This window comes from Ranitomeya variabilis, chromosome 2, assembly GCF_051348905.1.
Source record: "Ranitomeya variabilis isolate aRanVar5 chromosome 2, aRanVar5.hap1, whole genome shotgun sequence".
Classification (NCBI taxonomy): Eukaryota; Metazoa; Chordata; class Amphibia; order Anura; family Dendrobatidae; genus Ranitomeya; species Ranitomeya variabilis.
This window is the reverse complement of record NC_135233.1, coordinates 988,817,681-988,939,576: the sequence shown is the minus strand read 5'-3', so window position 1 is coordinate 988,939,576 and position 121,896 is coordinate 988,817,681. Positions and strand designations below refer to the sequence as shown.

Genomic DNA, 121,896 nt, shown 5'->3' with positions numbered 1-121,896 from the left:
CGCGGATACTGTAGACGCGGTGACGCCAGGCGGGGAGCGCTCACCTTGGCATCAAGCTCCGACCTCCGAATCACACTCACTACCCCATTTTTGGCGGCTTTTTGCGGTCCCGGTCTGCACTTTACCCAGGTCTGTCATAGGCTGAATGGCATATGAGAACAAAAAACAAAGTAGCAGAATTGGTGTTTTTTGGTCAATTTGCCTCCCAGAAACAGAATAACTAGAGAATAGAAAGTTGATGGATCCAAAAAGTAACCACAGCTCCTGGCGCAGAACACAGACCCTGAAACAACTCCATCACCCGAATAATAGAGCGGGCAGGAAGCCTTGCCAATACTTTTGTTTGCCATTGCCCTCAACAAGTATGGCCGCCAGTGCTCCCCTGCAGTTTACCGTCAAATCACTAGGCGACCTATTCCCCTAACCAATCATAACCCGGTGACGTCTCACTGCACAATATTCCACCAATAAGAAAAGTTCTGTAAAGTTACAGAGGTGACGTCAAGAAGCCTTCTGGCTCCGCCTCTCAGATGATAATTATGCTGTCAATCACGTTTTGTGACCCGCCTACTCCGGGGCCGACTATGCAGCTGGGAGGTGGACATAGTGTAGCTCCGCCCACTTGAAGTAATATGACACGCCCTTATGCCGGGCCCCGCCTCTTTCTGGTGAAGTGGCCAATCCGGAATGTAGCCGTTAGTGTCGGTTGGAGTGTCGGTGTGCAGAGCGAGGAGCGGCGGTGGTGTCCGGGAGCCCGGGTAGGTGGGGCTTAGGGGGATGTTGTTTTGGGGGAGTTCGGGGGATAGTTACAGTGATAATTGCCCCCGACAGTAAGTGTGCGCCGGACATGTGTGACTGCGACCAGTAACCCCAGTGCGGCACCAGTACTCACTGGGAAGGACCGGTGCACCGGAGTACATGGCGGTAATGTGCTGTGGGGAGACGTGTGTATTGTGTAATATATATATATATGTATATATATATATATATATATATATATATATATGTATGTGTGTGCTATGTAATGTGTATACAATATGTGTATTGTGTAATATATATATGTGTACGTGCTATGTAATGTGTATACAATGTGTGTAATGTATGTGTGTATATACTGTTATATGTGTATACTATGTAATGTATATACAATGAGTGTAATATATATGTGTGTAGGTGCTATGTAATGTGTATACAATGTGTGTATAGTATATTCTATAATATATGTGTATACTATGTAATGTATATACATGTGTGTATTGTGTAATATATGTGTAGGTGCTATGTAATGTATATAGAATGTGTGTAATGTGTATGCGTGTGTAATATATGTATGTATATGTGCGTGTGTATATTATATAATATATGTGTATACTATGTAATGTATATAAAATGTGTATGTGCATGTGTATTGTGTAAAATATATATATGTACGTGTATGCTATGTAATGTATATAAAATGTGTGTATTGTGTAATATATATGTGTTCGTGATTGTGTGCTATGTAATGTATATAACATATAACGTGTGTGTAATTTATATATGTGCGTGTGTGTATATATTACAGAAATGGCAATATGTGTGTATGTTATATAATATATACATATATATATGTATAAAGTGCTGCATGTGTATACTATATAATGTGTGTAATACTTGTGTGGCGATACACGCACGCACACACACAGTCCCGAGTTCAAAATTGGTCTTAATTCACTTCTCTTACTTTCTTGACTTTGTGTTTTTTCGCCAAGTTTTTCTTCCCAAATTCAAAACGACGCACACAATTCTTGAATTTTGGGCAAAGGACAAAATTGTTCTTTCAATTTTTTTTCCTACTAGTTTTGTGACTTTTTGTAAAGTGTCGCAAAAACCAAGGTAACTGAAATACGTAAAATTACTCCTGCGGGAAACTGGAGTAAAGTTGTGCCTAATTTTTTAACATTTATAAAAATACGCATTTCATGACTGTGTCCCAATCATCCATAAAAGCCACAGTGACGTAAAAATCAGAAACCTTTAAGTCACCAAGGACAAGTTTCAAACTGACGCAAATTGTTTGATGAATTAGTCACAAATCAAAAATTCACGAGTTTAGAGGTATTCACTCCAAAACCTGGCGGAAATGCAATGATGAATGGGGCCCAAAGTGTTCTCCGGTTTCCTCCCGCGCTCCAAAGACATGCTGATGGGGAATTTCCGTTGTGAGGCCCAATGGGGACAGTGATGATAATGTCTGTAATGGCGCTGTATTACCAGCATAATAAGTATTTGACCCGCACACCGGGGCTCTTTATTGCTCTGCAATATTTGTTCCTGTTCTATAGGATTTATAAAAATGTAGTCCCTTCTTTAGTTCCCCTCTGGTCTCGCCTTCCTGCGGCAATCGCTGGGTATGCATGTATGCCACGGACGGCGGAGACCGGTGAATAATGTAGCAGGATATAAGCAGGGACCACTTTAGTGGGGACGCTGCAGCAGTGAGGGATCGAAGACTTGGATATACGGTAGTTTTATTTACACATTCTGTAGCTTGGCAACATTTTAATCAATCTGTCACTGATCCATATATACTGGGAAAAGCTCCTAATATATACATTTAATGGAAGTAAATGTGACGGAGACATTGTGTGGCATGTCAGAATGATTTTCCATAGTAAATTGCTCCCATGTTTTCCAATGAATGTTCCCCTGCTAGAAAGCTATTGGAGCTCTGGTATCAGGGTGAATGACTGACTGTGTTTTTGTTTTATTTTTATTTTTTTATTTATAAAAAGTGGTATGGCTCAGAATTTGCCTTTTGGTACTTTTTTTTATTGTTGTTGATTTCAGGCAGTATTGTATGTTTTCTGCTCATCATCTTAGAAGAATGTAAGGACTTTTTTTCTATATGCAAGAAGTGGTGCTGGTCCTGGTGTCACTTCCAGACGTGTAGTGTTTATTAAATACTGTACCGCACATCATATCATTGATACGGCAGCATCCCTTTATACTGCTGTGTACATGGCATTCATCCGTGACCTGGGGGGATTGTTTTCTTCCTGGAATATCCCTCTTTATTTACTCTGGAAAACTCTCTCTGTATCTATTTATGCCAGGGGGGGTATTTTGAGGCTTGGGTTGTATACAGACAGATTGTAAATACCACTGGTCATGCCAAATAGCTTGGAGGATTATCTGAGGATAACGACTGTCTGCTCTCACTGCAGCATCTTGGTGATTGACTCCCTCCGGCACACTTGGGCATTGGCTCAGACTGAATTGTGCAACCTTTACTCCAAACACGTCCACTACACGTGAGTATGGCGGCACATGTTTACCTGTACTATAGCATCAGTGTTAGTCCTTATGCAATACAACTCGTAAGTAAGGCTATGTGCACACGTTGCAGATTTCCTACAGAACTGCACTGTTTTTTTTCCGCGCAGAAATGCTGCAAATCTGCAAGTGATTTACAGTACAATGTAAATCTATGGCAAAAAAAAATGCTGTGCTAATGGTGTGGAAAAATGTGCACGGAAAACGCAGCAGATTCAAAAAAGGACCATGTCACTTCTTTTGTGCAGATCTGCAGCGTTTCTGTACCCATTCCATTATAGAAAAACGCATCAAATCTGCACCTGCATTTTCTGCCAAGAGATGCAGAATCCGCACAGAAAATTCCAGAGGCAAATCTGCAACGTGTGCACATAGCCTTAGGGTATGTTCAGACGATCAGGCACTGGCAGCCCTTTGAGAACAGTGCATGTTCGCTGCGTCCAAAGTGCTTCCGTCTATTAAACACAGGTGAATCCACATGTGATCATTGAACCGTACGGAACACTGCATCCAATACATTCTATTGGTACAGCTTCTGTTGCGTAGACTAGCATCTCTACATGGGAAACTGACATGCTGCGGTCTGGAGAGACGCATCACACGTCTGTCTCCGCGGGTGAGCCGCATGCATCTCTGGACGCATAGTGGACAAGGGATTCCTTGAAACCCCATCCATTATGCGGTATCATCTGGCCGCTGCGGGTGGAATGCTGCACAGGTACGCAGCATCCAACATGCAGCGTTTACTGATTGCTGTCTGCACATACCCCAATATTGTCACAATTTATCACAATGATTGCCAGACACCCCCCCCCCCTCCCCCCCCCCCCTGGTTATAGAGCTGGCCTCTCTGATCTATGTACAGTTGTAAGGCATTATTCACATTGTTACTTACATTAAGGCCGGGTGTGCTGCTATAATCCGGGTGAAAGGGTGTATAGATTGGTCCTCTCTCTGTATGCCTGCAGTTTCTTACAGAAGGAAATAACCACGGCATGACAAGAGATGCAATCAGAAAATTAAGTTAAACATTACTGAATTGCAAGCATAAAGCTCCAATATGTATAACGGCCAATGGGCCTAAGCTTCCCGTACAGGCACTGCTGACGTTTCTGAGCATGCATGTGTGTGTCTTGAATAGGGAGAGGAGTATAAAACGCTGCCAGTCACATCTGACGATGGCTTATCTCTCCTGGAAAATAATGAATTGGACATGCTATTAACCAACAGCCCTATTCTTCCCCTTTATATCTGGCATCGGGGAAGAATTCACCCATACACATCAGATGGTCTGCCCCTTCCAATGAAATCATTTGATTGTACTGATGTTACTCCAATTTGTATGGCACCAAAAGTCTAATCTCCCCTCCTCATGTTACTTATCTGAGGCAGACCTGCTTAATGCAGTCGTTTTGACGTGCCTAACGAACGCAACATGTTGCATTTGGCGGGCACGTCACAACGATGCACGCATCCGCATACAACGCATGTCTCTGCGTACACAATGTTATATATAGGTACGCCAGACACATGCGGATCTTAAAGGAAAGAAGTACGCAGGCCTATGCTGCGCACAGAAACGCTAGTGTGAAACCGGTCTAAGTCAGGAATACCGCATTAAGCAGTTCTACCTCAGATAAGTAACTGCCCCTCGATATTTTATGCCCCCTTTCACAATCTGCCAATTGCCCCATAAAGTCCTTCATTGCCTCATGATGTCCCCCATAATGTCCATAATTTCCCCTTTATGTGCCTTTGTAGTAAACCCAACACTTCCCTCCCACTGATCCCCTCATCTAAAATGAAAGCTCATTACTTGAGCTCCTCGTGAGGCGCTGACCTGTGCCCGACGTCTCGTCTGTGCGGCGCAGGCAGCAGTTCGATGATGTCTGCAGGGTGCTGACCTCCTCACGCTGCTGCCCGTCAGGGCCGGGACTGATGAGCTCTTCTGCCTCAGTCTCGACACCTCATCGTTTAAACGTATTCACGTCTAAATGACTGTATGTTTAGATAGAGGGAAAAGGAGCCGTCACATCCCTGACTATGGGACCACTGGAACTAGCGGAGTGTTAGGGTATGTGCACACGTTGCGGAAAGGTGTGCGGATTTTTCCGCACTGATTTTGGTAAATCCGCACTGTGGATTTACTGCAGAATTACCGCGTTTTTTTCTGCAGTTTTTGTGCGGATTCCACCTGCCTTTTTACACCTGCAGATTCCTATTATGGAGCAGGTGTAAACCGCTGCGGAATCCACACAAAGAATTGACATGCTGCGGAATAAACAATGTAGCGTTTCCACGCAGCAAAATCCGCAACGTGTGCACATACCCTTATACTCTCCTTTCTCTTAACAGTCCCACAGATGATGCATGGAGCGGAGGCCGAACACGTGCACCTCTGTTTTTTGATTACTGGATTAGTCACAAATGAAATAAAAGGATGGATAATTAACGGATCCGGTTTCTATAAACTTCACTGTTTAAAAAAACAAAACGGATTCAGCAGAGATCAGTTTTTTAAAAGCGGATTATAAAGTTGTCTGCACAACTTTTTCCCCACAATGTATTATTGCTGCTGGCTCTGTTCTAACAGGCTATGCTCACATGTGCAGTAATGATCTAAGGCCGGCGTCACACTCAGCGTAAGACAATACGGTCCGTTTTTTACGGCCGTAATACGGAGAAATGTTCCCAAAATAGTGATCCGTATGTCCTCTGTAGGCAGGGTGTGTCAGCGTATTTTGCGCATGGCATCCTCCGTATGTAATCCGTATGGCATCCGTACGGCGATATTTTCTCGCAGGCTTGCAAAACCGACATCTAATGGATTTATGTGCTCAAATGTTCGGAAAAACATATATACAGTATATATATATATATATGTCATTGAGACACGTGTATATATATATATTCTGTATTTAGATTTAATTAAGCGCGTTATTTGTGACAAGCCGGTAATTCAATTGCCGGCTTTTCATTTCTCCTTCCCCAACCCGACAGGATATGAGACATGGTTTACATACAGTAAACCATCTCATATCCCCTTTTTTTTGCATATTCCACACTACTAATGTTAGTAGTGTGTATGTGCAAAATTTGGGCGTCATAATTGACGCCTCTCCATTATTAATCTGGCTTAATGTCACCTTACAATAGCAAGGTGGCATTAACCCTTCATTACCCCATATCCCACCGCTACACGGGAGTGGGAAGAGAGTGGCCAAGTGCCAGAATAGGCGCATCTTCCAGATGTGCCTTTTCTGGGGTGGCTGGGGGCAGATGTTTTTAGCCACGGGGGGGCCAATAACCATGGACCCTCTCTAGGCTATTAATATCTGCCCTCAGTCACTGGCTTTACCACTCTGGCGGAGAAAATTGCGCGGGAGCCCACGCTAATTTTTTCCGTGATTTAACCCTTTATTTTAGCAGCTATAGCGCCCAAATTTTGCACATACACACTACTAACATTAGTAGTGTGGAATATGCAAAAAAAATGGGTATATGAGATGGTTTACTGTATGTAAACCATGTCTCATATCATGTCGGGTTTAGGCAGGAGAAATGAAAAGCCGGCAATTGAATTACCGGCTTTTCACTAACACCGCTGCGTATTTCTCACAAGTCACACTGCTGGTCCGTGTGGAATCCGTATTTTTCTCGCCCCCATAGACTTTCATTGGCGTATTATTTGCGCAATACGCTGACAAACGCAGCATGCTGCGATTTTGTACGGCCGTAGAGTACCGTATAATACGCATCAGTAAAATACGGCTGATAGGAGCTGGGACATAGGGAATCATTGTGCCGTGTGTTATGCGTATTTTACGGATGTATTTTCTGCGCTCATACGTCCGTAAAACTCGCCAGTGTGACGCCGGCCTAACACTTATCGTGAGATGACGCTACCCAGACGATTAGTTATTGTCTTCTGGGGAAACGCTGAGTGACTGCTGTAAGTAAAATATAGCATTACATGACGTCTAATGAAACCTATGGGTGACTGTGTATTACTTGGATGTGTTCTGCCTCTTAGCCTCATAATTAAAGGGTCACAATTAGGTCACAGTCCCCTTCTTTGGTGACCAGGGAGGTAATGGGGTGTATGGGAATGTGTCGGTAAGGTAGGACTTCGTTTTCTGTATTGACATGTAGGGAGATGCAGATTTTATTGATGTTTTTGTCTGGTTCTGAATGATCAAACCGTCAAAATAGATTTCCTAGCACGAGATCAAGTGAATATAGTGTCTGTGTCCTTGGTATAAATACATTAGTGTCCCGTAGTTTGGACGTTTGCCCTTTGGAAAGAAGTAGAAATAATTATATCTCTAAAGGAATGTCTAGAAGTGCTGTCATAGGGTCTGAGGGCTAAAGTACGGTAAGTGGTCGGCCTTGGACTGCTAGGAAATGTAAACCTTTGTCCTTCTGTGAACTGGATTCCACATACCAGACTAGTAAGTTATTTTTTTAGGATACTCTATTGATGAGACTAGTTAAAAGGTGTTTTTGTCTTTTTTTAATCTTTTCCTTTATTTTCGCCTTTTTAGAGGAAAATGTTGCATTTTTAAATAGTCACAAATGATGAATTAGGCCACATGCCCACGATAAGTATTACTAGCGTTCTGGACGCAGCGTATTCTCGCTACGTCCACAATTCTGCGTTGTACAGTCCACGCACTGTGCATAGGTTTAATAGAATTCTCATGCCCATTGTGCTTCTTCTTTTTGACGCTGTGTAAACTCGCCTGCGGTGCGTGTTTCCAAGTCGCAGCATGTCAATTTCTTTTATGGAGACGCTCAGTCTTCTGTGCGGTATTCCCCATAGTCATACACTAAATGCGAAAAATCTGCAGTTAAAAAGCAAAAGTACATGCAGTGTAAACGCACCCAACAAACGCATCTAAACAAGCATATAGGTGCAGGCAGCAGAGCAAACAAGAAGTTGCCCAAAGCAATAATGTCCAACCCCTCCACATATGCACTTGCACCATTAAGTGCTTTTATGTGGAACTGAAGGGTGTTTTTAGACTTGTTTAACCTAATAAATAAATAAAATGATGTGGGGTTCCCCTATTTTTTGATAACCAGCCAAGGTAAAGCAGACACCTATTGGGCCCTTCCCAGCCTAAAAATATCAGCCCGCAGCCGCCCCAGAAGTAGTTAATTACATGAGATGCACCAATTCTGGTACTTTGCCTCCATCTTCCCCATTTTCTTTAATAAACTCTTTGCTTTGGGCAACTGCCTGTTTGCTCTGCTGCCTGTGTTTCAACCAACTTTATTAAGACAAAAACGCATGCTTCAAAAATACATACAAAAATGCAAGTGAGCTGATGTTCGGGAATCATGTGGAACTTCAGCTTTGTGACAATCTAAACAAACGCCGATCATGGGAACGTACCCTTATTAGAATACAATTAGAACCACTCACATATTTGAGAAAAAACCCTAAAATAAACTAGGACTGAAGAAACTAGTTTAAAAATGGCACAAAACCTTCATGAATTTGGAGCAAAAATAAAAATGTTGAAAATGAAAAGAGTTCAAAATACAAATGATGAATCGAGGCCTAAGTGGTGACCCCCAAGCCGTCAGAGCCTCTAAGCTTAGTTATTAGCTGCAACACTGTTGCCAATAACAGCTTCCAGGATGAGCCGGGTGTCCACGATCCGGAACTACCTGTTCGCTGCGTCCAAAGCACTGCTGTCTACTGAAAGCCAGTACATCCACATGTCCGTCTCCGTGGCTGATCCGGGGGCATCTGTAGATACATAGTGGACCATCCCATCCACTATGCTGTCACAGCTGGCCACTGCGGATTTGATGCTGCACAAGTACGCAACATCAAACCCGCAACAACTCCGGATCGCTGGCACATACTCTGACAGTTAAAATCTGTAATTTCTGAAAAAAGTGAAAATACATGGGATAAGGTCTTTTCTCCTTTTGCCTGTCTGTTTTTGTGGCTACTCTTGAATTCCCACAATAAGAGATAATAACCATAGTAGCCCTTGTATGATTTTACATTGCCATGTACCCTCAGCCTTTATGTTCCTATAAGCACAAGCTTGTCCCCTCTCATATGTGCATGTGCTGCAGAATGTTCTGCGGCATGGGGCCTCTACTGTACCTACATATGTCTGTAGTTTCATATGGAAGGTTACGGAGATATTTTCTGTTCAGATTCCATATGAACACCGCACTATGCCCCATTACGTGCCATATGTATGGTGATTCCTCCCCTCTGTACATATGGCACCCTGCTGTACCGTAGCACAGAGGCCATGCAGACTCATACTACAAAGCCTTTCTCCCAATCGGGCTCCACATTTTTTTTTTTTTTTCTTTTTTTGTTTGCACTTCAATATGGCACAAATCACCATCTTACAGAGACACACATTATATTCACAGGATTTTTTGATAGCTTTCGAGGAGCATGAAATGTTATAAAATGAACAATATTATTCTCATTTGTTAAATCCCCCACCATTCCAATGTGGTTGTATTGGTGGTCCCCAGCAGTCGTGCAGCAATGACTTGCATCCATCCTTGGTTGATGTGACTGCTATAGTTAGTCACTGGCTTCAGTGGTGATGTATGCATATTATGCATATATGGTTTATGACCACAGAAGCCAGCGATTAGCTGCAGCGGTGGCGTGATTGATGTATGGTACATTGTCAGTGCTGGACCAGCAGAGGTCATTATTGATAATTGTTTGTAATACGCCCCCTTTTACTCTTGGTTTCTCATAATGTCATCACTATTGTTGTTTCTTCCTATTACATGTATTAATGGCATCAGACACCGAAATATAAAGACTATTTATTAGTAATCCCTCCACTGCATCGGTGTAATCTGCTTGTACATTTTCCCTGGAGTGAACTATGGAATGAGTCACTGGGAAATGTGATCATTACCGTCAGTATTTATGTGCTGCCCTTACATGTTCTTTTGGTGTGTTGGAAAAGGTAAAACCCAACAGTATTGCCTGGAGACTGAGCAGCACTTTCCTCCTGCTTACATTCATGTCCTGGTTTGTTGGGTTCAGTCTTATGTGAGTAATACTTTCTCGTGGGAAACAAACCTGACAGATCTTCATTTAGAACTTTTTGATTACAGCTATGCTATACAAATGGCATGTATATATGCAAAAGCGCGTTATAGAAAGCTTTAAAATACTTAGTATTTATAAAGTGGTAAAATATGGATTGATAAAAAATAAGTGGAGGCAGACTCACTTTCCAGTGCTCCTGTGCATCCAGCGCGCCTGTGCATCCAGCGCATGCCAATACACATGTCTCCACCAGCTCTGGAAATGAGGTCCGCTCTGTTTGGATGTTACAACACCGCTGCAGTCTGTCATTGGCTGCAGTGGTCAGGTGATTAAAAGAGCGTGTCATAAGATAAATATCTGATGACACTCTTGTAGTCACCTGACCACCGCATCCAATCGGCTACAGCAGTGCTATGTAATCCAAATGGGACAGACACTTTTTCTGAATATTTTACTGGCGGACAGCCCCTTTAACTATTACGTTTCTTCCATATTTGTTGATTATGATCTTACCTTTTAGCCGAAGTCCCACGAGCAATGATCATCTCATGCGAGAGAATTTGATCGATTATGTTAACCCCTTGATTACATATGACGTATACATACATCATATGTCGTGTCTCCCCCTTAGATGCGGGTTCCGGCGCTCAGCCTGCATCTGTTCCGGCACGGCTTGATTTCCATGACTAATCCCCATACTTGTCATTGCCGATCTGCTATGAGCGTGGCCGGCGTCCATAGCAGATGAGCATTCCTGCTATACTAAACAGGACTGAAGCCTTGCTATGTGTAGCACAAGCGATCAGAATATTGCAGCTTCAAGTCTCCTAAGGAGACTATTGAAGCCAGTAAAAAAAAAAGAAAGTTCAAATCGCCCCCCTTTTTGCCCCATTCAAAATAAAACAATAAGAAAATTATTAAAAATACACGTTTGGTATCGCTCTGTTCAAAAACGCCAAAATCTAAAAAGAATTAATCCAGTCGGTAAACGGTGTAACGAGAAAAACAAAACTCCAGAATTAGGTTGTTTTTTTTCGGTCGCCGCAACATTGCTATAAAATGCAATAATGGGTGGTCAAAAGATCGTATCTACACCAAAATGGTATAGTTAAAAACGTCAACTTGGTGCGCAAAAAATAAACCCTCACCCAGCCCAAGATCTCAAAAAACGGAGACTCTACGGGTCTCAGAAAATGACGCCATTCTTTTTTTTATTTACCTTTTAAATAAAAAAAAACCTATACATGTTTTGCATCTGCAAGCTCGCAATGACCTGGAGCATCATCACGGCAGATCAAGTCTAACATTTTAGTGAGAGGTGAAAACCCGCAGAGGAAACCGCAATAAATCCGCAGTAAAAACCGCAGCGGTTTTGCACTGTGAATTTATCAAATCCGCTGCGGAAAATTCCGCAATGGAATCCGCAGCGTGTGCACAAGCCCTGAACCTCCTGCCATGTAGTAAAGCATATGCATGAGTTCTGTATAACCCAGATCCCACCAGTGAATGGCAGCTTTCTGTGTACACTGTACAAGGGCAGAAAGTGGCCAATCAGTGGTGTGGACAAGGCTATACAGAGCTCAGCATTCAGAGAACTGATAGATCTGCGGCAGAGAAAACACTGATTTTATCAAAATGACACCAGGCAGACAAGCAAGTGTTAGATTACTGGAGTCAGGGTCCCTGCCCCTACATTATGTTGCTTTCAGATGGGGTAACAAAAACCTGGTGACAGATTCCATTTACAGGGATTGTCCAGGACTTCGTTTTTAAGCCCATAGTGAAAAAAGAAGCGGGCAGAGTCAACTACCGGCCTGTTCTATCTGGGGCCGGCTCACAGCGGTCAGATACTGATCCTGCCAGCAATTCAGCTGCTCCACATCAACAGAGCAACTCTTCTGGGCTACTCTGTCAATGATGGGACCTGGCTGCTAGCGCCGTGCTGATTGACAGCGGCTTCCTGCAGTGAGGCAGCGATGAGCCGTCTCTCAATCAGCATGACGACAGCAGTCGCGCCATGTCACCAGAGCAGAAGAGAAGCCGCCGCTCTGTCCACTTGATGTCAGTGGAAGCAGCTGAATCGCCGGTAGCGGTCTGTGCCGGCAGAGATCGGTACCAAGCAACACAGGCAGGTAGTTTAGTAAAAACGAAAATTAAATAGTCCTGCATAACCCCTTTAAGGGTAAAATAAAAGTTGGAAAGCTCTCCTATGTGTAAATGTCTGCACCATTTCAAGTTCATGCACATACTGGAGCAGTGGAGAAATGGTGACTTCGTTCACATGCAGCCCACAAAAATAGCTTCAGGCCAATGCCCCAGACAATGACGAGTGCTTTCAGTCCTCTAGACTACATCAGCTCGTATCTCTGTGACAGATACTTTCGTTAGGCGGCGTTCTCATCTCTGCTTTTAATTGCTTTTTTTTCCTGTCCTCTCTTCATTATATTAGCCTAACCCCCACGCTTTCTTTGGCCACGTTTCGGTCCGTTACATGTTTACATCCTTCACTAGCGATGTCTCAGGCAGATCTATTCTAACACCATCATGTGTCTGCTGCACAAGACTGAAAAAATGTAATAATCAATTGCAGAGTTTTTATTTTTTTATCACAAACCATGTAAAAAGTGCTAGAAATATTGAATATGTGTTTATTGTATCTCTTGTCACAACACAAAAGCCGTAACGAGAATAATATTAGAGGAACATGATTGACACATTGCGGGCCTAATGTGTTAGAACTGACAGTGAATGTTGCCCATAGGCGGTCAGACACATACCCCCGCCATTAATTGGTATGCCAACTTTGTAATCCTTCTCTGCCTCATTGGCCGTCAGTCTGCGGGCCAGCCCAAAATTGCGAGTGTGGCAGACTTTCATCTAATAAGTATGGGGGCTTCAGGTAATTAATCCACATATCTAATAATAATAATAATAACCATTGAAAGCAATGCAGTTCCTTTGCCGGGTTCTGATCAACCTTCTTTGGTATTTGATGAAGTGTCTTTGGGCTTATCATGTGGCAGATCACCAGTCATGTTCCTGGGATTGCCCTGCTAATTAACCCTAATCACTACTGATGGTTAAGGAGCTGATAATCCTTCCTCATTACCACAATTGCTGAGATTTAGAAATCCCCATTCTGGAGTAATGTGAAATGGAGCCATTGTGTTAGGCTGACGGTAGGGCGTGTTTCCATGTCTAGGACTTTTTTTTTTTTTTTTTAATCCCCTCTCACATTGCTGAATCTTACCGCTGTGATGTGTTTAGAGAAAATTCCAAGATACACATCCGTTACTATATTATTATTTTTCTCTTACCCTCCCCCTTCCCAAATAATGCATTTGGTTTTCTTTTATCTGATGTTGCGGATCTAACCTGCCCATTCTAGTGAATGGGTCTGCAAAAAAAAAAAAAGCAAAAACAGTGCTCTGATGTCATCCGTCTCTTATACAAGTGCTGAAATTTAATAGAGCATTTGGTAAGAGAAGCTTTGAAAAATCTCTATATCATTTTTCTTTTTCCCACAAGAAACATCGACAATGTACACAGATTGTAAAGAAATGACACACGGACCAAAATAGATCTAGCACACTATATTAAAAAAGGTTTTTAACATATGAGAAAAAGGTGGATGTCTGACTGATGCCTGAATGGTTGTTACCGGTGCCCAGTATGAATGGTGTCGGTCTTGGGCCAACTTCACACGTCAAAGTTTCATGGTCCATCTACAAGGCCATGATTTCCAGACCAGCAGAAGGTCTCCAGACCTAAGATCAACAGGCAAATAAAAGGAAGATATGTTTGGTCAGGAGATCTGTGGTCAATCCAGAAATCGTGGTCCGAACACAGGTTGTGAAACTTGGACGTCTCAATCCAGCCTTAGAGACGGCTAGATCCGGTGAGGTGTAACCGGCCATTGCAGACTTTAGTAAGTACAGTACTGGATGGAGGTGAATGGATTATGGGGTACCGTGTCAGGGCGTATTCACATGTCAGTATATGGTCAGTATTTCTGCATCCGTGTTTATATGCCAAAAGCAGACTGTTATTGAAGGTCTGACACCGGTTCTGTGTTTTGGAGTCACTCCTGTTTTTGGCATGCAAATACTGCTGCCTGACGATAACTGACATTTCAGTTCATTTTCATTGCTTATTACATGAAATGTGATAATCTTACTCAATTTGCAGTTTAAGGACATGTCTGAACATGGCTGTTAGGGCACAACATGTGGCCCTCACCCTGCAAAGCAGCATTTGCTAGTTTGTGTATATATAGGTGTATTCATCAACCCATTAGTGCAGACTCCTGTAGATGTAGTAGTGATAGTATTCCTGAAGGGCCGGCGCTTCTAAAGGAAATATTCTATCATTCCTATAGTCCTCATACATTCCTGTGGTGATGTGTTTCTGAGGTATAAATGCCTAGACACAGTTCCTAGACATAGCTATGACCTAAAAATAGTGCATCAGTTTGAGACACGTGGAACATGTTTTAGTCGGTGTGTGTTTTGTTTTTTTTGTTTTTTTTTTTTTATGGAACTTGTCATTTTGAAAATGCCAGGCACCCTGCGGACACCATGTTGTAGAGCAGGGGAGCTGAGCGGATTGATATTTAGTTTTGGGAGAAAAGATTCAGTATAACTTGTGTTTTAATCACTTAAAGGTTTGTCCAGGACTATTTTATTTTTCTACTATGGGACGAAAAATTACCATACATTGCTAACTAACCTGCCTGTTCTATGCAGCACAGCTGTCACTGACTGCTCCTGCCAGCGATTCAGCTGCTCCACGTCAAAAAAGCAATTCTTCTTCCTGGCTGCAACATCGACAGGCTGTGACTGCTGACATCATGTTGATTGGCACCAGCTCCCCGCAGTTAGGCAGCAGGGAGTCGGCTGTTAGTCAGCAAGACGTCAGCAGTCATACCTTGTCAACAGAGAAGAACGGATGAGAAGCTGGTGAACTGTAAGGTGACATCAGCGGAAGCTGCTGAATCGCTGTCATGAGCGCTATGTGCCAGCAAAGATCCGTGTAGGGCAGAACAGGTAGTTAGCCATTATCTGCCTTTTAGTTCTTAGGCACATAGTAAATAAATTAAATACTCCTGGATAACTCTTTTACACTCCTGCTCTTCATGTGATATTTTTGATAAGTGAGTGATCCTATCAGTGGTTGACAGTCATCTGTATATGCCAGTCACTGCTAAGACCCCCCACTGGACTGGCGCTACCAAATATCCTTCTTTTTTTATTTATTTACTTTTAGGCTGTGTGCACACGTAGCAGATTTTTCGCTATGAAAACGCGAAAAAAACGCATACATTAAGCATCCCATCATTTAGAATGCATTCCGCAATTTTTGTGCACATGATGCGTTTTTTTCCGCGGAAAAAACGAATCGCGGTAAAAAATGCAGCATGTTCATTAATTTTGTGGATTTCCCACTTTATTATTGCATTGGGAACCTCCGGAAATATCTGCAAAAAAAAAAACGCAAAAAAAACGCATGCGGATTTCTTGCAGAAAATGTTCTGTTTTGCTCAGGAAATTTCTGCAAGAAATCCTGAACGTGTGCACATAGCCTTAAAGGAGAGAACATGACTTTTTTTTTCCAGATTTAATTTTATACTTTATTTTTTTTCTTTTTATAGTTCTCTTAAAGGACTTAAACCATCAATTGTTTGATCGCTTTTTCTATATACTTCAATCAACCAGTAATGCAGAATATCGATAACATGACGCGTTCTCCTATGAAGGCCTGCGATTGCGCTTTCTAAGTCGCGGTGTTAATCACTGGGTTAAACAGTAGTGACAAGCTCCAGCTTTTGATGTTGCAGGAATATCCCAGCCAGTATTTCCCTGGTATGGTGCGGGCTCAGCTCTTGTGCCCTCTATTCACACCAGCATTCGATATGTGACGTACTATGGCATTACATGTCGGTAAGGCTACTTTCACACTAGCGTTAACTGCATTACGTCGCAAATCCGTTTTTTTGCCGAAAAAACGGATGCGTCAAAAAAGTGAAAAACGTATGCAACGCATACAGCATTTCGACGGATCCGTCGCAAATCCGTTAAACGTTTCCGTCGAAAATACTGGATGCGTTGCATACGTTGCATCCGTTTTTACCATCCGTTGCATCCGTTTTTACGACTGATCCGTTTTTAAAAGGGAGGCTCCCAAATTTGATTGGCTACTGGAAAATATGGAAAACTATATAGTTACTGTTTTTACAGCCCATCTTTGAGGGTTTTAGTTTTGTGGCAGCGATGGAAGGTGTTCTTGTGAGCATTGCTAGTTTGGTTACCGACATTATCTTTGAGACGAATCGCCTGGATATCATAGTGCGGGAGAAGGAGGCGGCAGCGGAAAAACGGAGGATGTTTCTGCAGCAACGGAGACGGAGGCGACTCTGGATACATCCGATTAATGAACTACGGATGATGATAAAGGGATCCTAACCCTACCCCTAACCTCACCCCTAACCGTTTAATGAACATTTTCTGACAGTCATAGTGCCACGTATTTCAGTGCCACGTATTTCAGTGCCACGTATTTCAGTGCCACGTATTTCAGTGCCACGTATTTCAGTGCCACGTATTTCAGTGTCACGTATATAAGTGTCACGTATATAAGTGCCACGTATAACCACGTAGTTATAGTATTTATAGTACGTGGCACTGAAATACGTGGCACTTATATACGTGGCACTTATATACGTGGCACTTAAATACGTGGCACTTAAATACGTGGCTGGCTGGGGTCTTGTGGCTGGCAGTCTTCTCTCTGGGTCTTGCTGGCATATGTGGGGTTGAAGGCCCAGGCCAGGTTTATATAGATTTGGGGGTGTCTGGCCAATTGGCAACAAAATCCAGCTTCTGAGCATGCTCAGTGCAAAAAAACGTATTGCAGCGCTGCATTGCGTCGTACGACGTGTCCCGACGCATCCGTCGCTCATAGGCTTCCATTGTAGCCAACGACGTATGCCACAGGATGCGTTGCGACACGTTTTTTAGGCGGAGACAAAAAACGTTACAAGCAACGTTTTTTGCCGACGACGTGTGGCCAAATTTCGACGCATCCGTCGTAAAACGGACACGACGTATGCCAATCCGTCGCAATACGTCGCCAATACAAGTCTATGGGGAAAAAACGCATCCAGCAAAAACTTTTGCTGGATGCGTTTTTTCTGAAAAAAGACGTTTTGAGACGTAATGCAGTTAACGCTAGTGTGAAAGTAGCCTAAGTGGTTAATATGCTGCACATTGCAAGTATAGCAACTTCAGATGAAAGATTAGCTTTGGAAAGAAACAATAGGACGGAATCAAGACTGGTGTTGCAAACATGTCTAAAGTTGTTGGCCACATCCCTGCCTGGTATTCATTGCCCACTTTTTCAGATTGTGATGAGCATGTTGCAAACATGGAATACTTTTTTTTTCTTTACTCAGATTGTACCTTTTAAGGGGTTTAGTTTATCTAAAGGCTGGCTTATTCTTCTTAAATAAAAATTCTCAGGGAATCGGTCTGATAAAAAAGCTGCAATAGTGCTTCATACATGGACTAGCGAAAAAAATCACTTGCCCCTTGTGATCATACATATTTCACTTATTCTTTTTATAAGTGATAAGTGAGTTAACCCATTTGTGTATATTGACATAACTGTACATCCGGGCTGGCTTATAGAGGGGGATCAGGAGGTGAGTTCCCTTCCCACGTGGCTGATGCTGGTTATATTAAATAGCCTGTAACTGTCTAACAGCCATGGCTGGAGCTGTTAACCGTTAACTTGCCACTGTCTGCAATCACGTCCCATTTTGTGGGGTACCAAAGTTCAGCTTTCAAAAGAGGCAGATTTCTAGTCCTAAGGTGATTTAAAATCTAAAGTAAAAAAATATATATATGCAAAGTTTTAAATATGAAAAAAAATAATCTGACTTGGAATCATCCTCCTTTTGTCCCATTAAAAATAATGAGATAAAAAAGAAAAAATAAACATATTTGTCTGTTTCTGTAAAAGTCCTGTGTTACCAAATATAAAATTAATGAACCCGATGAGTAAACGACATAATGAGAAAAAAAATCAAGGCGTCACAATTATGGCTTTTCAATCACCAAACCTCCCTAAAAAAAATCAAATTGTCTTCTGGACCTCAAAATTGTATGATTAAATACATCAGCTCGAAATGGAAAAAACAAGCCCTCACACTGCTCCATTGGTGGAAAACTGAAAACCTTGCAAATTGGCAACCATAACCATGTCATGTTTTTTTTTTTTTTTAATGTCTGATTTTTTTTTGGAAAAATTTTAATGCAGTTTTCTGGGGGTCAAGCATTGATGTTTCATCCTGTACCTGATCAGGACATGGCAGTTTTGTCAGTAAATATAGTGTTGGGGCCTCATGCCAGATTTGATGACAACAATAACACTATTGGGATCCATCGTACAACGGATCTGACTCTGTTATGAACAGAAGCCATGACGCTGATGTGAACAGAGCCTTAGTGTAACATTAGCCACAGGTTTCTCTCCTTTTTGTCTTTCTTCTATTTTTCACTTGTTTTGTTTGGATAATAAGAGGATGTCTTGGTTGAACTGGTTTTGCAACTTGTAAGTCAGTAAGACTGGAGTTCTTGTTTCCAGACCATCAGTGATACAATAAGTTTATTGTGTTTGGATTGTATTCTTCATACATGGCAAACTGTTTCCTTTTCAGTATTTTTATCCAGGAATGTAACATAATGGTCTGCAAAAAATATTTTCCATTCATTTCTATTAAAGTGCTTGTCCACTATTCGTCAACACCTTTTCAATGTCTTCAATGTGCTGAATAAAGTAAGAAACGATACTTACCTCTCAGAATAGTGCTGCTCCTCCGCTGCGAGCGCTATGTTCCCCGGTGATCCTGTGACATTGGTTATGTCACATGAGCGCTGCAGCTTCATAAAGTCCTGTTACTTCACCAGCAGTGGAGTGGGGCCATTGGTATTCATACCTGTGGCTTTTCCACCTACAGTATGCTCCACTGATTGACACCTTTCTTCTTTTACTTTAATATGTCAATCAATCAATGACAGGGGAACTGCAGCTCCCGATGAAGAGATCTCTATCAGCACTCAATGCTGGTGTCAGACAGCATAAACTGTGGACAGATTCTCTAGTGATGAATAGACTGATATCATGAAGGCTAGCAGATTGCAGAAAACGATTTATTTTCCTTAAGTTTACCCTGTCACCTGATTGATGCTGCCCAAACCACGAGCAGAATGAATCAGAGCCCGGCTACATGATTGTTATATAGTCAGGTATATTTTTGAAATTACAAATATACTTCAGAGATCTGTCCGGAGAGCATAGCGAGAGACTTGTCAGTCACCTCTAGCAGTGCTGGGCGAAGTCATCCGTGGCCAGTGCTGGACTAGTCTGGTCTCTGGTCTAGAAGTAGTAAAGACCACAGATCAATGTGTCCTGCTATTATTGTATTTATGTCATTTGGTAACTGGATAAACAGGATAACTGCCTGGACTGTAAGGCTATGTTTCCACGGTCAGGAAACGCTGCGGATTGGACGCTGCATAGAGTCGCAGTGTCCAGATGTTACAGCATAGTGGAGGGGATTTAATGAAATCCCATCTCCACTATCGTACAAAGACGCAGGCGGCGGCCCTGCGTATACGGATATGCGGAGCGTCTTTATAGACCGCAGCATGTCTATTTATCTTGCGGAGACGCTCAGTCTCTGCAAGGTAAATTACACGGTCTATGTATAGGATGCGGTGATTCCGCATGGTTCAATGAACACAGGCGGAATCACCGTGTGTACAAAAGCCGGCAGCGCTTTGGGCGGAGCTGCGTACAATCGCTGCATATACTTAACGTGGAAGCATACCCTTAGGGTATGTGCACACATCGTCTTTTACATGTGGCCAACCTGCCAAGTTTTTACATGAGGAAGACCCTTAAGTGCAGTTGACGTATCCTGAGCTGTCTTTTTTTTTTTACATCTTTTTTAGTTTCCTGGTACCTTTTTGTGCGTTTTTGACATGTCGTATTTTTTTTAGGCTATATGCACACGTTGCGGATTAGACTGGAATTTTCTGTGCAGATTCTGCATTTCTTGGCAGAATTGGCAGAAAATGCCGGTCAAAATCCACTCTTTTTTTTTTTTTTGCGGATGGGTGCAGAAATGCTGCAAATCCGCATACAGATTGACATGGTCCTTTTTTTAATCTACTGCTTTTTCCGTGCCGATTTTTCCACACCATTAGCACAGCATTAGGCTACTTTCACACTAGTGTCGTACTTGGCCCGTCGCAGAGCGTCGGGCCGACGTACCGACGCTAGCTTTGTATACGCCGCACAACGGGGGCAGCGGATGCATTTTTCCAGCGCATCCGCCGCACCATTGTGAGGTGGGGGCAGAGTTCCGGCCGCGCATGCGCGGTCGGAAATGGCGGTCCATCGGGAGCAAAAAACGTTACATGTAACGTTTTTTGCATCCGACGGTCCGCCGCAACACGGCGCAACCGTCGCACGACGGTTGCAACGTGTGGCAATGCGTCGCAAATGCGTCACTAATGTTAGTCAATGGTGAAAAAAACGCATCCTGCAAGCACTTTTGCAGGATGCGTTTTTTCGCCAAAACGACGCATTGCGACGTATTGCAAAAACCGCTAGTGTGAAAGTAGCCTTAGCCCAGGCATTGTCCAGTTGTCTTTTGAGAGTTACCATTGACTTCTATTGAGCATCTTCAGAGTGGAAAATGCCTGATGATCAGCTCAATTATTTCACCCGCTTGGCATCTTTTGAACCCTAAATCAGTTAAAAGACTCTCCAAAACCGCAACATATGTACAGCCGGTCATTTTTACATGTCAATGCAAATGTTCATCCATTTCAGCATTATCTGAGTGTTTTTTCAGTTTGGTTTTGGAGTGCACCCACCTGAAAAAAATGTTATGTGCACATACCCGAATAGTCCTTCAAAAAGACGCTAACAGACTTTTATTGAATTAATTTTAATGTGAATATGATTAATAATGTTTTATTTTTTACTTGTTTCAGAAACTGACCACAATGGGAGAAATAGAAGGCACTTACCGTGTGCTGCAGACTCCAGGGGCCCGTCTAGGTACCCAAAGGACCACTGGAATTAGTACACTTGAGCCAGGACAGACCCTCAGCATGACCTTCTCTTCACCTGCCAAGGCCACAAACCAGGATTCATGCTCCTCCATTTTACTTCTGGATGGCACTGTTCTCTCTGTCGAAGTAGGGGTACGTTTTCTACTCTAAATACTTTATAAGTCACGTGTCATGCTCTTCGTTATTTTTTTTCTTTCGCAAAAAGATTAATTATACACTTTAGTATATTGCTGGTCCAAATGTCCTATTCTGCTAAATTCCAGAGATTGGACCTATTCATTCGTTTTCAGACCTACCATTATGTTGGCTTCTTTAGAAAATTATATTCATGAATTTACCAAGCATGTAATGTAGATTATTTCTAGATTCACCTCATTCCCTCAGATAAGACTGATAGTAAATGTTAGTTTCAGTGTTCAGCTGCCGTGTGAACCTCAGGGGTTATAGTTATGGAGTGTGTGATGTTGTTATTATTATTATTATTATTTATTTATATAGCACCATTGGTTCCATGGTGCTGTACATGATGTTACGCATCTAAACTGACTCTGCTCTTACCTGACAGAAGAAAGGAAGGTTCTTCAGAGCCAAGAAATCCGCACACGTGTTTGAGTATAGGCTGAGCATTCACTTGTGGCCTACAAGAAACACGCCCTGCTGGCTGCTATCTCTCGCCACACCCGTAGGAACCATTGCGGTGGTTAAACAATATTATCTTGGTGGTTAAACATTTAGGGTATGTGTACACAGAAGTTGTTTTTTACTTTTTGAGGTGGTAAACAACCCACACGTTTTCTAGTGAAAACTGCTTCAGGAAACTCTTATTTTGAGTGGAGTTCTTGGAGGAGTTCTTAATTTCCTGAAGCAATTTGGAAGAGTACTCAACTGTTTTTGGAGGTTGAACTGTGTCTAGTTCGCAGTTTTTTCCATCAGGGAGTGCTACAAAGAAGTGACATACATTTTCCTACCTCCCACCAGGTGGGTTTCAAAACCTAAGCTGGAAAAAAACCATACAAAAAAAAATAAACATGAACCTCAAAGTAGTTTTACAATAGAAATGAATAGGAAGAATCTTTCAAATGTTTTTTGAGCAAGCGACCCATAAAAGAACTGTGTGTATATTCTTTAGGGCAGGGCTCCCCAACCTGTAGCTCGGGAGCCACATGTGGCTCACGGCCCCATGAATTGTGGCTCGCGACTGTCTGCCAGCTTGATGCATTAGGTCCAGGTCTAGCAAACAGGTATGAAAAGCACATCTCAAAATGGTGAATTTTGTGAGTAGCCCTGCACAGAATTGCAGATCTGGATGCAGGCTTGGACTGGCCCACCGGGAAACCGGAGGATCCCCCGGTGGGCCCCTGACTCCGACAGTCTCTTTCTTCTCAGTATAGCCCTGCACTGCATGCATGATTTAAGCCCCGCCCCTCCCCGCTGAGCTTCTGGCAGGAGCCTCCTGCATTGCCTGCTATGACATAGGGTGGGGAGAACAGTGTGCGGGCAGGATCTCTGCCTTCTCTCTCTCCCTCCCCCGAGTCTCTGGCTAGGATGGGGGGAGAGAGGCTCAGCACAACCATTTCCCTGAGCTACACTAGATGCTGCTGGAGCCGCTCACAGCAGTAAGCCCTGCCCACCAGCACGGACCAGGTCAGGCGCTGCTGGAGCGCGGGGCCAGGAGAGCTGTGCAGCCACTGCTGAAGAAAGTGAAGTGAATAGAAGATGGCCTCTCTCTCATGCTGCTGTCAGACAAGCTCTAAGCTCTGCTGTCGGCACGGTCAGGAGGGGGAGGGGAGCTCCAGAGGAACACAGTGCTGACCTGAAGTGAGTACTGGAGCTTCCTGTTTATGTCTCTGTCCTGAGCTTGTTCTGTCCTCCACCCCAACAAAAGCTGTTTTTCCTGTTTGCCCCATACATCTGTGCTCTCCCTGCCCCCTCTACCCTTTCTGCTTTCTAGTTGCTGATATCACAATGTCTCCCCCACTGCTGTTCTGTGATGGTGACAGGAGATCCCCATCTTCTTCACAGCGCTTGCTGCCCGAGATCCATCTATCTTATTTCTGTGTGTGAATAAGGCTATGTGCACACATTGCTGATTTTGATGCGTTTCCGCAGCGCTTTTGGATGCGCGGCATTGCACTTCGGATTTGAGGCGTTATGTACACAATGTTAATGGGAAATACAAAAACGCTGTACGCATGCTGTGGAAAAAACGTGCGGAATCGCTGCAGGGTTTTTCCGCAGCATGTCAATTCTTTGTGCGGAAACGCAGCTTTTCTGCACCCATTGACTATACACTTACTTAAATCCGCACATCAAAAAACGCATGACAATCCGCAGCAAATCCGCATGAAATCCGCAAGCATTTTGGCCTGCATTTTCTGCAAGAGATGCAGATTCTGTGCGGAAAATTCCACACAGGCCAATCCGCAACGTGTGCACATGCCCTAAATGTATACACAAATGCACACCTATACACTATATAAATAAGTACAGTGTGCATGTCTGCAATGCATTTATGTAAGTGAATGGGTATACAATACATTTGCCATTTTTAGTGATGGATTCAGACATAAAAAAGCATATATGCTTTAGTTAAACGTGCCACAAAAAAATGCTCATGTACCTTTAAAAAAACCTTGCACTTTTAAATGCAGAATTAATAATATATCTATAATGTTATTTATAGCAAAAATATAATAGTAAAAAAAAATTACCAAGGGGATTGTCCCATTTTAAAAATTACTTCATAATCTTCGGGGTATAAAAAAAAAAAAAGGTCAAAAACAACTGAGTTTTAGGCTGTGTGCCCACGTTGCGTTCTTTATACATTTCTGCTGCGTTTTTGCTGCAGAGGAAACACTTAAAAAACGCATTCCCATGCAATCCTATGGGATTCCGCAGTTGCTGTGCCCATGCTGCGGATTTTCCCACTGCGGAATCACACAGCACTAAATTCCACAGCATGTTCATTATTTCTGCGGAATCGCGGTGATTCCGCCACCATAGGATTGCACTGAAACGCTCACTTTACGCATGTGGCTATGCCCACCATGCGTAAAGTGAGCGCTTCATGTGCAGATGGTACCCGGGTCTGGAGGAGAGGAGACTCTCCTCCAGGCCCTGGGTACCATATTCATGTAAAAAAAATAAATAATTAAAATAAAAAATAGGGATATGCTTATCTTCTGATGGCCCCCGGAGTCCTCCTGATTCACAGCGGTGCACACAGCGGCTTCCGTTCCCAGGGATGCTGTGTGCGAATCACCTGGGATGACGTTGTGGTCACGCGATCGTGACGTCACAAAGGTCCTTCGCACAAAGCATGCCTGGGAACAGAACGTACTGGGAGCGCCGCTGAGGAGATCGGGGGCCGTCAGAAGGTGAGGATAACCATATTTTTTTATTTTTTTAATTATTTTTAACATTCTATCTTTTACTATTGATGCTGCATAGGCAGCATCAATAATAAAAAGTTGGTCACACTTGTCAAGCACTATGCTTGACAAGTCTGACCAACCTGTTACGGTAATCACTTTTCCAAGCGATGCTTCAAATCGCTTGGAAAAGCGCAAGCATTCTGCAAGCTAGAAACGCTTGTAAAACGCTTGTGTTTTGTGGGAAAACAGCAGGGAGTTGCGGAAATGCTCTGGACATTTCCGCAGCATTTCTGCAACGTGGGCACATAGCCTAACTTTTTAGCTTTGTTGATTGGGTGCAGCTGTGAAGTTGTCTGCAGCGCTGAGATCAATCACTGAACTCAGTGTCTGATGAAGATGTCACAATCCACTGAGTTCGGTGATAGATTACAGCACAGTAGACAGAGGCGAGAACAGAGGAAAGAGGCCTCGCTGGACCCCGATAGTGACCTTATGTACACACGGTGTCTTTTTTAGGATTACCGATAGTTTGTTTGGAAAACACCTGAAAAAAATGATAAGAAATAAAATAAAATGATCCACAGTGTAAAAATGACTTGTACATAAATTCACTCTTTTTCAGCTTCTTCTAACAGCTTTAGGTTTTCAAAGATGAAAAATGGCTGAAAGAAGGCAGCAAGAAGCTCACTATTAACACTCATAATAATAATAAGAAGAAGAAGAATAATGCCTGTTAAAAAAAGAAAATCTTAAAGGGAACCTGTCACCCCAAAAATCGAAGGTGAGCTAAGCGCACCGGCATCAGGGGCTTATCTACAGCATTCTGGAATGCTGTAGATAAGCCCCCGATGTATCCTGAAAGTTGAGAAAAAGAGGTTAGATTATACTCACCCAGGGGCGGTCCCGGTCCGGTCCAGCACCTCCTATCTTCATCAGATGACGTCCTCTTCTTGTCTTCACACTGCGGCTCCGGCGCAGGTGTACTTTGTCTGTCCTGTTGAGGGCAGAGCAAAGTACTGCAGTGCGCAGGTGCCAGGCCTCTCTGACCTTTCCCGGCGCCTGCACACTGCAGTACTTTGCATTACAGAATGCTGTAGATAAGCCCCTGATGCTGGTGGGCTTAGCTCACCTTCGATTTTGGGGGTGAAAGGTTCCCCTTTAAGGCTGTGTGCACACGTTGCGGTTTTTTTGCGCTTTTTTGCTATAAGAATAAGATAACGCATAAAAAATGCATACATATGCATCCCATCAATTATAATGCATTCTGCAATTTTTCTGCACATGATGCTTTTTTTTCAGCGAAAAAAATGCATCGCGGTAAAAAACGCAGCATGTTCATTCATTTTGTGGATTTTTTGCGTTTTTCCCACTATTTAATGCATTGGGAAAAAAACGCGAAAAAAAAAAAAACGCATGCGGATTTCTTGCAGAAAATGTCCGGTTTTCTTCAGGAATGTTTTGCAAGAAATCCTGACATGTGCACATACCCTAAAAGATGCTTCAGGAAAAACAGCTATGTTGTGTTCCTGAAAACACTTCCTATAACAAAATCAATGTGTGCAGGCTGGCGTCTAAAAGACATGTGCACAACCTAGGAGCTCAATTTTTTTGTTTTATTTGTTTTTGTGTCCCTAAGCCTACAGAGTAATAATCTTTTATATGGGACCGCCAGTTTAAATGATATGCATCCTCTGTTGACAGCATTGTCAAAATCAAGCCCTTATACAAACTTAAAAATAAAAAAGATTGATCTCTGGGAAACTAAAAAAAAATACTAAATCTTGACAGCTTAAAAGTGAACAGGTGTAGCTAAGGATCACATTGGTATTCAGGTTTTTTTTTTTGTATTGTTATAGTAACAGAAAAATTAAACTAAGGCCATGATCACACGCTCAGTATTTGGTCAGTATTTTACCTCAGTAAAGGTCCTTGAGACCTCTATGGTTACCATTCTGATGCATCGCTGACCCCCGATCATGTGACGGGGTCGGCGATGCGCTCATTTTCGGCCGGATGGCCGGAAGCTCCAGTTAAATGCCGCTGTCAGCGTTTGACAGCGGTATTTAACTAGTTAATAGCGGCGGGTGAATCGCGATTTCACCCGCCGCTATTGCGGGCACATGTCAGCTGTTCAAAACAGCTGACATGTCCCGGCTTTGATGCGGGCTCAGCGCCGGAGCCCTGCATCAAAGCAGGGGAGCTGACCTCGGACGTACTATCCCGTCCGAGCTCCGAAAGGGGTTAAGTAAAAGAGCCACCTTTAGCAGCACCAAGGCTGCATTCTGTGAAGGTGGATCTTATGCTTAGTATCCCTAGGAATGCTGAAATAATCACTTTTATAAATTTTGCGCCATACTTGTATTGAGTCCCGGAGGTATGTCTTCTACCCCGGTGTCAACCGCCTCCGAGACGTCAATCATCTCCCTCTTGCGTCTGTGCGCCGCCTCCTGTGTTCAAAATACATGCCCAGCGCCTGCACTCTGCCAACGTTACTCGCCTGATGTAAGTTCACGAGGCAGTGCGCATGGTGCATGCCTGAAAAATGTTGGCAGAGTGCAGGCGCTGGGCATGTATTTTGAACACAGGAGGCGGTGCACAGACGCAAGAGGGAGATGATTGACGTCTCGGAGGCGGTTGACACCGGGGTAGAAGACATACCTCCGGGACTCAATACAGGTATGGCGCAAAATTTATAAAAGTGATTATTTCAGCATTCCTAGGGATACTAAGCATAAGAGCCACCTTCACAGAATGCAGCCTTAGTGCTGCTGAAGGTGGCTCTTTTACTTAAAAACGCCCTGGGGGGTGACAGGCTCCCTTTAAATACAGTGATCAGGTCTTTGTTGTTTCCGTTAGAGTGTCTATCTTTTTAGCGGAAAAAAAATGTGCAGCATGTTGTACCTATTCTTCTAATGAATATAATGAAGCTTACTACCGAGCCTCCTAACAAATACTACAAAACAAAGGTGTACCTAGCCTGAGCATTGAAATTTAGAGTGGGCCCCTGGAGTCAGTTCCATTGGTGGGCCCTAGACACTGGGGCTACCCCAACTGTTATGATCCTTAGTGGTTGAGGGCAAATTACTCCAGCTAAGTAACAAACATAGGACAAGCTCTAGGGAGGTGGCAAACTGGACTGACCGCAAATCTGAACCTATCCAAACACACTAGAAGTAGCCGGTGAACATGCCTAAAAATCCTAGACGTCTCGAGCCAGCCTGAGGAACTAACTACCCCTAGAGAGAAAGAAAGACCTCTCTTGCCTCCAGAGAAATAATCCCCAAAGATATAGAAGCCCCCAACAAATAATAACGGTGAGGTAAGAGGAAGGCACATACACAGGGGTGAAAGCAGATTCAGCAAATGAGGCCCACTAATACTAGATAGCAGAAAATAGAAAAGGGAATCTATGCGGTCAGTAAAAAACCCTTACAAAATATCCACTCTGAGATTTCAAGAACCCCCACACCAACTAACGGTGTGGGGGGAGAAACTCAGTCCCCTAGAGCAACCAGCAAGCGAGGAAATCACATTTTAGCGAGCTGGACTAAAAACATAATGAACGCTGATAATCAAAAAATGATCAAACAAAAACTTAGCTTGTCTTGGAGAGACTGGGAGCAAGGTAGACACAAGGAATCTGAAGAGCACTGAATACATTGATAGCAGGCAAGGAACTGAGTATCCAGGTGAGCTAAATAGGAAACCAACCAAGGATAACGAACCAGCTGATGCTGCCAACCTGCAGAAAGACAACACTACACAGTACCGCTTGTGACCACTAGAGGGAGCCCAAAAATAGAGTTCACAACACCCAACTCCCGCTACATAATTAAGACGTGTACTACCTTAGATTATACGCTGATATTAGTGTGTTTTACTGCACAATTGGTGGTCTTGTATTGATTGCTATGTAGCTACATAGTGGGCCCCAAGAATGATTTTCTCTGGTGGGCCCAAGGTGCTCCAGTCCGACGCTGTCTGGATGCACATTTACTTAGGGGTTTAGAGATGTTTTAGGTACACTGGAGGTTTGTACTGCCTGTTAGAGGAGGTGCTCAAAGCTGGATGTAACAGTGTGTTGGGAGAATACTGAATGGAGGTACTGTGGGAACCCCTGGATCTCAGTGTACTGCTCTGGAGTGATTTCTGTGGAAAAGCTTTGGATATCATTATATCTGTAATGGGGGCTTTGGTTGACACTACTTTGAAGGGGGTGGGAGCTGGAAGTGGCTCGCGACCCTCTCTCAGTGCTGAATGTGGCTCGTGACCCTCTCTCTAAGCTGAATGTGGCTCGCAAGGTCAGAAAGGTTGGGGACCACTGCTTTAGGGTATGTTCAGACATGGAGGGGTTTGTACTGTAAATCCCCAGTAAAGGTGCATTTCCACTCCATATTGTAAAAAATTGATCCTAGATACACTCGATTCACGATAATTATGCAGTTCCAACAGGCTGCCAAACCCCCAACGAGCAATGGAAACCGCTTGTTTGTAAGGTGAAATGATCATTTGGTTTACATAAAAGATCATCATTCTAGGCAGCGTATTCTGTGTAAACAGGACCTGTGCTGCTGAGAACAAAGGAAGCCTAAGTACACTAAGGCTATGTGCACACGTTGAGTTTTTGCCTCATTTTTAATGCATTTTTAATTGCAAATTTGTCACAAAACCTGAAGGATCCTGATGTCATCAAAGTCAATTACAGTTTACTGAAGTGTCATGCACATGTTGCTTATTTCTGACCGGCAGATTTGGTGCAGAAAAATATCTGTAGCATGTCAATTCTTAGATCATTTTTTCAGCATATTTTCGCCACAAAATGCAAGAAAAATGCATGCAAAAATGAGTCAAATGTGCGTTTCTGCCTCTGTGTTTTTGCCAAGAGATGCAAAAATGGTGCAGAAATTTCTGCAACCAATTACTGAACGCGTGCACATAGCACATAGCACGTATTACAGATTGCTGAGCGGACAGTCATCTGAAGCCTGGTCTGCCTGTGTGCACTAGTGTTAATCATTTACTGATCTATGTTAATTCTTCACTGCCATCTCCGATATATATATATATATATATATATATAATATACTAGATGGTAGCCCGATTCTAACGCTTCGGGTATTCTAGAATATGTATGTAGTTTATTTATGAAGATTTTAGAATAATACATTGCATACACAGGATTCGGCCGGCCGGGCGCGACCAATTAGCGAGGCGTGGTTCAAATCCCGCTCCAATTCGCGGCCGGACTGCGCCTGTCGCTGATTGTACGCAGCCGGCCACGTAGTATATAGCACAGCCGCATAGTATATAACAGTCCACTTTTTAAATAGCACAGCCACGTAGTATATAGCACAGCCCACGGAGTGTATAGCACAGCCCACGGAGTGTATAGCACAGCCCACGGAGTATATAGCACAGCCCACGGAGTATATAGCACAGCCCACGGAGTATATAGCACAGCCCACGGAGTATATAGCACAGCCCACGGAGTATATAGCACAGCCCACGGAGTATATAGCACAGCCCACGGAGTATATAGCACAGCCCACGGAGTATATAGCACAGCCCACGGAGTATATAGCACAGCCCACGGAGTATATAGCACAGCCCACGGAGTATATAGCACAGCCCACGGAGTATATAGCACAGCCCACATAGCGTATAACACAGCCACCTAGTTTATAACAGCCCACGTAGCATATAACACAGCTCACGTAGTATATAACAGCCCACGCACGCAGTATAACACAGCCCACTTAGTGTATAACACAGCCCACGTAGTGTATAGCACAGCCACGTAGTGTATTGCACAGCCACGTAGTATATTGCCAGCCCACGTAGTATATTGCACAGCCCACGAAATATATTGCACAGCCCACGTAGTATATTGCACAGCCCACGTAGTATATTGCACAGCCCACGTAGTTTGTTGCACAGCCCACGTAGTTTGTTGCACAGCCACGTAGTTTGTTGCACAGCCACGTAGTATATTGCACAGCCCACGTAGTATATTGCACAGCCCACACAGTATATAGCACAGCCACGTAGTATATAGCACCGCCACACAGTATATTGCACAGCCAACCTAGTGTACAGCAATGTGGGCATCATATCCCTGTTAAGAAAAAAAAAAAAATAGTTATATACTCGCCCTCCGTCGTCCCCCCGGATCCAGGCGAGGCGTTTATTGATGCTCCTCGCGACTCTCCGGTCCCAAGAGTGCATTGCGGTCTCGCGCGATGATGACGTAGCGGTCTCGAGAGACCGCTATGTCGTCGTCATCATCGCGCGAGATCGCAATGCATGGATCGGTCACCGGAGCGTCGCGAGGAGCGGGAAAGGCCTGGGTTGGATCCGGGGGGGGGGGGGGGGGGGGGGTTGGTTGGCGACGGAGGGTGAGTATATAACTATTTTTTTTTTATTATTATTTTTAACATTAGATCTTTTTACTATTGATGCTGCATAGGCAGCATCAATAGTAAAAAGTTGGTCGCACAGGGTTAATGGCAGCGTTAACGGAGTGCGTTACACCGCGGCATAACGCGGTCCGTTAACGCTGCCATTAACCCTGTGTGAGCGCTGACTGGAGGGGAGTATGGAGCAGGCACTGACGGCTGGGGAGTAGGGAGGGACTAATTCTCGGCCGGACTGTGCCCGTCGCTGATTGGTGGCGGCCGCAACCGGTCACCGACGCGGGATTTCCGGGACAGACAGAAAGACAGACGGAAGTGACCCTTACACGATTATATAGTAGATACATTTACAGTATGTGTGGATGGGGTTTTCCTTCAGTTGCTGTATAGAATCCTCACCAAACTGTGCAGCAAATATGCCACGTGTGTATTTAATAGTCTCATAAGGTGATTTTCTGTTTGCAGTATAGATATGACTGTATTTAGAAGGGTTGTTTTTAATTTCTCACATTTGGCACATTCTCTTTCTGTGACTGTTTGCCGTGTTAGGTGAATGGCAGTTGTTGGCATGTGTGGCTGGTAGGAAAGGCGCAGTCAGGGCTTCCCACGTAATCCTGGGCTGGACGGTGTGTAATTACGATGAGCATCTGGTATTCTCAGGCCAGCTTTGCCTTCAATGGGAAGCAGATGGACTCGGGATAAGCTCTGCTAACAAGCTTTGCTCTTTTTACCTCTGTATGTGTACAAATCCCCCTTCAGTGGTTGTACTCGGACATAATTTTTTTTTTAGACAGTATAAAATGGAAGGTCCTTTTAGGTTCAGATTATTATTATTATTATTTTTTACTGTATTTTATTTTTATTTTTGTCTATATATACACATGTATAGCACCTGTCTACCGGGTGGGAAGTAATTCTACAATGGGACACTACGGCCGAGAGGCCCCTGCCACAGTGGCACAGTTTGCAGATAGCTAGTACCATTATAACGGCAGCGCAGTTATGCAGTGACATGGCCTTCTACCTAATGGCCGTTGGCAGTAAAAGCTTTTCGCTGTCATTTGCAAACCTTCCTTCACATATTGTCGGTGTAGTTTTTGGCCATGACGTGTACCACGAAGGTAGCCTGATAGTATAACAGATCCATGATGTAAGGATATTACCTCTGTATAGTGATGACCGAATATACTCTTTAGATTTCCCGAGCACGCTCGGGTGACCTCCGAGTATTTTTTAGTGCTCGGAGATTCACTTTTCATCGCCGCAGCTGAATGATTTACATCTGTTACCCAGCATAAGTACATGTGGGGGTTGCCTGGTTCCTAGGGAATCCCCACATGTAATCAAGCTGGCTAAGGCTATGTCTCCACGTTCCGTACGGCCGACGGTATCGCCGCTCGGCGCTAAGCCCCGCCCCCTTAATGGGACGCGATCATGCCGGATGTGTTAACTCTTCACATCCGGGATGATCGCTCTCTCCCATAGGGCCCTGTGATATGCCTTGCGGGGACGCTGCGTCCCCGCAAGGTGTACGGGCATGCTGCGATCTGAAAAGACGCGCAGCATGTCCGGAGTCGCAGGGCCGCCGCGTGTGGGTTTCCACGCATAGTGGAGACAGGATTTCATAAAATCCCCTCCACTATGCAGGAACCATCTGGACGCTGCTTGTTTGACGCTGCAGCGCTGCGCAGCGTCAAACAAGCAGCGTTTCCTGAACGTGGAAACATACCCTAAGAGATGTAAATCATTCAGCTGAGGTGAGGAAAACTAATCTCTGAGCACTAAAAAATACTCGGAGGACACCTGGGCGTGCTCGGGAAATCTCGAGTAACGTGTATATTTGCTCATCACTACCTCTGTAGTATGGGTATCCGATGAATCGTAGCACATTGAAGTACAGTAAGGGCCCATTGATTTCTATGGCCGGTGTATTGGGTAGTGTTTAGCAGTGCTGCCACATGTTATGCCTTTAGATCTGCAGCACTGAAGTGTTTCATGTGCTTGGACTTTTCAGACACCTGTTGACTTGTACTGTACTGGATTTTCGGTCCTGTTTCTGAATTGAGAATCTGCGGCAATCAGCTGGAAAGTGGTACATAGCTGTAGTACAGTGGTGTGATAGGACCCTCGAGGTTGTAATATCATTGCACCTGACTGTGCAGGTTCCAGGAGCTCAGTAGAGGAAAGCTTTTTCTAACCGACCCTCCAAGAGGCTTTTATTATGTTTAATATGGTGATGCCCGCTTGTATTATAAACTATATGCTTAGATTTAGGTATAAAATGTAAATTCTTTATATAAGCAAATAGCCTCTTCACAGAGGCAAAGGACTTGAACTCTAGCAATCCGAAAAGTCAATATCGACCCTATAACGCGCCTTACCACATGACTTGGGATAATAAGCCAAATTAGAAACTCCATTTGCAGTCCCATGTTTCAGGGTGTTTGCCACTCCTCAGTGCAAAGCAGGAAATCTGATTGGCTGTATGAGAGGCCTCTGACTCATGAACGTCTTTATTGCCTGTACTTGATCATGACAGAAGCTTTATAAAACTGTACATGAAGTTGCCCATCCGCGAGGCACCTGTGAATAATCATGAAACACTTACTGACGGGCCGTAATTCTCAGAAGAGACTTTCCGGCATCAGCATGCTGACAAATGCTAGTAATATTACTCTTCATTCTCAGAGAAAAGTCTGCTCACATCAAAACCTAATGGCTAATGTGCATACAAAGAAGCACAGGTGGGATTCCCAAATCTGCTTTCTTACAAATAAACCGCAGGTATCGCTACTGGGCCGCTTGCTGCATTTTTGTAATAAAATCCCTGTTTTCACTTCTGCAGATCTCCCAGTTCTCTGAATGCTGAGCTGTGTATAACCCATCCGCACCACTGACTGGCAGCGTTCTGTGTACACTGTTCATAGGCAGAAAGCAGCCAATCAGTTGTGGGGGTGGGGTTTTATAGAGCACATGAATATGGAGGGCTACCTGCCAGCAGGTTTACTAGTGCTTTAGTGTTAATTTGCTGATAAAACCGATTTTTTTCAAAACTACAGTAAGTAGCCCAGTAAGTGACACATCGCTGGAATCAAGATCTGTGTCTTTACATTATGCTCCTCAAATTAGGTGGCAAAAACCTGGTGAAAGATTACCTTCAAGTGTAAATTCTTTTACATGGCCCACAATTGACATATATATCTCTGATATGATTGGACCTTCGTGACACTATTTGAGTTTCCCCACATCTGTGTGAATCGGGAGCATCACAGCCCTATGTGCAAAATTCTAGCGGTGTGAATGCCGCCTAATGTGACGGAGCGGACATTTCTGTAGGTGACTTGCTCTTTGCTGGCTATCTGCCCTTGCCATTTGTAATAAAATGACTCTACACCGACTGCTGTACCGGTGGGAATCGCCTGATGCTACCCTATAATCAGTACAGGGTCATGAGAGAGGCCAGACCGGCACCACTGACCCTCATCACTACTTCCCGTGTTTCCCTGTGTGTGATTTTCTGAGGAATGGTATATGGCTCTGTTAGTGAAGCCGCCTGATGTGTCCCTGCCTGTTGTGTGAGTCAGAAGGGAGGCAGCACACACCCACATAGGGTTAGGACAAGAATTCAGGCATCGTGTACTGATCAGACAGTTAGCAGCCTTGGATCGCTGCCCTGCCCACAATACGCCTGTGGCAGCATCACCGACGTTCTCCTCCTGTCAGGTTCACATCACATTTATGATGTACACTAAAATGTGTGCCAGGAAAACCCTTGGCGTCGCTCTAAGCATATCCAATGTAGGCCAAGACAATGATGTGCTGCAAACAAAAAAGGTCTGGAACAATGTCATAGGCCATGCGCTTCCATACTGCGGTGTACCATTACGAAACGGAAATCTCGTGGTAACAGGCCACTGTGATGTATCCCACTGAATTCTGTTGCGGTGGGATATGTCCCACACCCTATGTGTAAAACCGAAGATATTAATGTGACCTGATGAGGCCTCATGGGGGCTGATATACCGTACATATCAATATACATTTGTTGTTTAGTTTAATGTGATCAGTCATTTCAGGTTGTGGAGAGACTTTAGCATAAAGCAATGGAACTAGTGATCAGAAAGCAGATATCTTCATGATTACTGCATCAAATATGAGTTGAGCAGAAGATTTGAGGCTTAGATCCGGGTGATAAGTTACAAGTATGTAGTTGGGTCTGCTTAGTTGTTAACCATCCCTTCATATGGACACCTATGAAATAATGGCTTCAGGTGGCTTAGGGCGTGTGCACACGTTGCGGATTTGCCTGCAAATTTTTCCACACTGAATCCGCATCTCTTGGCAGAAAACGCAGGTGTGTTTTTGGTGCGTTTTTTGCAGATTTGATGCGTTTTTGAAAGCTAAATAAAGATCTATTATTGAACAAAAAAAAATAATTTGTGATGTCATTTCTTGTCCAACCTCCTCTTTTACATTTGTCCAACCCACACTCCATTACACACAGATGATAAATAGATGATAGATAGATAGATGATAGATAGATAGATAGAAGGAATGAGATAGATAGATGATTGATAGAAGGAATGAGAGATAGATGATAGATAGAAAGATCTATAGATAGAAGGAATGAGATAAATAGATTGAAGGAATGAGACAGATCTATAGATTGAAGGAATGAGATGGATAAATAGATCTATATATAGATAGATCTATAGATACATAGATATATCTATCTATGGATAGATATATCTATCTATCTATGGATAGATATATCTATCTGTAAATATATCTATAGATAGATATATCCATAGTTATAGCTATAGATAAAGTGCCTTGCGAAAGTATTCGGCCCCCTGGAACTTTTCAACCTTTTCCCACATAGCATGCTTCAAACATAAAGATACCAAATGTAAATTTTTGGTGAAGAATTCACAAGTGGAACACAATTGTGAAGTTGAACGAAATGTATTGGTTATTTTAAATTTTTGTGGAAATTCAAAAACTGAAAAGTGGGGGGTGCAATATTATTCGGCCCCTTTAATACTTCGTTGCACCACCTTTTGCTGCGATTACAGCTGCAAGTCACTTGGCGTATGTCTCTATCAGTTTTGTACATCGAGAGACTGAAATTCTTGCCTATTCTTCCTTGGCAAACAGCTCGAGCTCAGTGAGGTTTGATGGAGATCGTTTGTGAACAGCAGTTTTCAGCTCTTTCCACAGATTCTCAATTGAATTGAGGTCTGGACTTTGACTTGGCCATTCTAACACCTGGATACGTTTATTTGTGAACCATTCCATTGTAGATTTTGCTTTATCTTTGGGATCATTGTCTTGTTGAAGACAAATCTCTGTCCCAGTCTCAGGTCTTTTGCAGACTCCAACAGGTTTTCTTCAAGAATGGTCCTGTATTTGGCTCCATCCATCTTGCCATCAATTTTAACTATCTTCCCTGTCCCTGCTAGAGAAAAGCAGGCCCAAACCATGATGCTAACACCACCATGTTTGACAGTGGGGATGGTGTATTCCGGGTGATGAGCTGTGTTGCCTTTACGCCAAACATATCGTTTGGCATTGTTGCCAAAAAGTTCGATTTTGGTTTCATCTGACCAGAGCACCTTCTTCCACATGTTTGGTGTGTCTCCCAGGTGGCTTGTTGCAAACTTTAAACAACACTTTTTATGGATATCTTTGAGAAATGGCTTTCTTCTTGCCACTCTTCCATAAAGGCCAGATTTGTGCAGTGTACGACTGATTGTTGTCCTATGGACAGACTGTCCCACCTCAGCTGTAGATCTCTGCAGTTCACCCAGAGTGATCATGGGCCACTTGACTGTATCTCTGATCAGTCTTCTCCTTGTTTGAGATGAAAGTTTAGAGGGACGGTCGGGTCTTGGTAGATTTTCAGTGGTATGATACTCCTTCCATTTCAATATGATCGCTTGCACAGTGCTCCTTGGGATGTTTTAAGTTTTGGAAATCATTTTGTATCCAAATCCGGCTTTAAACTTCTCCACAACAGTATCACAGACCTGCCTGTTGTGTTCCTTGGCCTTCATGATGCTCTCTGTGCTTCAAACAGAACCCTGAGACTATCACAGAGCAGGTGCATTTACACTCACCGGCCACTTTATTAGGTACACCATGCTAGTAACGGGTTGGACCCCTTTTGCCTTCAGAACTGCCTCAATTCTTCGTGGCATAGATTCAACAAGGTGCTGGAAGCATTCCTCAGAGATTTTGGTCCATATTGACATGATGGCATCACACAGTTGCCGCAGATTTGTCGGCTGCACATCCCAAAGATGCTCCATACAAGGCAGGATGGATCCATGCTTTCATGTTGTTTACGCCAAATTCTGACCCTACCATCCGAATGTCGCAGCAGAAATCGAGACTCATCAGACCAAGCAACGTTTTTCCAATCTTCTACTGTCCAATTTCGATGAGCTTGTACAAATTGTAGCCTCAGTTTCCTGTTCTTAGCTGAAAGGAGTGGTACCCGGTGTGGTCTTCTGCTGCTGTAGCCCATCTGCCTCAAAGTTCGACGCACTGTGCGTTCAGAGATGCTCTTAGGCCTACCTTGGTTGTAACGGGTGGCGATTTGAGTCACTGTTGCCTTTCTATCAGCTCGAACCAGTCTGCCCATTCTCCTCTGACCTCTGGCATCAACAAGGCATTTCCGCCCACAGAACTGCCGCTCACTGGATTTTTTTTCTTTTTCGGACCATTCTCTGTAAACCCTAGAGATGGTTGTGCGTGAAAATCCCAGTAGATCAGCAGTTTCTGAAATACTCAGACCAGCCCTTCTGGCACCAACAACCATGCCACGTTCAAAGGCACTCAAATCACCTTTCTTCCCCATACTGATGCTCGGTTTGAACTGCAGGAGATTGTCTTGACCATGTCTACATGCCTAAATGCACTGAGTTGCCGCCATGTGATTGGCTGATTAGAAATTAAGTGTTAACAAGAAGTTGGACAGGTGTACCTAATAAAGTGGCCAGTGAGTGTATACGGAGACTTGATTACACACAGGTGGATTACATTTATCATCATTAGGCATTTAGGACATCATTGGATCATTCAGAGATCCACAATGAACCTTCTGGAGTGAGTTTGCTGCACTTAAAGTAAAGGGGCCGAATAATATTGCACACCCCACTTTTCAGTTTTTGAATTTCCACAAAAATTTTAAATAATTAATAAATTTCATTCAACTTCTCAATTGTGTTCCACTTGTTGTTGATTCTTCACCAAAAATTTACATTTGGTATCTTTATGTTTGAAGCATGATATGTGGGAAAAGGTTGAAAAGTTCCAGGGGGCCGAATACTTTCGCAAGGCACTGTATATCCATAGTTATATCTATAGGTATATCTATAGATATGTCTATAGACATATTTCTATAGATATATAATTGCAAGGCCGGTGTTTATTAATGAACAGTATGTTTCATTTTGAACAAAAATGGGAAAAAAATGACGTGGGCTCCCGCGCAATTTTCTGCACCAGAGGGGGAAAGCCGACAGCCGGGGGCCAATATTTGTAGCCTGGGAAGGGGGTAATACCCATGGCCCCTTCCCAGGATATGAATATCAGCCAGCAGCTATCTGCGTAGCCTTTACTGGCTATTAAAATAGGGGACCCCCCAAAAAATGACGTGGGGGTCCCCCTATAATTTATAGCCAGAAAGGCTACGCAGAATGCTGCGGGCTGATATTCATAGCCTAGGAAGGGGCCATGGATATTGCTCCCCTCGGCTACAAATACCAGCCCGCAGCCGCCCCAGAAATTGTATTGTAAGGTGACATTAAGCCCGGTTAATAATGGAGAGGCGTCAATAAGACACCTATCCATTACTAATCCTATAGTATTGAATGAGTTAAAAAAAAAAGACACAGCCAGAAAAAAAGTATTTTAATATTCCTAATTTCACCATACTTACAACCGAATTCCAACGCCTAATTCCTGCGACGCCCTCGATCGCCTGCAAAAAATAAATAATAAACCAACCGTATACTCCCTTTCTGCTGTAGCCCAATTAATAACGATTTTCCCACGACGATCTCCCCTATAGAACAGTGACATCGGGTGATGTCACCGCTCTATAGGGCCTCCAGTGACACACTGACAGGAGACAATGGCTCCTGCAATGCATCACTGAAGAGGTTACTGTAGTTCAGTGCTCTCACTTTATGGCAATGCTGCGTGGGAATTTTCCCACACAGCAGTGCCGCAAGTGAGAGTATGAACTATACTGTACTCACAGCGGCGGAAGGATACCTTCCGTCATTGTATCGCCGGAGCCCCTGGAGAGTGGTCGCATCAGCTGATGTGGCAGCTCTTCACGGGAGATCGTTGTTGGACACTCTAATTAATTGGATTACTGCGGATCAAGGAGTATATTGTTGGTTTATTATTTTAATATTTTTTACAGGTGATCGAGGGCTTCGGGATCAAGGTGATTGGTGCGTATGTACTGTATGTTGTATGTACTGTATGTTGTATGTACTGTATGTTGTATGTACTGCCTGTACTGTATATGTGTGTATGTGTTTTGTTTTTTTTTACATTCAACACATTAGCCGGATGATGGGACTACTACTGTCCCATCATTGGCTATTGTGTCAATCACTGTTGCTGTAGCATTCATAGCCGGATGGGACTTGCAGTCCCATCGGACGATGCCTACGCACGCACGCACACACACACACACACACACACACACACACACACACACACACCCACATGACCCTCCCTATCTGCAGCGTTTCATCCGCAGCTAGACCGCAGATCTTTTTTACATCTGTGGTTTTGCTGCGGATGAGCCCGACACAATGGAAGTCAATGGGTGCAGAAATGCTGCAGATCCGCACAAAGAATTGACATGCTGCGGAAAATACACTGCAGCGCTTCTGCACGGTATTTTCCGCAGCATGTGCACAGCGGATTTGATTTTTCATAGGTTTACATGCTACTGTAAAACGCATGGAAATCTGCAGCACATCCGCAGCGTCAAAAACGCTGTGGATTTGCAGGCAAATCCGCAACATGTGCACATAGCCTCATACTGGCTCGCATGCTTTCCCCTCATGGTAGATTGCTTGCTGCCCTTGTAAACTGTGCTCCTAGGCTGCAGCAGGAAGCAACTGTGATTTCAATAGCTGCTTGATTGCTTCCTGCTTATGGTAGATCCAGCCTCAGAGGGAAAGATAGGAAGACGATACACACCCAGATAGCAGAAGATGGATGTAATGTGGTGATTGTGCGGAGAGAACTGCCGGTATTGAGGTTTTCTTTGTATTTTTGTACTATAAATTGTAGTAATGTATAATTAGTAAGTAATGGTCTCCCAGTTGGCTGCTTTGTTTCAGTAGAGTAATCTGCATGCAGGGAAAGTGGGTGCAGAAGGGTTGTTTTTTATTATTAAAGGGGTTCTTCTATGAAAAAGAATAATGTATAAACTAACAGAACCTTTAAAAATAAGCAGTTTGGCAATGCATGAACAATTATTCTTCTCTGTCAAAATATCTTATCTTGTGTGTCAGTGGTAGCAACCAATAGTTTCTGCTTTCCCTGAAATATCGGTCTACCTTCTATAGCGGACTTCTTGGCTCTTCTGGTCCGTCGATCTGTCACTGATGTGGCTCATTCTTTCTTCCTATTGTTCTTCTCTGCTTGTCAGATGTGATTTTGAGCATTCTCTTACCGTGACAAGATCACTATTAGGTGGATCACTGAGGGCCCTGAAATATTTTCAATATTCAATATAAGTGAACCTTTCAAGATTCCCCTTCAGTGTGGCCAAAAAGCTGCCAAAACATCTCAAATTAGGGGTAGACACCAGGAAAAGTGGCATCAACTGACCCAGAGTACAAACAGTATAATTGCGCAGCATGGATGCATGGGACAGGGCTTGGACCAGCATTTCTAGCTTAAACATCACAGTGACAGGTGTAGGCCTGGTGCTCGGAGAGCCCTGCCAAATTCAGGTAAGATACATGAAGGAGACCCAACTTGAGTCCAAACATTTCCAAAAATTAGGGGCAGAGACAGGAAAAAGTGGCATCAATTGACCCACAGTAGAAATTCGATAATGGCACAGCAGCAGTCAGCCATGGGCCATGCATGGGGTGTCTGGGTTTGGGACAGCATTTACAACTTTTAATGTAAGTTTTAATTAAGACATTAAAGGGAACCTGTCACCCCGTTTTTTGAAGATGAGCTAAAAATAGCGGTAAATAGGGGCAGAGCTGGGCGTTACATTAGTGTCTTTTGTGTGCCTTTATTACCCACCTATGCTGCTGAAATACCTTTGTAAAGTCGCCGTTTTCTGCGGTCACTCACGCTGGTCTGGTCCTAGGGGCGTGGTGACAGCGCTGTTTATCCCCCAGATCAGGCTCATCATTCCGTTGTAAACCAACCACTAGATGGCAGTAAATCCCCTGTCATCTATAAAGAAGCCGACCATAGATGAAATTCAAGTACTTGAATTTCATCTATGGTCGGCTTCTTTATAGATGACAGGGGATTTACTGCCATCTAGTGGTTGGTTTACATGCATTTAGGAAGTACCATTGGCTGCTTATGGTTGGACATTTTTGTAGTATCATCATTCCGTTGGTGGCGTAGTGGTGTCAGTACTGCCCGGGGCTTCAGGAAAATGGCCGCCGCGATCTCCATCTGCGCACGCGCGGAATCCTGCGGCCATTTTCCTGAAGCCCCGGGCAGCAGAGCGCTCCATGTGCGCACGCGCGGCCACAGAAAGATGGCCGGGCCTACCGGTAAACGGCTGAATAGCGCAGATCGCGCTCTTTTTCATCTCCTGGGCAGTGGATATTCTCTGTTGGACATGCGCACACCACTACGCCACCAACGGAATGATGAGCCTGATCTGGGGGAGAAACAGCGCTGTCACCACGCCCATAGGACCAGACCAGTGTGAGTGACAGCAGAAAACGGCGACTTTACAAAGGTATTTCAGCAGCATAGGTGGGTAATAAAGGCACACAAAAGACACTAATGTAACGCCCAGCTCTGCCCCTATTTAACGCTTTTTTTAGCTCATCTTCAAAAAACGGGGTGACAGGTTCCCTTTAAGACTAGGTGGGTGATGGACAGGTGTAGGCCTGCTGTGCTGGGAGTCCTGATACCTCATGCAACAGCTCAAACTGCTTTTCTCAGGTCGCACAAATATTAGCTTCGTAGACTACCATTGTTAGAAACTTTTTAGGATAGTAACACAGGTTGTTGACTGAAAGTAAGTGCAGGCCTGTCTGTCTGGGAGCCCTACTGCTATAGGCAACACACATGAAGGAGACCCAACCTGGAGTCCAAACTGTTCCAAAAATTATTGCCACACACCACTAAAGTGGCATAAATTTCCCCAGAGTAGAAATAGTATAATGGGGCCTTGACACCTCTTCCACAACAGGCAACAGACCAGATGGAGGCCCAATTTGGAGTCTCCACATTTCAAAAAATTGTTTTACAGCAGCAGTAGCAACATCAGGCACAGAATCCACGACAAAAGTGTCACAGACTGCAGTAACTCGAGATCAATACAGCACACTAAAAACTACACTCTCGCTTAGTCTGGAGATCCTTGACTTGTTCATCTTGATAAGTTAGGGTGTCTACACTTTCAGGGGACAGCCGGATGCGCTTATCCGTCAGGACACCAACAGCAGCTGCTGAAGACATGGTCTAAGAGATTTGTCTCCCAGGCATGACAAAGCCTCCAAGGCGTGACAGGCGAGCTCAGGCCACTTTTCCATTTTTGAAGAACAAAATGTCAAATTAAATTGATATTGCGCTTCATTACTCCTGTACCATCATCTCCAGTCGTTCACAAAGTGTCAGACTTGTACTCTGTTCTGCTGATGCATGGGCTGGTGTAAAAAATGTGTGAAATTACGCCCAGAAATTGCTTCTGCCACTTACCCTGCTGCTGCTAATGATTTTGCGTTGACGGCTGAATGTTCCCTTGGTTGGACGTCTAAAACTGCAATGCACACTGCATGCCACACTGCTTTCTTGGGCTAAACCACTCTTAAGATTGTCTAAAAGCGTGCTTCGATACACCAGTATGCGGTTGTCCCTTTCCAGGGGTGGGTGGGAACCATCTGGCAAAATTTACTTTTGTACCATGGATCTAACAGAGTGGCAGTCCAGTAGTCCGTACTATTTCTAAGGCCGGGGCCACACTTGGGTGTGCAATGCTAGAAATTCACACAAAACTCTTGCATCAATACCCGGCACAGTAGCTGGCACTCAGGACTGGAGCGTCCAGCTGCATAGAAATACATGCAGCCGCACGCTTCAGTCCCAAGTGCCGGCGGCAGTGCCGGGTATTGATGCAAGAGACGCGTGTGAGTTTCTCACACTGCACAAGCAAGTGTGACCCCGGCCTAATCCTAAATATACGGGCATCATGTTGCAGATCAAGAGCAAGAAGGTGCTTGTGTCGGGCGCTTCCATGAGGTCCAAGTCCATGGTGTGTTGGTGGTGAGGTAACCTTCAAGCTTGCTTCCTCTGTCCCCTTCCGCCAACCCCGGACAACAGAGGGGGGATCATTATACTCTGCATCTCCTGATTGTTGTGAGCCCATCACCTCTCCCTTAAATTTGTTCCTTGGCTCCTGCACCTTCGCTAACATTTTGTCTAATACATTGAGCCTCCTCGATCGCTGTAATCCGCCCTCCCATGGCACCGGCCTGTGCGACGACAGACCGGAACTTAGAGATATTGTTATCCTTCCGCAGCCTCCTCTTCTTACACCTCTTCCTCTGGGACTACCACCTCCTCCCGCAAACTATTCGTGTGCTCCATCATGTACAACCCCTGGCAAAAATTATGGAATCACCGGCCTTCGAGGATGTTCATTCAGTTTCAGACCTGTGTGAGAACACTTAGCACCGTGATGGAGGAGGAAGAAGCAGCAGATGCGGATGATGGGACAGCCAGTGGTGGTTGGCAAGGCCCACTAGTCCACATTTTAGCGCAGTGAAATTCCCAGACTAACACATGTTGATCGAGCATGTGCCGGTTCATGCATGTAGAAGTCAAATTATTGCAATTTTTGCCTCTACTGAGTAGTTTTTTGCAAAGTTGGCAGATAACATGAGTTGGGTCATCCTTTGCAATTTCAAAAAAGGCAACCCTTGCCGCCTCTGCCTACTGCAGACCCGCGCTGCTGCTGGCCACAACCAGAGTTGGAGCTGAGGATGCAGTGCTTGTCATGGCATCACTCGGTGTCTGTGAGGAAAGCTGCAACGTAACCTCCTCATCTTCCTTCTCTCCATCTCCTCTGCTGAGCTACTCAGCTGCATGCCTCTGGGTTCACACTAAGTGGGATACACAACCTACCGTAATTGTTGTCCTCTCTGTTCTCATACTCCTCACCCTGATAGTCACCCTTCTCTTCCTGCCCTGACAGCACAGTACAGTCCACGTGCGCCTCATCAGAATCACCTCCACCCCCGGGTTTAATGTCTGATGACGAGGCTCTGGATTCTTCTCGGACCCTACTTCGTCCGGCCCCAAATTCCACTGAAAAAGAAATTGGATATCGGTGGAGATGCTTTCCTCTTCTTGAGTCTGAATTTTTGGAGCAGAACTCTGATGCCCATGGAATAGAATGTGTGAACAGCTTTGCAGACTTGTCAATCTGTAGTTTCCCACTGTCATTTGGGCGGTTGGAGAGTTGTGATGCGGTGGGAAACGAGGGTAATATGGGTGCCACCTCTGAGGATTGTACTGTGTTATGTTAAGGTGAGGAAGAGGAGGAGAGGCCACTTGCCATACACTGGAGCACATGCTCTTTCTGGCTTTCATCTACATTGTGTACCGCTGTGTGGATGCCAAATAAAGGGAGTCGAGTAGCCGATCGAGTAACAGATGTCAGTTGTCTTTGGATAGTACCAGACAGTGTTTGTTCAGTAGAGCCTTGAGTAACATTACCACCTAACCCATGTACATTTTGAACACCAAGCCTATTCCCCCTTCCACCATGACTTCACTTTTTCCCACTCATGTTGGATGTACCCTTCCCCACCTTTAACCAGCTGTTTCACAGTTTGTCAGTCACCTGTCAATAAATTAACAATTAGTATTTATTTGCATAGATAGTGTGGTCCAGACACACTATCAGCAGAAAGGATTTAGATTCAGAAATGTGGCCTGGTGTCTGGATCACAGCATTAGCACAAACTATTTAGATTCTGAAATGTGGACTCCTGCCTGCACCACAGTATTGGCACAAAAGATTTAGATGCTGGAAGGTCGATTTGACACAAGATCCGACCTAGGTGAAGAAGCTGATAATAAACCGCCCAACTATCTGACTACCTGCTGCAGGAGCAGCCTCTCTGCGCTGTTAAGGTACCGTCACATTAAGCGACGCTGCAGCGATATAGACAATGATGCCGATCGCTGCAGCGTCGCTGTTTCGTCGTTGTGTGGTCGCTGGAGAGCTGTCACACAGACAGCTCTCCAGCGACCAACGATGCCGAAGTCCCCGGGTAACCAGGGTAAACATCGGGTTACTAAGCGCAGGGCCGCGCTTAGGAACCCGATGTTTACCCTGGTTACCAGTGTAAATGTAAAAAACCCCAAACACTACATACTTACATTCCGGTGTCTGTCGGGTCCCCCGGCGTTCTGCTTCCCTGCACTGTGTAAGCGCCGGCCCTAAAGCAGAGCGGTGACGTCACCGCTGTGCTCTGCTTTACGGCCGGCCGGCGCTGACACAGTGCAGGGAAGCGGACGCCGGGGGACCCGACAGACACCGGAATGTAAGTATGTAGTGTTTGTTTTTTTTACATTTACAATGGTAACCAGGGTAAATATCGGGTTACTAAGCGCGGCCCTGCGCTTAGTAACCCGATGTTTACCCTGGTTACCAGTGACGACATCGCTGAATCTGCGTCACACACACCGATTCAGCGATGTCAGCGGGTGATCCAGCGACGAAATAAGGTGCTGGACTTCTAGCTCCGACCAACGATATCACAGCGGGATCCAGATCGCTGCTGCGTGTCAAACACAACGATATCGCTATCCAGGACGCTGCAACGTCACGGATCGCTATCGTTATCGTTGTTAAGTTGTTCAGTGTGAAGGTACCTTTACACTGACAAAATGGCTCAAAAACAACGTCCGCTTTTTATATGGAGAGGGACATGCAACTTCGGCAGCCAATGATAGAAGCCCTTGTGTCTGGAAGTTATGTATGGTTCCTGATTGGCTGCCAGAATCTCCAGACACTAAGTCAATTAAAAAAAAAAAAAAATACAATCCGCCGCTAATCTCCCCCCCCCCCCCCCCCCCGCCCCTCATACAGTACCGCTATCAAGCCAAAATCCTAACAAAAGCATTCGTGGAAATGCAATAATTTATCTAGCTTTGGCCTAATTTTGTCTATTTTTTTTTTTTTTTTTTAATAGGAGAAATGCTCGGGAATCTGAACACGAATCCGAATGTGCAAAGTTTTTGCTGAATTTGAGATTGGTGAACGTTTTCAGAACAAGTTCGCTCATGTCTAGTTAGTACACAGCCAGACCTGCTTTCTGTGCTACGGTGTATCAACGAGCTTTAGCTGCAACGTGTTCCTATGGCAGGCATCGGTTTTATGGTCTTGGGCGCAGTGCTGCTGTTTGCCAACAGGACAGGATTGGATCGGAGATGGACGGGAGGGAATTCTCTAAAATGGAGGCAAGAATAGATTTTGAACACCCAGACCCCCATAACCTTTGTGCTGTACTTTGACATTAGACTGGTACTGTTGAGCATGGGTGGGATTAGCACTTTTACAGAGTCATTATTCCATGGGCACTGACTGCATGTGTGCTTAAGTGCTGATATGCATACATCTGTCTTTATGCTGTTGAAACTACATTTTGCCCCTCTTTCTGACCTAAGAATTCTTTTGTGGAAAATTTCATGTAGAAGGGCCAAGGGCGCGGGAGAAGTTGAGACTGCCTGATATGTGGCTTTGATAACTAAAGACTGCCTCTCTGATGCCACCTATAGGTAGATACTATGTAAGACAATGTTGTACGCATTAAAGAGCCTTGAAACATATAAATAAGGATATCAGCCATTCCAGAGAGGTTCATATGTAGACAGCAAGGCTTCTGAGTTTTTGCTCATCAGTATTCAGTAGGGTAAAGGTTGCCAGAGTGTGATGCTTTCAACCCAATTGTTCATTTTTCTTCTAATGGAGAGCTAATTTGCATGTTTCCCAAGTTGCATGGACTCAATAGGTCTCCACAAGGAGGAACCATACCTTATGAAATCTATAACTAATTGGGCCATGCACATTAGATCAGGGGTGGACTTGCCATTGGTGCAACCTCTGCAGCCGCACAGGGGCTCAAAAGTTATGGGGGCCCATTTGACCTCCAAAACATTTGGAACTGTGTACTATGATGAGCTATTGGACTGCAAAGGGTCCATTCATTGTTCTTGCACAGTAGTCCTCTTCTGCCCGTGTTCCCGACAGTGCATTAGATAGTTGTCGGTCAAACAACTTTAGCTTATCTTTCGGCAAGAGCTTTCTTTGCTGGCTGACCCATACGCAAGAGCCATTGAGAAAGCCATTTCTGGATATGTCTGGTGACTGCGTATCTGCTGAAGAATATGCAATCAGCCAAAATCGGATATACTCAAGTGACCCTCTCCCCGACTATTACTTGTCCAGGGCCTTCATACACACTAGACGGTTGGTCGAACCCATCGGCGGGTTCATCCACCATTAAACAAATGTGCTTAGAGGCCTTAAAGACCAAGTTATTGATCGTCCTTGTATGTAATGAGGATTTTCCAAGTTGCACTCAGCTGGTGTTTGAGCCTCCGTCACTTGTCTCATGTCCACATTTCTGCTGGCGGCACACGGATACATTACATTGTACATGGTGCTCTTCACATGTCAGCTCTTTGCTGACCAGTGATCCACTTAAAAAAAACAAAGACACGTCTGAGTTTGATTTGTAGCCCATACTTGATCATGTAAATGAAGGGGTTACAGAACACAGACAGTACACAGACGCCATTTGAGTTGCATCCATGTGCTGTGTGTTTTTCATTCACTTATTGCAAGGAAAAGTGTTTTTTTTTGTGGGTTTTTTTGCCTATGGGACAATAAATACACGAGGGTAGTAAAAACGAACACATTGACTGAAAATGAATTAAAATTGGATGCAAGTTTTAATACTTTGTGACCACTGTACTTGGGTCCATCCTGATCACTGAGCACCTGATTAAAATGCAGAAAGTATTAGTGGCTGTAAAGGGGTTAACACGGTGGAATTTCTCTGGCCTCATACAGGCAGATTCTGTTATTTCCATTTGTAGGAGAATTTTCTGAATTCCAGAGAGAATTGTGTCCAGATGCTAAGACCGCACGTCTCATAGCCCAAAGTGTGATCCTCCCTACTCGTCTCACGTCCCTTTTGGCAACGGAAGGTCTAAATTAGCCAAATTTTGTTTTGTGATTACCCCGGGAAGATTCATTCATATCTTTTCATATTAGTATGATCTATAAATGGCTGACAATTCTGCAGAGAGTGAGTTGTCATTGTATTTCATGGAATACTTTTATTTCTTCTATTGTTGTCTGCATTGTCCATTATATATACTGTGTATGTATGTATGTGTGTGTGTGTGTATGTGTGTGTGTGTGTGTATATATATATATATATATATATATATATATATATATATATATATATATATATATAATATCCATCATATCATCATTTTTTTTACTTTTGAAAAAAAATAAATCGAACCCCCAACTGCAAAAAATGGAAGGAGAAATTATTTGTATAATTTTTATCTAAGGGGGTGACAAAGGGGGATTTGATTTTACTATTTTATTTTTCTTTTGACCACTGTCATAGACCCTATCACAATGCTCAATTTCCTATTGTTGCCGGGTACTGGCCAGCAGATCTTGACAGGCGCACTGCGCATGTACCCGCCATTTTTTTTTTTACCCAGGAAGATGACCCCGGCCGGGGAGCTGACCATTATGGTGCCGGGATGAGGGGCATCTTGGGGGCATAATTTCTCTCTCTTCTGACATATATACAAAGACATATTGATGGGAAATTTAGATTGTGAACCCCATTGGGGACAGCGATGATAATGTGTGTAAAGCGCTGCGGAATATGTTAGCGCTATATGAAAATAAAGATTATTATTATGTATATCATGTCAGAAGAGAGAGAAATCATTGTATCAGCCGGCACACTTTTTTTTGTGATCGCCGTTATTTACTGAATAACGGTGATCATATGATCGGGGACCAGAAAATCCAGCCCTGATCATGTTCTTTGGTGTCTCTGTGTACTGGTAACCGAGATTTTCCGACTCTGGAGGACACTGCAGCCTTATTCCCAATTGCCGTTTTACGCATTAAGACTGCGGCCACTTAGGGGTTAAAGGTCATTTCTCTGTAAGATCAAACTCCATCGAGCCCCCCAAACCACATGTGGGCTTGCAGGTCTTTGAAATGTAAATCCATCTACTGTATTTTCTGGCGTATAAGACTACTTTTTAACCCCTGAAAATCTTCTTAAAAGTCGGGGGTCGTCTTATACGCCGGGTGCCGTCTTGTACGCCGAGTGCAGACACCAATGTGTATATGGTGGGTGGGGGGGGAGTGGTCCCGGTGACGAAGAGGGGTCTTCTCACAGGAAAGTGTGAGTGGAGTATCCCCCATTACCTCATTGTAGCTGCAGCATGGGGTCTCTGTGCTGGGGAGAGGCGGCAGCTGCTGCTCCTCTTTGTGCCGCATGGGCGCTGTGCTGTGGGGCGGTGGCCGCCGCCGCTCCCCAGCACCCCACACTGCAGCTACAATGAGGTAATGGGGGATACTCCACTCACACTTTCCTGTGAGATGCCCCCTCTTCGTCATCAGGACCACTCCCCCCCCCCCAAAAGGCACATTAGTCACCGGCCCTATAAGACGACATACGGCGTATAAGAAGACCCCCGACTTTTAAGAAGATTTTATATTTTAACTGGAAAAGTTGGGGGGTCGTCTTATATGCCCAGTCGTCTTATATGCCGGAAAATACGGTACATCTTTGCGTTTTCTATCTGTTCCTGCATTCTGCAACATTAAGTGGTCTGGGCGTGACCGAGCACTTAGGGTATGTGCACACGCTGCGGATTTTGCTGCGGATCCGCAGCAGATTTGACGCTGCGGATCCGCAGCAGTTTTCCCAAAGTTTACAGTACCATGTAAACCAATGGGGGGAAAAAAACTGCTGTGCACATGCTGCGGAAAAATCCCCACGGAAACGCAGCGGATTATTTTCCGCAGCATGTCAATTCTTTCTGCGGATTCCGCAGCGGTTTTCAACCTGCACCAATAGGAAAGTGCAGTTGAAAACCCGCAGAGGAATCCGCAGAAGAAACCGCGAGAAAATCCGCAGTTAAAACCGCAGTGGTTTTGCACTGCGGATTTTCAAAATCCGCTGCGGAAAAATCCGCAGCAGAATCCGCAACGTGGGCACATACCCTCAAGGAGCCACTGCTTCCGGAGGTTGTTTCTCCACCCAGCATTGGCCTGTGCATCTTGATTCATAGCTTACCTCCGGATTTCCTTACATGGCACCTGAGGTCACAAAGGCAATGAACTCCTCAATCAAGTTAGAGAGACTGGGCGAGGAAACAGGTAGTGGCCCCTTAAAGGGATTGTCCGGCCTTAGGGTACAAGTCCGCAGTGACTCTGTGAGTGCAGACTTGTGAATCCTCACAGCGTTCAAAGGGCGTGCTGAGAGGATTCTCCAAGGGGGTCCTAGCAGCAGGACCCCGACCAATCTGGAAGTTATCGCCTATCCTGGAGATAACCCCTTAAGTAAAATCATAACAATAAATCCTGATACTTTGGGGGTTTTTTTATCATTACTTTTATGTCGTGGAGTTCAGAGTCATTTGTGTCATCAGATAGATTTATAGGTAGCAATTATTGTGAGCTTCAAAGGGTGAAATTCACATGTAACCCACAGTCCAAGGTCCGCAAAGAAGATGGAACTTTGCTCAGCCTTTCCTTAGTTATATCTGTTCTTACACTGCACCCAAGAGCTAGCAGCATTGCGCATTATTCAAACATCCATGCCCTCAAATTATCTATATTTTTCCCTTCCTATTGGTATTCCGTTTTTCATCTCTCTGCATTCATGTTGTCCGTTTTACCATCCATACATCATCAGGGGTTTTGATGTTTCTTCAGAATTGGTTGTTGTTTGCCAAGCTTCTGCTAGAAATCTGTTAGTGAACCCTGACCTGAGTGGGTGAGTTCTGTCCCCAAAACAGGCCAGAATAGGACGTGTAGTAACAGTCAAGAAAATAAAATGTGACTATTGCTATAGAATATAAAAGCCCTGGTGTCAGAGTGAGGCCTATGGACGCCTCGTGGTCTCATCTCCTGACTTTTCTCCCCGTATGTTGAATTAGATTGTGTTGAATGAAGTGCAGTGACGGCCCCCTAAAGGTGCTGCAATAATAACCAATTGGGAACAGAATCTGACCTCTTATAAGGTCATGTAATGTTTCTGGACTCTGTTTCCTAATAAATCTTTTTGTATTTTTCAGCCAAAGACCACGGGGCAGACGCTACTGAGCCGAGCATTCACTCATCTGAATGTGGTGGAGACTGACTATTTTGGCATTGAGTTCCAGACTGCGCAGTCTCAATGGGTATGTGAAGTTTCTACGTGTCACAAAACTGGACTAATAAATGGATCTGTAACTGTTCTATAAAACGCTACTTGTGCGTCATCCATAATCCCGCTGCTGTGTACATATGTGAAATATTAAAAATGTTCCAATTTTTCTAGTACGGCTGGTTAATGATGTAAGATATTTCATTCCTGAATCCCAAAGTAAGCAAAATGTCTATAATTAAGCATCTCCGGAGCAGATCTGTATCCAGTCATTTGGAAAGTCTTTTATGCTGTGCACATATGGATGTGATGCAGTTTCCATTTTTGGATACATTTTTCATGTTACAGGATTAACCATTTGTTCCCTAAGCTTTACTTTTAGTTTATGGGTATTCAAGCAAATAACACAATACATTATTGTATTAGAATAATATGACTGGATGTTGATGACATATTGCTAAGATATGTCTTCAGTTCCTCATTGCAATGGGTCCTACTGCCGGGACCCGAACTTCGAGAAAAGTGCTGACATCCATTCCATAGGGATGTGCTCGGCAAGTACAAGAAGGATCAAGTAGCTACAATGAATTGAGCTCTGTTCACACTTGTGGTTGGAGATTCTGCTGAGGTTTCTATTATGCTTTTATTTATTTTTATATTTTTTCAACACCAAAAACTGCACAGTCAGGATTGGTCGTCTTGTTGTGAAAAATACTAAAAAGTTTGATCAAAAGCCTCAAAACACGACATTAAAAGAAGTGGTCCGAGGTTCCAATTAATTTTCATCCTAAATCCCTATCTATTTAAAGGGAACCTGTCACCCGCAATATCGAAGGTGAGCTAAGCCCATCAGGGGCTTATCTACAGCGTCCTGTAATGCTGTAGATAAGCCCCCGATGTATCCTGAAAGATGAGAAAAAGAGGTTAGATTATACTCACCCAGGGGCAGTCCGGTACGATGGGCGTCGCGGTCCGGTCCGGGGCCTCCCATCTTCATAGGATGACATCCTCTTGTAGTCACGCTGCTGCTCCGGCGCAGGTGTACTTTGTCCTGTTGAGGGCAGAGCAAAGTACTGCAGTGCACAGGTGCTGGGCCTCTCTGACCTTTCCCGACACCTGCGCACTGCAGTACTTTGCTTTACTTGAATTAAAAATTCCCTATCCTTCCCTATCTAACTGCTTTTATTTCTTTAATTTTCTACTTCCTTTTTGATTACGCTTCCTTTGAGAATCCCAGTGCATGCTGGGAAACTCAAACAGAGAGTCATCAGTGGTCAGATGCTGCGGTCATCAGTGACACTCGTTTCAGGGGCTGCGTTATTCTCTATGCACATCGCACAGCGTTCAATCATAGAGAATGCTCTATTGCCGACTCAGATCAGCAGTAAAGAGCCGACAACAGAGCGCAATGTCAAAATAACCAGCGTGCGGAGAATAGTGCTGCCCCCCCACAAGTGACTTCACTGGTCTCTGGGCATTCTGACAGTGCGCTCTGTTGCCGTCTTGTTACTGGTGATCTGAGCCGGCAAAAGAGCACACTGTCTTTGTGCACAGCATTCAGGGTTGAGCCAAGCCCCTGAAACGAGTGTCACTGATGACGCTTTGTTTCTGGGAGTTGGCAGAGGCTGTGGCAGTGACCACAGACCCCTGATGAAGCTTTGTTTGAGTATCTTAGCATGCACTGTGATTCTCACATGAAGCTTCATCAAAAAGAAAGTGGGGGAAAAAAAGAAACTGTTATTGTATGTGCACACGTTCAGGATTTTTCTCTTTTTTTTGCCGTTTCCTGCAGGAAAAAAACGCTAAAAAACACATACATAAGCATCCCATCATTTTTAATGCATTCCACAATTCTTGTGCACATGCTGCGCAGCATGTTCATTATTTTTGCGGATTTTTCGCATTTTTGCCGCTATATTATTGCATTGGCAAGCTCCGGAAAAAAATGCGAAAAATCTGGAAAAAAAAAACATGTGCGGATTTCCTGCGGATAAAGTCCGGATTTGCTCAGGCAAATTCTGCATACTTTCCTGAACGTGTGCACATAGCCTTAGTGTAGTTGTGGAAGGATAGGGAATTTTTAATACAAGTATATTAGAAAATAATTTATATTCTGGCATTAAATAGATAAGGATTTAGGAAATTAATTTGGCTTTCGAACCACCCCTTTAAAGCTATGTTAACATGTAATGTTTTTGCTGCATTTTTTTAATGCAAATTGAAAGCTGCCTTTTACATTTCCATCAAAAACTTTGATATTTTGAAAATCTCATGCACACGAATGTTTTATTTTTTTGTTTTTTTCCCCAACCGAGTGAGAACTGCAGTTAATTTTGACATCTGCAGCATGTCAATTCTTTCAAAGTTTTTGCAGCATTTTTTCGCGCCCTAGAAAGAGTGAAAAAACGCTGTAAATAACACTGGTGTTATTTTCTACATTTTTGAAGCGGTGTAAAAAAAAAAAACCCTTAGCATTTTTTTTTTTATTATTTTATCGGCATATTTGATATTGCTGCTTCTGTAACTACTGTGAGGAAGTGACCAGTGTCAGATGTAGGGGTCGCTGTGTGCTCTCCCCCAGGATGTGCATGGAGGCATGTTGACGTCATGGGAGTGCATTGCTGTCACAGGCGTAGCTGTGATTGCAATGCGGAATAAAAAGTAAGTGTTAGTCTTGGGCAAACTATTTGTCCAAGGCAGATTTAAGAAAACCTGTTTGGCTTTTTGTGTTTTGAAATGGACAACAGGATGGTAGTGGTGCAGTCCATTTCATTCCAGGCCCGGGTTTTCCATGTGGCCCATGGCCACAGATACCAGTTAAAATCTCTGCAGTAAAGGGTTTGGGTGTCAGGGCCAGAGTCAGTTTGGTGTTTGCTAGAGTGCAGAGCAGTCTGCTCTGCAGAGCTCCACCTGTGTGCGGCAACACAGGCAAGCGGAGCCAAATAGCCAAGGGAGCTGAGAAGTCTGGCACCCACAGCGTACACAGCGGTGCAGTTGCCCACTGCAACTGGTCTCGGAGGTGGACTGGTGTGTTTATTGGCTGTAAACTGGAGGATATGATCCCGGCTGTGATCTGGAGGATATCATGTGCTGTGCATTATTTGGGAGTTAAACATTAGAGAGACTTTTGTTTTGAACTTTCTTGTGTCACTGCCTCATCACTGCACAGCGTGGATACTGCTGCATTACACTACATACCTTTTTCCAGTCTTTTTAGTTGGGATTGGTGCTAGTACTGACTATGACCGCTGCGGCAGGGTAGCCGCTGTATGATGCAGCTGATACCAACTTTCGATGGGTCACTTTCATCTCCTGAACTCGTACCATGAATGTGTTTAGGCCCACGTAATAGTAAGTCATGGAGCAGGTAGGGATTTTAGTTAATGGGAAGCGCTTGGATCCATCGGGAAAAATAATCCATTAGCAAAAGATATGCACTAGTTTGAAAAAATTACGAAAGCCGTCATTGGCTGCCTGCTCCACCCTCTATAATATTGCACGCCCCACTTTTCAGTTTTTGAATTTCCACAAAAATTTAAAATAACCAATAAATTTCGCTCAACTTCACAATTGTGTTCCACTTGTTGATTCTTCAGCAAAAATTTACATTTGGTATCTTTATGTTTGAAGCATGATATGTGGGAAAAGGTTGAAAAGTTCCAGGGAGCCGAATACTTTCGCAAGACACTGTATCTACCTCAACGCGTATCACAAGCCCCTAACGGGATTTTTGTACCATTTGTGCACAATTTCTCGTCATAACCTTCCATATGAGCAAGGTTTGAAAAAGACCCAAGATAGGGTCGAAACGTTACCTTTGCCTTCCTCATTTGACCTGACTGTGGTGAATTTATTGCACTTTTTTGTGATTGAAATAAATCTTTTTATTTACTAACGATATGATTTTTTGAGTGCGACTGTTTATCTTTATGATGCCGTCTGTGGATTAAATCCACTTCCAGTCTGCACCTCCATTATAGCAAGAGTGCGCCTCTTTCTCTCCCCTCATCCAGACTGACATGAATTACGCTGGTCTAGATGAATCTGGCAAGCTTTTCAATGTATGATTTTGTTGTACTATCGAAGCCACTCTAGTTTATGATGCCTGTGGTTCGGACAACATCAATCAGACTTCAGGTTCCCTTTAATGCGAACACTGTAAATATATTACTGCAGCTTTATTTATTTTGTTCCAACCCTTCTCTCTAGACCTCCCAGAGGTTGTATTTCATTGTGTTCTTTTAAAAGTTGAATTGCCTTTCTCCAAAGGAGTATTTGGCAGAAAATTGTAGAATTGCGTCCAGCATTTTCTGTAACGAGTGCAATTAATTTTCCCATTCACTAAACTTCCTAGTCCTGCAGCAGGTTGGCGTCCTCATTATTAATGGTCTTGCAGATTGTTAATGCAGCCCTTGAAGCAAGGGTCCTTTGATGATAACTGAGCACTTCTTTTAGGGATTGCTCATGTTAGAGCACAGTGTACTCATGGGATGTTTTACTACAGAATCGCAGAGCAATCATGTTATTCAGTTAATAGGCTAGAACTCAGTGTTTGCAATTCAGGGGTTTCACTGTCAAAAGTATAGTTTTCTTTGCTTACATTTTAAAGGGAACCTGTCAGAAACATCTACACCCACCAAACCATTTATGTTTTTGAAGCCTTTTGAGAGATATGTCTGTCGATCCCTTTATGAGCTCAAAACACTGCTCTATGAGCAAGAAATCACATTGTTAAATTGTCTGGAAGTGCATCAGGGCGTGAGGATGCACTTCTAGTTTCTCATCCTCATATTGTATTTCCTACCTAGCCGCATCCACCTCCTTCTATGAAAAGATGTTTACTGTGGTACACCGCCACTGACCTATCAATCAGTCAGTCAGAAAAGGGTGCGGCTGGATAAGAAATACAATAATAACCTATACAATTCTCCACCAAATATTGAACAGTCTCCTCTAGTAACACAAACTTATATAATTAAGAAATGTGTCTAAATCTTCATAACAATATCATATTAAATTTAAATAGAGAAAAACAAAAAAGGAGTAGCTAAAATAATGTTGCATTTTTTTTTATTCAGATATCTAAAGAGTACATGTATACATAGTAAGTGGTCTGTTAAAAGAACAAAAGTGACTGTAGAACCCCCCAGATACAACCCCTCCCAAAGTTTCCAGTACAAGGAAATATTAGGAATTCAACTGGTAATTACTAGACAAAGATACTTAAACAGAATATAACTCCAAGTACATCAAACTTCTGTGAAATCGAACTGCCCACTTAGGAAGCAACACTGTTTGACAATCAATTTCACATGCTGTTTTGCAAATGGAATAGACAACAGATGGAAATTATTGGCAATTATCAAGACACACTCAATAAAGGAGTGGTTCTGCAGGTGGGGACCACAGACCACATCTCAGTACCAATGCTTTCTGGCTGATGTTTTGGTCACTTTTGAATGTTGGTTGTGCTTTCACACTCGTGGTAGCATGAGACGGACTCTACAACCCACACAAGTGGCTCAGGTAGTGCAGCTCATCCAGGCTGGCACATCAATGCGTGCTGTGGCAAGAAGGTTTGCTGTGTCTGTCAGCGTACTATCCAGAGGCTGGAGGCGCTACCAGGAGACAGGCCAGTACACCAGGAGACGTGGAGGGGGCTGTAGGAGGGCAACAACCCAGCAGCAGGACCGCTACCTGTGCCATTGTGCAGGAGCACTGCCAGAGCCATGCAAATTGACCTCCAGCAGGCCACAAATGTGCATGTGTCTGCACAAACGGTTAGAAACAGACTCCATGAGGATGGTCTGAGTGCCCGACATCCACAGATGGGGGTTGTGCTCACAGCCCAACACCGTGCAGAAAGCTTGGCATTTGCCACAGAACACCAGGATTGGCAAACTCGCCACTGGCGCCCTGTGCTCTTCACAGATGAAAGCAGGTTCACAATGAGCACATGTGACAGAGTCTGGAGACGTCGTGTAGAAAGATCTGCTGCCTGCAACATCCTTCAGCATGACCGGTTTGGCAGTGGGTCAGTAATGGTGTGGGGTGGCATTTCTTTGGATGGCCGCACAGCCCTCCATGTGCTCACCAGAGGTAGCCTGACTGCCATTAGGTACCGAGAGGCGATCCTCAGAACCCTTGTGAGACCATATGCTGGTGCGGTTGGCCCTGGGTTCCTCCTTATGCAAGACAATGCCAGACCTCATGTGGCTGGAGTGTCAGCAGTTCCTGCAAGATGAAGGCATTGAAGCTATGGACTGGCCCGCCCGTTCCCCAGACCTGAAGCCAATTGAACACATCTGGGATATCATGTCTCGCTCCATCCACCAACGTCACGTTGCACCACAAACTGTCCAGGAGTTGGCGGCTGCATTAGTCCAGGTCTGGGAGGAGATCCATCCCTCACCTCATCAGGAACATGCCCAGGCGTTGTAGGGAGGTCATACAGGCACGTGGAGGCCACACACACTACTGAGCATCATTTCTTTGTCTTGAGGCATTTCCACTGAAGTTGGATCAACCTGTAACTTCATTTTCCACTTTGATTTTGAGCATCATTCCAACTCCAGACCACCGTAGGATATTAGTTGTGATTTACGTTGATCATTTTTAGGTTTAATTGTTCGCAACACATTCCACTATGTAATGAATAAAGATTTACATCTGGAATATTTCATTCAGTGATATCTAGGGTGTTGGATTTTCGTGTTCCCTTTATTTTTTTGAGCAGTGTGTGTATGTATGTATGTATGTATGATATATTTCCGTAAAAGCCATAATGACTGTATCAGTATGTCAAAGCAAGACTTATGAATCTAAAATAGTAATATGCACAACATAAGTATCAAATATGTAGCAGTAGAATACAGCTGCGATTACAGCTGCAAGTTGCTTTGGGTATGTCTCTATCAGTTTTGTACATCGAGAGACTGAAATTCTTGCCCATTCTTCCTTGGCAAACAGCTCGAGCTCAGTGAGGTTTAATGGAGATCGTTTGTGAACAGCAGTTTTCAGCTCTTTCCACAGATTCTCAATTGGATTGAGGCCTGGATTTTGACTTGGCCATTCTAACACCTGGATACGTTTATTTGTGAACCATTCCATTGTAGATTTTGTAGATCATTGTCTTGTTGGAAGACAAATCTCCGTCCCAGTCTCAGGTCTTTTGCAGACTCCAACTGGTTTTCTTCAAGAAATGGTCCTGTATTTGGCTCCATCCATCTTGCCATCAATTTTAACCATCTTCCCTGTCCCTGCTGAAGAGAAGCAGGCCCAAACCATGATGCTGCCACCACCATGTTTGACAGTGGGGATGGTATGTTCAGGGTGATGAGCTGTGTTGCCTTTACGCCAACCATATCGTTTGGCATTGTTGCCAAAAAGTTCGATTTTGGTTTCATCTGACCAGAGCACCTTCTTCCACATGTTTGGTGTGTCTCCCAGGTGGCTTGTTGCAAACTTTAAACAGCACTTTTTATGGATATCTTTGAGAAATGGCTTTCTTCTTGCCACTCTTCTATAAAGGCCAGATTTGTGCAATGTACGACTGATTGTTGTCCTATGGACAGACTGTCCCACCTCAGCTGTAGATCTCTGCAGTTCATCCAGAGTGATCATGGGCCTCTTGGCTGCATCTCTGATCAGTCTTCTCCTTGTTTGAGATGAAAGTTTAGAGGGACGGTCGGGTCTTGGTAGATTTGCAGTGGTATGATACTCCTTCAATTTCAATATGATCACTTGCACAGTGCTCCTTGGGATGTTTATAGTTTTGGAAATCATTCTGTATCCAAATCCGGCTTTAAACTTCTCCACAACAGTATCACGGACCTGCCTGTTGTGCTCCTTGGTCTTCATGATGCTCTCTGTGCTTCACACAGAACCCTGAGACTATCACAGAGCAGGTGCATTTATACGGAGACTTGATTACACACAGGTGGATTATATTTATCATCAATAGGCATTTAGGATAACATTGGATCATTCAGGCTATGTGCACACGTCAGGGTTTCTTGCAGAAATTTCCTGAACAAAACCCGACATTTTCTGCAAGAAATCCGCATGCTGATTTTTCCGCTAATTTATCGTGTTTTTTGCTGATTTTTTCCGGAGGTTCTGGAATGCATAGTGGGAAATCCGCAAAAAATCCGCAAAATAATGAACATGCTGCGTTTTTTTCCGCGATCCGTTTTTTTTTTCGCGGAAAAAATGCAACATATGCACAAAAATTGCAGAATGCATTCTAAACGATGGGATGCATATGTATGCGTATTTTAAGCGTTTTTATAGCGAAAAAATGTGAAGAATCCAGAAGAAATCCTGACGTGTGCACATAGCCTCAGAGATCCACAATGAACTTCTGGAGTGAGTTTGCTGCACTGAAAGTAAAGGGGCCAAATAATATTGCATGCCCCACTTTTCAGTTTTTGAATTTCCACAAAAATTTAAAATAACCAATAAATTTCGTTCAACTTAATAATTGTGTTCCACTTGTTGATTCTTCAACAAAAATTTACATTTGGTATCTTTATGTTTGAAGCATGATATGTGAGAAAAGGTTGAAAAGTTCCAGGGAGCCGAATACTTTCGCAAGGTACTGTATAGGGAGACCAAAAGGGGAGAATTTATTTAGGCCTTTTTTGAAAATTTAGTAGGGGGGTGGTGGAAAAAATGCTCTAGACACAAGTGTTATATGTATTGATGTGGCAAATTTATGAAAAATGAAAAGATTTATCAATACTGTTTAATTTTTTTTATCAAAGTAGTTTATGCCGTTTCAGAAATCTGTCAGTTTTTAAAACTGTCTAGTCTAAGTTTACAAAACCTATTAGTTGGCTTACTTTGTGCCAAAAATGTGCAGCACAATTTTGGCACATTGTGTGTTGCAAAGTGAATTATTCCAGAATTCTGTTGGATATAAATGTACCCCACTATACAGCTCTTTGATGCATTTTGTGCAAATCGCATTGACCCAGCCACAAACAAACCTTAAAAGGAGGGTTGTCTACTGTTCGGACAACCCCTTCTCAATCCGTATGTTTTCTCCAGAGGGAGTGAGATGGCAGCAGCTCTCACTTCCTCCGGATGTGCGCGATTTGTCTGAAGTCAGGGAGAGTGAAGCAGCCGCTGATCGGCTGCAGGGATCTTGTGGCGTGACAATGTCATGCAATCCCTGGGAGACATCGCGGGAATGGCGTTGGCACCAGAGGTGAGTATAGGTGGTTATTTTACTGGAGGCAAGCCTATGGATTGAGAATGGGGGTTATCAGAGTAGTTGAAATCCCCTTTTATTAAAAAAAATAAATTCCCGTCATGAGAAATTTCCCCCCAAGATGTCAGAAAAATGTTTGGAGGAATTAGATTTTTTTTTTGGCATCTCTCTCTCCCTGTTAATAGAATTATTTGTGACTGTTGATGCTTAGTATGTGGTTAACATAATTAGTAGAAAAAGAGCAGTTAAACAAGAGACTCTGCATTCATGGATCCACCCATAATATTCTGTTTTTAATTATCCCAATATAACTGTAAGAATGCCCATAAAAAGCCAACTCTTCAATATTTTCCTATTTTAGGTGTGGTTGGAGCCGCTGAAATGTGTGAACAAGCAGCTGCGCAGTAAGTTCTGTAGTCTCTTTCTTTTTTTTCCTTTTAATAAGGGTAAAATAGATGATTCTCATTTATCAAAACTGTCATAGTTTAGTCATTCTGGAATAATAGTTGATAACTACTGGGTATGTATAGCAGCTGTCGCTCCATTGACATGGGGGAGCAGAAGTAACCTGTTCTGATGATCAGTGGGGTCCCAGCAGTCAGACCCCTCCCGATCTAGTAGTGATCACCTAGTCTTCAGTTAGCTAACAACTTCTTAGTAGTACACCCCTTTTAATGTCATTCATTCCTGTTACATTTGTTGTTATGGGTAACAATGAATATGTAATGGATGAAGATGTGCTTAGAGTTAGGAGGTTTTCTTAGATTGGTAATGAAGAGTGTTATGGATGGATAAGAGTGATCATATTCTGCTCAGGAGCGCAGCGCTCCCCACCAGCTCACCTTCCTGCTTGGTTGGCTGGCGCGCTCCTCCCTGATTGACAGTGTAAGCATCATTACACCGCTGGCTTAAGTGTGTGCGGGCCCAGAAGCCATTCTATTGGGAGAATAGGGGAGGACTTTGCAAATGACTTCCAGTTTAAAGTTGTTTGTTTTTTGCAAGGTCTACCTAACCATACCCATTGAAGAAGATGGGAATAACCCTTTAAGAACACATTTTTTCTATGTTTTTTGTTACCTGAGGTCATGTTTCAGGGTTTTCCCTGCACAGCTCTGACTTGAATTATTGTCGTGGTACAGCACAAAGGAAATAAAAGTCCATCCAGAATATTTTCTGTTTTTAAACAATTGCTCTTTGATGACAGCAGACAAAGAAGACGACAAATGTTAACTGAAATGTCAGTCAACTCAAATGTCACTGCCGGCCAGTAATGGTGAGCAGGCAGACCAGTTCATAGGGACTCATTGTAGTGCATTTGTTGAAAAGATTAGGACTAGTGATGAGCGAGTGTGCTCGTTACTTGGGTTTTCCGAGCATGCTCGGGTGTTCTCCGAGTATTTTGGGTGCTGTTAGACAACCTCAGGGATTGCCTGTTTGTTAGACAGCCTGAATGCATGTGGGGATTGCCTAACAGCCACAAATCATGCAGCTGCGGGGACACAAACATAATCTACGAGCACACCCAAAATACTCCCGAGAACACCCGAGCATGCTTGGAAAACTCGAGTAACGAGCATACTCGCTCATCACTAATTAGGACCTATCAAAAAGATTTGTGCTTTTTTAATATTTGGGGTCTTTGTGTTTGCCATTATCAAAAATCTCCCTTTGCTGTAAATACGATGTGAAAAGTCATTTTTAAGCAGTTTTCAGAAAATCTTTCCCATGATCATTTACCTATTGACATAAGAGGCCAGAATGTAGGGCTGCTTTGTAGGAGTGACTGTCATATGGTGCCATTCAGAGGAGCTATGGAGCTGACTGAGGCTGTCCCTATCAATATCTGCTGTGGATGTCAGGATATAGCATTCACTGTTTACTTCAAGAAACACTTTTGAGTTTCTACCCAGCTAATTCTTCTGTCTGTATACTCTTTTGCTTCCTCCCCTGCCCATGAGCTGTGGTATGATCAGACCATATTCCTGCACTGTCAGACCCAGACATTACACAGTACACAGCAGGGGCACATTAATGAGATTATCTCCGCACAGGAACATTATTTTTGTAACACATCCAATTGTGGAATTTATTATTTTTCCAAATTTTTTTTTTACCTAGATGTACTTTGTTAGAAAACCCCTTTTAATATCAGAAAAAAATAACATTACCCCTTGTAATCTCCATGTAGATGAGATAATTATTTGGAGTGATTGTAACCAACTTTATATATGTATTTGCAGAACCAAAAAATGCCAAAATTCGCCTGGCTGTGAAGTTTTTCCCACCTGACCCAGGTCAGCTGCAAGAAGAATATACAAGGTCAGAGGCTGAAGGGTGTGTGACATAGGGCACCACATACACCATGCGATCTTTTACTGATCTCTGCCCTGTTTCTTAGGTACCTGTTCGCCATGCAGATTAAGAGAGACCTTGTGGAGGAGAGACTAGTGTGCAGTGATAATACCACCGCACTTCTTGTGTCCCTGCTTTTGCAATGTGAGTATCCTCATTACACTTCATGGTCACAGACTTGCAATCAATCTGCAATTTCTTTCCTAGAATGGCATTTTCCATTTAGTTCATCGTGCAAGTGCAGATCTGACTAAACAGCTAAAAAAATATATCTAGAATATATCTAGATATGTTATATTAAAGGGAATATGTCACCAGATTTTTGGTATGTAATCTCAGAGCAGCATAATCTAGGGGCAGACAGACTTGATTCCAGTTATGTGTCACTTACTGTCCTGGGTTTTTCTGGTTCAATACAATCAGTGTTTTATCAGCAGAAAATGATCCCTTCAGGACAAATTCAACAACTGAGCTTAGCTGTATCTGCTGCAGAGAAAACCTTGACTCATAATATCATAAGTGAGCACTCAGGAAACTAAGTGATACATCACTGTAATTGGGGTCTCTGCCCCTAACTCATGCTGCACTCAGATTACATAGTAAAAAAAACTGCTGACAGATTCCCTTTAATAGTTTTGTATTGAAAAAAAAATTCTGTCCATGTCTTTCATAGCTGAAGTTGGAGATTATGACCCGAAGGTGGACCAGGAGCATCTGAGAAGCACACAATACTTGCAGCGTCAGTATAGTCTTGAGCAGCGTATATTGGAGTGTCATCGGCAGCACATGTGAGTCACTAATGTAAAAAAACATACTACAGTCACTTTTTTCTTTGTAGTTTATCTGTATTTCCTTTTTTTCCCCCAACAGCTATCAGTATTAATGTTTCTGTATCTTATCTTATCCCTGCAGTGGTATGTCTCCTGCCGATGCAGATTTTCAGATCCTTGAGATTTCTAGACGGCTTGAGTTGTATGGGACCCGTTTTCATCTTGCATCTGATCGTGAAGGTGCCAAAATTAACTTGTCAGTGTCGCACATGGGAGTGTTGGTTTTTCAGGTACGGGACATTCATTGGCCAGCATAAACTACAGACATTTTTCTTTTATTTGGGGAGGACATTTCAGTGGATTTTTTATTTTAAACAGATTACCGTACTTTTCGAACTATAGGACGCACTTTTTTCCTCCAAAAATGTGGAGGGAAAATTAGGGTGCGTCTTTCATAGTCCGGATGTACCTGCTGTGGTGGAGGAGCGGCAGCGGATCATAGGAGGCAGGAGCCGGCAGCTGCAGCTAACTTCTGTGCCTGCTGCTAAAGAGAAATTAATATTCACTGCCTTCCAAGCCTATGGGAGTGGAGAGCAGTGAATACTCATTTCTCTTTAAGTCTACGTTCACATTAGCGTTCGGCGCCGCAGCGTCGGGCGCCGCAGCGTCGCCGCATGCGTCATGCGCCCCTATATTTAACATGGGGGCACATGGACATGCGTTGTGCTGCGTTTTGCGACGCATGGCCACAAGCGTTGGGCGCAGAGAACGCAACAAGTTGCATTTTTTTTGCGTCCAACTTTCGGCAAAAAAGGACGCATGCGTCGCAAAACGCAGAGTTTTAGCGTGCGTTTTGTTTGCGTTGTGCGTTGCGTCGCCGACGCAGCGGCGCACAGCGCAAATGTGAACGTAGCCTAATAGCTGACACGCTGTTAGCCGCAGCAGCCGGCTTCCTGCAGCTGCCAGTCATTCGCCTGTGTCCTCTACTTAAGGCAATGAATACTCACTGCTCTCCACTCCCATAGGTGTGGAATGCAGTAAATATTCATTCCCTTTAGTAGCGGCACATGTGATCGCCCGGCAGCTGCAGGAAGACAGCTGTAGAGGCTAACCTTGTGCTCGCTTTTAAAAAGAAATTAATATTCACTGCTCTCCACGCTCATAGTCCCGGCTTGGGGAGCAGTGAATATTCCGGCAGCTGTCATCTGCTTGTAAGCAGCGCATGACGTCCCTGCCATACGCTGCTTACAAGCATGAATCAGCTACTAACATCAGAACAGGACGCTGCGAGGGAGCACAGGAAGGTAAATATAATGGTTTAAGGTTTGTTTTTTTTAGGTTTGCGCTAAGGGTTGAGGAGGCCAAGCATACCAGGATAGGGATGAGGGGGCCATGTATACCAGGATAGGGACAAGGGGGCCATGTATACCAGGATGGGGGATGAGGGGGCCATGTATACCAGGATAGGGACGAGGGGGCCATGTATACCAGGATAGGGATGAGGGGGGCCATGTATACCAGGATAGGGACGAGGGGGCCATGTATACCAGGATGGGGGATGAGGGGGCCATGTATACCAGGATGGGGATGAGAAGGGCCATGTATACCAGGATGGGGACGAGGGGGCCATGTATACCAGGATAGGGATGAGGGGGCCATGTATACCAGGATAGGGATGAGGGGGCCATGTATACCAGGATAGGGACAAGGGGGCCATGTATACCAGGATAGGGACGAGGGGGCCATGTATACCAGGATAGGGACGAGGGGGCCATGTATACCAGGATAGGGACGAGGGGGCCATGTATACCAGGATGGGGATGAGAAGGGCCATGTATACCAGGATAGGGACGAGGGGGCCATGTATACCAGGATAGGGACAAGGGGGCCATGTATACCAGGATAGGGACAAGGGGGCCATGTATACCAGGATAGGGACAAGGGGGCCATGTATACCAGGATAGGGACAAGGGGGCCATGTATACCAGGATAGGGACCAGGGGGCCATGTATACCAGGATAGGGACCAGGGGGCCATGTATACCAGGATAGGGACGAGGGGGCCATGTATACCAGGATAGGGACGAGGGGGCCATGTATACCAGGATGGGGATGAGAAGGGCCATGTATACCAGGATAGGGACAAGGGGGCCATGTATACCAGGATAGGGACGAGGGGGCCGTGTATACCAGGATAGGGACGAGGGGGCCGTGTATACCAGGATAGGGACGAGGGGGCCATGTATACCTGGATGGGGGATGAGGGATCCATGCATACCAGGATGGGGTTGTGGGGGCCATACATATGAGGATAGTGATGAGGCGGCCATGCACACCAGGATAGGGATGAGGGGCCATACATATGAGGATAGGGATGAGGGTGTCATGCACTCCAGGATTGGGTTGAATGGGCCATACATACGAAGATAGTGATGAGGCGGCCATGCACACCAGGATAGGGATGAAAGGGCCATACATACCAGGATAAGGGATATTAAGTACAGAATTGTCCACATTTTTTTCTTCATTTTTTTTTCTAATTTCCTCCTCTAAAACCTACGTGCATCTTATTGTACGGTGCGTCTTATATTCCGGAAAATATGGTACCTACACTAGTTGGTGCTGCTCTTCTGATTTTGGAACAGTTTTTTTCTTTTTCTTTTGTGTCCGCCATTCCAAAGTTATATTTCCTGATAATGATAATGCAAATTTTCCCTTCAACCAACTTGGCGTATACCACAAAGTCAGAGAATCAGAGAATTTCTTTGGTATATGCCCACTTGGTTGAAGGGGGAAAAATGTGCATCAGAATTCATTAAGCAGCACCCATTGAAGGAGGTACTCGGTTTAAAGTAAAAATAAAAATTCAGTGTAAGGTCTTCTTTATAGGTCTAATGTTTCCATTTATTCTTATCCCAGTGCATGCTGTGAGTGCACCTAGGCTTTAAAGTGGTAGTCTCACTATTGACATGTATGGTGGCATTACCACATTTTTGGAGCTGCATCTAATATGAGAAAACTGCGCAGAAAAAAACAAAAATGGTAACGTGCAATTACCCTTTGGATGGAGTGTAGCCCTTCATGCAATGCAATGGTGGTTCACATTTATTAGTTGTGTTTAGCCAGGTTTTTTCTTCATTTATTTATCTTTTTTTGCCAAAGTTGTGCTCACAGTTAATGTCTATAGAAAAAGGCATTGCCTGCATGGTTTCTGTATGTGACGACAGAGGCCACCAAGCCCTTGTAATGCAATGGACATAAGCATGCAGCTCTCATAGGTAGCATGAGCTTTTTTATTTTAGTAGGGATCTGAAGGACGCTGCAGCCAGCAGCATTGGGCATCAAGTATCTCCCAGGGTAACAAAAAATGGAGCACATTGAACTGCACATGCCTAATCCTGCTGCTTTCCATAACGGAAGAATTCCGCCCGTTTGCTGACGTTGACGTCACAGTAGCTGCATTGTGTTTTGCTTTTCATTTCAGCATAAAATGGGTTAAAACACTATTGAAATCACATGAAAATCCCCTGGATATGAGTTATGAGTACAACTGTTGTAATCGGCTTTTTCTTGGTGTTCGTCATATGATCAGCGTACTGGAAGCCATTTATCGCCCACATTAATCATATGGTCTTCATCCTCTTATCACACAGGGTAACACAAAAATTAATACTTTCAACTGGTCAAAGATCCGTAAGCTGAGCTTTAAGAGACGACGCTTCCTTATAAAGTTGCATCCAGAAGTTCATGTAAGTATTTTAGGAATCTGGTTGTACTACCCAAATGCTTTATGTGTTAGCACTAGTGATGAGCGAGCGTGCTCGGGCAAGGTGTTATCCAAGCATGCTCGGGTGCTAATAGAGGATCTACGGCGTGCTCAAATATTATGTTCGAGTCCTCGCGGCTGCATGTCTCACAGCTGTTCGATAGCTTCAACACATGCAAGAAGTACCTAACAAACAGGCAATCCCTGCATGTGTTGCGGCTATCGAACAGCTGTGAGAGATGCAGTCGCAGGGACTCGAACATAATATTCAAGGACGCCGACAACACTCTATTAGCACATGAGCATGCTTAGATAACACCTTATCCAAGCAGGCTCGCTCATCACTACTTAGTGCCAATTTAAAGGAAAGAGACATATTCTATTGCTGTTGCTGCACTTTCACATGTTCAGCATTTTGTCCTTTATTGTCCCTTTTGTATAAGTGGTGGTAATTGATGGTTACATAGAAGTTCCTTTTTGTGGAAAAATTGTTTTGCCACAAAACTATGCATCACTTCTTATGTTTTTTGCAAGTTTTATTGGCTTGAAGTTGCACCAGAAGTAATGCATGTAAAGTTTGGCATTTAACCTATTTCTCCACCACATGTTTCCCTTATCGGTAGGGCCCTTATCAGGATGCCCTTGAGTTCCTCCTTCCCAGCCGGGATATGTGTAAAAGATTTTGGAAAATCTGTGTTGAGTATCACAGCTTCTTCCGCCTCCAGGATCAACCGAAACCCAAATCCAAGCCGGTTCTTTTGAGCCGCGGCTCTTCTTTTCGGTACAGGTAAGCGGTGCTTCTCCATTCTTATGTGAAATGATCTTGTTTTTGTCTGTGAAATGTTATTATCCAAAAATAATTTTCTGCTGTGGACTCTCCTAACCTTCGATGAGGAACATCAGAAGTGATAGAAGTTGAAGATCCTTTGATAACATAGTGATAGGTCCGCTGTATTGCCCTGGATTATAGAGGGCCATTTTAGTAGGCCACAAAATGCTCGAGTATGAAGGTCCATACTAAAACTGCAACATCCGGGTTCTCCATGGTTTTACTAAACAACATATTCAATCTGTAAAATTCTTGGGAGGCTTTTTATCAATAAAGTCAGTATTGTAGAAAGTCTGGCTTGTTGCTTCGATGGACCTAATTTGCATCAGTGTTGTGCCTTCCATCACCATGGATGACAGCCATAACTACAGCAGATGCTATTGTCCAGAAAAATGAAGGCAGCACTCCAATAGAAAAAATAAACGTGGTTTATTGGCCCATGTGCGACGTTTCAGTCCAGGATGTGGACCTTTCTCAAGCTCATTGCTGCCTTCATTTTTCTGGACAATAGCATGAGGTTTGGTATATGCCTGGAAGGATTTTTTGCACCCTTTGTTTTCTTTTGGTGCTGCTTTTTGTTTTCTTTTTCTACAGCAGATGCTAACTACCTAATAGATCTGGTATTATATGCTCAATTTTATAACTTATTTATTTTTTAGTGGCCGAACGCAAAAACAGCTTATAGAGTATATTCGGGATACGAGCATCAAGAGACCACCATGTGAGAGGTGAGTATGGAATTTCGCAAACATTGTAGGAAAACCAAATGCAATATGAATGCAACATAGCGATGCTACCTGACAATATTAAGGAGCAGACATGATGTCTTCACTGCGGGCTGTTGGTGCTGATTGCAGGAAAATACAAACTAACTGCTTCTGCCATGATCTAATGTTTAATATCTGGACTCGGATGGACGTAACTGTACGTCTGCATGGGTGGAGCAGGTTCAAGAGCTGAGCCCGCTGTGCTACACAGCCATCATCTGCCTGTAACAGCAGCGACCGGAGTTTGGACCGCTGCTGATCACTTATTTAGATGCTGCTAACAATCACTGACTGCGACATTTACAAGGAGAGATCAACGTCTCCCATCAACCTCCGATGACGTGATTGTGGGACATTGAATGGATCGTCATGGTAGGAAGGAAAGACGGAAGACCCCCACGGCTGCCATGTTGGTACTGTTGTATGACCTATCACTAGAATAGGTCACCAGTATCAGATTGGTGGGAGTCTAAAACCCAGCACCCCCTCTAATCAGCTTTTAACCGAGCTGCAGCTGTGCCACTATGTGCATATTTTTTTGGTATTCTACATATCTTAGCCCATTCTGATGATCAAGGGGGTCACCGTGTAGATCCTCGCCTATGTAGCATTTGTTGCCCATCTAGTGGATATCTTTTAAACGCTTTATCCAAGGAATACCCCTTTACTTTGTAAGCATGCCATACGGTCCTTTAATTTATCTAGTAGTGGTTTGTAGCCAGAATTCTATTGTTTGCATCATTTTCATGTATAGCTATGCTGGAGGTTTCAAGCATTAGGATCCGATCCAATAAAGCTATATCAAGTAACACAACCTTAATAATCCTAAATTAATAAGCCCAGAATTCTGAAACATTTATTCTATGTTTACATGCTGAGTTTTTTGCTGCAGTTTTTTTTAATGCAAATTAAAAGCTACTTTTTACAGTACTATCAAAAGCTATGAGATTTCAGAAACCTCTTGCACACACTTGTTTTTTTTCTAACTGAATTTGAAAACTGCAAAGTTCTTGAAATCAGCAGCAAAAGACGCTGCAAAAAGTGCAAGAAATTTTTTGTGGCATTTTCCTTAACATTTTAAAGTTGTTTTTTTTTGTTGTTGTGTTTTTTTGGTAGATAAAACTAACTACTGTATATTCAACATGTACTATAGACAAAACACTCATGTAATCCACACCCAAAAAATGTTGTAAAACACTCATGTAATCCACACCCAAAAAATGTTGCAAACAAGAAAAAAAAAGAGCAAGTTTGGGCTGCAGAAAAAAATGCAGCATTTGAACATAGTCTTTTTCAAAGGAAGCAGTTTTTTTTTTTTTTTAGTCGTGCAAAGATGGGCATTTATTTACAGCAGAATTCTGATACATAAGATTTGTGAGATTTTCCATAATATGCTGTAAATGAGAGTGGTGGTTAAACCTCGGGGACTCACTTATGAGGAGGGGGATGTGGTTGTAGGATGTTCTGTGCATTTCTGCAGACGTGGTAAGTATTACTACATGCTGCTGCCCGTGAATATGACAAGCTCTTGAGCTGCATGCTCACTAGTGAGTACTGTGACGCGTTCCATATATATGGTGGCATTCACAGAATGACCTGCCTGCTTCTTTCTACTAATCACTGGCTGAAAAAAAATACCTCATCTGGTTTAATTTGTTATATTAGATTGGGTTTTTTTTCTGATGTTTGGGGAGGAAAAGGCACAATTATTCCCTTTAAGAACACTTGTATGCACAGGAATGGTGTTTCCATGTACAGAGACACTTCTTATTTTTGATAATATATTATATCTATATATATTCGGACCGTAATAATGCAGGATATGAACACAATAAGTAAGCAGATGCAGGAGGACTGTGTATGATGTAGCCCGTATCTCTGAGGAGCTGGGGTCTCTTTCATCATTGCTTGTATTTGTAGTACCTGCTTGTGTATTAACAATTGGGCTTTGGTGTCAGTGGGTTTCTCCTGACTGCGTTGCTCTCTGTCCTGCAGGAGACACAGCAAACCCAGAGTGTCCCCTTGCACTGTGGTCCCTGACTCTCCAAAGCAGGTGCGTGTAGATATACAGCACTGGGTGCCTCTTGCTTTGCTGTTCCTCTGCTTGTGACTTTCCTATGTGCTGTTTCTGTGTTGTCTTAGACTCCTTTAGTTTCTTTTAACATTCTTTTTATTAGTTTTAAATGTTACACTGAACATTTTCCTACATCTTTATGCTTGCTTTGCTGCTTATTGTATGCTGTAATTCTGCTGTTTCATCCCCAGTGTATTTTCTTACAAAACACATTGAAATGTACTGCTTACTAGTAATGTCTTTTCTCAACTACTCTATTACTGTTGAGTGCCATGCCTTCTCCAAACCCATTTTGCTTAAAGAAGTTGTCCAGGTTTATGCTGAAAGTCTGCAGTCACTCTACGTGACTGCAGACTTCTCAGTCTTCACAGCACACGCACTGCACTCTGTCAGGATTCTTCGGAGCGGGTGGTCACTAGACCATAAATATGCAATTTGGATTCTTCCTGCCACATTCCAACTAAATGTGCACAGCTTCACTCAATGTAAGTGAAATGAGCGAGACCACACACATCTAGTCAGCACGTGAACGCATGTATGCAAATTGTAAACTTGCGGTAATGTGATAACCGGTTCTTGCCAACGGCATCGGAAAATCCTAACTGCATATGGTGCGCAAGTTGTGAAGATTCAGAAGCCTTTCATCATAAACCTGGACAACCCTTTTACAGTTTCTGACATGATTTGCTAATCCTCTACCAGTTTACAATTTTGATTTCTAACCCTATGGTCTCTGGATGCTGAGCAGAAAATATACATGATAGGGTTGAGCAGTAAATAACTTGACTTTCCTGTAGGTTTATGCCAACATTTCTACCTCTTGTTTTCTTTCAGATCATCGCTTTCACTGAGAGTGTGAAGACCCCTATTTCACCATCCTCTTTTATCCTGTCCCCTCAGTCTTTTTTTAATCCTCCCCCCTCACCTCTGCCAAAAACCACAACCAGAAATGAGAACATATCTGCTTCTCCACGGCAGGAGGAACCTGGCAGAGGAGCTCTGGAGAATGCTGGATCTTCAGTTCACTCACCATTACAAGGTCTATACCCCAACCCCTCCTTCCAGAATGAACAGGACCAAGGAGAAATCCTGGGTACTGAAAATGTCCAACAGGGTGAGGATGTCAGGTTGTGGGTAACAGGGGTTTCTGATTCCCTTTTCTTGACTGAAGAATTTATAGATGATGATCCAGCAGACATCTCCTTTAGTGGAGGTGCTGAGCTGTATAGTTATGGTGGGAGCGTAGATCCACCTGATCATGATGATCTCCCACCAGAAGAGTATTATCTAGATGATGAGCGGGATTTTAATGGCAATACAAGGCCAACCGACGCTAGTGAGTTACTGGAAATGAAAGCTCAGGCGAGTTTCATGCAGAGTCTTCTGAGCCCATCAGAAAATGGATCCCTTCTTCATCACCGCTCTGAAAGCAGCTCCTTACTTCACCCTCGCTCTGAAAGCAGTTCCCTTACAAACCTAAATGGGATTCCTTCATTCTCTCGATCTGCTAATCACTCCACTGCCAGCTCCATGATAAATTTTCCAGCTTGCTCAGTGCGCTCAGAATCAAGTTCAGCTTTTCAGTTTGGGGATATACTGGACCAACTAGAACAGCTTAGCTACCCTCCGACAACCACCGAGGACTCTAGCAGCTCTGACAATGACTCTTGGGACTCGGAAGACGAGACTCCAATTGATATGAACTTATTCTTCAGCAATCCATTGACACAATATACCAATTTTAATCAACTTGGGTTGCAGGATAAGAAGGAAGTCCCTGATGTCTAATAATGAGGTTGACCATCTGACATCCAGAACGAGCACTTGCATCTGGAGGTTTAACTCCTAGGCATACATACTCCATTGGTTTTGCTGGAGGATATTATCTTCATCAACTTGTTGGATTGTGATTTCAGTCTCTTTAATTTTCAGGCAGTAATAGATGAACACAGCAAGGATTGTTTCCTTGGACTAGAACATCTGTCAGTATTGTCACTCTGGACATGTTTACCTCACAAATGATAACTATAGAAATTGATCAAATCTGATCTTAATTGGAAGTGAGGGAAGATCAGAGACCGTAATGATGTTGGCTTCGGTAAAATGTACTAACATGAGGAATTACCATGTTTTTCTCCTTGGTCATTCAGTACCACTAGTCACATCATGATGCATCAGATCTTCTCTTTTTTGTAGACTTCTTTTGGGTTAGATTTTATCACCTTATCAAGTCAATAACACATTGAGGTTTTACTTCACACATTATCTAAGGATTACGAAACAAAGTGACAGCATGGCATTCTTTTCACCACCTCCTTGTAAATAACACTTCCCATCTGCATTAATTTGCTAACCAATACTATTTAGCACCGCCACTAATTGTTGTGTGTATACGGCATAATGGTCAGTACTCTAACACTAGGCTTATTGGTGACATAGAATATGCACCAGCTCTTTAGAGCAAGGGCTTTTCATCTGTTAATGCTGAGGTCTTTAATTTGCTGGGTTTTTAACTCATGGTCTTGTAGAGATTTTAATCCTAAGGAACTAACGCTTCTTGCCTGCCAATATCTTCTTTGACATCACTTTTCTTCTTGTTTTGCCTAAAATATTAACTTGAAGCTATTTTGAAGCATCATCTACTTTTCCTAATTGCTAACCCAATTGGACTTTTTGTCAAACACATACCCATCGTTGGTTGGTTTGTAGATGCTCCTTTTTCTTGGCGGTACAACATGGAGTGTGAAAGAAAAAAAAGTAGGGTTTATTGACCCCGAAGACAGTTGTGGGTTATTGATTGACCACTGAGGACGTTTCTTCAAAGTCTTACTCCAATACAAAATCATAATATTTGGTATCCTATTCTTACTCGAAGTAAAATTTGATGGACTCTTTTTAATTTTTATAATATATTGGTTCGATAATGTTTTTGAATATAACGGTTTGAACATTTTTTTTTGGACTATAATAGTTTATGAAGCTAACATCAACCAAGTGAAGAATGCAGCCAATCCTGGAAACTTTTCAGTTTTAGGAAATTCTAACCGTAGAGGAATAAAGTTCTTATTACAGCACTCACCAAATCTTACTTGGTCATGTTACATGACCCCGGTGTGCGCTTTTTGAGGTTATGATAACACTAATGATGGTATTTAATAGTATCGTTGGAATCTGAATTTATGTATGTTTCCATATGAGATCTATATATTATCTCAGCTCGGCTTATGATCATTCTGGTGATCATCTACAAGTTTATGTAACCAATTGAGCCCTACCAAACAAATCTAGCTTATGTAGAGCAATCTGTGTCATGGAAGTCATCTTCAGACTCCAGTCTTGTATAACCTTTCAATTGCCTGCTATTATGTGATGTTAAAGGCACTAAAAATCAGGTATGACGGTTGTTTGTGGGATTTATCAGCCATCTGTTATTTTCCAATTGTGCCTTGAGAAATTTAATGTTGTTTTTGCCTTTTTGTTGTTCACGTGTCAGTATATTCAGTGATAAAAGGTGCCAATGTACCCGCAGGAAAGGGGTGTTTTTCAAGTGCAACTGTTCTGTTATTGATCTGATTTTGTTAACCTGTTAAATACCAATTGTTTCTGCAATAAAACAAGGAGTGCTGGAGCTCTCCTTTTTACACTTTTATGTGATTAGTAGTTGTAATATTATTATTCATTATAACCTGTGTAGTTTAGAGAGCAACATCATTGAATAATCTATTCAAAATAGGCCCAGGCACAGCAATATATTGCTGAAATCTCTAATACCATTCATACCCAGTTGGTTTCAGTGGAGACGATGTGCAGTTGTATGTTGGTGCTTTCCAATTAGAGCACTACACCAATAACTTCTGGCCTATGAATGTGATAAAGAAGCAAATAATTGAGTATGTTAATTACCAGTAAGTACCTATGTGTTAATTGGCTTCGTATAAACGGTTTTAAGATTTAGTATAAAGTGGGTGCCGGTATCACAATAAACTCACAAGAGCGAGTGCCGACACTGCGGGAACAGGCCGACATGGGAAGTGAGTATGAGCTTTATTATTTTATTGGGGTCAAGCGTGGGCTATGAGAAGGGGTTGTCCAAGTAGTGGACAACTTCTTTAAAGTACCCTCTTACGCCCATCCCCTGTGCACCGCTCTGGCTGATAAAGAATTAAACATGAAATGCCTTAGGAATACCCAAAACTGTAAATAAACTAGGTCTGTTAATATATATATTGACCTTTCCGCTGAGTAAACCATGTATACTTACCTAAAAGTGATGGTACACCCCTGTATATCGTTTTTGTCTAATTAATCTGTGGAACTCTGTTTTACTTCATCCCAAAGGTGTTGGATAAGGTGGAGGTCTGGGCTTCATGTGGTCAGTCAGTTCTTCCACACCCGGCCATGCCTTTAGACACTGCTTTGTGCATTGGGATAGTCATACTGGAACAGAAAACTGTTCCCACAAATTGTGGAAAACATCTTGGTATTCTGAAGCACTAAGATGTCTATTTCCAGGGACTAAGGGGCCTGGGTGTACCACCCGGAAGACAACCCCATAGCATTATCCTTCCTCCAAACTTGGTACAACATTTTCCTAGCATTGGCCAATCCCAGACTCGCCCATCCGACACCAGATCTCAGGGAAGCCTGATCCATCACTACACAGAACACGTTTCCACTGGTTCATCCACTGGTTAGCATTGTGCTTGGTGATGTAAGGTTGGCATGAACCTGCTCCGCTATGACAGCCCATATCATGAAGCTCTTGGGGCACAGTTTTTGTGCTGCTATTAGTTCCTGAAGAGATTTGTGCAGTTATTGAGTCAGCAGAGCGTTGGTGACTTTTTTGCACCATGTGCCTAAGCTCTCCTACACCTCGCCTTGTAACTTTACGTGGTCTCCCCTTCATGGCTCAGCTGCAGTTAAACTTTGCAATAATACCACTCTTGATTGTGGAATATTTAGTAAGAAAGACATTTCTCATATTAATTTGTAATAAACGTGGTGTCCTGTACAGTGCCGCACTCAGGGAGCTTTTTAGAATGAGTTGTTATTTCACAAATGTTAGTAAAGGCAGACTGCATGGAGCGGGGCTGGATGTTATAGACTTATGGCAGAGGTGCGGACGCTTCTTACTGACAAGGGCAATTTGCATATTTAATCCATCCCTCGGGGGCCGTACAAATTGTGCGCTAACTCCGCCCACTTAGTTTTGCCGCTGGAGTCAGGACGTAATCTTTCACTGCATGCTCCTCAGTGCTCAGTACTGAACGCTGCATGCGTGTGCTTGCAGAGCAAGAAGAAATTAAAAGGTCGGTGGCCATCAAAATACAGCTTCAGGCCCAAGCACTGCCCGGGAATCTGCCCGGGTGCCAGAGAAAAGGTCATCGTGGGCTGTAAATGGCCACAGGCCCAAGGTTCCCCATCCCTGATCTATGGCAGTGGTGGGACGGAATGAAAATCCTGAATTTGTTGATTAAAGAGAATCTGTCACCAGGATTTTGCCACCTTATCTGAGGGCAGCATAATGAGCTAGAGATTTGTTACTAGGCTGCTTGACTAGAGGATTAGTAAACTTGCTGCCATGTAGTCCTCCATATTCATGAGCTCTGTATAACCCTGCCACCACCACTGATTAGCAGATTTCTATGTACGCTGTGCATAGGCAGAAAGCTGCTAATCCATGCTGTGGGTAGGGTTATACAGAGCTCAGCATTCGAAGTACTGATAGATCTGCAGTAGATAAAACATTGATTTTTATCAAATTGACAGCAAGCAGCTCAGTAGGTGATACATCGTGGAATTAGGGTCTATGCCCTTACATTATGTTGCTCTCAGAAGGGGAAGCAAAACCTGGTGACAGATTCTCTTTAAGAGGTGTGTAACAATACTTTACAAGTTCATGTGAAAAGAAAAAGGGTTGGTTGGCACTGAAAGTACTACAATTGTCCGTATAAAACTATTGCAACTATGGAGTAACAATATCCGGGGAATAATGCTTCTATCGGGAGTGCAGGTGGTGCTTAGCCGTGGAAGACAACACATCCAAAATGCAGCAATATAGTAGAAAAGACGTCTGTTTTTGTCTTCACTGCTCCCTCTTCACTCCTTTGCCTTAGCCAATACCGCATTTGGTTGTACAAGTGTAATCTTTATGGATTAAAAGCAACTTTAATAACGGAAGTATCAACGGGTGAGTGCTGCCTTTTCTTTTCTACTATATTGCTGTAACAATACTTTAGTCTATAACGTGTGTATTCACACAGCAAGTGATGTAAGTGTTGAACACGTCACCAGTTTTCTAAGTAAATATATTTCTAAAGGTGCCATTAACATGAAATTCTCACCAGATGTTGGTAACAACCCATCCAATACGCACAGGCAAAGAAATAAAGAAATCAAACCATAGATGTCCATAAATTAAGTTGTGTAATAATGAGACATGGGCATTGTAGTTATTTGCTATCATAAATTTAGTTTATACCAATGTTTTTCTCACTTCACTGACATAGACTATTTATGGCTGATGCATCGGAGTATAAAAATATTTAATCACAGGTTGTAATGTAGCAAAATACATAAAGAGGCAAGGAGGGGGTGAATAGTGCTGCAAGCCACCATATATTTACTTTGAAAATTAATTATGTGTTCAATACATATTTCACTTGCTGCATAACTTTTGCGTTCGCAAGTCAATTTTTTAAAAATTCCAATAAAACACTGAAAAATATGCAAGGTGACCCTAATGTGTGAACTGTACCTTGTAATGATCACTATGCCGTGTGGTCCCTCTAGTGGAGGCTACAGGAGAGCCAGCTTGTTCTCTTTTTAAATTGTTGTCTCTACAGGGAATTTGGAGATATCAAAATTGTAAACTGACCACTCAGGTTGAACTTTAATGTCTGATCCCTTTTTTTTTTTTTCCTTTGCTGCCACAAGTGTCCAACAGTAGCTTGTTCCACTCTGCTCATTGAAAACCCAGACATGCTTGCCTAAATCTAAATACGCATGTGTATGGAGGAGGTATAGCTGCCTCCTCAATGAGCAATCCACCAGCAACTACTGTATTATATGGCCACTTTTATTTTTTTCTCTCGATACGCCATTTAACAATCGGATTAATTTAGATTTAATTAATTAATTTAGATTTAATTAATTATATAAATATATTGATCTGGGGTTTCTGAACCCAGCAATACCAAATATTTTAAAATGTTATTATTCTATTTTGAATGTGGCAATATATACTGTATGTGGCAGTGTGTGTGTGTGTGTGTGTGTGTGTGTGTGTGTGTGTGTGTGTGTGTGTATATATATATATATATATATATATATATATATATATATATATATGTTTGTTTTTTTTATACTTCAATAGTCCTTAGGAGACTTGAAGCTGTGATACTCCAATCGCTTGTGCTACACATAGCGAGCCTTCAGCCCTGCTATGTGTAGCAGACATGATCATCTCTGATGAACGCCTGCCATGGAGATTTGCAATGACAAGCACTGGCATCTTCTGCTGACCCATCGGCGCCCCGCAATCATGTGACTGGTGCACAGATGGACGGGATTAGTGACGTGCTTCCGGTAAGCGCGAGTTAAATACCGCTGTCAGAGATTCACGGCGGCATTTAACATATTAACAGCCGAGATTGGATCGCGATTACACCTGTGGCTGTTAGGGGCATGTGACCGCTGATAATCAGCTGTCATGTGCCTGAAAACATGCGGGCTCAGCGCCGGCCCCACATCAAAAAGAGGGAGGCGATCTATGACATACCTATAGGTCATATAGGGGTAAAAAAAAAGTTCAGATTTCAATTCGCCCCTTTTGCTCCATTGAAAATAAAAAACTACATTTGATTTTGCTGCTTTCAGAAATGTCTGATCTAGCGAAATATAAAACGAAAAAAAAATAGAAATGCTAGAATTACTTTTTTTTTAACCACCGCAACATTGTAATAAAATTCAATAAGAGGTGATCAAAACATCGTGTCTACCCCCAAAATGGTATCGATGAAAACATCAACACAGGGCTCAAACAAACAAAACCATCAGACAGCCCCAGATCTTGAAAAATGGAAATGCTGCGGGTCTCGAAAAATGGCGACAAACACACAAAGTTTTTTTTCATATAAATTTTGGAATTTTTTTTTTACCACTTAGAAAATAAACCGTTATGTCACATACCAAAGAAAAATAGGAATTTCTATGTGTCCGACTACTCCTTATGGTCTTGGTCCCCATGGTGCAAGGAACTTGCCACCCAGCATGAGATTGGGCATTCTCAAACCCATAGTATCACGCGATCCAGCGCTATTTAAAAAATATGTTGTCTTTATTTCAATGTCAGTAAAATGTATATCCGTTAAGTCTTTTATACCATGACTGTGAACATGTTTGTTTGAAACGCGTAGGTATGGTCCGTGCCACTTAGTTGCTGTCTCGTCTTGGATTCATATCTTACTGATCTTTAAATAAAGATATATTTTTATGAACAACTCAAAAACGATCATTCAAAACGCTCACAATTAAAAGACAAAGTTGCATGACTTATTAATATGCGGTGAATATGGTTCACTAATTCCCTTTTGGATTCTAAATATTTGATTCCCAGCTAAAGATGGCGTCTTTTTACTTCTATGGTACCCCGCCGTGCCATCTAAATAGTCCTCGTACATAGAATGTTCACACAGTCGCCGGCATTGATGAGACATGGAGATCAGTACTGCTGTCTCCGGTCAGATTTTCGGACCTCCTTTGAACATGGACGTGTGTTGTTTTTCATGTTGTATCCAATAGTGAAGTGAAGACGTGGAACTTGTGACCTGCCATGTGAGCGCTGCTAGAGGCATATCTGAAGACGTGACTTGTTTTATATCATTAGCTCTCTGAAATAGTTCTCACTTTATCAGGAGATTCAAGTTATACAAAGGCGTCTTGACCAGAAGCTGGAGGGCAAATTGGCGGCATGATTTTCTTCATGTCACATGGCTGCAAACGTCAAGGAGCAGTTAATCGGTGGAAAATGCTAATCTGCTTCTTCCAGAGTTCGTCAGTCAAGCGGATGAGGAACCTCTACAGATGGAGATGGCATGTTTCCGTTTCATAGGATGTCATCTACTCTTGACTGTCATCATTTTTCTCAGCATCTGTGTTTCTTTTCAACGTTGATTATATATGGCTTCTTTCTGGCAATCTCTGCGCTATGGTTCTGAGGGTTTCCCTGATTTACGTTTTACACTTTATACTGTTTTCTGCATGATCTTTCTTTTGTTACCTTGTGTGTGTATTTCATTTTGATTTCCTAAATTTCTCATGGTGTGGTGTGTTTTTTTTCTTTTCACTAATTTTTACTTTTGCTCCAAGATCTTTTCTGATTACCATTCCATTCATTTTTCTTCATGCATTTCCACATTATCAATAAACATGGTTAAAGGGAAGCTTTACCTTTTTAAGTAATGTTAATATGTGCTGATATTTACAGTGTGAAATTTAACTTTTGAAAAAGAAGCAGATACCATGATCAAAAGATCATGGTAGGTCCATCTTCTGTAACCCAAGTCCTTAGACTGCCTGTAAGGGCTCATGTATTCAACAGATTTTCTCAGATGAGTGCTATCCATGGTTTTCACAGATATCACTCATATCGATGATATTTTATGGGTTCGTGCACATGTCCAATTTTTTGCCTTGGACCGAGTGGTACCAGAACTGTTCCCAAACCTCATAGAAATCAATGGGGACCCAAAATTTTTAGCTGTGAAAATCTCTCTCTTCTGTCACTTCACTCCTCGTGTTCTCCCACTCCGGACTTCCGGGAGAAGTCTGTGTTCGGAGTTCAGCACTGGACACTAGGTCTTCGGGGTTCATACCGAACTTTACAGCTCGGGTTCACTCATCTCTAATCAGAACCTTTCAGTAGGGCAGTTTTGGACTTGCATTTTTAAATGACAGAATTGATTTTGTTAGGCTATTGCCAGTGGAAAATATTTTAATAATTTTAAAGATTCAATTCTTCTCTTCTCCGACACAGCGGATAATTGGCCAATCCCAATGAAAGCTGGATTCAAGCTATATTATCCACCCCTTGTATTATTTTCAAAACAGGCCAAGTGTGCTCTATCAATGAAAGGCTTGTCTACCCGCTTACCAATCCCCTGCTACTCCTCCTCCATACCACTGCCTGGGTGCTCAGGCGGGCTAATCACATTACTGCTGCACTGATTTGATTGCTGTAGTCTTGCACCAGCCTCATTGGAAAAGGGAAGGTCAGCCGATCCAGGTAGCAGTGCATGGAACTTCATTTATTTGGACTACTGCTGTAAAATCAGTCCGTAGCGCTGCAATAGTTTCCCTAGAGCCCAAACATTTCCTGGTAACTACATATTTAGTATTTTTTTCATAAATCAGCTGTACCAGTTTGCAGCATATCTCATTGAAGTGAAATGTCTCTTCTCCCAATTTTCAGTTATTCTTTCCCTGAACCCTCAAAAACTGCTTAAATCTGTCTTCAGTGAGGCATCAAATTACACCTGCAGCCAATTAAAGTTTATGTAAAAGGGAAAGTTAAAGGCAGCAAATAAGAAAATAATCAAACCGGTTGTGTGCGCACAATTTCTTTTTCAGAGGTAGATTCTACCTCAAAAAATGCTAGAAGAAAAAGCTTCAAAAATAATGAAAATATGTACACAAAGTCAAAGCATGCCTAGTGCCTTTTTTTTCTTTTTTTACAATTTTTTTTTTAACTGTTAAGGTATGATCTTTTTCACACAGCTTCCGTTTAAAAGCCTTTCAGTAGTTTATATACACAATTTAAGCAAAAAGTCGCTGTGGAAAAAAACAGCCAAAAAAGAGTCTTCAGGAAAACCACTGCCAGCATTTTCTTGAATGGACTTCTGTTTCAAAAATTCTGAAGGTGCATCGGCAAAGACGCCGCGTGCAGATATCCATTGTGCTATTCCTTGTGTATACATATGACAACTGAAAAGTCACCTGGAAGTGCAGTTACCCTTTAAGCCCTTCTATTACCTGGAGATTAGTGACCCAGTGTTTGGGGTTTATAGGCCCACGGACAGAGCAAATTTAACATTTGGTGTCCATAGCCTGCTGAGTCCATGCATTGTCTTTCGTTTTACGACAAACGCCATATGAATTAACGATGAAGAAACATTGAAGTATTCATCATCACCATGCTGTGTTTATAGCAAGTTGTAAGCGATGTATTTAGGTGAAGATATGGCGCCATATGGAGGCATGTGGTAAGAATCCTTTGAGTTGCCATAATGGGTACTACAATTTAAGCTATAAATGGTTACTTTAAGGCGTTGTCCACTTTAGACCTTCTCACTTCCCTAGGCCCCACTACTTACCCACTCAAATATCACGTACTTGTTCTATCCACTTAGGTATTTCTTGTGTGTGTATAAAATATGTACCCCTTTTAGCCTATGGGTCATTTCACACATTCGCCTGTTTTTGTGGAACAATGGTTCATGAAAAAGGGGATAAGGCATGTCCCACTTTGGTCTGACTTACGGATTAAACTTGCCCATTCAAGTAAATGTGAATGCGGAGTTACATTCACTAATGCTAGGAGAAGCTTGGGAAATCTCCATCAATTTTCTCTCATAAATAAACTGATGACCTGGAGGGTGAACGGACACATGACGAAAAACTGATGGAAAATCGCTGTTTTGTTTTTCTGTGTAGGAGAAAAAAAACCTGATGTTTGAATTTGACCTTAGAAAGACTCCATGATAAAAATCTCTAATTTGTGGCATAAACCTGAAGCCATTGTCCAATTTTCTTTCAGTCCTTCTACAAGGAAAATTAAGCATTACACAGTGCCTATTGATAATAATACATAGACGTGTAGGGTCATTGAATGCAAGATGCACTGTTTAGGTCTTTTCCACTAATAGGGTCCAAAACAGGGGATTCATCTTTAGTAACTCAGAATTACCTAATTTAATTTTTAACAATGGGATTTTTAAATCAGATGATCCCTCAAACGTAAAAAGGTAATACTTCCCTTTAACAAACTGTGTTAACTCTCCTTTTAACAAACTGTTACTCTACATGTATTATTATTATATATTACCAATACATTACAAAGTATTTCTACTGGTACAAACCAGGTTCTTTATAACATTTAATCTTGAGTTTTGTTGTTAAATCTACAGGTTGTCACCTGTCTCCAGTAATGCTCAGGCCGCCCTCCTCTTCCTCCCAACCTGGCAGATCTCCACTGATGAGCCCAACGTTAAGTGATAGTGGTAGTGCCAGGGCTGATGATGTGGAAGACACTTCTGACAATAAGGTAAGCGGAAACCAAAAATAATTTACCAACTGCCTATTAAAGGCATTTTCCTGGACTACAATACCCGTGAAAAGGCAATCTATATCAGATTGTGGGGAAAAACGAATCTGCTACTCCCACTTTTAGGGTTGTATTTTTCCCCCGGAATCGATTCGACAGTAAAACGAGCACTTTTACAGTGTTATTTTTTATTCCTCCAGCTTATTGATCTCCACAGGGAAAAAAAAATAGAATTAGACTTAGGCTGGGATCACACTTGCGAGTTCAATGCGAGAAACTCTCTCGCATCAAGTCCCGGGACTGCCGCCGGCACTCGGGACCCGAACATGCGGTTGCATGTGAAACACCCCCTTCCCTACAGTTCTGGCATTATTGCTTGTTCTGGTTCTGGGGTGACTCAATCGCCCTGATTTTCACTTTGTGTTGAGGGTGTTGTTCTTCGGGAGGCAGAAAGGATCTCCTCCTGAAGTTCTTTGGTTCAGGCAAAGATTTCTTCTTATATGAGGTCTTTTCCAATAAATCATCCAGAGACGGTCCGTACATGTACTCTTCCCAGAAGGGGATGGAACAAAGCTTAACTTTAGAAGCCACATCTCCATTCCATGATTTAAGCCAGAGTGCTCGCCTTACAGCGTTCAGCCACCTTTCTCACTGATTCTGCTTATGCATCTGCCAGAAATCCAGTGGCCTTCTGGAGAAGAGGTAAGGAAGCCAATAGATCCTCTCTGGGAGTGCCCATACTGAGATGATCTTGCAATTGATCTAGCCATCGGGACATAGATCGTGCTACATATGTAGAAACAACATTTGTTTTAAATCCTTAAGCTGAGAGTAATCCTCAAACTACAATGTTGTTTTCTTAGCTACTCTTGCTACCCGGATGTCAACCTTCGGTATCTCTGACCAATACTTGGACATTTTCTCTTCTGGGAACCTGTCTTTTAACTCACCAGGAATACTTAGTAATTTTTCAGGAAATTCCCATTCATCCAGGATTCGATTTTTGGATGTTTTCATGTATGGGAAGTAGTTCCTCTTGAACCGTTAGGGTGGTTTTCTCCTCCACTTCCATGGTATTCCTTACCACTGTAAGGAGTTCTTACATATCTTCAGATGAAAAATATTATTTTTTGTTCTCTTGGGCTAGGTGTGGGGTTAAGTTTAATTCTCCTTCAGTAATTCTTCCTGAATAGACATGCGATCCTCCTGAGAATCTGAGTCTAATTCCTCCTCTAGGCTAATTTTCCTCTTCTTAGCCCTTTAAGCAATAACCTGCACCAAAGGGAAGGACCCACCAATGCCAGGAAAACTTACTAGGACTGGATTTGCTCTGCAGGTGCGGAGCAGGAAGAACATAAACCCTCCATAATTTCAAAGGTTCAGTTCTACCTTATTGTGTGTTTTGTCTGAGGCACTTAAATAGAAGTGACCGGACCCAGCATACCTTCATCTCATCAGATGAGACTCTTCCCCCTGGTCCAATTGTGAAACAAGGGGGGGTTACTTACAGTTACTATTGCTGCCAGAACCACTCCCAGTGCACCGGTAACCATATTAAACATGCGTTCCAGCATGGAACGCAACTGGAAGTGACGCTGTATGGAAGCGCCAACTGTCTGACGTCACTTCCGGCAATCGCACACGCCAGCACACAGCAGAGGGAGAGGAGTGAGGCTTGGGAGCTCGGGGAGACCCCCAGCCTGAAACCATTCAACTTTACGCTAAGGTGCAGAAAGGCTGGGAAAGTCCTGTGCCCGAGGAGACAGGAACAGCATGGAGAGGAAAGGCACCGCGGTCGTTCTCCACTGTCCGGCTCTTCCATAGGTACATAGCAGTCTCTGCCACCTGCCACAGAGAACCTCTTCATCCCAATAGGGACAGGAAAAACATCGGAGAGAGGATATGGGAGGGACTATTTGACCTCTTTGTGTTTCCTGTCCCTATTAGTTTGGGGTGACACCCTCCTATGGTCCTGTCATATAGGGTTATTGGAGAAAATCTCATTAATTCTGCTGCAACTGCAACTCCATTCAGCAGAGATACACAGTACAGACCAAAAGTTTGGTCACACCTCATTTAAAGATTTTTCTGTATTTTCTTGACTATGAAAATTGTACATTCACACTGAAGGCATCAAAACTATGAATTAACACGTGTGGAATTATATACTTAGCAAAAAAGTGTGAAACAACTGAAATTATATCTTATATTCTAGGTTCTTTAAAGTAGCCACCTTTTGCTTTGATGACTGCTTTGCACACTCTTGGCATTCTCTTGATGAGCTTCAAGAGGTAGCCACCGGGAATGGTTTTCACTTCACAGGTGTCCCCTGTCAGGTTTAATAAGTGGGATTTCTTGCCTTATAAATGGGGTTGGGACCATCAGTTGTGTTGTGCAGAAGTCTGCTGGATACACAGCTGATAGTCCTACTGAATAGACTGTTAGCTGCTTTTTTCTTGCCATAATACAAATTTTAAGTAAAGAAAAACGAGTGGCCGTCATTACTTTAAGCAATGAAGGTCAGTCAGTCTGAAAAATTGGGAAAACTTTGAAAGTGTCCCCAAGTGCAGTGGCAAAAGCCATCAGGCGCTACAAAGAAAATGGCTCACATGAGGACCGCCCCAGGAAAGGAAGACCAAGAGTCACCTCTGCTTCTGAGGATAAGTTTATCCGAGTCACCAGCCTCAGAAATCGCAGGTTAACAGCAGCTCAGATTAGAGACCAGGTCAATGCCACACAGAGTTCTAGCAGCAGACACATCTCTACAACAACTGTTAAGAGGAGACTTTGTGCAGCAGGCCTTCATGGTAAAATAGCTGCTAGGAAACCACTGCTAAGGACAAGCAACAAGCAGAAGAGACTTGTTTGGGCTAAAGAACACAAGGAATGGACATTAGACCAGTGGAAATCTGTGCTTTGGTCTGATGAGTCCAAATTTCAGATCTTTGGTTCCAACCACCGTGTCTTTGTGCGACGCAGAAAAGGTGAACGGATGGACTCTACATTCCTGGTTCCCACCATGAAGCATGGAGGAGGAGGTGTGATGGTGAGGGGTGCTTTGCTGGTGACACTGTTGGGGATTTATTCAAAATTGAAGGCATACTGAACCAGCATGGCTACCACAGTATCTTGCAGCGGCATGCTATTCCATCTGGTTTGCGTTTAGTTGGACCATAATTTATTTTTCAACAGGACAATGACCCCAAACACACTTCCAGGCTGTGTAAGGGCTATTTGACTAATAAGGAGAGTGATGGGGTGCTACGCCAGATGACTTGGCCTCCACAGTCACCAAACCTGAACCCAATTGAGGTGGTTTGGGGTGAGCTGGACCGCAGAGTGAAGGCAAAAGGGCCAACAAGTGCTAAGCATCTCTGGGAACTCCTTCAAGATTGTTGGAAGACCATTCCCGGTGACTACCTCTTGAAGATCATCAAGGGAATGCCAAGAGTGTGCAAAGCAGTCATCAAGGCAAAAGGTGGCTACTCTGAAGAACCTAGAATATAAGACATAATTTCAGTTGTTTCACACTTTTCTGTTAAGTATATAATTCCACATGTGTTAATTCATAGTTTTGATGCCTTCAGTGTGAATGTACAATTTTCATAGGCATGAAAATAAAGAAAAATCTTTAAATGAGAAGGTGTGTCCAAACTTTTGGTCTGTAGTGTATACACACATATATATATATATAGTTATACATACACACACTGTATAATTCTCTCTCTCTTCTCCTCTCTTCTCTCTCTCTCATCCGTTTTTGTGCAAATTTGCCGGATTTAGCCTGAAACCAAAAACCTGATGTGTGAAAGTAGCCTTACTGATCATCAGCGTGTATTGTTGTGCATGGACCCGTTGGGTCTGTGTGCAGCAATACACTTTTGAGGACGCACATCTAGCTGAAGTATTTGCTGTAATCAACCCCCATAGTGAACTGCTGATCATGTGGGAATTTATCGATATGCAGTAGGAAAAGTGTAAGTTGCAAGGAGAAAGCCCTTGATTCAATGTGTATGGGTGAACATGATAGATTTTATGAAGGGCAGAAAATTATCATATGTTATATGACTAAAAATGCACGTGTTTTTGTGTAATTTTAGTTAGAAAGTAGTCTGCTAACCTGCAGTAATGTTCATGTTCACAACAGTCTGTTATGTTATGTTCAGTTATTGGAGCTAGGTAGGTGCAGGCATACCATTGGTGCAGCCAGTGGAGTTTCACAGGGGCCAAAGGTAAGGGGGCCCTCGTCTACCTACCATTTATGATGAGCTATTGGACCACAAAAGCCCATATATTGTTCTTGCACATGGGGCCCTCTTCTGTGTTCGCTCCTAATTAGTGCTTTATTTCCACTGGTGCATTATGATGAATTTTACAGAAAGTCAGGGTGCTCATGTGAACGAACCCTTGCAGTTTTAGAAAAATTCTAAACATGTAGTTTTTGGATACTGTAACAATGCTACTCACTTGAGTTTGGGATGAGGTATCACAGAAACCGTTTCTATTTAGAAGTCCGGCTGGTTTATTTCAGTCATCATAAACCACATCACAGAAAAACTTAAATGCAGCCTTTTCCCGGCACAAAGTGAAACATAAAGAAAAACTCCATACATTAGTACGAGTCCAGCTTCTTAGTCCTTTAGTAAAGACACACAATCCTGAAGGTCTGCACACCTCCACACAAAAACCATGTGTGACACAAACAGGCCCCATTTTGCAATGTGAACCAAACCCAGGGGTGGAGATGTGGTGAGCAGTCATCCCGCCCAACACTTTAGCTGTTCACAAAAAAAACTAATCCTGTCATGGCCCATAAGCCCTTATTAGTACTATGTGTACTAGATCATGACTCCAGGTTTACATCACAAAGGACAACCACTTCCATGATACATATCTCCCATCAACTATGTTTCTGGCAGCCACCTCACAATACGTCAAGATTTTTTGGGGGGAATAGAATAAAAGGTCTGTATTTCTTCCCCCCCTAAATAGTGCTTGTCTATAGGCAATGTGATATTGTAGCTCAACCAAGTACACTTGAAAAGATATGAACCGCAGTACCGGGCACAAAATATGAAAAGTGGAATAGTTGGAACAGAAAGAAAGGTCAATTTGTCTTGTTACCTATAGTGTTATGCTGCTGCTTCTTTAGCAAGGTGATCGAAGAGTGTGGCAGGTCTACAAGAAATACTACTTTCTGAATATTAGCCATTGCAGTGATGCTCATCTAAAGAGACGGAGTTATTAAAAGGAAATGGAGGTATCGGAACTTATACTTAGCCCACATTTGTCAATCTGGGTGGTCATTCAGTCATTTATCTTTCACCAATTCTGTTTCTTCTTGGACGATTGCTGCATTCAAGGTTGACTGTTTTGCTGCCTGCGTAGCAAGAGAAGCGCAAATGTAACTCACTCATCTGTGTGCACCTGATATCAGTGTTGGGAGCAGACAGCTGATATTTTCCATGATACATGCATATTCATGGCATTACAGCAGATACAAACAATAAATTATTGCTAGTGGCGTCCAAAGTTCAAGCACCAGAACTATCTTTATTTCCCTGATCTATAGATGGATGAAGCCTATTATATCACCAAGGAAATTCTCAGCACAGAGACGTCTCATTTCAAGGATATCGAGGTCATAACTGTGGTAAGCCTCAATGATTAGATAGAAAAGCCTGTCCTATCCAGTCATTCGTCTTGTCCTTCTAAATTTGTATCCCATGTGCACAGTCCTTGGCTTTGGTAACCTCACATTCATTTTACAATACCTCATTTTACCTTGCTTGGTGGTTACATGTCAGAGCGGAATGTCAAGTTTGTCAGGATCCCCGTCTGACAAGGTATAAGCACCAGAAAAAAAACAATATTACAAATATTTTTTGAATTCTCAAACTACATATGATCTTAACCTAAGGAGAGACCGCCCCACCCGAAAGCAGCCCTAGGAGATAAAAAGTAGTAGATTAGTGTAAGTTTCCCAAAATTTCTCCTTTGATATTTTATTCTACCACTATCAAATCCATTTTAATTTGAGCATTCTGAAAGGGAATCTGTCAGAAGGATTCACGATATTTGAGCATGTTGCTCTCTTAAAGATAATGTCATTCATACCTCTAATTATGCAATCTGTTTCTACCTGGCTGATAAACCTAATTATTAGAAAACGTAAAACAGATTTTTAAGTGCTGTGGGCATGATCAGAGCACTTCCCAAGCCTCTGCCTTCCTGCTTCTATTCTCTACCCAACCTTCATCTGTTTAGCTGACAGATGAAGCAGAGGACGTTGAGGGTGGAACAGAGCGCATGGAGGCAAAGGCTTTCTGATCTTGTCCGGCGCACAAAAATTAAAACTGTGGAGCAACAGATTGCATAGATAACGGTATTGAAGACATTGCGTTTCAGAAAGCAACTATATAAATTGAGCTATAATTCTCCCGATATGGGGAAGGTGACCTGTCCCACAATTGATGATGTTGCCCAGTATTTGTAGGCTTATAGCGGTTATTAACTTGTCATTTTATTTGGAATTTGCCCAGTAGATGCCCCTCACGCTTCTATTCTTCATGACATGTGCATTGGTTTTTAGTGGCTGGAGAAAGCACTTGGTAAAGGTGGAGATCTACAGGAAACAGTAGAGCACCAGATGAAGCCTCTGTTTTCTTGCATGGAGCCCATACGGTTATTTCACCAGGAATTTTTGCAGCAACTTGAGGACGTCCTAAGCCTTTGGTAATGACCTAACCATAGAGTAAGGGCTTTCTTGCATATGATATGGGTATTGTGATCTATTGTGTGAGGTAAGTTACACTTTAGAAAATATACAGCTGAGCCTATGGGAAAGTCAAAAGAGATAATCACAAATTATATGAAAAATGTCATCATTATGTAAGACAATAAGATGTCCATACACATCGTATGCATGTATGTTGTATGTTTAGAGAAGGCAAGAATACAGATACATGCAGGTGATCGTATAAAACTTTTCTGCTGCCTCTACCAGGGCCAATGTAATCTCTCTTCACATTTTATACCAAAAGAATAATGTTCTGTTTCCTTCAAGTTTTATGATATAATTTATAAGTACTTTATTTAAATTAGTCTTCAGATTTTTTTAAATTATTGTCTAAGGATGTGTTTTTTTAACTTATCTTTAAAAAACATCATAAATCAAATCCAGATGTCCAGTCCTTTGGTCATTGAAAGTTATTTTTTAAAACGTTTTTTTTCTCTAAATCCTCACTACTTAGTTATTTTATGGGCTGAAAACTGGCCCAGGCAAGAGATTTGTTATGTCCTGCTTGGCTCACAAATTGTGTAGGCTGATATGTTTTATGAAATTGCAGTCATAAATTGTAGTAAGTTAAGGGGTGGCCTCTTAGGACAGATGGACATCATGGAAGGGATCTTCAGCTCAAAGTGACGCCTTCTCGGATGGACTTGACCTGTCCTTATATTACATGAACAACCATTTATCTCAATGGCCATCATGTGATACAACATTACCCCTGCCACAGGAGAAGAGCCTAGCTGGCTGGAGCTTTACCTAACAATACAAGCCGATTCTTGGAAGTGTAACCTGGGGGATGTTGAGATAGCTCCTTTAATTTGTTATTTTTATTCTGGGTATCATCATGTTTTGAAAAGTTGTAAAATGTGTATTTCCAGGGAAGGACGATTTGCACGTACCAAAGACATGCAAATTCTTGGAGACTTCATGCTGCGAAATATGACTGCCTTAAGGGTAAGACTATAGTAATTTTCCCATTCTGTGTGTCACAGTAATGCTGACATTGTTAGTATTCTCATTTTACGAGCCAGATTGCTTTTACTTGTCATGTGATTATATTTAAACGCACATAGGAAATTAAAGGCTGTGTGTATACACACTCCTCAATATTGAAATTGCAAGACCAAGATGGAAAAGTTCTGGAAATATAGAAATCACATGATCAATATACGTGTTACTAATAAGCAAAAGATGACAACATGGAAACAAAATTTTCAAAACATCTTAATTTATTCATAGCAGCTGTCAATGAGGTTGTTAGTGGTTGTTTGAGGAATGATCTGCCACACTCAGTACATTCGGGCAATAATCAAGATCCTATGCTGGCAGCTCTTTGTGCAATTGACCACGAATTGCATCCCAGATGTGCTCGATTGGATACAAGTCTGGAGACGCTGCAGGCCAAGGTATTACATTTTGGCCAAAAGGCTGCTCACAGTAGCACGAATAACATTGCCTGGCATTGAGTTGATGAAAATCCGGTCCTGGGACACTGTAGAAATAAAGGCATGATGGCCTGTTCAAAGCGTTGCTCATGTGGTCTACAGATGGTGACCAAAGGTTGGGATGGAGGAATGAAAGCTGGAAGGGAGGTCTAATTTTTTTTTTCCAGCAACGAGTCCCGCTTGTGTTCTGGGCACAGTAGTAGCCGGAGATTGATGTGAAGATCACGTGGGCAACGCCATTAAGAGACCTTCATAAGGGAATGCCACACCGGTCTACTCCTGCGATTAGGCTGTTGGCTGGCATAATTATGGTAGCCGCACCAGTGTATTCTACATTTTAGGTACACTTAACAGCTCAGGATGCATTTATGGATGGTGGAACCAGTTGAATGGCCTAAACATGCTACCATCGCCTATAGTATCTTTGGACTTTTGTGTGTATTTCTGCACATGGCACTCATATTCAGTACTAAATAAATCAAAATAGTTTGAAGATTTTTCTTACATTGCATACTAACATGTTCATCCATCGTGTTTGTGTGTGTGTTCTGTTGGAAGATTTCTACTTAATTAGACATATTGGAAAAGAGGAGAAAAAATTGAATCTTTAGGTACTTAAAAAAAAAATACAAAATATTTTATTAAAGCATAAAATTGCAAATAGAAAAATGCATTAGAATAATCTAGAATGACTACAGCAATAAAATGATTGGGAAAGTATCTGGTACCAAGATGACAGGCAAAGGGGTCTAGTGACACAAACCCACACAGAACAAGTGGTAGTCATGACATTACAGTTCTTAACATGAAATAAACAATTGTATATGAGTGGGTGTTAGATGTGCACTACCCAGATCAAACACACCATAGGATAAATGAGTCATTACTTCATAGTCCTTACAGCAGAGTAAATATAAATCTATAGGTAAGTATTTCCGTATATGTATTGACCAGATGTAACATACCAATGTTAGGGCACCAGAGAAAAAGCCAGCTGCAAGCGCCCCGAGTGTCCCCTGCGCACATTTTGCGCGTTCACATCTTACACTTCATCGTGGGGGATGATGTACAATTCCTTCAACAACAAAACGCGCACGTACAGCTTCTGTGTACAGAAAATCGCCTCGATAAGTATTTACCAACCAGGACATATGGATACATCCAAGGTTGTAAAGGGGTTAAAACAGCAATACCTTTAATATATTAATTAAAACAAAGAAATTATAGAAAAAGGGAAGAGAAACATAAGAAGGGAATAGTGGATGTCTACCAGAAGGGTGCGAAACTAGGCTTGTTACGTCCGTGAGGGACCATAGTCCCCAAAATAGTGAACCATCACGTTTCTCTTTGGGACAGCATTTTTTTGAGGTTACCCCCTTTGATGTCCTCATGTACCATGTCAATGCCCCGTATGGTATATGGAGAAGAATTTCACATTACAATCATGATGAGCCCTGAAATTACATGGTAATGTTTTTAAGGATGAATTATCGACTACTATCCTGGCTGCTCCAATGTCCCTTCCATGCTTCCTGACTCTGATTCTTAGCTCTCTTAAGGTGAGGCTGATATATACCTTGGGACAGCTACACATAATGTAGTATATCACATTTGTACTAGGACATGAGATATACTGTAGTATATTATATTGATGTTTTCCGTCAACTAACCCAAATGTAGTACTGCAAGAGACATTGGCGCAAACCAGGCAGTGGCCTTAAGGAAAACATCCATGTACAGTACGTCAGACCCCAAATGAATTCGGTAAGCATGGAGCATAATGACTGCAAACCAATAAATGTTTAAGGTTTTTCATTTGTCTTGATTCCATTAACACATTGGCCGCTGCCCACTTATATATCAGTAGCTGAGTTTATTCTTTCAGCGCTGCCTATTGATATATACGTACCCCAATGAATCAAAATTATACGGTATTATATGAACAATATTAGCGTCCTAGGGTCTTTCCCTTGGAGTCTCAGTAATGTGTTCAGCAGATAGTTGCTGATTGGGGGGCAATAATGACGTCAGCGGTCAATGTGTTAATGGGGCATCAGATACGCATGTTGCAAAGCAAGGATCAGTCAATAAAATAGGCCAATGTATCCTGAGGATAGACCTCATTGTCTGCCACTCCTGATTATGGGTAGAAACAAATCTAATCTTTTGGTCGCCACTATCTTTTTTGTGTGCCATGTTGTAACAATTGATAGCGTGAGGTATTTTTTAGACCTATTAAACCCCTCCTTTGTGCTCCTACGACTATAACCCCTCTGTAGAAATCTAGCTTTCAAGTCCTCAACTTATTTTTTGAAACCAGACAGTAGAGCAGCCGGGACGGCTGGTCATTGTTGCGGAATTATGAGCTGATGATGCATGTAGTAGCGAGCTGACGGAGGTAGCCGTCCTGAAAACATCAGTCTGCAGGAACTCAGGTTGGCATCAACCTTCAAGCTGATATCCAGGAAATCAATTTCTCTCGAATCATACCTATAGGATAGCTCAATGTTTAATGAATTCTCATTTAAAGAACTCAAACATCTCGAGCACCTCCACCGGGCATTGCTAAAAGATTAGAACATCATCTATGTATCTTAACCAGCACTGCTCATGACCCACAGCCTGGTCAATACATATATGCAAATACTTTCCTATAGATATTCATTTACTCTGCAGTAAAGACTAGACCCTTTGCCTGACATATGGGCACTAGATACTTTGCCAGTCTTTTTTTATTACTGTAGTCATTTTATTTTATTCGAATGTATGTTTCTATTTGCGATTGTGTGCATTAATAAAATGTTTTGTATTTTTTTAATTAGCCGAAGACTCCATTTTTTTGCTCCTCTTTTCTGATATGTAGCAATATGAAGTTGCTTCTAGGGCCAGCTGGGGTAACTAATATGTTGCCACCACACGGCGGAAATTCTATGATTACTTTGTACCTAGTGGATTTTAGTTTATTCATTAGACATATTGTTACTGAAATAAGCTAGACTAGTGATTCTGTGCCTTTGGTCCTTGGTTTCTGCAGGCTCTCCTCCCGTCGTTGCATAAACTGGAGGAAGCCTTTTTGGAAATGCAGAGAAGATGTCCAGGGAAACAGGAGTTGGATATTTTACTGCAGGACTTTGAGCAGCAGCGAGTGTGTTATCTGCCTCTCAGCTGCCTTTTGCTGAAGCCTCTGCAGCGCCCCCTGCAGTATGAGAAGTTGTTGGAACGATTATGCCGTCACTATCCGCCTTCACACCATGACTATAACAACTGCCAAAGTAAGGCCACAATCTCCAATATTTTCAACTGGCAATGACCTTATGAAGGAAAATGTTGTGTATGATCTCGCATACTGCAGATACTAGGCCCAAATAATCAAAGCTTTTATTCCAGAATTATGGTGTAAAAAGATTTGAAAAATTGCAACATTTTGGCACAATGTGAGGCTGCACTAAAATTCTCCGACTTTTGGCATTCTCACGGCCTTTTCTCCCAGCTCCGACCAAGTTCATGGAATTGCTGCAAGACTGGGGCTTAGCAACCCCACTTGTCAAAGTCAATATGAGCGGTGGCATTCCTTATACCACAAATCTTACTACTTTCCCTGACTGGAGGAAGATTAGTAACAAGGCATACAAGGATGCGAATGCCACTTTTCAGACAGGCTGGATTCAATAAGGGGCATGCTCCTCTTAAAGAGTCAGGAGCGTCTGACTTCAGCAAAAACGCTGGTCTTGATGAATTGTGTAGGTTTACAATTGGATCGATACTCTAGCACATTTTTTTTCACACATACGGAAACAACAATACATATTTGTTCCTAAATTGTCATCTTCTTTCAAGTATATCGCTATCTACTCTTGAATTTTCTAGTTGAATCTACAGTGCCTTGAAAAAGTGTTCTTATCCTTTGAACTTTTCCACCTTTTTGAACGTTACGCCAACAAGTTTAAAAGTATTTTAAAGGGGATTTTATGTAATATACTAACACAAATTAATAAGTATATGTGAAGTGTAGAGGAAATATTTCTAATTATTTTAAAAATATAAATCTGAAAGTTGTGACATGCATTTTTATTAGGGCTCCCAAGTTAATACTTTGTAAGATGACTTTTCACTGCAATAACTATGGCAAATCTTTTGGGTTTTGTCTCTACCAGCTGCACATCTAGAGGCTGAAATTTTTGCCCATTTTTCTTGGCGTACTAGCTCTAGCTCAGAGAGATTGGATGGAGGCGTCTGTGATCAGCAATTTTCACATCTTGCCACACATTCTCACTGGGCTTTAGGTCTGGACTTTAACTGAGCCATTCACACACATGAATATGCTTTGATCTAAACCATTCCATTGTAGATCTGGCAGTATGTTTAGGGTCGTTGTGCTGCTGGAAGGTAACCCTATGCCCCAATCTCAAGTCTTCTGCAGTCTCTAACAGGTTTTCCCCCAGTATTTCCCTGTATATTTAGTTCTATCCATCTTCCCATCAACTCTGAACAGATTGTCTGTCGCTGCTGAAGAAAAGCATCCCCACAGCATGATGCTGCCAACATCATGTTTGACAGTTGGGAATGGTGTTTTCAGCGTGATGTGCAGTATTTTTCTGCCACACATAATATTTAGATTTTAAGTCATAAAGTTTTACTTTGTTCTCACCTGACCAGAGCACCTTCTTTCACATGCTAGCTGTGTCCCCTAATGACTTTTTGCAACTGCAGATGGGACTTCTTATGGCTTGCTTTAAAAAATAGCTTTCTTCTTGCCACTCTTCCATACAGGCTAGATTTGAGGAGTATACCACTAATAGTTGTCCAGTAGATTCTCCCATCTGAGCTTTGGATTTTTGCAGCTTCTCCAGGGTGACTATGTGCCTTTTTGCTGCTGCTCTAATGAGTGCTCTCCTTGCTTGGAATGTCAGTTTAGGTGGACGGCCATGTCTTGGTAGTGTTGCAGTTGTGCCATACTCCTTCTATTTTTGGATGATGAATGAACAGTACTTTGTGAGATATTCAGAGCTTGGACTATTTTTTTTTATAACCTAAGCCTGCTTTACTTTTCTCCACAACTGTATCCTTGACCGGTCTTGGTTTTCTTGATGTGGTTTCATCCCTAACGTTCTCAAATGAACCCCTGAGGCCTTCACAGACCAGCTGTAGTTAAACTGCGAATAAATTACATACAGGTGGACTTTATTTACTAATTATATGACTTCTGGAGGCAATTGGTCACCCAGAATTTTATTACTTGTATTCAGGGGTATCAGACTACACGGGGGCTGAATACAAATACACTTCACAATTTTCAGATTTATAATTTTTCAAATATTTACAAAACCATGTATCATTTCCTTTCAACTTCACAAATACTTTCTACTTTGTGATTGTAAATCACAAACATATCCCAATTAAAATATATTTAAAATTGTGGGTGTAACGTAAAATGTGGAAACGTTCATGGGGTATGAATACTTTTTCAAGGCACTGTATCTCTTTGCTCTCTGGTTATTTAACATTACACTGCCATTACAGCTCTCACATGAGTGGTCACCTACAATTCTCAGACAGTTCTTCCAGAAAATGTAACCATTGTCCACATATATCTAAGAAATTGTTAAACAGGATTTGTTACAACTTTACAGAAGAGGAGAACTCGAGGACCTGTGACGTATTCTGTATCTTGGAGATACTTGTACTGTTTTTGATGTATGAGCTATTCACTTTGGGAGATTTACGTCAGAATTCGAAGTTGTTCCAAAAAATTGATCTTCATGCCATTTACACTAGCCAATTTCAGGCCAGTAATTAGCCCCAATCAATAGGCCCTACATTCAAATCTTTTGGCAGCCGCCAAGCAATGATGGGGAGAGAACTATCGTTAATATGTCCCAATACAGTATCATGTTATCAGCGGCACATCTCCTTCTTGCTTCGGGCGATGTGCTGCCAATAATGATGATTTTAATTCATGCATAAGTGATCCAACTACCCAATAAAAGAGCATTTTGCTGGTTTTCAGATGATTGTCAATGTGTTTGCAATGACCAAATATCAGGAAGGAGCGTTCTTATGATCTGTAGTATGTAAGACTGTCGAGATGAGGTTTACACGGTCTATAGATTAGACTGCTTTAATAGATCTGTCAGTTTCCTCTTTTAAGTTCGTCTTCAAAAGATCCTAAAATTTCATTTTGAATATTAGATTTTGTTTTAGTTTCAACGAATTAAGTGAATTGGACACTTAAACCTTTCCCCTCTTCCACAGCTAGCAGCATATTACTAGTCAGGAGATTCCTGTTTGGAGGCATAGCGATGTGGATTTAATTATTAAAGGGGTTTTCATGGAATACACTTTATTGGTCCTCAACTGTCAAAAAAAACCTTCAGGTTACTAAATGACCTTTATCCAAACTCTTTTAGATCTGTCATTGACGACAATTAATGACTATAACAAGATTCCTAAAACAATGATATAGCCATTTGCGTTAGGAAACATTAAAAAAAAATCATCTCCTCCCAATAAATATAGCTTTACATGTGGAAAAGATTCCAAAATATTACTACCTACGAAGTTAAGGAGGCTTGGAAACCACACACTTAACGGGAACCTGCTGCCATGAAAATGCAGTCTAATCTGCAAGCACCATGCTATAGAGCAGGGGAGCGGAGCTGATCGATCTATAGTTTTGTGTGAAAATATTCAGTATAACCACCTATGTTTTCATCATTAAACTTTTTTCTGCTCTTTCTGGGATTTTCGGTCCAGTTGGCGATCTTGTTACTGACAGACAGCTATTTCTGCACTTATACAAATAAATCTGTCAATCACTGATAAGACCGCCCACTGGACCGAAAATCCCAGAAAGAGCAGAGGATTAAATAACTGAAACAAATATTATACTGAATCTTTTCTCATAAAACTACATATCAACCTACTCAGCTTCTCCTGCTCTATAACCTGCTGCCCTTTAACTTAAAAAAATATAGTTTTATCTCCAGCACTCTTCATGAGAATGAATGGGGACCATAACTTAGGGTTTGACCGCTGTGATATCCATCGATCAGGAAATTATCCCATATCATCCTATGAGTAGGGAGTAACTTGTAACCTTGGTTCATGCCCTTTTTTAATTTTATTCTTTGGAAACTAATGCAACCAAATTACTTTCTATTAATCCAGTATGTTAAAGTCCACATGTTCCCATAGGTCCTAGACAGCAACGTTATCCAATCCAATCTTAATGAATGAGGCATCTGGAGTAAGATGTGCCTAAGGCCCTTTACATATTCTGTTTTTGCCCATGCTCAGTGGTCTTGTCGGGGCTTGCTTCCGAACAGGGTAAAACGGGGTTGGGGCGTATGTGCGGACTGGGCCATTGACTCTGTCCCACTCATTATAGTCAAAGTGTGCATCATGATGTGCATCATTTTCTGGTGTATACGACTACTGGAGGCAGACACTCAGACCAGTCTTCTATGTCTGAATGTCCACCTCCTGTAGGTGTACATGACTGAAAATGATGCACAACAAAGCCCATGTTCACGCCCGAATCCTGTTTTGCAGATTGTTTGAACGGGACCACTGAGTATGGGAAAAAACGCAAAGGAACCTATCTCATTAAGAGGCACATACGTCTGCCAGATTTGTACTCCATATGAATTACTGACAACATTTACGCCATTAAAGTGATGTCAGTTTTGATGAAGTTGGTGGGCAGGTTTAGTTACGCTCCATCCCACCCATGGGCACGCCATTTTGGTGAAGCTGGCCAGGACTGCCATGAAAATTCCAAAAATTGCAGAATTTGACAACATTGAAGATGTTTTTGACGCCAGAGAACTGATGAAAACACCTCAATGAGTTGAGGCCAATGTGTTATATGCATTGTAGCATTTATAGCATGTGTAAATCTATCTAATTATATTTGGTGCTTTATATTTTGTGCTCATACAGGAGCCTTAGGTGAAGCCAGTGCAGTGAGCTCTCGAGTTCGGCACCGCTTGCTGCACCTCCAGAACTTACAGAGACTGGACCAGTTAGAGAGAGACTTGCTGGGAGGAGAACATCTGTCATCACCAGGCAGGGTAAAAATCCAGACGCCAACATAGTAATATTTCCATCACAGAATATAGCAACATTTCCCTAGTTATTACCTACATACAAAGAATACATGTTCATAGTGTATCCCATAATATTGAGCTTTTTCTCTTCTACAGGAATTTATTCGAGAGGGATGTCTCTACAAGTTAACCAAGAGTGGTCTGCAGCAGCGCATGTTCTACCTAGTATGTCTGTCTGGTATAACGGCTTTATCCCCATATCAACCTTACATGGCTGAGATGGGAATAGCTCCATCCAGCTCCAAACACAAGTGGTGGAGCTACGAGAGGAATGGGAGTTGCAGAGCAGGTGTCGCTGAGTTGATCTCAGCTGATCCTGTAGCTCCACATCCGTTGGTCGGGGCTGAATGGCGTTATTCCCATCTCAACCTCTTTGTGATTACTGGAGTAATACAATGGCCGTGTGTACAATTACAGTAGAGTTGCCCCCAACATGTGCAGATGGGTCTCTGCGAGCTCCTATGGCTCCTAGTTATTTTCAGAGATTAAATAGACAGTGGCACCATATTGCTTGAAAAGATATTTAGTTTATGTGCCGTGTTCTGTGTTCCGTTTATAAAACAAGAAGTCAAAAGCAGCAATGATTCGGCTGATCATTCGGCTGTCAGCTATCTCTCCCAAATCCTCCAGAAAACAGGAGCGCTCGCTCCGCCGAGCACTTCTTTGTTCTCTATGTAAGAGCAGCTGCCAGAATCTTATGCCAGTGGCTTATTTCACGAAGAATAAAAGGATCAGCAGTACAAAATCAGATATGACGGATCCTTATTTGCCTTTACATCATCCATCAGCGGAGAGTCGAGAGGCCCACTTGCACACTAGACAGTTGCCCCATCCTTCTCATATCGGCTGACGTTATATGGTGTTTGGGGCTTTAAAGAGTAGTAAGATAGTTTAGTAATGGGAAGTCTGTATTCACTGAACACAGATTTTACCCATGAATTGCCCAGGAAACGAGTGAAAGATTAGTTCAGGAGGTGATAAAAAATAAATAAATACATTTCTGGATGAGATGTATTACGTATTTTCATGTATGCTATTGATTTATGAAATGAAAATTAAAACTACGGTTACTCTTTGAGGGTTGTTGCATGTAGGTGCCGGTGTGGGCACATTTTGGCAGTGCATATAAATTGATCACCTGTTGTGAATAGCCGTGCATTTGTGCTAAACCTATGTGACAGTTTACACTAAGTAATCAATATACACAAATTTCCCTATAATAATCTGACAGCTGCTGCGACTGTCAGGATGTGGCTAAATTGCAGCCATGCACCAACATGTGTTCCTACCCTAATAATCTGATAGCCAAGTAACGTTAGTGTAGAATACTAATTATCTATATATATAATCGTCTAAGGGGTACTTCCGTCTTTCTGTCGGCAACTTCCGTCACGGAAATCCAGCGTCGCTGATTGGTTGCGCCAGCTGCCTGTCATGGCTGCCGCGACCAATCAGCGACGGCCACAGTCCGATTAGTCCCTCCCTACTCCCCTGCAGTCAGTGCCCGGCGCCCGCTCCATACTCCTCACCGCTCACACAGGGTTAATGCCAGCGGTATCAGACCGCGTTATGCCGCGGGTAACTCACTCCGTTACCGCCGCTATTAACCCTGTGTGACCAAGTTTTTACTATTGATGCTGCCTATGCGGCGTCAATGGTAAAAACATCTGTTAAAAATAATTTAAAAAAATAAAAAATCATTATATACTCACCTTCTGCCGCCTTTCCCGCTCCTCGCGACGTTCCGGTGCCAAGAATGGTATGCCAGAAGGACCCCTTTCATGACGTCACGGTCATGTGACCGCGACGTCATCACAGGCCCTGCGTGACAAGGACCTGCCGTGACGTCACGGTCATGTGACCGCGACGTCATCGCAGGCCCTGCGCGAGAAGGACCTGCCGTGACGTCACGGTCATGTGACCGCGACGTCATCAAACCCTGGGACCGAACACAGGCGACAGAACTACAAGGGGCCCCTCGGAAGGTGAGTATATGTTTACTTTTTATAAAGGGGTTAACCTGTGACATACATGGCTGGGCAATATACTACGTAGCTGTGCAATTTACTACGTGGCTCTGTTCTGTATACTGCGTCACTGGCCAATATACTACATGGCTGGGCAATATACTACGTGGCTCTGTGCTGTATACTACGTTGCTGTGCAATATACTACGTGGCTCTGTGCTGTATACTATGTCGCTGTGCAATATACTACATGGCTCTGTGCTGTATACTACGTAACTGGGCAATATACTACGTCACTGGGCAATATACTACGTGACTGGGCAATATACTACGTCACTGGGCAATATACTACGTGGGCTGGGCAATATACTACGTGGGCTGGGCAATATACTACGTGGACATGCATATTCTAGAATACCCGATACGTTAGAATCGGGCCACCATCTAGTTCACTAATAAATACTATTAAACACCATTTCCATGTTTCTCGTCAGTTCTCAGATATGCTGCTGTACACACGGAAGGGCCTGAGCTGCACCAACCAATTTCGAGTTCATGGACGGCTCCCGCTACATGGTATGCTGGTGAGTAAAAATTATCCTTTTTTTTTTTTTTTTATTTGACTTTTCACCAGGGCACTGGAAACCCCCAAAACAATAATCACACTTCAAATCATTGCTTTTAGTTGTGCGGGTAGTGGTGGTGCTAAACATGTGGTTGCCAGTGTCAAAATCTGCAGCCAGAGGTTTAGACACTTTAAAGAGCCGTCCGACCCTGGTGTCCCCGGACACGTCACTGTTACATTTCAGTAGCCCTCAATGTGATGCACTCCAGCCCTCAGCATGCGCTATCTGCCATATTTACCATATTAGTTTTGCATGTATTATAATGTTTCCCTTCTTCTCTACGCCTGTCACTAACATTTCAGCTGATGGTTCTGGATCCTCCGGTGAGTACAAGCGTTAACCGCGCTTTATGGCCTTGTGTTAGGTGACCGTCCATTTGACCGTAAAAGTGTCTTGTGCTTGTATTGTCATTTCGCCTGGTGATACCTGACGCCGTATGCCGTGTATTTGTATTGTCAGCATGTCACCGTTCATCCTTCATCTCTGTCTATCTGTATGGTCACTGTCCACAGGCTGAGGACAGTCACAGCGCTGTCCCACACTGCTTTACTATCTACTCCGCACAGACAACTATAGGAGTGGCGGCCAGGTGAGACTATAGGCATCTTTGACACGAGGCTCATGTCCATTATCAGGACTATAGATTTTAGGAACGTTGGTTATTTGGCTTGCTTAAATGAAGTTTAAATGGAATCTCACATTGACCATGCAGTCTGATCTGTGGACAGCACGGTATGGAGAAGGAGAAGTGGAGCCGAATCATATATACTAGGATAGCCAGAAAAGATTCAGTGTAACGTGTATGTTATTCATTGAAATCCCCAGTGTTTGGAAGTATACGAGTCCAGGGGAGATGTATTCAGTGACTGATATCACCATACAGGGTAGACTGTCCATCACTGAGTAGGACCACCTACTGGACTCGTATGCAGATCACAGACCATTGTCAACATTTTCCCCATGATTTTCAGTAAATGTACATACTATATGGAATAACTCGGTGCAGCGCTGCATTAATTTGCGCAACATATCCAGTGTGTAACATGTATGTGCCATCTTCTCCTCTATACTGATGATCTCTTCGTCCTTCCGCCTGTCCTTTTCAGCACTCAGGTGGATATGAGGCGCTGGTTGGATGACCTGAATGCAGCCATCAGTCGGGCTCCGAGATACAGCGAACTTTCTGCCCTATCACTTCAGCGTGAGTCTTTAATAAATTACCTGCTCTGCTATCATAAACCTCTGTTATGGAGGTAATATACTGATTCTGGGGGCTGACTCACATTTATCTCTTTATCCAATGCTTTATTTGGCTGTGAAACGCGTCACAGATATATTGTTGGTGTTTTCTTAAAATAGACACAAAGCTGCAATAAAGCCACAATAAGTGGCTGTTCCTATCTTTCTATTCACTCTTTTAATCATATTTGTCATCATTATTTTGAGATGAAACCGTTATTATTGCCTGCAGTCCTGTATATAGCCATAGAGACCTGGATACTGCACCGCTCCATATGTCAGACTCTGCTTTGCTGCATCCACACGGTAGCATGTTATCTTTTTATACCAGATATCCACAGAATAGGTGATAAGAACTTATTGATGGGTGGGAGTCTGACCGCTGGGACTCGCACTGACTGTCAGAATGGGGGACTATTATCCCCATTGCAGTGGAGCAGAAGTGCACATACTCGATTGCCACTCCATTAATTTTGTATGGGGCTTCCGGAAAAAGCCGAGCACAGCGCTGGACAGCCACATGGGGAATTAACTGAGCGGCGGTCTAGCATGCCTACTGCCTCTCCATTGTAACCAGGATAAAAGTGCTCCACTCTACCTATCTGTGCGGGTCTCAGCGGTAAGACCCTTCTAATTAATAAGTTATAACCCATCCTGTGGATAGGCCGTAACTTGTTTTCTCCTTCGCCTCATTGGGGACACAGACCGTGGGTGTATGCTGCTGCCACTAGGAGGCTGACACTAAGTGATACAAAGAAAGTTAGCTCCTCCCCTGCAGTATACACCCTCCTACTGGCTCTCAGCTAACCAGTTCTTGCTTAGTGTCCGTAGGAGGCACACGGACCGGTCTGCTATTCAGACCCAAAACTCTTTATTATTTTATTTTTACCTTTTACATTTTTGATTTTACTTTTTACAACAAACGAAGGGGCGATGGATCCTTTCAAGGCTCCGATCCCCCCGAACCATCAACAGGCGAGCACAGAGAGTGTCGCCTCTCCGTATCCTCTCCTGCGACGTGCCACGCCTGGGCTGATTCTTAGGGGCGACTGGTCCCTTCAAGGGCACCGATCTTCCCACACCCTGAACGGACGAGCACATGGAGTGTTGCCTCCACATACCTTCTTCCCCAGCCAGGCCTAATGCCGGACAACTGGCCCTGTCCACCCGGGGGCTGAACTCCGTGGATGCACAGAGGCCCCTCTCTATGGCGTCCGTGCAGCCCCTACTGTCCCACCACTGTGAAAGCGGATGGCACAAGGAGGTGGACGGTTCCTCTCCTCCTCCCTAACAAAAGGATGGTGGATTGAGGTTTATCGCTGCACCGTCCACACTGCATTATCTGACCTGCAGCAGAACAGTAGAGTGCGTGCGCTTTCCTCGGCGCTGAAACCCAGTCATCCGCGGCGGCTCCATGCCGGGACGCGCACCGATGGTGAGTGGATCCAGTCAGCGATGGGCCTCTGCAGTGGGATATTCACATGCTGCCTGGCAGCCTCAGCTTCCCTGTGGCCCACCTCCCTGAGGTAACGCTCCGGCCGGCTGCAAAAATGTAGCCCCCCGGCTTCGGCTGATGTGTAGGCCGCATCCCGGAAGCCGCGCCCGCACTATGGCGTGCTAAGGTGGCTCCGCCCATCTTTTCTCGCGCTTCTCACCTAGCACGGGAGCGATCGCTTCTCTCAGCCACCACTGACGTCCCTCTATTCTACCCCTGGTATTGCTCCCGCTGGCTGCAGAAATTTAGTCCCTGGCTTGGGCCTATTTATGGAAGTCAGAGGCAATGGTTTTGTACTGAAAGGGCACATGCAACCGGGTAAGAATGTACTGCTCTCCCCCCTGCATCTTCTCCCTGTGCTTAAAGGCACATGACCAGTATTCCTTAGTCTTAACGAAACATGACCAGTATTCCCTAATCTTAAAGGCACATGACCAGTATTCCCTGGTCTTAAAGGTGCATGACCAGTATTCCCTGGTCTTAAAGGCACATGACCAGTATTCCCTGGTCTTAAAGGCACTTGACCAGTATTACCTCATCTTAAAGGCACAGAACCAGTATCCCCTGGTCTTAAAGGCTCATGACCAATATTCCCTGTCTTAAGGGAACATGACCAGTATTCCATGGTCTTAAAGGCACATGACCAGTCCGAAACCGGTCACCCTAAATGAGCTCAAGAGCTCTCTGCCGTCGACCCCAGCTTATCCCAGAGTACCTAGTTCCCTGAGTGGGCTTCGTCACTGCCACAACCCATGGCTTCTCTGACCAAGAGATTGAATCCCTCCGTGAACCCTCTGTGGCTCGGAGATGGTCCCTGTCCTTCATGCGAGCCGTCGGCTAGCAGGGGCCACAAATATTCTAGATACGTACAGGCATCTAGAAACATACAGGCGTCCAGAAAACGGAAGTTTTATTTCCTGATCTCACTCACCAATGGTTTGCTGAGAACAAGACTCTGAATATGGATCAGATAATTGCCCTGGTTCTGGACTCACCAGAACTTCAGAAAAGGATGGATTCACCTATTTATATCATCAACCAATCTCTGTAGATTGACGAGGACTTCGATTCTACTCTAGATCACGCAGTGTCCCTCATAAGGAGTCTAAACTCCCAGCAGAGCATTTGCCATTCACCCAGACAGGGAACGTCCGGATAAGCGATTCACTGGACAGAAGCCTCTGCAAGCACGGTATCCTTTTTCAGCCAATATGCAAACACGTGGGGTGTCCCCTCCACGTATACCCCCTAGGACGTGGGATGCCATGCCTGGTCTGATTCTTAGGGGCGACGGGTCCTTTTAAAGGGCACCGATCTCCCCACACCATCAATAGACGAGCACACGGAGTGTCGCCTCCATGTATCCTCTTCTGCAGCCAGGGCTAACGCCAGACAACCAGCCCTGTCCACCCCGTGACCTGAACTCTGTGGATGTACAGAGGCACCCTTTTTGGCATCCGAACATGCCCCTCTGCCTCACCACTATTTAGCAGATGATGTAAGAAGGCGGACGATCCCTCTCCACTTCCCTGTTAAGAGGATTTTGGATTGAGGGTTCATCATTTTAACCGTCAAAAGAAAGCGGTGATTGCAAGAGATGGCTTTTCCGGACCTTCCGGATGCAGCCGCGCATTCTGCCACTTGGCAGATTAACCGGGTAGAATCTCCTGTGGTATACCTTCCAGTATCCCTGCCCGATGGGTCATCAATTAAAAATACAACGGACTGTCAGATAGCAAATCTGGTTCGTTCCGTCCATCTTGCGGCCTCGGGTTCAGCGCTCTACCCTTCCTTAGCCGCCGCATGGGTTGCTACAGCAATGGTCTCCTGGTCGGAGGCCTTAACTTCCTTGATTCACAACAGTAACCTTTTCTCGAAGACAGTACAGCTGGACAATCAAATTTCTTGAGTGGGAGACTAGCTGCTTCACGCCTCTCGGATGCGGCTACTTGCGCGGAGCTGTCAGCAGCAAATACCATTACACTTAGAAGGACTTTATAGCTCAGAGAATGGAAGCGTACTCTGCGTTCAAAAAGCATCTGACATCACTCCCTTACCAGGGTGATCGGTTATTCGGTGAGAAGTTGGGAGCGTTCCCCACGCAGGAACAAAGGATCGCATGTTTCCTAAAGACCCAACCAGCAGAGGATGAGTTGACCAGGATGGTCTAGATCTAAGGGATCTTGGTTCCAAAAAGGGGACAAAAAAGTAAGACCGATCCTGGACCTCAAACTTCTACCAAGCTTGACAAGGTCCCCCTTCTTCGGATGGAGTTCCTCCGCTCAGCCACTACTTCAACGGTAAAAAGGTGGAGTTTCTGGCATCCACCGACATTCAGGATGCTTACCTTCACATTCCTATTTTTTCCCTCTTCAAAAATTCCTTTGCTTTTCTATTCGCGAACAGCATTTTCAAATCACAACCTTGTCCTTTGGCATTGCTAACGCACCCAGAGTGTTCGCAGGGGTTATGGCGGCTGTCATGTTCCTCTTGCACCCTAGAGGCATGGTCGTCCTGCCCTATCTGGTCGACTTTTTAGCCGCTCTTCCAGGACTGCGCTGAGTCGTCTATATCTCTTGCAATACCCTTTCTCACCTGGGCTGGCAGCTAATCTTAGACAAGTTTTTCCTCATTTCCAGCCCAATAGATATCCTTTTTGAGGATGATCCTGGACACTTCCAGAAGGTTGGTAATTCTCCCTTGAGACAAGGCTGTGGCCCTTCAACATTGAGCTTGCGCACTTGTCCACTCATCCCTTCATTCCATTCGATTTGCTAGGAGGATTCCGAGGGAAAATGGTGACGACAATGGAAGCGGTTTCCTTCGCTCCTCTCGTTTTCTGCAGATCAAACAGGCTTTCAGAGGGTGGTCTCTGAGCTTCTTCATCATCCATGAGAGATTCTTTCTCCTGGTTCAATGGTTATTAGTGACTACTGATGTCAGTCCTCTTCTCCTGATCATTGTTCTGGGGATCCAAACGGTACAGCTAGTTCTACAGCAGGTCCACTGCCTTCTGGCGGGTCACCCCATCCGATTCAATCGGACAATGCCATGGCTGTGCCATACGTCAATCATCTATCAGCTACCCACGGTCAGGTGTCATGGTCGAGGAACCTCACATTCTCTGATCTCAGGTGACCTCGGCATTACACATTCCAGGAGTAGAACTCTGGACGGCAGACGCCGTCAGGGTCCCGCCTCGAGTGAGAACTTCACCCGGAAGTTCTTCCATCAGATCTGCCTTCTCTGGAGCACTCCAGATGTAGGTCGGATGATGTCCAGACTGAACGCCAATGTACTCTAGTTCATGGTTCGGCCTCGAGATCCAAAAGCCATCGCAGTGCATGCTCTGATTCTTCCATGGTACCAGTTTCCATAACCCCTCTTCCACTACTTCCGAGAGCCTTTCGGAAGCAGGAAGGGCCCCAGTGATCCTGGGAGATTCTCACTGACCACGTCAGGTTTTTTCGTTTGCAGAACTAGTATTTTTCCATCTTATTGCAACAAAACAGACTTTACTATCAGGGAAGGTCGCCCTTTTTTCTCTGCGATCTCGTCATCCTGACGAGTCTTCGGAGCTAGCCGCTCTGTTCTTTCAGACTTTTTTTCCCTTATTACCTTCAAGGCAAGGTTGTCCTCTGGCCATCCCCGTCCCTTGTTACCAAGGTGGTATTGTATTTCCACTGTTATGAGGGCATCGTTCTTCCCTCATCTCTTTCTGCACCAGTCCACAAAACGGAATGGGTTCCCCATATTCTGGACGAAGTGAGTGCTCTGAGTAGGTACGTCTCGAGGACGGCGTCCTTCCGAAGGTTGGACGCTTTATTTGGGCTTCCTGATGGTAAGAAGAAGGCTTCCTGACGGTTACAGGAAGGGTTTAGCAGTTTCATCGGCCATGTTAACCTGGTGGATTCGTTACACCATCCAGAAGTCCTTCCGTGTTAGATGTCAGCCTATCTCCCTGTCTATCGAGGTTTCTTGGGTTCTAGGCACCAGGCGTCGGCAAAGCACCCCTGCATGCTTGCGGATTCGTCCAGTCCGCATGCATTCTTGAAGCACTATAATTCCCAGACTTCCATAGATGTGAGTCTGGGCAGGCGGACTCTGCAGGCCGCGGTAGCGCTCTTGTAAGTAGCGGTTACACAGGGCCTGATCTGATGTTGTACCCACCCAGGGACTGCTTTGGGACGTCCCACGGTCTGTGTCCCCCAGTGAGGCGAAGGAGAACTGGTTAGCTAAGAGCCAGCAGAAGGGCCCCAATGTCCCCCAATGAATGGCTCGAAGAAAAGGATTTTACAGTGAGTACACAAAAATCCCTATTTCGTTAGAGACCCCCTTTTAGGTTATCCAGGGTTTTGTTTCATTCATGGTGTGCCCTTCTGTCCCCAGAACCGGTTCTCCAGGTACCAGGACAGAACCATCATCCAAACACACTCAGCCATGTTTGCTGGTACCGAAACCAGAGTGTGTCGCTGACTGATCACATCACTATGATGGAGGTAACATACAGTGCTCAGTATAAGAACTTATTCACACCAGCATGTACATTTGCATCTGCAAACAATGGGACTGGGTTTTGTTTTGTTTTTTCAACTATACAATGATACATTTTTTTCATCCATTTGCATTCCTTGCGACAAACCCAGTGGTTTAAAACCTTTTAAGACCTGTTAATATATTTATGTATTTTCATAAAATACAGATTATTTAAGGTAAAATTACACATTCTGTCTAGTTGGCATGTTTTGTTCTGTCTTGGGGAAAGCTGGGTAACTATTCTTATTGTATTGCGGGGGAAGAAAGTATAGCAGAAAAATCACCACACAGCTATATATTGAGGAATAGGAAGAAATGGTGCTTGGCAGATTGAGGTTCATGGAGCCGCCTTACAGATTTACATGGGCTCTAGCACTGTGGCTGAATCATATGTAATCCGTATACATAAAGCAGGAGGCTGTAAGCCTGATGGCGTTACTACTTTCTTATGGTGGCCAAAGACATGAGATTTGAGTTTTGCAGGGACCTGCTGTTAATCTACGGTAATTTATAGAGGCCAGCGGTATCAAATGTCCGATCTTTACAGTTGACCGACCATTTTTCCGATACCGACTATGTCAGGATTTGTAGCATGCATCTTCAGTACTGGTATTTCCCATTTGCCTGTAATTGCTAATTAATGTGGTTCCTCCTGTCTAGAATCAGCTCTCCGGTTACTTGCTTCGCAAGTTTAAGAACAGCAATGGCTGGCAGCGGCTCTGGGTGATCTTCACCAATTTCTGCCTTTACTTTTATAAAACGCATCAGGTAAAGAAATAAGGTCACAGAGTAATTCCACGTGCGAGAGTCATTATCACATTGTGTTCTTCATGAAGGTATTTAATTTTGAACACGGACTATGGGTTTAGCCGTTACGGATCCTTAAAGGGAACCTTGTCAGCAGGTTTTCTTAATATAAACTGCGGCCATCGCTTTAATGCCTCTTTTACAGCAGTCTGGCAACCTGTGTACAAGTGCCCAACCTCCCTGCAGATCCCAAAAAGTAACTTTCTTAATCCCCTCTATATGGCGCTCTCTGGTCCGATAAATGTTGCTGGTCTTGCTTCAGCGCCTCCTCTTTCCCCGCAATCGCCGTCCTCCTTCTCCGCTTCATGTGGATGATGTGTCTTACGCCATCTTCACAGTGTCCCTAACCTCGCTCCTGCACAGTTGTACTTCGCTCTACCCACTGTAACGTGCATGTGCCGGAAAAGGCAAAAGATCCTCTGTTGACCCAGAAGTAAAACTGGCACATGCGCATTACAGTACTTTGATCTGCCCTCAGCAGCCAGATTAGGGGCACTATGTAGATGGCGTAGGACACGTCATCCACATGAAGCGGGGCAGGAAGATGGCGATTGCGGAGAAAGAGGAGCCGCCAAAGCAAAACCAGCTCAGACTGCATAGCTCCATATGGGGGGATTATAAAAGGATTTTTTTGGGGATCTGCAGCGGAGGTTGAAGACTTATGTACAAACTGCTAGACAGATTGAAAAGAGACATTAAAGGCGGATGCCATGCATGCATAGGGAAAATCTGGTGACCGGTGCCATTTGTGTACATGACAGACCCTAGCACAGACATTCTGATCTTATCACACATCCATTTATGTAAATCTCGGCAATGTAATTGTTGTAATGTGAGCAAACTGTTCATGTTCAGCTTGTTTCACCACCATCTTACATAACATCATCACGTTACAACCTTGGTGGAATTTATGTCTGGTTCAGATGAGCATATGCAAAATCGTCTGTTTCATCCAGAAAAAACTAACACTATTTTTCATCCATATGTCAATTTTTTACAGCTCAATGGCATCTGTTTTTTTACATGAGCAATTTAATAATTGATAAAAGGCCAAATACAGTTTTGTATGTTAATAAATGTAATGGACCTGTGAAAAATGCATGACATACAGATGGTGGCGCCTATCTGATGTATTTTTTGTTCACCTATTGACTTGCAATCGGGAAGTCTTTTATGGCCAATGTGAACATGCGTTTATGTGCTGGAAAGCTTATCGCAGTAGTGTACGTTTTTTCATGCGATCGGTCCGAGTGTATAAACGTTAATGTGAACTACCACATTGACTGGCATTAGTCAGTATGCTATCTGTTGGCCAGCGCATGGACTGATTTATTCGCTTGTCTGAGCGAGCCCTTATTGTGCGTCTGTGGAGGAGACAAACTGTAAGTAATGGATGATGTGTGTTCTCAGGAAGATGCTCCTCTCGCCTCATTGCCGCTGCTCGGATACACCGTGAGCATCCCGTCCTTCTCCGATCCCGTCACCTGCCGTCATGTCTTCAAACTGCATTTCAAATCCCATGTATACTTCTTCCGAGCGGACAGCGATTATACATGGAGGAGGTATGGCGCTAATGCTGCTATTGTTTCCACATGCTGTCCAGACATTCCTAATATTCTTATATTGGAACATTGAAGGGAAGCTGTCAGGTGATTCATGTTGCACAAACCACAAGCAGCATGAATCCCAACCCAGCTACTGCATGTGTTGCGGCTCTGTTAGCACACAAGCGTGCTTGGAGAACGTCTTATCCCAGCACGTTCCCTCATCACTACTGGCTACGCAATTCCAGTCAGGTATCTTATTCTCTGAAACTCAGCTGTTTCTCAGAAAAAAATGCTTTGAAGATCCGGCCAGGGACAAGCTTAATCCGGCTCTTCCCAGTGCTGCAGGAGGTGATTGAAAGATCTCTCCCTATGTACATGAGAGGGCGAGACCTGTCAGTCAACAGCAGTGGTGCTGTGAAGAGACGGCCTGCGGCAGGACCAGACTGGTCTGCTCTCTGTCCCCTGCCAGATCTTCAAAGTATATTTTCTCTGAAACTCCGGAGTGTTTCAGAGGACACTATATCTGGGCGCAATGAAACAGCCAGTCAGAGATTCCTGCTGCCTGCGGTGTGGGACGCATCAGTCGCCTGACAGCTTGCCATTATATTTTCAATCTATGGAAAGTGAATGACTGAACTCACATGCTGCCCACTGTAGACTCCAAGTCACTGGGTTTTATGAATAAATTAAACCTGCTCTAGTTATAGACTTCAGATTTCAGTCTTGCGCTCCTTTTCTTGTTGTTCAGAAAAATCTGGTAATTGATCTATGCACTTTACACATTCTATGATCCCACCTGCCTTGGCAGCAGCTGCCTGGCATTGGTTTGCTGTCCACCTATGATCTAAAGTTCTTTGTATTTTAGTTTTACCCACTGTGTTCAGTGGCATTTAGTGACACCTATTAGAATTCACAATTACTTATAAGCTGATTTATCAGTGTGGCTTTAACCATGATTTGCCACTATAGATCTCTGGGGTTTCTACTCAGGCTGTATTTGCACATAAGGAGGTTGGTGCATTCATTTTAATTTTTGTTACTGAAAAATCTAGTTGAGGATCCAATACGGAGGAAAAGTATCAAAGAAAGACTTACTTTTCTACTTGTACCCACTATTTACTTCCGCAGATCTGACTTTTGTAAGTATGTGAAAGCTGGATCACATCCCGGTGTCGCTCAGCATTCCCAGAAATATGTCATGGCAACACAAGATCTATTACTTATAAAAGAATAAAAACATGACACAAAGAATTAGTGGAAGAAAAATGGCCGTGATGTTTATTTAGGGTTATCCAATAAAACACATAACTTTAATTAAATAAACTCATATAAATATCCAGATTCCAATAAACCAAATCCAATCCGCCCAAACAAATGGGCGATTTTCCCGCCAATAAAACACCACGACAAGGACATAAAAGAGGGAGGGTGGGTGGGATCTTCTCTTCTTCACCGCAACGGCGGACTGACAGCTGTCCATAAAAACTGGGTCTTTATATAGTATAAATAATCTGCCCAACAACCAAATTCTCCAATGGAAAGCCGTTAAAAAGGCGCCAAAGACACCAGCTGGAACTGGTTCTTCTAAAAATAGCATACCTAGGCCAACTGACATGGCCATAAAATTAACCCTTAAAACCAATAGGGCCATAATAATAAACCAAATCTCTAAAGATCTGTGCAGCCATGAGACCCCCCCTGTATTCTTTTTTGACTTGCGGGGGGGGACTATCATGGCAACACAAGATCTATTACTTATAAAAGAATAAAAACATGACACAAAGAATTAGTGGAAGAAAAATGGCCGTGATGTTTATTTAGGGTTATCCAATAAAACACATAACTTTAATTAAATAAACTCATATAAATATCCAGATTCCAATAAACCAAATCCAATCCGCCCAAACAAATGGGCGATTTTCCCAAAAGGCCAAGCCTCAAAGAGGCGAGGCCCCCCCCAAACCACACAGCCACTTTTCTACCATTGTCTGTAAATTCAAATTAAAAATGTCTAACCCGATGTCCGATAAATGGACCAAATCATTCCTAAATAGTCCAGGCAAAAAGCCCTCCAGCTCCTCGTGTCTGAAGGAAAAACCACCAATTAAAGGTAAAAATTTACACATATTCCTATTAACTCTTTTGCGAATTTTATCCAAAAATGACAGCTTACTGTCAGACCACAAAAATCTAGGTATTATCTCCGAAAAAATAAAACCAACCGAAGGGAATAACTGTTTAAGGTTGCAAATGTCCGATCTCATGAGAGCCAACAAATCAAGAGTTTTAATCCTACCAAGGTCATTACCTGCGAGATGAAAAATGACTATGTCTGGAAAAGGGAAAAGTTTAATATTTTTCTTAAACTGATAACAAAAATTGGACCAACACATGCCCCGAACACTATGCCAATAAATTTGAACGTCAGTAGTATTAAAAGAAAGATTCTCAGAATACACTCTCTGCCTGGCTCTCTTCTCTGCCCAAAAAATGAATGAGTGTCCCATAATCCAGACTATGATAGGACCTGAAAGGTAAATGAAGAATTAGTAGTCATATAGCTCGTGGCGAACATACAATTTGAATCTTCTAGAATCCCATCTACCCAATTTCTGAATCAAAGCATCATCCAAACCCGCTCGGGATGCCTCAGTAGCAGCACCTATACGAAATGAGTGGGAAGTAATCCGTAAATGTTGACAATTCAAAAAACATAAGCATTTTTTCAAAACGGCATTAAATTGAAATATTGTGACTGGAGATCTGTCCATATGAATAAATAAAGAGCCTTCGCTCTTAGGCCTTATCAGGAGCCAGCGCTTTAAACTAGAAACTGGGCAGATTGCTGGCACAGAAAAAGAGTTGACTCTCAGCCTAGACCCCCTGCCTAATTGGTCAGTCTTTGATTTTCTAATAAATAAGATCAAAAACGAACCCTCAATACTGACGTCAGCGAATAGCAAGCCAGAAGGCTCTGTTTTCTTAGCTGACACCACTTCACCAACCCTTAATGCTCCAAAATATGTCAATGTAAAAATTGCATGAAACAGCGAGCTTTCCTCAAGAGAACTACAAACCTTTGAAAGAACTAAACATAAATCCTGCAAAAACGAAAAAGTGATCGGGCGTCTAGAGTCTGCCTTAAAATTAGATCTCTTCAGACCCTTTAAAAATTGTTTTAAAGGAAAGAAACCGGTTAAAGGGGGGCTACCCCTTAATTTAAGAAAAAATGACACCCCCGCGAGGGACTTGGCTATTGCTGCATAGGAAAGGCCTAGCTTGGCCAGAGATTCAGCAAACCTGAGGCCCGAAAAAGCGCTAGATGAGCTATAATCTAGGTTGTTCAATATACAAAAATTCACCCATTTATGCCATGCGGCCGAATAATCAGCCCATGATCTGCCAGAAAGCGAGTTTTTAATATAGTGAGGAATCAGATCAAGATTAAATCCCAAATCGACTGAGGGTAGGGAGTCGGTTCCAAGTCTGCGACGGGTACCTGCGAACGAAAAATTGACTGCTCATGCCTAGCCAGGAAACCTGCAGAAACTGACCATTTGCTTAAACCCCGGTTAGCCTTAATCCAAATATTGCATTTCAAGCAAATGAAAACTAACTGCCTAATGATAGCCGAAGCCCATTTATTCTTTGAAGATAGGGTATTAATAGAGAAAATCACCCCTGGGTTTAAGGACAAAACGACAATTCTAGAATTTTTAACTAAAGGGCCCCATAGATAAAGCCCTAAAAAAATTACAAAAAGTTCAAAAACCATCTCAATGTTTGTAATATGACCTTCCATCCACTGGGGCGGCCACCGAACGGAGCACCAGTGGGATGACAAAAAAACACCACCGCCAAAGGTGGAGTCAGCTGCAAAGGAAAATGGGATAGAATCAGCAGAGACAAAAGCGGATTGCCAAGACGAATGTCCATTAAATTCAGAAAGGAATCTAAGCCAAACTTTAACATCCTCCTTCATTTCTGAAGAAATTCTAATATGAAAAGAAGGAGATGTTACACCTGTAGTCGCATCATATAGCCGCCTAGAAAAAACTCTCCCAAAAGGAATTATGCGGAGAGCAAAATTAAGTAGACCCAATAAAGACTGGAGTTCTTTTAAAGTCAGCTTTTTTCTACACAGACAATTATTAAGAGCATCAGCTAGTTTGGTAATTTTATCAATCGGGAGTCTGGATTCCATCTTAACGGAGTCCAAAGTTATTCCAAGAAATTCAATGGAAGTACAAGGAAAAACAGTTTTTTCGTTGGCAATAGGGACCCCAAAATAATCACACATTCTTAAAAATCTATTAAGCGTGTCCAAGGCAAGCGTGGAATCAGGGGGACCTATAAAAAGAAAATCGTCCAAATAATGCAAAATTTTGACATTGGGGGAATTAAATTCCAGAACCCAATGTAAAAATGACGAAAAAGTCTCAAAATAAAAACAAGATAAAGAAAAACCCATGGGAAGGCACATGTCAAAAAAGAAAAAATTCTCAAAACAAAACCCCAAAGAATTGAAACCCTTGGGATCTATAGGAAGCAGGCGAAACGCTGACTTAATGTCTGATTTAGACATGAGTGCATTAGCGCCGACAGACCTAAGCATTTCAATGGCAGAATCAAATGACGCATAGCTAACAGAGCAAACATCTTTATTCACTTCATCATTTAAAGATGAGCCAGGGGGATAAGATAAATGATGAATTAAACGGAAGGACCCAGAATCTTTTTTGGGAACTAAGCCTAATGGGGAAATTCGAAAATTCTTAAAAGGAGGGGAGGTAAACGGACCTGCAACCCTTCCCAGTTTTAATTCGCTAAAAATTTTATCCCTGGCTACATCCGGATTATCCGCCAGGGAAGGAAGGTTTCTTACAATCTGACATCCGATCCCTTGAAACGACGGGACAAAAAAAACCGTTCAAAAACCCGTCAAAAATCAATCTACTGCTCAGAAAGTCTGGGTATTTGTTTAGCCAATAAACCAGACTTTCCAGCTTCACTGGTGTCTGAGCCCTTTGAAACAGAGTCCCTGGAAAGTGTCTGCTGCGCGGACTGTTTTTTAAAACATCTCGACATAGAGTGTGCGTTTCCACAAAACGAACACTCATGCCGAAAACGACAATTATTGTTCCACTTACAGCCGGAATCATTGAAAGCAAAGCAGACACCTTTCTTAGGGACGACTGATGGAGCTTGTTTCAAAGATGCCTGTCTCTGAGGCAGCATTAAATTTATCCATAAACCGACATCCTTTACACCCCAGGAGAGGCCAGGATGAACAGCCAACTTTTGTCTAAAGGATTCATCATAGTTTAGCCAGGCAAAACCGCCAAAGTTGCGGTATGCCTCCAAAACTATGTCGATATGTTGAAACAATTTACTACATAACCCAGGGGATTTTTCGCCGAGAACAGCCGAATAGATGGAAAAGGCTTGCAACCAATTATTAAAAGATTTAATATGACCCCTTTTAGGGTCATCAACATCAGATTTATCATCACGCCTTTCAGATTTACTAGGCTGTTCCCTGCGAGGAAGAAGGGAAAACAAATCAATATATTGATTGCTCCAAATGATTTCTTTAATTGCAGGGCTTAAATGAAACCCTAAAGGAGAAAGCTCACAAGTGAGAGCTTCTTTGAAATAATTTTGAGGACAAGAAGAGGGAAACGTGATGTTTGAATTGCTAAGATTGACAGCTGAATGAGACGAGGATTTAAAAACCTCACCCAGCGTTTCTGACATCACATCCCTAATCATGTCCTTAATCTGAAGGTGAGAAACAGACAGGGGCACACAAATGTTCTCACCGCTACCGTTGTCTTGAATGCTGCGATCTGGTTGGCAGCCAGCGCTCCAGCCCTCCAAGCTGGGCGAGCGCCGCTGCATTCCGGCTGGAGAAGGCTGGCAGCAGACATCTGCTTGCGTTGCTAGAAGATCAGATGCAGGAGCAGGAATCTTGATAGAAGGTGAAGCCATTCCTAGTGGAGCGCCTGACAGAGGGGTTTCAGCAGCGCTTTTACGGCTGCACCTCACCCCTGCTATGCCGGCGCTCCCAGATGACGCGGCCGACGCTGGTCTCTGCGCCCCCGATATGCCGGCGCTCCTAGATGACGCGGCTGTCGCTGGTCTCTGACGCGGCTGATGATCTCGCGCTGGACTGCGCGATCTCGTCTTCCTTGAGCGGGAAGATCTCCTGGCCGGAGCTTGAGCACGCCGGCGTGGCTGTACAGATGACCGCGGAGCTGAAGACGGTGGCGCTGCAGGACCTGGAACTCCGCTGAATGACGGTGAAACAGGAGCGACTTGCAAAGAAGACTCTTCATCAGACGCCGGTAAAGGAGGGGGGGAGACGGCATCAGTAGCTACCGGTTCAGGTTCTATAGCCAGGCAGCTCCTCAGCCAATCTACCCCGCCCTCCGAGCTGGCTCTGGCGATCAGCTGCTGTACCAATGCTTCCATCACAGAGGATCTTCTCTTCTTCACCGCAACGGCGGACTGACAGCTGTCCATAAAAACTGGGTCTTTATATAGTATAAATAATCTGCCCAACAACCAAATTCTCCAATGGAAAGCCGTTAAAAAGGCGCCAAAGACACCAGCTGGAACTGGTTCTTCTAAAAATAGCATACCTAGGCCAACTGACATGGCCATAAAATTAACCCTTAAAACCAATAGGGCCATAATAATAAACCAAATCTCTAAAGATCTGTGCAGCCATGAGACCCCCCCTGTATTCTTTTTTGACTTGCGGGGGGGGACTATCATTACGAAACCGCTGTGCGGAATGTTTCAACATCATTACAATTTAAGGCTATGTGCACGCGTCAGAATTTCTTGCAGAAATTTCTTGAACAAAACCGGACATTTTCTGCAAGAAATCCGCATGCATTTTTTTTGCGTTTTTTGCGTGTTTTTTCCGGAGCTTCCCAATGCATTAAATAGCGGCAAAAACGCAAAAAATCCGCAAAATTAATGAACATGCTGCGTTTTTTTCGCGGAAAAAAAAGCATCATGTGCACAAAAATTGAAGAATGCATTAAAAATGATGGGATGCTTATGTATACGTTTTTTAAGCATTTTTTTCAGCGGAAAATGGACGAAAAAAAAACGTGAACGTGTGCACATAGCCTAAGATCTATATATATTTTATGTTTCAATGAAATATCAAAGCTTTGGAGTGCATAGTGTGGGCGAGTTATCATAGTCAGTGAGGTTTCTACACTTGTCTTTTACACGCTTTGATCAGGCTGTAAATTAGCTGATGACGTCCCTTGTCTTCTGTATCTCCAGGTGGATGGAAGTGATCAGGCGAGGAGTGAGCTCTCCAGGGAAGATCGGACACTTAACTGAGGATGGGATCATTGGTGATTTGACCCCTTGATAAACTAATTATAGCTTGAAATGAGGACATGTATATACAGGAACATAAACTGGCAATTTACAAAGAATGGAATCTGCATGGGGTCAGAAATGGGGCCAATTAGAAGAACATCTCTTCGGGTATTACTAAAGCAGAAAGATTACATTTACCCACTTGTTTTGAACTCTTTTCCTAAATTCCACTACAACAATGCAATCATATCGCAAATGATCCATAATGAGAAGACCGCAGCAACCTGAAAATCCATAAATCAAAACTCCTATTGCTTATTATTGTACAACTTCATAAGCCAGTTTGTGGGCTGCAATAGAAAGCACATATGGCTTATGAGTGGCTAGTAAAACTGGTTTCTACGAGAATAGCAGGCTGTATTCATAGTATTGCTCACAACCTACGCAAGTGAAACATCTATAGTAATGTATGTATTTAAAGGGACTTTACCAGTCCAGGCTGACAGTACTAAGCACATATTCTCAAATGGAATATAGCCCCTATTTTTTTTTTTTTTTTTAAATCACACCTTAAGGTCTCCTTCACAAGTCCATGTTTAAACAGATTTCCTATTCTTTTCCATGTTTGTTACACTTAAATGTTTCAAATTACCAAACAAATGTATATATTAGACAAAGATAACACAAGTAAACACAAAATGCAGTTTCTAAATGAAGGTCTTTATTATTAAGGGAAAAAAGAAATCCAAACCTACAGAGCCCTGTTTGATAAAGTGATGTCCTTTGTCACAACACTGCGAGGCACTGAGCTGTGCTAGCACATGCAGCTCACTGTCTCTGCTCCCTGGCATGCTGAACACTCGCTCCATGCCAGCGATCAGCGTGCCAAGTAGATTTAGCAGAGCTAGATTCGTAAAGGGACAAATGGATTATTATCTTCTCGTCGGAGAGGAATATTATTGTTTATTTTTTAAACTCTCTTACAGTTGACATGGGCATCAGAGGATTATCTTCACGTCGGGGACAGGTGAGGGATATGGTTGTTTATTATTTTAATTCTTTTACAAGGAGATATGGACTTCAGTGGATTGAGTATAAAGGTGACTTTGCTTTTTTATTTTTAACCCCTTCATGACCCAGCCTATTTTGGCCTTAATGACCTTGCCGTTTTTTGCAATTCTGACCAGTGTCCCTTTATGAGGTAATAACTCAGGAACGCTTCAACGGATCCTAGCGATTCTGAGATTGTTTTTTCGTGACATATTGGGCTTCATGTTAGTGGTAAATTTAAGTCGATAATTTCTGAGTTTATTTGTGAAAAAACGGAAATTTGGCGAAAATTTTGAAAATTTCGCAATTTTCACATTTTGAATTTTTATTCTGTTAAACCAGAGAGTTATGTGACACAAAATAGTTAATAAATAACGTTTCCCACATGTCTACTTTACATCAGCACAATTTTGGAAACAAATTTTTTTTTTTGCTAGGAAGTTATAATGGTTAAAATTTGACCAGTGATTTCTCATTTTTACAACAAAATTTACAAAACCATTTTTTTTAGGGACCACCTCACATTTGAAGTCATTTTGAGGGTTCTATATGGCTGAAAATACCCAAAAGTGACACCATTCTAAAAACTGCACCCCTCAAGGTGCTCAAAACCACATTCAAGAAGTTTATTAATCCTTCAGTTGTTTCACAGCAGCAGAAGCAACATGGAAGTAAAAAATGAACATTTAACTTTTTAGTCACAAAAATGATCTTTTAGCAACAATTTTTTTATTTTCCCAAGGGTAAAAGGAGAAACTGGACCACGGACGTTGTTGTCCAATTTGTCCTGAGTACGCTGATACCTCATATGTGGGGGTAAACCACTGTTTGGGCGCACGGCAGGGCTTGGAAGGGAAGCAGCGCC

General features: G+C 43.1%; 1 protein-coding gene across 9 annotated transcripts; it reads left to right on the top strand.

Annotated features, from left to right (window-relative positions):
* Window positions 1-609: 609 nt before the first annotated feature.
* Window positions 610-121,120, top strand: FARP2 (FERM, ARH/RhoGEF and pleckstrin domain protein 2). Of its 9 annotated transcripts, none has more exons than XM_077291001.1 (28): window positions 610-758; window positions 21,433-21,645; window positions 51,908-52,012; window positions 61,554-61,596; window positions 63,433-63,511; window positions 63,591-63,688; window positions 64,218-64,332; window positions 64,457-64,604; window positions 67,967-68,062; window positions 68,703-68,866; window positions 69,568-69,636; window positions 71,671-71,728; window positions 72,584-72,788; window positions 83,935-84,071; window positions 89,644-89,724; window positions 90,664-90,806; window positions 91,743-91,818; window positions 95,344-95,581; window positions 100,251-100,381; window positions 100,514-100,582; window positions 102,879-102,968; window positions 103,313-103,333; window positions 103,523-103,599; window positions 104,117-104,211; window positions 110,134-110,243; window positions 110,941-111,048; window positions 112,498-112,649; window positions 119,940-121,119. In XM_077291001.1, the coding sequence occupies exons 1-28, from the start codon at window positions 633-635 to the stop codon at window positions 120,028-120,030; spliced, it is 3,138 nt and encodes a 1,045-aa protein (XP_077147116.1). In that variant the 5' UTR covers window positions 610-632; the 3' UTR covers window positions 120,031-121,119. The 9 variants fall into 9 exon arrangements, 7 of the variants coding, with proteins under 7 accessions (XP_077147116.1, XP_077147114.1, XP_077147115.1 ...); XM_077290999.1 differs by having other exon boundaries at window positions 72,584-72,863; window positions 119,940-121,116; XM_077291002.1 differs by lacking the exon at window positions 610-758 and adding an exon at window positions 794-924 and having other exon boundaries at window positions 72,584-72,863; window positions 119,940-121,120.
* The last annotated feature ends 776 nt before the right edge of the window (window positions 121,121-121,896 follow it).

Bases quoted from the DNA above. Each gene is read 5' to 3' on its own strand.
- FARP2 (XM_077290999.1), top strand. From the start codon at position 633: ATGACACGCCCTTATGCCGGGCCCCGCCTCTTTCTGGTGAAGTGGCCA. The intron at 63,689-64,217 runs GTGAGTATCCTC...TGTCTTTCATAG, and splicing joins TGTGTCCCTGCTTTTGCAAT to CTGAAGTTGGAGATTATGAC. The intron at 89,725-90,663 runs GTAAGCCTCAAT...ATTGGTTTTTAG, and splicing joins ATATCGAGGTCATAACTGTG to TGGCTGGAGAAAGCACTTGG.